General features: G+C 41.9%; 3 protein-coding genes and 1 long non-coding RNA gene across 6 annotated transcripts; 3 read left to right on the forward strand and 1 right to left on the reverse strand.

Moving 5' to 3' along the window:
* The first annotated feature begins 3,303 nt into the window (after positions 1-3,303).
* On the forward strand, positions 3,304-46,957 carry vkorc1l1 (vitamin K epoxide reductase complex, subunit 1-like 1). 2 transcript variants are annotated; one of them, XM_068010304.1, is made up of 4 exons: positions 3,304-3,539; positions 16,499-16,571; positions 34,469-34,578; positions 43,352-46,957. In XM_068010304.1, exons 1-4 carry the CDS (start codon positions 3,349-3,351, stop codon positions 43,518-43,520), a joined length of 543 nt encoding a protein of 180 aa, XP_067866405.1. In that variant the 5' UTR covers positions 3,304-3,348; the 3' UTR covers positions 43,521-46,957. The 2 variants fall into 2 exon arrangements, with proteins under 2 accessions (XP_067866405.1, XP_067866406.1); XM_068010305.1 differs by lacking the exon at positions 16,499-16,571.
* Positions 5,086-16,481, forward strand: LOC137346660 (uncharacterized). The gene is made up of 3 exons (XR_010968745.1): positions 5,086-5,187; positions 6,507-6,560; positions 16,349-16,481. It is a non-coding gene; the product is annotated as an uncharacterized lncRNA (long non-coding RNA).
* Positions 37,315-71,977, reverse strand: gusb (glucuronidase, beta). 2 transcript variants are annotated; one of them, XM_068010301.1, is made up of 14 exons: positions 71,857-71,977; positions 71,537-71,748; positions 70,180-70,368; positions 66,643-66,824; positions 62,885-63,027; positions 62,356-62,549; positions 60,865-61,017; positions 59,985-60,163; positions 58,209-58,355; positions 57,998-58,082; positions 55,893-56,069; positions 54,479-54,614; positions 53,924-54,050; positions 37,315-42,629 (listed from the first exon to the last, which is right to left on the reverse strand). In XM_068010301.1, the coding sequence occupies exons 2-14, from the start codon at positions 71,714-71,716 to the stop codon at positions 42,575-42,577; spliced, it is 1,947 nt and encodes a 648-aa protein (XP_067866402.1). In that variant the 5' UTR covers positions 71,717-71,748; positions 71,857-71,977; the 3' UTR covers positions 37,315-42,574. The 2 variants fall into 2 exon arrangements, with proteins under 2 accessions (XP_067866402.1, XP_067866403.1); XM_068010302.1 differs by lacking the exon at positions 37,315-42,629 and adding an exon at positions 47,073-47,103 and having other exon boundaries at positions 71,537-71,938.
* A 6,542-nt stretch (positions 71,978-78,519) lies between these two features.
* Positions 78,520-108,263, forward strand: LOC137346662 (acrosin-like). Its single transcript, XM_068010306.1, has 5 exons — positions 78,520-78,627; positions 84,627-84,825; positions 87,675-87,937; positions 97,678-97,820; positions 107,841-108,263. Exons 1-5 carry the CDS (start codon positions 78,528-78,530, stop codon positions 108,219-108,221), a joined length of 1,086 nt encoding a protein of 361 aa, XP_067866407.1. The 5' UTR covers positions 78,520-78,527; the 3' UTR covers positions 108,222-108,263.
* Positions 108,264-128,321: the final 20,058 nt, after the last annotated feature.

Raw genomic sequence — 128,321 nt, forward strand, 5'->3', positions numbered from 1 at the left:
AGAGGCATTTCTGCTTAGCTCCTTATTTGTGTCTTTTGTTCTCTCACCCTTTGTCTTAAGATGTAAGTGATTACTTTTGACTTTCTCTACAAAACACAGATTTGATAATCTGTTGCTCTAAGGGTTTTGTTTGAAAATTGAAGTAGCATTAAATGAATATATATGCTCTCTCTTTCTTTCTTTCTCACTCGCTCAACCCTTCTCCAAGACCCCAGTAACTGTAAGTCATGTAAGCAATGTGAAGACCTTTTCTGATGTTTTAATTGCCAATTAGGATGATCAATCAATAATCCAAATAACAAGTGCCCCAGTTTTAAAGGGGCATGCACAATAAGCTCCAGATTACAGATAAAAAAAACAAAACGGAAACTTATCAAATTAAAGCATAATATTTTCTCCATGTCGACTGTGCACTCCAGTACCTCCAGTGCTCACTGTCATGGAAGCCCTCAAGCATACCGATGAACACTGCGTGCTCTGTCTCCAGGGACACCCAGACATGGTTGACTTTTTCTAATTGTGAAGGAAACACAAGTGGATAATTAGTTGGCTTCAAAATTTAATAGGTGCATTTTTTTAAGCTCACTGAATTAAGCTCAATATACATTTATTTTCAAACCTTTTAAAACTTTTCCACTTTTTTGTTGTCCAACATTATTTTAAAATCTGTAATGGTAAGTCCTAGAATCTTTAAAAACAATTCAATCAGTTCCACTGATTGAATGATATTGATGTATCCTAGAAAACTAGACACATGCTCAGACTGCATAATCCAAAATTAGCTTACAGATTTACAGCTGAACTCCTCGTCTAGGATTTTGAGGGATGCTTCAAATAAAAAAAACTTTAATGAAGGCATCAAAAGACAATTCAGTGGATAAATATATTCATGATGTTGTGAAAAAATTGAACTTTTTAATTTGTTTACATTGAACATAGAAATTTCAGTTATGGGTGGTGGAAATGGTGTATGAATTTTTTTTCTGAAACGCGTCTGAATGATTTGTGGGAACCTGGTAAGCATTTGTACAATCTCAGGGTGATATCCTCTCACGATAAAAAAATAGCTATTGTTTGCCAAATGGAATGACACCTTTAGAATTGAAAGTACTTGTTAGAAATCCACCTGTAAGATTCACAAGTACTGTGGATACTTGTGAAATAGTTTTCAATGAAAGACACAGTCCATGACAACATTTAATATATAATTGGTATTTTAGATGGATATTTAAAAAAAATTGAGTATGCACATTTTGCTAAGTTCTAATTCAGTAATTACATAGAATATACGGCACTGCAACAGGCCGTTTGGCCCAACTAGTCTATGCTGGTGTTTATGCTCAATGTGAGACTCAACCCTCCCCTCTAATCCTATCAGCATATCCTTCTATTCCTTTCTCCCTCATGTGTTTATGCAGCTTCTCCTTAAATGCATATGTGCTATTCACTTCAACTATGTCTTGTGGTAGTGAGTTCAACTTTTTCACCACTCTCTGGATAACGCAGTTTCTCCTGAATTCCCTATTGGATTTATTAGTCACTACCTTATAATTAGGGGCCCTAATTTTGCTTTCACTGCAAGTGGAAACATCTTCCCTACATCTACTCGATCAAACCTTTTAATAATTTTAAAGACTTCTATCAGGTCACCTCTCAGCCCTCTCTCTTCGAAACATAAGTGCCCCAGCCTGCTCAATTTTTCCTGAAAGTTATAACCTCTCTGTTCCGGTATCCTTGTAAATCTTCTTTTCTACCTTTGCTAGTGCCTCTATATTCTTTTATATAAGATGGAAATCAGAACCCTGATCTGATGAAGTGCAGAAAAGATGCAACAACAACTCATATTTATATAGCAATTTTTAACATAGTGGTGTTTCATAGAAGCATAATCAGACAAAAAATTGACACCAAGCCAAAGAAGAAGATATTAGCAGGAGTGTCCAAAAGATTGGTTGAAAAGGTAGGTTTTAAGGAGGGAGAGCTTTAAGGAGGATCTAGACCACTGAGGGATAGCCACCGATGAAGGAACAAAAGGAGTTGGGCGTGCACAACAGGTCAGAGACAGAGGAATGCAGAGATCTTATTGGGACATATAGCTGGAGCAGGCTACAAAGGTAGGGATGACACCATGAAAGGATTTGAACCTAAGGATGAGAATTGGGGCATTGGGCGATGGGGAGCCAATGTATAGATTCCACCTGGAAATCGAGGTATCAGGCTAATTTTTCTAATTTACAGCCTATTCTCAAACGTCCCATGACCTAGGCAGTTTTCACACTCTCCTAAATCATTGCCGAAGATCAGAACAAAGGCATAAGCTAGTAAACATCACCCAATGTCCCACAAATGTTTACTGTCCGATCCTTCAAAAGCCTTTAAAGCTGGACTCTTTGAGCTGGATTCTTGATCTCACAGGAACTGCCACTGGCCAGTCTTCCTCTGGATCTCCAGTGAATTTCCCTTCCTTCTGCATTTGTGACTATAATTTTCTAGAGTTGGAGCCATGGGAAAGGTAGGTGCTGCAAAGCACCAGTAATAGCCCCAAACAGTGTTCAGGTTGGCACGTTTGAAACTTAGGATATCCAGCATGAAATTTCAGAGGACGAATGACCATGGTAGATAGTGAATGGTCAGAGATGTATGGTTATGTTTATATTTGAAAATATCAGATTGAGAGATTTTGAACTTAGAGATATTAGACTATATTCCTTTGTTATATTTTTTAGGCAAAGCAGGACTCAGGATTTGCAACATTAATTCCCGCTAAACCCAAGAATAATGTGAGCAGCAGAATACAAAATCAATTATCCTGATTCCTATCTGCCAATATTTACAAATGTTCAATTAATAAACTATGGCTCAAATATTTCATGCTATGCTTTTAAAAAAAGTTGTATGAATATGTACAACTGCAGAAATATATAAAACCACTATGAGATTTGGTAAGCAGCTGATGATTTGACCGACCTGTGAACTAATGTGACAATGCAAATTTTTCATTGAGAAATAAACTACACTTAAATTAGGAATTAACAAAGGAAACAAACTGGGTGAGTGAAAGTTTATTTTTTGCAATAGAAAAACTTATCAGGTGCAGAGCTAGTAATCCCTTTGTGTGCTTTGCTGTACAGAATTGAGTTAACACATTGAACAATGAGGAGGTGGAACCACCTGGTTGACAGTCCATTCTACAGGCCACCTCCCATTGTCCCTCCCACAGTCAGGCGCGGCTTTGATGACGCCACCCCGAGTGGGGCGGGGATGACGCGACATACTGACGTCGACAATGCCCCTCCTAGCCAATCAAAGCGCGCTACGTCTCGGCCTCAGCGGCAGGCAGAGGGGAAGATGTCGGCGCCCATCCTGAAAGTGGCGACCCCGAAATGGGAGAAAGTGGCGAGAGGGAGCGTTTGCCTGCTCGGGGTGCTGTTGTCTGTGTACGCGTACCATGTGGAGAGCGCCCGGGCCAGTGAGCCCGGCTATGTGGCCATGTGCGACGTGAGCGAACAGATGAGCTGCACCAAGGTGTTCGGCTCGAGGTGAGTTGGCACTGACTTTGGAGGGGGCGAGAGGGAAGGGACAGCGGGCAGTGCCTGGCACAGGCCTCCCACTCCTCGTGGAACTGCTCGGCCCTCTGTACCCTGACAACCGGGACTGTACCCAGTGCTGGAGAGTGTGTGTCTCAGTCGCCCAGCGCATTGCCCCAGTCTGCTCCCCATTCATCCACAATGAATTGACACTGTTGCTGCACAGCTGCAGGGAGGGGTTATTGCCAATGCCAAGCCAAGGGGTTTGACAGGTCGGGGAAATGGAATTAGGTAACGCAGTTTTGTCACTGGCCAAAAAGATGATGGCACAGTTGTCACTGAGATTTCAGTAGAATAAGACAGCCATGCGAAATATTTGTACTGCACCTGTTTGATGTATTAAATATACCCAACAGTGAAGGTTTTATCATACCAAACTTGAAATGTGTCTGGAGAGAATATGTTCAGCTTTATCACACCAGAGAGAAATACTGGCGTAGTTAGTGATCTGTTACAAGTGATGGCAGCAGTTTGAGGTTCTGAATGAATTGTGAGTCTCTTGAGATCTATTTTTGCTTGGCATTCAACTTTTATTGGTAGTGTGGTGGTATCCTAAATAAACCCAGTGATAACATTATAGAGGTGACTGCTGAAACACGCCACTGACTGAAATATACTTAAAGGTGTTGCTTTCTGCAGCCTTCCTTTATCTGTGACACAGTTATTTGGCAATGTCCATGGGGAAGCATATCCAGGTTCTCTTTTGATGAGTACTATATTGATGTGGCAGAATATTGTTGTCTCTTATATGATTTGTTGTAGTTTTATGTGGAGTTGTATGTGAGTCGGCAGATCCAACTGCATGTACTTTTTAAAAATCATTTCAATGGGCTTTGGATGTCGCTGGAAGGGCCAACATTTGTCCATCCCTAATTACCCTTGAGGTGGTGGTGATGAGCTGCCTTCTTGAGTGGCTGTAGTCCATCTGGTGTGGGTACACTCATAGCCCTATTAGGGAGGGAGATCCAGGATTTTAATCCAGTAATAGTGAAGGAATGTTGATTATATTTCCAGGTCGGGATGGTGTGTGGCTTGGAAGGAAACTTGCCGATGGTGGTGTACTTTGAATATGTAGGAGATCTGAAGGCATATTTGAAACTTAATTTCACTGCCAGTAATGCATAATCATAAGTTGTGTAACTAAGTCACTGAATAAAGCTGCAGTAATGTATGCTATTGCAATGAACGTGTGCAGCAGCTTGACAACAAAAGTTGGCCTTGTGTTGAACTTGGGCCTTGAAGTAGGGAATTTTTCAAACAACCTGAACTCTGGTTCACTAGGCCTTCGCTGGGAGCCAACTGGTGAAATTCAGGACAACCATAATGTGCTAAACTAGAAATTATTGATACAATTCAAGGATTGGTTGTTGAGGTCCTGTTTGTTCTCAGCTCAGTTGGAACCATTGATATCTGATTGTTTTATACATACATGTGAGTAAGGTTGCATGGAGTTATGGGGTTTATTTAAAAACAATCTATTCTTATAATTTGCAGCTAAGAGGAAGCAAGAAATGAAGCCCTGGTTCAAACATTGGCATTACAAAGGTTTACTTGACTGGAATCATATGGCACACTCTTTCTACATACCAATATGACATGGGTAAGATGGCACGAAGTTGTGGAATTTGAAAAAAAGCAAATGCTGCAATTACAGCAATGAAGAAGTTACTTTAATCAGTAATAACCCCATGTAGTAAAGTAGGCTGCCTTTTGGGGGTAGGGAACAGGGACAGAACCTCAAATCATCTTCCCTATTTTTCTGCCCCTCTCATAATCTTTACAACGTCATTTGTCCAAACTGATTTTTAGGGGAGAACTGCCATAATGAAGAACCCTATTTTGAAAAATATGCTGATATGTGGGATTTCAATCTTATTTTCCACCAGTTATCACTATTGCTTCCCTCTATAAGGATACCTCTTAGAACTCACAGTTACAAAGATTTCAGATTTTAAACTATTTGGCACCATGAGCTCTGATGTTAGAAAATACAATGAGACTGGATGGAGGAGTTGGAGTCCTATGTGTAGAAAAGCTTAAAAAAAAAGAAATTTAATCAGTCCTGGGTAAATAATGTTAATTGGTGACTCTACACTATCATTCAATATATCAACTCCATTTGGCTCCCCAAATGGTAGGCGCTTGATTTTAAAACTGTTTTAAAACAAAAATTGATTGTTCAGTGTACTACTGATTCTATTGTACTCTTAAATAAAACTCAAGATCATTTCTTGCTTCCTCATTGCTAGAATTACACAAAAAAAAATCTCATGACTTTGCCATCTTGTCAGTAACTGTCATGCTGGAACATTTCACAAAACCACACTCCTCCAGTCAGTAAACTGTGGTCATATGATCTCAGTTTTTTTTTGCATGTTAATAGATTGAACCTTGTTACAAAGTGCAAAATTAGTTGCAGCCAATTTATTGAAGACCTGGCCATTAATAGCATGACTCAATCCTGTGTTAATTGTGTACCCTTTCTATACTCAGTGTTACTTTGATATGTTGTATAAATGGGTGTTACCACTATCTAGTTTGTCATCGTTCTGTATAATTATTTGTAGTTGGAGTGAGTAGTGATGCTATTTTAATTTGAGGAGTCCAAATGTGCTTTGATATTTTCACTTAATTCATTCACTGCCTTTTGCCCTGGAAGGGAGTTACTGAGTGGTTTTAATAAAATGATAATGTCATGATTCATGAGAGCAAAGCCCAAGTAAATAATGAACATCAGAACCAGAGCATTTACTTCCTATATAACTCGCTGCACTTAGAAAAATAATTCATAGTGTGAATCGCAGCTGTTTCAATGTAATAAGACTGTATATAAATGCAAGCAGCACAGTAAATTACTGCCTTGTATTTGTACAGTTTCATGTTTTAATGTTGCATTTTTAATTTTCTTCCTTTACATAGTAGAGGCTGGGTGAAGTAGGTGAAAGAGTCAAGATGGTGATGCAGTAGCAGAAGGTATCTCATAACCTCTAATACGTATTGGCTGATATGGTAGCTTGCTCTGTGTGTCATTTATAGCCACTCAAGTTCATGAATGATGGAGTTGATGTTTGTGGAGTCTTACAGAATTGTGTGGCTGGATTAAGTCAGAATTTTTTCTCTGGCAGTATGCAGAAAAATCTACTTAGTTTACTTTAAGCTTCAACATCTCAACCTAATAGCATGCACGTGATGTGGGGAGGTGGCAGTGAACAGACAAGAACTGTGTTGCATACTGCTAAAGTTTTTTGTTGCTGGGATTCTTCACTTATTTTTATTAGTAGAATTTTAGTCGCTCCCAGTCTCGTGAATGTAGTTCTGAAATACTGGTATATTCCACATAATTTGTAATTCAACTGTTGAAATGGAAATTCATTGGGCTGCCTCTTGCTCTAACTCATAATTTTCCACAACTTCCTTCAAAACTCAAGTTTGGCAGCACTTAACCATTTCCTTGTTTTCTAACCAGCTCTTTTATATCTTGGAGTCTCTGCACTATGGCCTTGACCCTCACTTGTATGCTTTTACAGTGTTCTAACAATCATATCTCCAATAAAAGTATTTTTTACCACCTCCACTTTCAAAATCTCATCTTGTGTTTTGAGTCTCTAGTTGTATATTTTGTTGGGATTGCTTCATTTGGTTTTAGTGGAAGCCAACGTTTAATTAATCCAATAAAGAATTCCAGAGCAACTTCTTTATCCAGAGTGTGGTTAGAATGCGAAACCTTTTTACCCTGTGAAATAGTTGAGATGAATAGCATTGGTACTTTTAAGGGGAAGTTGGATAAGTACATAAGGGAGAAAGGAATAGAAGGATATGCAGATAGGGTTAGTTGAAGTACAGTAGGAGGAGGCTAATGTGAAGTATAAACTCCAGTACAGACCAGTTGGGCCAAATGGTGGTAAATTCTGTGCAACACTCTGATCAGCCTGAAGCCAGTCTGGGGATCCAGGCATTGGCTGCATACATCCATTGAAATCAGTAGAGCTGGTCTGGAGTACGTGCACTGCTCCTGTTACTTCATTGAAGTGGAGTGGCTGATGTGATCAGCTTTCACTACATCATATTACCTTCATAGAACAACAGGTGAAAATAATTTCATTTTTTTTCTGAGGGGGGGATAAAGGGATGAGAACAATAAAAAGAACCTGAATGTTCAAAATCTGAAATCAAAATGAAGTATAGAATCTGAAATGATTGTAATCTATCTTCTAAACTTTGGAAGCACTGCCTTCTTCAACATTCCAATGCTGAAAGCATGTAGAAGGCACAGTATACAGAAAACAATATTAAGGCGATGTGCGTTTCCTGTGTGCCTCCTTCCCCAGGAAGTGAAGACTTTAGGCTATTTCCTGTCTCTCAGTCACCCCAGGAATGGAGAGTCAAAACTAAGTAAATTGCTGTTAAATCTCTATTTTGGATGATGAGTTGTACTCACTGTGAAGCACCTAAGTATTCATTCTACTGGAGGGTAACAAATTTGTACTACTGACGTAGACCAAGGGTACATTGCAGTTCCTGTTTGCCTTATTGATCTTTAAAATTAGAGTTGTCACTATCTTATTGAGGGTATGAGTTAGCAATGTATTACAATAATGGAATATTGCTTTTCCATGGTACTTTTATTATTTGATGCATTTTACTTGGTTATTATGTACAATAACAACAATTTGTATTTATATAGCACCTTTAACATAGTAAAACGCCCCAAGGCACTTCACAGGAGTGTTATCACTCCTGCCACGTGAGATATTGGGGCAGATGACTCCAAGCATGGTCAAAAAAGTTAGGTTTCAAGGAGCATCTTCAAGGAGGAAACACAGGAAAGAGTTTGGAAGGTTTAAGGAAGGAATTCCAGAGCATATGGCTTTGGCAGCTGAAGGCATAGCTGCCAATGGTGAAGTATTTCAAAACCAGGGATGCTTAAGAGGCCAGAATTGGAGGAGTGCAGATATTTTGCAGGGTTACAGGGATGGAGAAGAATATAGACAGTATGATTAAGAAGTTTGCAGACGTTGCAAAAATTGGCAGTGTGGTTGATGAAGAAGAAGAAAGCTGTAGACTGCAGGAAGATAGCTTGTCTCCACTGGGGGTGAATTAGGATTGCTGCGGTGGGCCTCAGCACTTTGAGAGGTGAACATCAGACAATTCCATTACAACCAGAGATTTACAACATTGAACTGATGTTTGGCTGGAAATGTGCCCATCAGGTAAGAACACAGTCTGGTTTGGGCCTCCAATGAAATTTGAGGAAGTGGACTAGTCAGGTGGGCGGAACAGCAAAAAAGAGTTCAATGCAGAGAAGTGTGAGGTAATGCACTTGGGCAAGGCTAATAAAGCAAGGGAATACACAATAAGTGGTAGGATACTGAGAACAGAGGGACCTTAGAGTGCGAGTCCACAGATCCTTGATGGTGGCTGGACAAGTAGATAAGGTGGTCGAGAAGGCATAGGGGGACGCTTGCCTTTATTAGCCGCAGCTTAGAATATAAGAGCTGGTAGGTTTTGCTGGAACTGTATAAAACACTAATTAGGTCACAGCTGGAATACTGCGTGCAGTTCTAGTCACCACACTATAGGAAAGATGTGATTGCACTAGAGAGGGTACAGAGGAAATTTATGAGGAAGTTGTCTGGAATGGAGAATTTTAGTTACGAGGAAAGATTGGAGAGGCGAGGGTTGTTGTATTTGGAACACAGGTTTCTCCTCAGCCTCCTAATTCAAGTGTATAAAATTGAGGGGTCTAGATAGATTGGATAGGGAAGGCCTTATTCCCCTAGATTGGGTCATTAAGCAGGTGGCATAGATTTGCGGTAGGAGGTTTAGAGGGGATTTGAGGGGAACTTTATTCAGCCAGAGGATGTTGGGGTTCTGGAACTCTGTCTGAAAGAGTGGTAGAAGCAGAAGTTCTCATAATATTTAAAATGTACTTGGTTGTCCACTTGAAGTGCTGTAGCCTACAAGGCTGCAGACCAAGGGCTGAAAAATGGGATTAGGCTGGAAGGCTACTTGTCAGCTGGCATGGACACAATGGGCCAAATGACCTCCCTCCATGCTGTAAATTTATTTGAACTGCAAGCCAATGTACAGTAGTGAGCGAGGGTGATGTGTGAGAGTTAGGACACGGGCAGCAGTGTTTTGGATAAACCAGTTTACCTGGGATAGAATGTGGGAGACTGGTCGGGTGTGTCTTGGAATAATTAAGTCTAGAAGTAACAGGCATGGCTGAGGTAGGGTGAGTTGAGTGACATTATGGAAGTAGAAATAGGTGATCTTGGTGCAGATATGTGGTCAAAAGCTCATCTTGGGGTCAGTCTCGGGCGGTTGCCAAGGAGAGGGATGGTGTTTGTTGCAGGGATCGAAGACAGTGGCTTCGTTAGTTGGAGGAAATTTCTGCTTGTGGATTACTGGGTGTCGGATAAGCGGTATGACAATTTATTGCCCATCCTTATTGCTCTTGAGAAGGTGATGGTGAGCTGTCCCTTGAACCGCAGAAGTCCTTTGGGTGTAGCTACACCAACAGTGCAGTGAGGAAGGGAGCTCCAGGACTTTGACCCAGCGGCAGTGAAGGAACGGTAATATAGTTCCAAGTGAGGATGGTGTGATATGTGTAAAGACTGGTTAAAATTATAGAATTGTTTCTTGCAACTGTAAGTCCATATCATGGTGTTAAACTAATCTGACCAGTGCAGCTTGGATGCATTTCAAATAATATCCAGTCAATATCACATTGCTTCAGAGATATGCTTTGTCTTATCCTGTGGGCCCCTTTGCCAAGAAGTGAAGACTTTAGGCTATTTCCTATCCCAGGAATGAAGACTACCAGCATTCTCGCAAAAAATGGAAGAATGGTCTCTGCCTTAGTCTGAGGCAAACTTGGCTAGCTGAAAATGTAGATATCAAAGCAATGCAATACCATTCAAATAGTTAGTGCTTAAAATAACAGCAAGGAATGCTAATTAGAAGTTCAGCATGTTGCTGTGGATGAGGTTGTGTGGTTTTATTTGACTACTGTTACTAATATTTTAGGAAGACCAGTCTCAGATTATGTTGAGCAAGTTTTTCTTGTTTGTGTCTGATTTTAAAGATGGAAGACCAACTTCCACCAGTGTCTTGCCTTTGTTTGTTGAAAGTATTTTCTCCCTCGCTAGCTTAGTGTCTTGTTAGTTGAGACAGTGGAAAGGCAGCCAGCTCTTCGGTCTGCTTCAGTATTGTATATGACAGAAGCCTGCAATGCCTCTCCTTGTGATGGAATGCCTCCATTCTCATTAAAAATGTAATGGCAATTTAGCAAACTTCCTGGGAGCTTTATACACTAATTTCAAACTTTGGTAAGTTTACCTTTGTACTGATTGAACAAAATATCTTTGCTAATATGGATGAATTTTTGCAAGCTGTAGAAGCAAGACATCTGTTGAGTTACAATGCAGAATATGGTAAATAATTTAAGCAGGTTTGCTTCCTGTATGTCTTATGCAAGTCCTGTATTAGCAAAACATAGGAACGGGAGGAGACTATTCAGCCCCTTGAACTACTCCATCATTCAATGAGATCATAGCTGATGTGTATCCCAACTCCATTTTATCCACCTTGATTCCATATCACTTGGCTTGCAAATTTCTTTTGATCTTGGATTTAAAATTACATATTGATCTAGCATCTACTGCTTTTTTTGTAGGAGAGTTTCAGACTTCCGCTAGCCTTTGTATGAAGAAGTTTTTCTTAGCTTCTCTTCTGAGTGGCCTGGGTCTGATTTTAAGGTTATGTTCCGTCTGTTCTCGACTCCCCGACCAGCAGAATAAATTTCTCTATCTAGCCTATCAATTCCTTTCAAAATCCTAAGAATCTCAATCAAATCATCCTTTAATCTTCTATATTTCAGGAAATACAAGCTAAATTTATATAAGCTCCCCTCATAATTTAACCCTTGAATCTCTGGTAACATTCTTGTGAATCTGTACTGCTTCCAAGGCCAATATATCCTTTCTAAGGCATGGTGACCTGATTACTTGAGATGTGCTCTAACCAGGGATTTGTATACCTGCAGTAAAATTTTCTCACCCTCTAGATACAAAGGCTAATTTTGCTTGTTTTTTGTGTGCCTGACCACTGCATTTTAGTGATGTGTACCTGAATCCCTAAATCTCTTCAGACCTCCGTTGTCCCTAGCTTCTCACCATTCAAAACAAAACTTGGATCTGTCCTTTTTAGCCAAAATGGATTGACCTTACTCTTGCCTGCATTGAAATCCATCTGCCACAGTTATGCCGACTCACTTAATCCATTAATATCACTTTGTAAAGTTACGCTTCTACCTACACTATTTTACATTGATAGCAGTTTTTGTTTCATTGGCAGACTTTGGTATGTGGCTCTCTGTTATTTAAGTCATTAATGAATATAGTGAATAATTGAGTCCCCAGGACAGATACTTGTGGGACACCACTAGTCACTTCTTTCCAATTCAACAACGTACCCATTATCCCTACTCTGTCTTCTACAGCCTAACTAATCTCCTAACTAGGTCAATAATTTGCCTTCAATTCCTTGAGCTTTAATTTTAGCTAACAGTCTTTTATGTAGAATCTTTCAAATGCTGTCTGGAAGTACTTATAAACTACACCCTTAGACATTCCTCTACTATGTCTACTATTTTAGTTACTTCCTCAAAAAATTCAATTAGGTAGTTGAGACATGACCACACTTTTTATGAATCCATGTTTGCTCCCTCTAATCGGATCAAAATTCTCTTCTGCTCAGTCACTCTGCCCTTAATTATAGTTTCCAAAAACTTCCCCACAGCAGATTTTAGACTAACAGGTCTATAATTTCCTGATTTCTCTCTCACCTTTGTTAAATCAGGACCTTGGGATGTGTCAATCCTTAGTGCCTTTTTTTAAAAAATACTGTTTTCTTGCTTTAGCTTTAATGACTTCGAGCCCTTCTTTAGTGGCGCAGTGGTTAGCACCGCAGCCTCACAGCTCCAGGGACCCGTGTTCGATTCTGGGTACTGCCTGTGCGGAGTTTGCAAGTTCTCCCTGTGTCTGCGTGGGTTTCCTCCGGGTGCTGCGGTTTCCTCCCACATGCCAAAGACTTGCAGGTTGATAGGTTAATTGGCCATTATAAATTGCCCCTAGTATAGGTAGGTGGTAGGGAAATATATAGGGATAGGTGGGGATGTGATAGGAATATGGGATTAGTGTAGGATTAGTATAAATGGGTGGTTGATGGTCGGCACAGACTCGGTGGGCCGAAGGGCCTGTTTCAGTGCTGTATTTCTAAACTTTGAGCTTCCCTGGAATATCAGGTATGTGATCCTCTTCCCCTACTGCAAAGACTGACATAACCCTTACTTTCATTTGCAATATTGCCTGTAAATCCTTTCAAAGGACCCATGTTATGCTTGACTACCCTTTGTCTTATATTATGAAGTTTAGCATAAGTTTTTACAATTATATCATTCGAGTTTCTTTTCATATTCCTTATTACAGCCCTTGCTATCTCTTTTGTCTTTTGTGCTGTGCTTTATATCTCTCCCAGTGCCCTAGATGTACTATTTTATGCTCCTTCCTTTAGTTTTGTTGTATTTCACCTCTTGTTGACTATGGGTGTTTTGTTTGGTAAATGGAGCTCTTGCTTTCATCGTAAACAGTACTTGTATAGGAATGGGTATGGCAGTGTAGTGGTTATGTTAATTATCTAGTAATCCAGAGGTTTAGACTAATAATCGACTTTGGGCATTGCTACTAATTCTGGGACTGTAGGAGCTATTCCATCTGGAAAGAGCTACATCTGAACAGGCAGGGTGCTAATATACCGGCAAAATGATTACAAGGAAGTGACAAGTCATTTAAACTTGCACGGATGGGCTGGAATAATGGGCTAAGATGCATGTACTGCAGTGGAGGAGTGTGGGTAATATACTGGGGGAACTGGAAGCAATTATTTTACAGGAAGATCTGGACTTAGTTTCATTAACAGGAAACTGACTGCAAATGAAACAAGAATGGAAAGTAAACATAATGGATGGAGACTAACAATTGACAAAATAGGAAATACCTGGTGTAGAATAAGTTGATTTGGCCATGGAAGGGCTGCAGGTAGTCAATATGGTTGGAGCTCAAAGATTTAAAAAAAAAGTGTTATATTAGTAAGGGTATTATATTAGTAGGATGTATTACAGACTTCCAAATTGTGGAAAGGAAATAGAAGAGTAAGTATGTAATCAGAGAGATGAGTAGGAATAACAATTGCTCAGATTTTGGTTATCTGTGTATTGATATGAGACAGAGAGGGAATAAACAGAAAAGGAAATGGAATTACTAGAACATGTCCAATACTTCCTCAAGCAGTATGTTAGGCAGCCCACAATGGTGGAGGTGTTGCTAGATCTGGTTATGAGTAATTAAATAGACCAGATGGATGAGCTAAATATGGGTGAGTGCAATTGAAATTTGAGCTCACCCAATACTCAACTGCCGGCATCCTAACTCACGTCAAGTCCTGTTCACCCATCAACCCTGTGCTCACAGACCTACATTGTCTCCCGGTCCAGCATCACTTTAAAAAAAAATGTCATCCTTGTTTTCAAATCCCTGCACGGCTTTGTCCCTCCCTACCTCTGTAGCCTCCTTAAGCCCCACAACTCTTGTTCCCTGTGCCTCTCCAATTCTGGCCTCTTGCATATCCCTAATATTGCTTAATTATTGGAAACATGCATTCAGTGCCTGAGCTTTGGAATTCCCTCCCTAAACCTCTCTGCCACTCTATCTCATCCTTTCCTCCTTTAAGATACTCCTTAAGACCCACCACTTTGACCAAGCTTTTGGTCAATGTCCTAATTTTTTTTGTGTCCAATTTTGTTTGCTAACTCTCTTGTGAAACACCTTAGGGCGGTTTACTAGGTTAAGGCATTATATAAATGGTGGTGGTGATTGTTAGAAGAAATGGTGACCATAATGAGGTTACATGTCCAACTGGAAAGTCAATACAAAAGCTCGAATGCCAGATTGGATCAGGGAAGATTTTAGGAAGGACAAATTGGCATACAGTACTGTCGAGCAGCAGTGAGATTTTTTAAAAAAGAGACTGTAAAGGTACAGAGTAATTATATTCCAATTTAAAAAAAGGAAACTAGTAATTTTATGAATAAATAGAAACAAATTAAAATTATTTATGCACAAACAGTACAGTAACTTCAGGCAAGGGCCAGCTGCATGCATAATTAAACTCAAATGCCCACGGTTGCTGTCTTAAATTGTGCCACTCTCGTTAGCTTTATGAAAGCTGCATCTCGCTGTCTGGCTCACTGTTGAAATCCATTGAATAGTGTGAAGTTGCTGTATTTGCACAGTAGATCTGAACTAAACCTACTGTGGAAAGTTGAGTCTTGTCTATTCCATTATAAGTATCTTTAAATGATGTGATAAATGTCAACCTTTCCTGCAATGACAATTGCCACCGTGAAGACTTATTCGCTCATGTTTTTAATTTTTAGAAATTTTAAAAATGTAAAATTTAAATGTAAAAGTTTTTGTTTGCTACTTATTTCTGTCCTCTTTTAATCTAATATTTCTCATTTCCTCTCTCTCTTTCTGAACCTGATTTGACATTAAATTCACCCACTTTAACTTACATTTACTTATCAGTCTTTATACTGGTAATAGACCTCCAATCTGATTGCTTAGAGATGCACAGTTGCTTGCCTTCTTCACTGAGGTCCCAGATGCTGTTTCTGTTGCTGCACCGTTAATCAGCTCACACTTTCAGCAACTTGCCATGCAAACTAAAAATTAAATATACAAGGGCAAGTCTAAAGGCAGATGTTCTTAGATGACCTGCTATACCAAAATTCAGTCCAATAAGAAACTCAAGGAGAATGAGAAAATAAAGTGCTAAAACTAGGGTAAGGCAAGCTATGTGGCAGTATAAGGAACCAATTCAAAAATATCAATAAACAGTGAAGTATTTTACAGGTATATCATTAAAATTGTCAAATGCGAGATGGGACTCCTGAGAGGATAATCAGTGCTTAAAATTCAGTGATATTTAATAAGTACTTTGCATTGACCTTTACTAAGGGGAAGCCTAACTGGGAGGAGGGGAATCCTGAAGTGACAGAGCAAAATGAATAATATGATATAGATTTAAAAAAAGAGTTTTACAGAAGTTAGTTAAACCCTTAGTGCGCTCTTTTAAAATTTCTTAGACTAGTGGTCTCCTCTTAATTCTTCTATCCCCTGGGCTTCACTGATGCTTTGTGAAGTTCATGGGGATTTGGAAAGTGGAGTGCTTATTGAATAAAATATTGTACCACATTTTTAAGTTCATCACCTTTTTCTGCTAATATTGATAGCCAATTAGTTGAGGAAATTAAAGGAAGAGCGGGCACCAGATCCTCGATGGACTTCATACGAGAGTACTTCAAGCAGTAGCTTACAAAATCTGTCAACCTTGCCATTGAAGGAATCAATAAAAATGGAATCAGTATTCATTGGCTGAAAGTAGTTTACGTTAACATCAATCTAAAAAGAACATTGAGCTGATCCAGTGAGCCTAGTATTTTTTGTGGAAAATGTATCAGAAGGCATCCCTAATGAGGGGTAAATTTAATAAAATAAAAACATGCATTTATGAGATAGAGGTATTGCACAACAATTATTGAAGTAGTTTGAGGATGATGGAAATTCTGTAGATTTAAGATCCTTAAGGGATTACATAAATTGAAACTTGATTTTATATTTGAAATGACAACAAACTAGAACAAAGGACATGAGCTCACATTTACAAGCGGGAAGATACACATATCTGAGAAGGCACCTGTCGGTTAATTGGCACTGACTGGGTTGGACAGATGTGTGCTCACTGAGAGAATATCACTTCGTCTGAACCCATCTCCTTCCAAACCCCAGGTCCCGGCCACCCCTGCAGGATGAGCAGCAGTCTGACGGCAAAGGTTTCAGGATGGAGTGCCTTCTAAGAGAGGTAAGGTGCAAATATATTTGTGCCATGCTACTGTTGTGCAGTGTACATATGTTTTTTTAAAAAAGGAAAGGGAAAAGATAGTCAAGTCCATCAAATTTGTCCCATTCATACATGGTGCAGCAGTGGCTGCATTGATCACTTTTTTTCTTCCAGCCCTCCACCCGCACCCCCCCACCCCAAATCATGTATCTCCTGGGAGAGGTAACAGAAAGCCCTGAGGCCAATATAGAAAGAGCTCTGGGAATTTCCTCTCCAATTTCTTACAGCAGTTGAACCAAGTTCAAGGCGTCTGCAGTAATCCATAAATTGCAGGTAGACCATCACTTTCCCTTTACAACTGGCAATGCCCTCCTCTCTTAGGAACTTGTGCAGCTTTCTTTTGAGCTTAAGCAAATCCATACCAACAGCAGGCTTCAGTATCTGTTCCAGAGTGCAATAACTTTGCGTAGAAGTACATAGAACATACAGCTCAGAAACAGCATGTATTCGCCACTCGAGCCTCCTAGCATCCTTCATCCTCTAACTCTAGCACTATACCCTCTACTCTCTTCTCCCTCATATGCTTATCGAGCTTCCCCTTACATGCATCACTATTCGCCACAAGAACTCCATGTGATGATGAGTTCCACATTCTCACTTTCTGTAAATTACTCTGAGAAGGCATGCTTCGTTTCTCTTGCTGAAGTGTAATGAACAGCAAGCATCGTTCCTTTCCCGCTGACTGCAAAATCTAGGCCATTGGTCATGGATGTTTAAGTTCTCTGGCACCTCAGCCAATTGAACCTTCCAGGTTCATCAGGGGAGGGTATAAACTGCTGAACCCAGTTATCCCCCCCTCGCATGTACATTCTATATTAAAAGTTTTTTTTGATCAGTATGATCTAGTCCTACACTGGGTTGTGCCTTTACCCACAAGGCCATCGGGGAAGCTGTCCTTTGAAGTCTGGCAGTGACAAGTGAGGAAAAGATACAAGAATTTTGCGATGCAAGGGGGGCACAACAGTAACAATTAATGGAGATAATTGCAGTAAAAAGAAAAAGCATCCTGGGAGCATCTAGCTGACAGTGAAGAGATTAAACATTGGGGTTATTGAAGATAGGAGTCTGTAGGAGGAAAAACAAAGCATTTTTTAATTGTATAACATCTGAGATGGGACTGTAAAGTTATTGGGTTGGATTTGATCTGTGGTGAGATGATGATGAAAGAAGGGGCAGATCTGGGACTGAGAGAAGCACTGAGGCCTGAATGAACTGAGTTGCTGGCTAAATGGGGATTCATTTGTAGTAATGAGGTGACCAATAATACAATCATGGCTTCCATCAAATTGCTAGAAGAATTAAAGTTGTGGTCATATTCCCACAGATCAGTCAAATCACTAGAGGAGAAACAAACTGAATGGACCAATCAGATAACCAATCAGAGGATCCAAAAAGGCTCTTTTTATTAGAATAGAGATGAAGTAGAGATGTTTATGGATTGTCTTACTATGCTGTGAAGCGTAATTTGTAGCTGGTTTGTTTGATGCAGTTTTTACTCTGAATACCCCAGGTTGTTTTTTCTGAAGTATTCAAATTGAGCTTATTTGGTTGTAAGTTAAGGAAGAATAGTTAGAAGTATTTCTGCAGCAGCTCAAATACCTTAAGCTGCTAACCATTAGTTACCTCATCTGCCCATCTGGTTATTTTAGTCATCTTGAATGCTGAAAATCCAGTATTACAGTAAGCAATACAAATCTTTTTTTTTTATTATTCATTCATGGGATGTGGGTGTCGCTGACCAGGCCAGCATTTATTGCCCATCCCTAATTGCCCTTGAGAAGGTGGTGGTGAGCTGCCTTCTTGAACCGCTGCAGTCCATGTGGGGTAGGTACACCCACAGTGCTGTTAGGAAGGGAGTTCCAGGATCTTGACCCAGCGACAGTGAAGGAAGGTGATTATAGTTCCAAGTCAGGATGGTGTGTGACTTGGAGGGGGAACCTGCAGGTGGTGGTGGTCCCATGCATTTGCTGCCCTTGTCCATCTAGTTGGTAGAGGTCGTGTGTTTGGAATGTGCTGTCTAAGGAGCCTTGCTGCAGTGCATCTTGTGGATGGTACACTCTGCTGCCACTCTGCAATGGTGGTGGAGGGAGTGAATGTTTGTAGATGGGGTGCCAGTCAAGCGGGTTGCTTTGACCTGGATGGTGTCGAGCTTCTTGAGTGTTGTTGGAGCTGCACCCATCCAGGCAAGTGGAGAGTATTCCATCACACTCCTGACTTGTGCCTTGTAGATGGTGTACAGGCTTTGAGGAGTCAGGAGGTGAGTTACTTGCCGCAGGATTCCTAGCCTCTGACCTGCTCTTGTAGCCATGGTATTTATATGGCTACTCCAGTTCAGTTTCTGGTCAATGGTAGCCCCTAGGATGTTGATAGTGGGGGATTCAGCGATGGTAATGCCATTGAATGTCAAGGGGAGATAGTTAGATTCTCTCTTGTTGGAGATGGTCATTGCCTGGCACTTGTGTGGCACGAATGTTACTTGCCACTTATCAGCCCAAGCCTGGATATTGTCCAAGTCTTGCTGCATTTCTACACAGACTGCTTCAGTATCTGAGGAGTCACGAATGGTGCTGAACATTGTGCAATCATCAGCGAACATCCCCACTTCTGACCTTATGATTGAAGGAAAGTCATTGATGAAGCAGCTGAAGATGGTTGGGCCTAGGACACTACCCTAAGGAACTCCTGCAGTGATGTCCTGGAGCTTAGATGATTGACCTCCAACAACCACAACCATCTTGCTTTGTGTTAGGTATGACTCCAGCCAGCAGAGGGTTTTCCCCCTGATTCCCATTGACCTTAGTTTTGCTAGGGCTCCTTGATGCCATACTCGGTCAAATGCTGCTTTGATGTCAAGGGCCGTCACTCTTGCCTCACCTCTTGAGTTCAGCTCTTTTGTCCATGTTTGAACCAAGGCTGTAATGAGGTCATGAGCTGAGTGGCCCTGGCGGAACCCAAACTGAGCGCCACTGAGCAGGTTATTGCTAAGCAAGTGCAGCTTGATGGCACCTTCCATCATTTTACTGATGATTGAGAGTAGGCTGATGGGGTGGTAATTGGCCAGGTTGGACTTGTCCTACTTTTTGTGTACGAGACATACCTGGGCAATTTTCCATATTGCAGGGTAGATGCCAATGTTGTAGCTGTACAGGAACAGCTTGGCTAGGGGCGCAGCAAGTTCTGGAGCACAGGTCTTCAGTACTATTGCTGGAATGTTGTCAGGGCCCATAGCCTTTGCAGTATCCAGTGCCTTCAGTCGTTTCTTGATATCATGCGGAGTGAATCATTGGCTGAAGTCTGGCAACTGTGATGCTGGGGACTGCAGGAGGAGGCCGAGATGGATCATCAACTCATCACTTCTGGCTGAAGATTGTTGCAAATGCTTCAGCATTATCTTGCTTTTGGATTGTTTTTGTGCAGATAAGGGTTTTGTTGTAGGGGATGGTGGTAAGAGATTGGGATTGGCTGTAGAATTCTGTAATCGTGTAGCCTGCTGACACTGACCTGGGCCTGGATAAATTTCTTAGTAGTCAAACAGACTGGACTTGTGCAGCTTATGGTGTTCATGATCTCTTATGTTGAATGTGTACATGCTGTACCTGTTGGTATAATATTTCAATTGGAGCAAAATGTAAATGGGTCCATTATAGGTGAAATGCCCTGAGAATTGCTTTAAATATGTCCTCAAGATGGAATCAACAGTCAGAATGCTAGAAAAAGGCTTATCCTAATTAAATCACGATGGCTTATACAAATTCAAGCATTCCTTGCCACGATCGAAAGTCAAGACCATAGGCCTACAGACTGTTCATTATGGTGGACATAAAGATGTCCTGTTTTATCTGGACTTTTGTGTGATCTCTTAGTGAAGAAGTGAGAAACCAGAGACCAAATGAGTGACCTGGTGTGTCTAAGTGCTGGAGCTTCATTGAGTTAGAGGTCATCTGGGAACCAACATAGCTGTGTTAGATGATTGACACTAAAAGATCGGAACTCTTCTAATATGTGTAACTGACATTCATCAATAGAATTGAGGAGGCCTCTGGAAATTAAGGATACTTAAGTGGTGTTTTTGATACTAAAGTCTTCAATCATTGGTTCTTGCTCTAGTTGTAATTCTTTTAGCAGTCTTTGTAGTGGATGGTGTAGGAGTCATTGTTTTAGCATATATGCAAGGCTGTTTCTGTAAAATTGGAAGTGTAACTTCAAAGCTTGTATAACAATGCCAGCCAGATACAGGCAGATCTGTGAACCACTTAAATGCACATGTTTTCCTGAGATCAAGGACAGTAAAGTTTAAGACAGCTAGTGCAAATACAAATACCAGTGTAGAAGGTGAATTTACCCATGGGCAGAGGAGGATTCAGGAGGTATAAGCAGTAGCTCCAGAGACTGAAGTTCACGCAGATGTCTTGAGGACTAACATCATCTACCCAGAGGAAGACGAGGCAACAAGTTCATCCGTGTCTGCTGATCAGGATGGGGTTAAAGAGGTTCTGGAAACATTGCTAACTACAAGCTTATTGACTTAATCTATTCAGTGGACTAGCTATCCAATGCTGTTAACTTAGGAACATATGAGCAGGAGTAGGGTACTCAGCCTGTCGAGCCTGCTCCGCTATTCAGTTAGATCATGGCTGATCATCTACCTCACGCCACTTTCCCGCACTCTCTCCACATCCCTTGATGTCATTAGTATCCAAATATCTATTGATTTCTGTCTTGAATGTGCTCCATGATTGAGCTTCTGCAGCCCTCTGGGGTAGAGAATTCCAAAGAATCACTACACTCTGAGTGAAGAAATTCCTCTTCATCTCCGTCTTCAATGGCCTACCCCTTCTCCATGCAGTAAACAGCCATCCTGGCAAGTCCTGAATGGAGGCCAGATGCTATTAATGGGGCAGGTTAAAAGTAAAGTATGAGTCATATTGAAGCACCTTCATGCCACTCAACCTGAAAAGAAGGCATTTGAGAGCTGATCTTCTAAAAGATAGTTAAAGGTTCAAACTACTAAAAGATAATTTGAGGCTGATTTCAGGAAGTACTTTGTCTCCAAATGAGCAATACTTAAAAGGACTTCTGAATACTCCAGTAGAGGTGAAAACCCTGAAATCATTTAAGAAGCAGTTGGATACTGCTGTGGGTGAACAAATTTAGGTGGGCTTTGCTCATTAAATTTGTGGCCAGTCACTCATAGAGCAATATCAGGAAAACCTAGCAGCAGGTTGGCAGCCCACCATCTCTATTGTAGTACAAGGTAGGGAAGAAAGGGTTAGATTGTTTTCTAAACTTAGAACAAAGCTGTCATGTGACCAAAAGGAGATAGAATTACATGAATATTTGGACTTGCAGTAATAAAAATTGAAATTATTAAATTATGCTTTCATTTTAAGGTATATCTATTAGTATCTGTAGGAAAATTAAAAAAGAGGGCAGGAGTCAGATAAAACAAAGATGGTTACATTCTTAAGTCTGTGCATAGTATTGTCGTTTATAACTAAATCTCAGTTGAAGCAGAAATCCAAAGTATTGCAGGAGGAGGGTATGTTTAGATTCTAAAGTGAAAGTCTAAATTTGGAAAAGTCAAAATGCACAATGCCCTGAATACCACTATGCAAGGATTTCTACTTGAAGTAACTTAACCAAAAGCTTAGTCATTACTCTTGTCAGAGATGAGAAAGCCAAACTTCCGACAAATATGGTTTCATTAGACCATTATAAGGTGCCAACAATTATATTCAGCAGCCAAATATAGAAACACTAGAATGAAGGTGATTGACTGTTGGCAAACTGATTTCAAAGTTGTCTGAATTCTTTGAGACTTTTGCTATAATTGTTTGGTGTGCTAGAAAGTGTCTCTGAACTGTTGCCATTGAGAATGGATCAATGTGTTTGGTATATGCTGCTAATAGCACTGGTTACTCATGGAATGTTTGGAAATGTGTTGACATTGCAAAAATTTCATGTTCAGTGTTTCTGATCAATACTTTTTGATGCATTGTCAACATCTGTAAATTATGCTAGTTGCAGCCTGTAAAGTGTGTGGATGGGCAGTGAATATGCCCACATTGTCTTGACGTTGGATGTATTTCAAGCTAATGATCGACCACAATTCTGATTTGTAAAAGCAGGATGTGATTGTTGAATGTTGAACAAATATTAGGAGTGGTACAGTTAATAGAAACACCCATGATTATAACAATGCATGTGGGTGTCGCTGGCAAGGCCGGCATTTGTGCCCATCCCTAACTGCTTTTGAGAAGTTGTTGGTGAGCTGTTTTCTTGAACTACTGCAGTCCTTATGGTGCAGGTACACCCACACTGCTGTCAAGGAGGAAGTTTCAGGATTTTGATCCAGCGACTGTGAAGGAATGGTGATATAGTTCCAAGTCAGGGCAGTGTGTGGCTTGGAGGGGAACTTGCAGATGTGAGGGAACACTACCATCTGCTGCCCTTTTCCTTCTAGGTGGTAGAGGTCATGGATTTGGAAGGTGCTGTCAAAGGAGTCTTGGTGAGTTGCTGCAGTGCATCTTGTGGATGGTACATACTGCTGTCACTGCGCATCTGCGGTCAAGGGAGTGAATGTTTAAGGTGGTGGCTGGGATGCTGATCAAACCGGCTGCTTTGTCCTGGATGCTGTCGAGCTTCCTGTGTGTTACTGGAGCCGCACTCATTCAGACAAGTGGAGAGTATTCCATCACATTCCTGACTTGTCTTGTTAATGGTAGACAGGCTTTGGGGAGTCGGGAGGTGAGCTACTTGCCACCGAATTCTCAGCCTCTGACCTGCTCTTGTAGCCACAGTATTTATGTTTGCTCCAGTTCAGTTTCTGGTCTATGGTAACATTACCTGCTAGGATGTTGATAGTGGGGGATTCAGTGATGGTAATGCTGTTGAATGTCAAGGGGAGATGGTTAGAATCTCTCTTGTTGGATATGGTCATTGCCTGGCACTTGTGTGGGGCGAATATTACTTGCCACTTATCAGCCCAAGCTGCATATGGACATGGACTGCTTCAGTATCTGAGGAGTTGCGCATGGTACTGCACATCGTACAATCAGCAAACATCCCCACTCCTGACCTTATGATTGGAGGGAAGGTCATTGATGAAGCAGCTGAAGATGGTTGGGTCTAGGACACTACCATGATGAATTCCTGCAGCAGTGTCCTGGGACTGAGATGATTGGCCTCAAACAATGACAGCCATCTTCCTTAGTTTTAGGTATGACTCCAACTAATGGAGAGTTTATCCCTGATTCCTATTCGCTTCAATTTGGTGAGGGCTCTTTGATGCCACACCAGTCAAATGCTGCCTTGATATCAAGGGCAATCACTCTGGTCTCGCCTCTGGAGGTCAGCTCTCTTGTCCATTTTTGGACCAAGGCTGTAATGAGGTCCGGAGCCAAGTGTCCCTTGCGGAACCCAAACTGAGCATCAGTGAGCAGGTTGTTGCTGTTTAAGTGGCACTTGATAGCAATGTTGCTGACATCTTCCATCACTTTGCTGATAATCGAGAGTAGACCGATGGGGCAGTAATTGGCTAGTTTGGATTTGTCCTGCTTTTTGTGGACAGGACATACCTGGGCAATTTTCTACATTCAGGTAAATGGCAGTGTCGTAGCTGTATTGGAACAGCTTGGCTAGGGTTGCGGCTAGTTCTGGAGTACAAGTCTTCAGTACTACAGCTGTGATGTTGTTAGGGCACATAGCCTTTGCTGTGTCCAGTACCTTCAACTGTTTCTTGATATCATTTGGAGTGAATCAAATTGTTTGAAGATTGGCATCCATGATCGTGGGGACCTCGGTAGGAGGCTGAGATGGATCATCCACTCAGCACTTTTGGCTGAAGATGGTCACAAATGGTTCAGCCTTTTCTTTTGCACTGATGTGCTAGGCTCCTTCATCATTGAGGATGGGGATATTTGGGGAGCCTCCTTCTCTGTTAGTTGTTTAATTGTCCACCACCATTCACGACTGGATGTGGCCGGACTGCAGAGCTTAGATTTGATCAGTTGATTGTGGGATCGCTTAGCTCTTGTTATTGCATGCTACTTCCACTGTTTTAGAATGCAAGTAGTCCTGTGTTATAGTTTCACCAGATTGACAACATTTTTAGGTATGCCTGGTGCTGCCCCTGGCATGCTGTCCTGTGCTCTTTATTGAATCAGAGTTGATCCCTTGGCTTGATGGTAATCATATAGAGAGGGATATCCCAGCTGATGAGGTTGCAGATTGTGGTTGAATACAGTTCTGCTGCTGTTGATGCTCCACAGCGGCTCAATGATGTCCAGTTTTAAGCTGCCAGATCTATTCTGAATCTGTCCCGTTTAGCACTGTTAGTGTCACACAACACGATGGACAGTATCCTCGATGTAAAGACAGGACTTTGTTTTCACAAGGGTTGTGTGGTGGTCACTCCTGCCAATACTGTCATGGATAGATGCATTTGCGTCAAGTAGATTGGTGAGGACAAGGTCTAGTAGTTTTTTTCCCTCTTGGTTCTCTCACCACCTGGCCATCTCTGTTAGTAGTGGTGCTATTCACTCTTGGTGATGGACATTGAAGTCCCCACTCATAGTACATTCCGTGCCCTTGCCACTCTAAGTGGTGTTCAATATGGAGGAGCACTGATTCATCAGCTGAGGGAGGGCGGTAGGTGACAATCAGAAGGCGGTTTCCTTGCCTATGTTTGACCTGATGCCATGAGACTTCGTGGGGTCCGGAACCAATGTTGAGGACGTCCGGCAACTCCCTCACCTCTGATGAGTCTGTCCTGCTGGTGGGACAGGACATGCCCACGAATGGTAATGGTGGTGTCTGGGGAAATTAGCTGTAAGGTATGTTCTCTTGAGTATGACTATGTCAGGCAGTTGCTTGACAAGTCTGTGGGACAGATCTTCCCAATTTTGGCCCCAACTCCCAGGAGGACTTTGCAGCATGGACAGGGCTGGGGTTATTGTTTCTGGTGCCTCAGTCCATGCTGGGTGTTCTGTCTAGTTTTATTCCTTGTGTAGTGGTTTTGTACAATTGAATGGCTTGCTAGGCCATTTCAGAGGGCAGTTAAGAGTCAACCACATTGTGGGTCTGGAGTCACATGTAGGCCAGACCAGGTAAGGCACAGATCTCCTTCCCTAAAGAACCTTGGTGAAACAGATGAATTTTTACAACAATGGATGGTAGGTTTGTGGTTGCCATTACTGAAACTAGCTTTCAAATCCAGATTTTTATTAATTGAATTAATTAATTGAAGCTCTGGATTACTAGTCCAGTGACATCACTATGCCACCGTCTCCCATTACTGTAAACAGCAAAACCTAATTTAATATTTTGTAGAATTAGATCATATCCCATCCTTTTCTGAATGAACAATGCTACAGTCAACTTGCTCTTCAGTCTATTTTCTGCATTACAGTATCTAACTCCATGTTCAGTGGAAAAGGCTTGAAGATGTAGGAGTTTTCAGAGTTGGAAAATTGACAGCATCCCTCTTCCTGGTCACATGTCAAATATATAATCTCTTTCAGCTGAAGATCATCTTCACGTGGTGCTAGAAACTCTCTGATATTTTGGCCAAATGGTCACCTCTGTGAGCCAAGACAGTGAATGTTGGCAGTCTATTGAACTGTTCTGGGGAGGGGAAGTTGCATCACAGCCAAATTTAATACTGTCCACAGATAGCACTCTCCAGTCATAGTCCTGAGTTTTTCAGGGTAGTGGCCCAACCATCTTCAGCTGCTTCATGAATGACCTTGCCTCCATCATAAGGTCAGAAGTGGGGATATTTGCTGGTGATTGTGCAGTATTCAGTGCCATTTGCAACTCCACCGATACTGAAGCAGCCCGTGTCCTGGACGTCTTTGGCTTGAGCTGATAAGTGGTAAGTAGCATTCGCGCCACACAAGTGCCAGGCAATGACCATCTCCAACAAGAGAGAATCTAAACATTTCCCCTTGACATTCAACAGCATTACCACCTCTGAATTCCTGACCAACAACATTCTGGGGGTTACCATTGACCAGAAACTTAACTGGACCAGCTATGTAAATACGGTGGCTACAAGAGGAAGTCGGCTGGGAATTCTGCGGCGAGCAACGCTCCTCCCGAGTCCCCAAAGCCGTTCCACCACCTACAAGTTACAAGCCAAGAGTATAATGGAATACTGTCTACTTGCCTGGTTGAAAGCAACTCCAACAACACTCGAAGCTCAACATTATCCAGGACAAAGCAAGTCGCTTGACGGCACCCCATCCACCACCTTAAACATTCATTCCCTCCACCACTGACGCACAATGGCAGCAGTGTGTACCATATACAAGGTGCACTGCAGCAGCTCACCAAGGCTCCTTCGACTGCACCTTCCAAACCTGCAGCCTGTACCACCCAGGAGAACAAGGGCTGCAGGCGCATGGGAACAGCACCACCTCCACATTCCTCCTCAAGCCACACACCATCCTGACTTGGAACAAAAAAAAACTATATCGCCATTCCGTCACTGTCACTAGGTCAAAAACCTGGAACTCCTTTCCTAACAGTGCTGTGGGTGTGACTGTGGTTCAAGAGGCTGGCTCACCACCATTTTTCTCCAGGGCAATTGGGGATGGGCAACATATGCTGGCCTTGCCAGCGACGCTCTCATCCCATAAAAGAATTTTTAAAAAGTCAATAGTAGATTTGGAAACAGAAACCCTGACCTTCACCCCAGTCATCTCTTGATCTACCCTAAAGTCCAGGAATGTAAGTCCAATTTCTAGCACTGCAACAGTCATCAATTTAACACATTTAAAAGTAAAATTTTAATGGAATATTAAAATACCCCTCCAAAAATTAAAATGCCTGTTTGAAGGTTTAATATCTAACCAACAACTACAGCCAGCATTTATATACAGCTGCTTGTGGCAAATGGAAAAAGACGTTGAGCAAGTGGGGAGGGAAAATGTAGAATGGAGTGAGTTAATGGTTGAAAAATCTTTATTGGGTATTGCTAAAAGTAAAGGAGGGAAGAAGGTATGGTGCTACTGTTGAAGAGGGAATTTGAGAAGTATGCCGCATGGTGGATGAAAGCACAGTTGGCATTGGCAGAACAGAGACCGCTGACTGACTGATTCAACCAGTTTTTGGAGTGATGGTCCAAGCAGGGCTTAGCATTGGTGTGGCAAGGTGGTGACGGAATTTTCAGATTGGGATGTTAAAATTGTTTTGTGAGCACAGGGGTAATGGAACTTTTGAACAGGCAAGGACTTTGACACTGGCACTCTGAGTTGGTTTTTGTATGATTGACATGGGGAGGCCAACTAGCAAACCATTTAAAGAAGTCGAGTCACGAGATCATCGAGGTATCGATTAGAGTCTTGGTTGCAGTCGGGCAGAATCGAGCAATATTGTGAAGGTGGGTCGTCTTGGATGTAGGGAAGGAAATTCCACTTGAGATTGGCCTGAGGTGGTAGTTTGGGCGGTTAATGGAATTGAGGAGAGATGTACATTGGTTGAGAGCAAAAGGGCGCCTTTAGTTTTGCTTAATTAAGCTGGGAAAAATATTTATTTCTCCAAGACTTAATGCGGTTGACAATTTGAGCACCTGCCGTGGAATTGAGTTGTGTGTCATTGGCACAAGTGTGGAAGCTGATCTCATGTTTTGGGGTAATATCAGTAAGGATAAGCATATGGATAATGGAGAGGACCAAAGATTGAGCATTGGGGTACACCACTGACTGCGCAGGTGTAGGAAACATTGCTGTACATAGAGTTGAGAGCAGTCACAAAGGTGGACTACAGAGGATGTTGGAGAATGATCAGTGGTGTCAAGGACAGCAGAGATCAAGATGGATGAGGAGGGACTGCGAACTGTGGTCAGAATGTTACATTTTGTGGGTCAAGTGCAAGCCTGTAAAGGGAAAGTATGCCCCCTTTGACTCTAGAATCAACAACACAGATTTCTTGGTGTACATTGGGCTTAGTTAACTGGATTTTTGGTTTGTGGAGGAAAATATTTGAAGATGGAGGTAATCTGTCATTTCATTGTTTCCCTTAATATTTCTGGAAATCGTACCTGGATGGTGTCACCTGAGGAGTTCAGTGTACTAGAAGAATGGGATATCCTTCCATGGAATTTAATGTGCTGCAGTGTAGGCTAACATTTGGAACAAAGAATAAATACAGTGCTTTGCAAATATGCATGGATTACTTAGTGTATCTCATGTGTAGGTTATCTAAAGGGAGTACTTCTTAAAGAGGAACTAACCAACCCCTACTAGAAATGGAGTAAATTCAAGTAGCTAGATATTTGTAGAGACCCCACCCCAATACTTAACTGCACAGACCGAACTAACGAAAAGGACTGATAATTAGTTGTATTATGGTATTTGTATTCTGACAAATCTTATAAATTAAAGTTAATTTCCCTGCCCTCCAGAGGACATTACTCTCTCCTACTAAGGTACAGCCTTATATTTTCTCTCTGGTCCTTCATCCCAGGTAGCCAATATTGTATGAGCACCTTGGTGTGTTTGAGCAGATTATTTGACCATGGGGCCATCGTGGACTGAATTTAACTGATCATCATTAAAGTCTACTTATACGTACATGCAGCAGGTATCACTGGTTTATGACTTGGAGTGGAAACTCTAGCTGATTTGAGTTAGAATGTAAAGTCAGCCAATTCAGTTTGGACCAGGATATGAACCTTGCAACTCTTCTAACCTAACCTGTGTGGCTCAGCTACTCCCTAAATAAGCTTGGACGTCGGGAGCTATTGACATAGTGATATCAGTAATGAACCATAAGTGTAAAGTTCTGGTAATTTACTATGCATGGCTGAGATTGGCTAATTCAGCACAGACGAAGAGCAAGAATCAAACCTGTAATTTCTGATCCACTGCACAATTGGCAGAGCAAATAAGTCTTGCTCTCCAGTCGCAAACCCTTCTTTTCTTGCACACTTTGAAGCCAAAGTGCATAGAAACAGGAATTGATCACTGAGCCATTTTTGCTATTTTTGTCACCCTTGGCAGTTACCTTTTTTAATCCCAATTCATACCTGTTTTCCATATTCTTGACTTTCAATTGCATATCTTCTTTCTAAATGTCTCTATTCACTTTTTATATCTTTGACTTTCTGTGGCAGTGACTGAGTCCTTGCGTGAAGGTAGATTGAAATTAAAGATGGTGTCCCTTGTATCCTGGATTCATACTTTAACCCTGTCCATTCCCTTCACTTACAGCATCTCCATCTCTCATCCTTTTAACCTCCTTATTCTCAGGAAATGTAACATAAGTTTTCCCAGACTCTAATCACAACTAAGTCCCATCAACCTGGTGTGACATTGCTGGATTTTTATGTAGAATCTACAGCACGGAAACAGGCCATTCAGCCCAACTGGTCTATGCCGGTGTTTATAGTCCATGTGAGTCTCTTCCCATCTCTCTTCATCTAACCCTGTTAGTATATCCTATTCCTTTCTTTCATTCTTATCTAGCTTCCCCTTAAATCCATCTATGCTATTCACCTCAACTACTCGTTGGAGTATTCCCACTAAGTTGCATGGGTGTGCAGCCATGTTGCAATTGGGAATATGTCGCGCAGGGGACAAACAGGCCTCGTATAAGCAGCGGTCTGTTTGCTCGGCTGTGCAGCAATCTTAAAGGGACCGCGCAGTGCAAGAAACGAATCCTGCACGTGGAGGGAAATTAGACAAAACATTAGTAATGAATTTCACATTCTTGCCACTCTTCTTGTAAACAAGTTTCTCCTGAATTCCCTATTGTATTTATGGCTCCTAGTTTTGTTCTCTCCTTCAAGTAGAAATATCTACTCTGTCTACCCTACCAAAACCTGTTATTTTAAAAACCTCTAATAGGTCAGCCTTTCTTCTACAGAAATTGTCCGCAGCCTGTTCAGTCTTTCCTGATATGTATATCTCTTGGGTCTGGTATCGGAGGAACACGAGTAGACTATTCAGCCCCCTTGAGTCAGTTTCACCATTCAAAGAGATCATAACTGATCTGTGTCCTAATTCCATTTACCTGCCTTGGCTCCATATACCCTGATATCCTTGGTTAGTAAAAGTGTCTTCTAGCACCTATTGATTTTTTTTGTGGGAGAAAGTGCCACACTTATACCACCCTTTGTGTGAAGAAGTATTTCCTAATTTCTCTCCTGAATGGCCTTTTAAAGTTCTTTTCACGGTTACGCTTAATTCCTGTGTCCTGGACTGCCCCACCAGCAGAAAATGTCTGTCTGTCTCTCTACACTCCATCAATTCCTTTCAAAATCCTTAAAAACCTCAATCAAATCATCCCATGATCTTCTAGATTCTAGAGAAAGCAAGCCGAGTTTATGTAATCCCTCCTCATAATTTAATCCTTGGACCATTCTAACCATTTAACTATTCTAGTGAATCTATGCTACATGCTTCCAAGTCCAATATATCCTTTCTAAGATGTATCATCATTGTAAATCTTGTCTCTACCCTCTTCAGTACCTCTATATCCTTTCCTACATAAAAAGAGAGGCCAGTACTGTGCACAGTACCCCAAGTGTGATCTAACCGAGGTTGGATGTAAGTTTAACATGGCTTCCTTGCTGTTCAAATCTATCCCTGTAGAAATGATCCCCAGTGCTTTGTATTTTTTTTAATGGCATTATTAACTTGCACTGTAACTTTGTGATTTGTGTATCTGTATCCCTAGATCTCTTTGCTCTTCTACCCCATTTAGACTCTTATTATTCAAGCAGTATATGGCCTCTTTATTCTTATCAAAATGTAACACCTCAAACTTGGCTAGATTGAAGTTAATTTGCCAATTATGCACCCATTTTGCAAGTTTATTAATGTTGCTGCATTTTGCTGCAGTCTTCAGTATGATCTATACCCTCTGCCCCCATTTGGTGTTGTATGTAAATTTCGATATTGTACTTCCAATGAATCAGTGGTTCAAGCACTGATCCTTGTGGAACACTATTTCCCATCTTTTGCCAGTTCCTTCTGTTTTCTGCTCTGAAGCCAACTTGCTGTCTATTCTGCTACTTTTTCCCTAAGTGCACATAATGGGCTCATGACTAAGGTCATAGTATTTTGTATCTTATCAAAGGCCTTTTGAAAACCCAAATGTATTGTATCTATTGCATTACCCTTGTCTACTTTATTCCTACTTCAAAGAATTGAGTAAGGTCAATCAAGCATTACCTTCATTTTGAAATTTGTGCTATTGGATTCATGGTTTCTAGATGGTTTTTCTCTCGGGCTGTTATATCCTCCCTAAGGTGAGGCACCCAGTTGAGGTGCAGTTGGCAGGAAAAAAGACAAGCGCAAGGGGAGAGCCAACTGTGTAACAGCCCCGACCACCAACTTTATCTGCAGCACCTGTGGAAGAGTCTGTCACTCTAGAATTGGCCTTTATAGCCACTCCAGGCGCTGCTTCACAAACCACTGACCACCTCCAGGTGCTTACCCATTGTCTCTCGAGACAAGGAGGCCAAAGAAAAAAAGAAAGGTGGAGCACCCAAAACTGAATACAAATTAGTTCTGACCATTTCTGATGCATTTCTTGAAGACTTGTCTGACTTGATTTTCTCTTTTTATTTGTTACATTTTTCCTTTTTATTAATGTTTTCTGCACTTCATGAATCTCTGCTTTTTCATATCCCTCTATTGTATAGTCTACAACAATGAAGATGACACTAAAATACTAATTTAGTCCTACCCGCGCCCCCCCCCCCCCCCCAACCAGTATGCTGTATATTGTACTCTTTTTAATAGCCTTACATCATCCTCTTACCAATCTGTGACCTGATATACTTAAAGCTATTACTGTTGCTTTGATACTGTCCAATTTTCTTCACCTTGGTATATTTTTGGCCCAATTTTTTTTTTTTAATAATCCTCCCAATTCTTACTCTTGCAAATAATATTTTTATGCTTCCATAAGGCACCTTCTTTTGTTACTTATTCTAATCACTCGTGTTCCATTTCCCCATTAATATCCCTTTTGTTTTCCTTGTCAGTTACGTTCCTGAATAGAGCGTACTGCCAGCTTGTAGATTTGCTGTCTAATTTCCATCATCCCATTCCAGCCAATTCCTTGATCTCTGCAAAGTTATCCTAGTGTCATGTTTCAGGATTACTGACTGTTGTGTAAGGAGGCTGTTAGTGTAATTTTGTAAAAATAATGCTCTGAATGGGTTATGTTCAGAAAATTGGAAAATGTAGTTTACCATTAAGATGAGTCTGCACCAGGGAAGAAGAATGAAAGTTAGAATCTATGGACATTACACCTATTGATGTGGAGATATTTCCATGAATGAGTCCAGCTTGAGAATATACTCATGAAGGCATATTCAGTTTGCTTGATAACCCAATGAGGAATCACTGAACAAGGAATAAGTTAAAGGGGCAGCGCACTCATTTGTTTGGAACACAAAGTTAAAGGAGAAGGGAGCACAGGTAGCCTGTGTCTGGGGAGGAAGCCTGACCTAGTCAGGGTAAAAGTTAAGTGACCTGACTATGAAAGTGAGGTGTATTTTTGTTTTTCTTGTTGAATTGAGTGAAATTTGATTGCATTTGTTACTCTACCCTCATTTTCTTTCTGTAAAATAAAGCAGCTTAACAATTTGTATCTGACTTTATCCCTCTAAAGTATTTCAGTCTGGAGAAGAATATGAGGGCATGTTTGAAAGGCAGTATATCCAGTTCTGATCTTGGCGCTCTTATTGCACTCCTGGGTTATGTTATTATATAATTGGATATGAACAGTAGCTACACACTTCTGATTGTAAGACACTCAAACCACTAATGCAGATTTGAAGCAGGTAATACCTGGTATAAGTTTTAAGTTAAACCAGAGCAAACCGATTTAAAGTAATTGGCAAAAAAATCAGAGGGGAGAGAAGAATTCTTTCATACACAGCAAATTATCGCAATCTGTAATGCACTGCCTGAATGGATGTTGGAAGCAGGTTCAATTGTAACTTTCAAAGGGGAATTGGATATCTACTTGAAAAGGAAACATTGCCAAGGCTATGGGAAAGTGCAGTGGAGTGGGATTAATTAGATAGCTCTTTCAAAGAGCAGGCATGATGAACCAAATGGCAGCCTTTTGTGCTGTATCATTTGAAGTTGCATGACCTTCCTTTCTCACTCACAATCTGTTTGTGCTGTTTTTTTCCAGGATTTCTACAGCTGTTCTGACAAATTTCATGGATGGTACAGTGGGTTATCCAGTTGGCCACTGTAACTTTGTCACCACCATATGTCTCTTGGATGTGAAAACATTTTTCACAATTTGGTCACCTGGCATCTGCATTAAGCTCTGTCACATTAGGCCTAACACAACTAGAAACTTTTGCTCTGGCCCAGTGTGTCTCACTACACTCTTGCACCAATGTGATTTTTTTTTTCCTTTCTCCCCATCCGAGCCATTCCTGTTGCTGATTTTGAGATACTGATTTGTTTTTATCTTTTACAACTTTTTTTAAAAAACCTTGTTTCACCGGTTCAAGACAAGAACATGTCGTCCTGTGGACAATAATTGTGACATGCATGAATTATATCCTGCACCATTAGGAACAGATGTTAAATGAACTAATGTTTTTAGAGATGGAATTGAACACTTGTCCCTGGGGTAGGGACTACACGATAAGCACTTTTACCAGTTCTATCTGTCTTATAAGCAGCTGAAATTTCACAACTGCCAAAGTGTTTTTGTTCTATCTTGATCTAATGCAGTGTGATTATAAGTTTAATAAGCCTGATCTGAAAAAATAGGTGTTTTTTTTTTCATGTGCAAACAGATGGTGTTTTCTATCTTCAGTTTCTAATTTCATGGCTGGTGCTATCATGTCACTTAACTATAATTATCATTTGCAGATGGGGAAGAGGATTTGGCCTTGTTGGTATCATTTTTGGAATGGAGAGTGCTTTGAATCAGCCAAACAGTATATATGGACTTATTTTCTATCTTCTACAAATGTTGTTGGGTGAGTACTGTGTATGTCTGGGTTAATATGATTCACAGCAGGATTTATTAGGGCATCTGAGCTTCCATTATTCACAACAATTAGGCCAGTGTTAATTCAGAATCATACTATACTTGCAACATAGCAATTTTCATACACAATCAGTTGGTTGACAGCTGCAACATTTTGGAAATGTTAACTCATTCAAACAAAATAAGACATTCCATGTGCAACGTTTCTATTGGTTGCTTAACAATGCAGAAAATTGTTGATTGATATTTTGATTGGAGCTGTGCAGAGTGACTGAGGGATGGTGATGCCTTATCATGCAATCACATTTAAGGAAATAACACATATGGTCAAAAATCCTGCAGCTAAAGAGGAAGGATTTGATTGTTTGAGTGCTGCATTCATTTTTTAAATTTTTAACCTCTACATGAATAAGTGTGTTTTGTCCTGGGTTCCAAGAACTTTTTTAGATCTTAAATAACCAAAAAAAATTACTGGAGCTTTACTTCTACATGCTGACCACCTTAAACTATTTTATTTTGTAATAATGTTATTTTAAACTATATATAGAAATCAATGAAAGCTTAACTTGCTGAATGTTAAATTTGTGTACAGCTGATCTTTTTCAATACTTAATTTCCCTGAGCATGTTGCTATAGCAAATGAGTGTTTATCCACCCCATTTTATTGGCTTAACTTCTATTTTTTTGGGGAGGCTAATGGTTTCTGATTCCAAGAATGGAATGATTCTCTCCAATGTGAGGTTAGCAGTTGACCTCTGTTAGAGTCCTGAGTATTATGTGGTTTTTTGTTACATATCTGACATTAAGTACAACTTCCAATGTGTGGATGAATGGTTTTGCAACACCTATAAATGTGTAGTATAGTTGCCCCACTCTTTCTTGGCTTAATATTAATCAGGTGCATGCAATCAAATATTAATGGGATTTGTCTTTGGGATAATGTGTAAAATACTGGGGAAAAAACTGACTTGACAAAGTGGCTTGGTATTATCTGCTCTATGATGATGGTGATGGGGAGGAAAAACTGGTTGAAATTAGAAGTTCATAACATGGTCCCCACTTACAACAGTGTATTTTTCTGATTTTTCTTTCTACTTGACTGCACTGCTGTGGGGATGGTGATGCCTTGTGCTTAGCATGGTTCTATGGATACCAGCAGCCCCCTCATACCTCAGCTTAAATGATCTAGTTGGTGAATGACAACAGGCTATAACAACATTGGGAACCTAAATCCCATCTTTGCCCATGCTAAGCTTCTAGATAATGGTCTGGAATGGGAATCTTGCCTCTTTGCCCCTTAGCCAGTGGATGCTAAGGTTGATTGTAATATATCTGCTGTCATTAAAAGATTTGTTACATTCTAAAAAGCAGACAAAACAATTACTTACATTTAGATTACACTAGCAAAATATGCCAAAGCAGTTCGCAATAAAGTCGGTCACCCAGCAGCGGAAGGCTGATCATAAAACCATACTATGTAGAAGGAGGCTTTTTGAAAGAGCTATTCAATTAGAGAAAATTGGTCAGCAGTTCTTGGATTCATATAGTCAAAAGCCATCAAGAGGATTGAACCTGAGTCTGCCTTATACTACATTAGCTGCAGCTGAGCTCTTGTCCCTCTTCTATTGCCTCCACAAGACTAGCAGTGCTGCAGGTTGCTGGCATGTATGTCAGGAATCGGAGAGTTGGTACAGTTTTAGCTCCAAATACAAAATATCCACTTGGCCCCAAAGTTCCTAAAATGATGTAACTGGCAAGTTTTACCAAAACTTAGGCTGATCTTCCTGTCAGCAAGTTACAACACACCAACAACTTGCATTTATATATAGAACCTAGGGTGTTTCGTAGGAGCATAATCCGACAAGAATTGACACCAAAGGAGTTGTTGGGACAGGTGACCAAAAGCTTGGTGAAATGTGTAGGTTTTAAGCAGTATCTTAAAGGAGAGAGGTAGAGAGGCAAAGGGGTTTAGGTAGGAAATTCCAGAGTTTGGTCTTGATGGCTGAAGATGTTGCTGCCAATAGTGGGGCAAAGGAATTAGGGGATACACCAGAGGCCATATTTGAAGGAACGGAGTATTCTCAGAGGGTTTTAAGACTGGAGGAGATTACAGAGATGGGGAGCATGGAGGGATTTTAACACAAGGATGAGAATTTTAAAATGGAGCCAGTGTAGGTCAACGAGCACGGGGATTGAGGGGTGAATGGTACTTGGTGCAAGTTAGGATACAGACGGCAGTTTTGGATGGCACATCGTGTTTAAGAAAATTCAATTGTGGATGATTTTGAATGTGTCCTTAAGCAACAAAATAAAATACAGAAACTACAATTTAAGTCTCAAGTGAAATAATTGTCATAAAACACCAAAAACAGTCCTGTTGCACCTAAAATTTCAGGTGTAAATTTTATAGCCTGTTCAGAACTGGTGGAAATTCACATGAACTGCACTTGCATGGGGATGGCAGAGAGCTCCTGTGGAGTTTTTGTGAAATGAGTGTAAAAGAAAGAAAGATTTTGTGTGTAGTATGTTATGAACGACCGTTCCAGTCAAAGCCCCCAATAAAAATATACGATTCTGATTGTGGTGGGAGAAACACATTGTTAATTCAATCCCGTCCCTCCACAGATCGCCTAATATATCATTTTAAACTTTCCAAATTAAAGAAAGATCCAGCCAAATTGTAACATCTATTAATCCCTGAATGAGGCTAACCAAACCAGGTGTCTTTAAATCAACAAATTAACTGTTTAATTAGAAAAACTATATTCTTAAACACTGAGAATAGAAACAACATTTAAAATAGAAAAAAATTAGAGTCCTTGCAAATTTACACTCCTGCCCGAGGTGAAAAAGTCCAAGGTTGCTTGAAGTCCTCACAGCTGTCTGATGGGGAGAAACTGGTTCTTCAACAGTAGAACAGTCCGTAGTTTAATTCCAGTAGTAAGTAATGCTTTCCTTCTCCAGCAATGACCACAATAGATCATCAACTCACAACCACTTTCAATAGAATCAATCTGGCTTTAGAATTTTATGAGGTTTAAAAATATGGTCAGAGTTTAAATTCTTCCTTCAATTCAAATTATTGGAGATCTTTCCTTTCAGGTGCTAACATGCAGCTGTCTGTCTGTCTCTCCTGTTAGAACAGTCTGTTTGCACCATAAGCCAGTTCAAAATTGAATTGTAACAAATGTATCTCTCGATGCTCAGTCCGAGTGGCTGTATCCAAGGTAACGAGAAAGCACCCTCTGAATCGCAGTCTCTGGCTGTGTCCAAGGCAACGAGAATGCACTATTTGACTCAGTTTCTGGAGCCTGCTGTCTTAAAACAGTATGGCTCCTTTTCCCAGCTTTAAAGGCATGCCACATTCTTCTTTTTGGTGGGGGGGGGGGGGAGAGGTGGAAACTACAGGATCATCACACCTCCGCCCCTGGTGGAATGAAATGCCATTCCTGTCATGCGTTTCATTACAATGGGTAAAAAAATCAATGTGAAAAATAAGCTAACTTTTTTTTCGCATTTACAGGTATAAATTTTCTAAAATGTTAACACTACAGCAACAAGTTCCACCAGAACATCTAGGCTTTAAAATTTCAAAAGGTTGTCCTAATTAACCCATCTTAAAATTTCCAAGCATAGTCTTCCAATTGTTTCATGTTTTCCTTCCAAGTATCCCTATTGTCCATCACCTCAGCCAGCTGAACTGCACAGCTAGGAGCACTGACCACTACTGGGTTTACCATTCTGAGAAGTTTCTCGAGTACCCCTTAATCTATGTGGCATCACTTGACACTGGAAAATCCTATCCGGTGTAACAGAAGCTGATTTTTTTCTTACACTGGGGTGGCAAAGGAATTTGACAGTATCCCTTCAACACATCTGTCTCTTTAAGACACACGGTGTTGCCCACTCTGTCCATACGGTCATTTAAATAAGAATTTGGTTAGGCGTCTGCTTTCTTTACCACAGTGTCTTTTCTAGAGTCTATGCAAATTTGAGCTGACCCACCAGGTTTAGTCACCAAGACCATCTGTGAATTCCAGCTGTCCTGACTAGGTTCAACTAAGCTGCCCTTCAGCATGCCTTGTACCTCTGCTTCCACTTGGGCCTGTCTGTCTGGACCTAAGCAGCAGCGATATTGTTTTAAAGGAATGGTTCCCCCTAGACCCACGTGTGGTTAAGGTTGTACATCCTGGCTTATCCCTACAATCTTTTTGAAACGTTGTGAAAACCCTGGTTAGGACTTCACACTGTTTTGCCTCTAAGTGTAAAAGCCTATTGTTTAATTTTCCTAGCCATTCTGTATTCGCTAATTGGATAGTTGGAGGTTCAATCTGAGAACTTTCTAGGCCTACTTCTGCCTCATCCTCACTATCTTTTCCCTTCTCAACAGTCCCAATTACCTGACATACTGCACTGGCTTATCCTACTCCCTGCTAAATATGGTTTGAACATATTAATGTGACACAACCGGTGGTTCTTCTGGCAATCAGGGGTGTCAATCAAGTAATCTACTTTACCTACTCTTTTGATCACTCTCTATATGGGCCGTGCTTTCAGTGGTTCTCCCTGTGACGGTAACAACACTAATACTTCATCCCCTGGTTTTATGGTAGGTTGTGGTTTTCCCACCATTTGACAGGTATGGCATGTTCTACAAAATTGTGTCTCATCCTTTGTAAGACCTGGCTAGTAATGTTTGTTTATGTGTGATTTGGTCTTCCGAGTTCCCCTATATCCTGAAAAAGGAATGTCATGTGCTAACATTAATAATTCTTGTCAATATTTAGGGGGGTACCACTATCTGTTCAACAACTGTCCAGTCTTCGTCGGCAGGTCTATGAGGCGGTCTCCATTTCCTCCTCAAAACCCCATTTGCCGTATAATAGCCTTCCGGAACTCCTTTAGCTTCTGACAGCCGTCTGTGCTATTCGGTATATCTCTGGATCAGCTTGCTGTGATGCAATGATAGACAATCTGTTAAACAACTCATTTGGATTATCTAAAACCCCAAATAAAGTTTCAGATACTTGGCTATCTACTTTAGTGCCCCTTTTACCTCCGACAATGGATCCTATTTAGCCATTGCTCGGGTAACTACACACACAGGAAATATTCCCAGAACTTGTTCCTGTAATTGCTCCATTTCCTTAATTTCACTTGGTTCCTCTGCAACTATAGGAGAAACTGATACTTTTGATCCAGCCAAATCATTTCCTAGGAGTAGATCAATTCCCTTTACTGGTAAACTGTGGACAACACCTACAGTTACTATCCCAGATATTAAGTCACTCTAGGCGAACTTTATACAAAGGTACGGGTATACACACCCCGTCAGTTCCATTAACTAAAACTTTTGCGTTCAAGGCGCTCTCTGGTGGAAACCTCATATTTTTCCCCAGCAAGAGTGTTTGGATCGCTCCCGTTTTCCTGCCTCACTTACAGGATGTGGAGTTACTCTCCCCTTTGACAAAAATTCATTATAAGTCTAGGGTATTTTATTCTTAACTTCTGCATTCCTTTTATTTTAGTATCTGGTTTCACATTCACAGCTGTTGTTAAAGCTATAGCCTGTTCTGCTATACTCTCAGTCGGAGTCTTTTCCTCTGCACTAACTTTGCGTACCCCGGCAAGTCCTATGGGTTTACCACACAATTTCCAGCACTCTGAACGAAGATGACCCGTTTTGTTGCAATGATAACACTTTCGCTTGCGAACCTCACTTCTACCCTCAGCACCTTCCTTTCTGACCTGAGGTGATCCTGTGGCATTCCCAGCTGTTCCTTCGTATCCCCGGCTATTTTCCTTCCTTTCGCTCTACCACTTTCTATCGTTGGGTTTATGGGGGTGACGGACAAAATAGGTTGGCTTAGTCACAAACTCAAAATAGTCAGCAATCTCTGCTGCTTGCCCAGCTTTCAGAACTTTCGGGTTATCTGAGTTCTCACTTTTGAAGGAATGGAGTTTAAAAACTCCATTCCAAGAGAATCAATTCTTGAAGGTTCTCATATGTGGTTTCTATCTTTAATGCCCATATCCAACGGTCAAAATTCAATTGCTTCACTCTTTCATTCCAAATATGTCTGCCCAGCCAGTCTCCATAAGTTCCTAAATGTCTGGACGGGAAGCTTCAGGGACCAACTCCTACGCAGTGAGAATAGCCTTTTTTGCCATCTCCTAATCTGCAGAAGCCTCTTCAGAAAGCATGGCATAAACTTCATGAGCTCTGCCTACCAACCTGCCCTACATGGGCGGCACAGTGGCGCAGTGGTTAGCACCACAGCCGCACAGCTCCAGGGACCCGGGTTCGATTCTGGGTACTGCCTGTGCGGAGTTTGCAAGTTCTCCCTGTGACCGCGTGGGTTTTCGCCGGGTGCTCCGGTTTCCTCCCACAGCCGAAGACTTGCAGGTTGATAGGTAAATTGGCCATTATAAATTGCCCCTAGTGTAGGTAGGTGGTAGGGAATATGGGATTACTGTAGGGTTAGTATAAATGGGTGGTTGTTGGCACAGACTCGGTGGGCCGAAGGGCCTGTTTCAGTGCTGTATCTCTCTGCATGAGCAATAACCAGCTTTCTTTCGGCCATTTCATCTGTTTGGCTATTTTTTCAAAAGATATGAAAAATGCCTTTATGTCCATTTCCTTGAACTTAGGAAGAGCCTGTATAAATTTAAAGAACTTCTCGCTGGGTCCTTATCTAAATTCAGATTCTTCCAGACCCAAATTTTCCCTGGATTTAAGACTACCCCTTTGTCTTAGTTCCATTTCTTTTAATTTAAATTCCCTCTCTACTCTTAAACTGTCTCTCTGAAGTTCAAGTTTTCTTAATTCATTTTCTGCCTCAAGTTCTTTTCATTTCTAACTGAATCCTAGACAATACCACTGCATCACACTCTGACCTACTACCTTCATGTCTCTCATATTCTCTTTCTTGTTCCTCATATTCCCCTTCAGCTTCTTCATCATCTACTAATTCCAGATGTTCGGCTGTTATGTCAATTATCTCTGCTTTTTTGGCACCTGATTTCAATTCTAACCCCAATTTCGCTGCCAATTCTTTTAATTTGTTCTTAATTAAAGTTATCAAGTCACTCAGGGAAACATTCTGCTTTCCCCAAAACTCTGCTACAACCACTAATGCCATAACAATAGTATAGACTGTACCTTGTACAAGAGGCCTTGTTCTTTTAATTTCTTTGTAATTGGTGTTGGATTCAGATCCCAACAATAGAGTTTCCAATTGCTATGATCCCAGGCGCGAGTGCAATTAATTATGATTCCAAACACAAGACCCCAATTTAAATGTTATCCCAGAGAGGAGTAATTAATTTGATTCCAAATGCGAGCCCTCCAAATTGGGCTGATTCTGATCCCAGACGCGAGCCACCAAATTTAAATAGGATTCAACTGCGAGTGAGCCTCCATTTAAGATATGATTCAAATCCCAGACACGCCCCCAATCAAAATATACGATTCTGATTGATCGTGGTGGGAGAAACGCACTGTTAATTCAATCCCGTCCCTCTGCAGATTGCCTAACATATCATTTTAAACTTTTCAAATTAAAGAGAGACCCAGCCAAATTGTACCATCTATTAACACCTGAATGAGGCTAACCAAACCAGATCTTTAAATCAACAAATTAGCTGTTTAATTAAAGAAACTAAATTCTTAAACACTATGAAGATATAAACAACATTTTAAAATAGAAAAAATTAAGGTTTTTGCAAATTTATGCTCCTGCCAGAGGTGAAAAAGTCCAAGGTTGCTTGAAGTCCTCACAGCTGTCCGATGGGGGAGGAAAAGGTTCTTCAACAGTAGAACAGTCCGTAGTCTAATTCCAGCTGTAAGTGATGCTTTCCTTCTCCAGCGATGACCACAGTAGATCAACAATTCACAACCACTTTCAATAGAATCAATCTAGCTTTAGAATTTTTGAGGTTTAAAAATATAGTCACTGTTTAAATTCTTCTTTCAGTTTAAATTATCAGAGTTCTCTCCTTATAGGTGCTAAGTTGCGGCTGTCTGTTGGTCTGTCTCTCCTGTTAGAACAGAATGTTTGCACTATAAGCCAGTTCAAAATTGAATTGTAACAAATATATCTCGATGCTCAGTCCGAATGGCTGTATCCAAGGTAATGAGAAAGCACCCTTTGAATCGCAGTCTCCGAATGGCTGTGTCCAAGGCAATGAGAACACACTCTTTGACTCAGCTTCTGGACTCAGCTCCTTTTCCCAGCCTTAAAGGCAAAAGGCACGCTGCATTCTTCCCAAAAAAAAACTACCGGATCATCACAAGTATAAAATGCATGCGTCATTTATACCTACACTTGCTCCATTGTGATGGCTGCACTATTGTATGTACATCACACTGGCAGGAAAACCTGATTGTAGGGATGGGGTTATACTGTGATATCTATATGTACATATCTGCCTAAATCATCCTCCAGTGATATTCCAAAGGACTAAATGGCTTTCTTGGTATAAGCATCACCCTTTAATGGCAATGGAGTAATCTTAACCACTTTTACTATCAGTTTCTTGTTACCTATCATAATCTGTGACAAATATTTAGCTTCTTGAGCATTGATACAATGGTGTTGTTCAGCAGAACCTACTTGTCGACTGTGGCCGTTATCATTTCATAATTTATTACTGTGCAATTTTGCTTTTCACGTGGTGACATTTACTTATGCAAATGTTGAGGCCTCGTGTAGAGAGAGAATATTTCTGTTCATGAAATAACATGCCTCCCTTTCTTGCAGGTATGACAGTGAGTGCAATGGCTGCTTTAATACTAATGACGACGTCCATAGTGTCTGTGGTGGGTGCACTGTATCTAAGTTACATCCTGTACTTTGTGCTGAAGGACTTTTGCATAATCTGCATCACCACATATGTCCTGAACTTCATTCTCTTTATCATCAACTATAAACGACTGGTTTACTTGAACGAGGCCTGGAAACAGCAACTCCAATCCAAACAGGAATAATCTATATGATCTGCAAACCCAACACCTGGAGACCCTGCTTCCATTATGTCTATTCGGCAGTAATTTGTTTTTGAGAGAGATGTATAAGATATAAAGGAAATCAAAATCATTGAGAACCAATTTTTTTTTTTAATTAAATACTTGTGTGGGACCCTGGACTTACTTTGGTTTATCCTCCCTCACATGAAGATTAACAGACAAGCCAACTGAAAGCAAGCTTTAACTGTATTACACATTCCTTAGGTCTGAATTTTGAGAAACTTACACTAAGTGGCATTTTTTTTAAGCATTCACCCACCCGATAAAGTAAATTGTGTGTTAAATTGTGAATGAAAGTGCCTTCTGTCAGGATTTTAAAAAAAATCATATACAATTGTTTTATATTGCACAGGAATTGGCTCTTGGGTGTCCTGGGTCTTGGTGCTCTCATAACTGGGTCTGGAAATTGTCCATCTTGGTTGAATGACCTGATGTGGATGTTGCAAGTCCAATTTCTTCCAGTACAATAGTAATTTGTCACGTGTCGGATGGTATCTTTACACTTAAAAACGCTCAGGTCCTCTAGATCTAAACTTTGTCCTGAGTGCACGCATGATTTTAAAAGGCCAGCAACTATGCAGTCACCAACATATTTAAACCAGTGCAGTTTGCAGTGTGAGGTAGCTCTCATCGCAGCTCGCTAGAATTTTAAAAATATGCTTCAGAGAATCTAGTAGTTAAATACCAAAAGTTTTAATCTTTACAGATTTACTAATATCGGGGCCAAGATTTCATGTATAAAGCATATCTGTTTAAAATTTAACACGTTCTAACAAAAGTGCAGTATAATAGTTTAAAGCTTCTCGTGTTGCACTTTAAGAAGTTTTCATTTTGAAGCTATTTTACTGTTCAGTATTAAAATACTAAAATAAATGGAGCAGCATCATGACCAGGACAATATAAATATGTGGTCAACCAGGCCTATAATGTTTGAAAAGTGACTATGTTTAAGGGGCCCCTATTCAATCTGTGCTGCATACAACTTTTTTTAAAAATTCAAGTTGTATTTTGTTAGTATTGAGATTTTCATTAGGTTGAGGCCCTTTTTTCTCTAATGTAACACTATTTTTGCCATGTATAGAAATATAAGGAATAGTTGACTATTTCAAAGGATTTCTATATTAAAATATAGCTTACAAATTAATTGGCTAGGTGGAGCTGAGGCTTTATTATATAACAAATGTGCTGATTACAGACAAAAGTATTTGAATTCAATTTGATCTACTTAAGCTATATTTAGATATACGTGACCACTGCTTGAACAAAAATCCTTTGTTCTATATAAATGCCTGCTGTTCACTGAAAAATGTGATTTCACTGAACATTGTTTTCAGAGCTGTTTTTTGGGAGGGCTTGTTTAATTCACCCCCACCTTGTTTTATTTACATAGACACTTGGGGACACTTTGAAACTTCCTTGCTAATGTAGTTCAGTGCTTCTTCAAGCATTGCTGGAAGGAGTTGTAGTTGTGAGTATTCAGTGTGTGATGGCAGGCTGGCCATCTTGTGCTTTTAATTGAGACTTTTTGTATTTATTGCAGCAATGGATAGATACCAAAGGTCTCAATTGAATGTGTTAAAGTCTCCAAAACTACACGCATTGAGTAGAGATGGTACCAAATTTAATAGCTTTTTCAAATCTGACGTCATTTTTTTTTTTACATCAGCTGATACCCGAAAAGCCTTTTGAATTTCCCAAGTAGCTTATGATTTCATTAGAAGGAGGTTACTTTAATTTTGTGGAACCAGCCTGTTGAATTGTATTACAAAAATGATTAATGGAATAGTGTAATGTCAACTTAGAACTGGTAACTATTGGTTCATAGTAGCAGTGTTTGAAATAACATTTTTCTCCTGATTGTGACTCTTTTATTAAAAAAAAACCTATGAACCTACCTACAATAAAATGTATCAATGTTAGGATACTTCAGAGATTGTGTTCATATACACTATTCTGTGATTCTGTAAAGTTGTGTTTAATGGATGGGGCAGTGCATTTGATCAGTGGGTCCGGTATCTACTGGTAGAAAAAAGTCCAGTTCTATCAGACGGCTTTATCGTGCAAATAGGCATTTGTATGAGTCTAATGCAGTTTTTTTTTAACCTAAAGCTTGTTAATGTGCAGGATGCTGCACATGTAAACTGAGTAACTTATGTAGTCAGTATTTTCTCAACACTAAATTTGCTGTATGTGCTTTTTTGTGTTTGCTAAATTGGGTCTTTTTTAAAAATTCCTTGCACTGTAAATGTTTAATTGGTAAATTTTAAAGCCATTGCTATGTCCATAGAGAACACACAATCCAGAGGATGTTGGGTACAGTTAAAGCTTGTTTCAAAGGATTGAATTCTGAATATGGGGGAAATTGCCTTTATCTCATCTGTGCTCATTGAAGCTGCTGGTACAGTAAGCTACCTGAAGTCTATCTCTTTGAGCTCCAGAAGACCACTGAATGCTATTGTATTATTATTGTGACATTCCTGTGACTCAATAAGCTGTAAAAATTCCAAAGGAGTTTATTGATACTGTAATACTGATACTTTATATCTTGGCTATGGACGACACTTTTGCTCATCCTTAATATTTTTTGAAGTAAAACTATACTAGGTAACTGCAGTTCTACATATGTTTGGTGCAAAACAAATTTAATATTGATTTTTAGCCAATGCTTTGGGCTTGGTTCAAATACTTTACTTTGCATCTTTTGGTGCTAAGCCTTTACAAGCAGCAGAGAGATGGACAAATTTAAGATCTCAGAAGTCCAGTTGTATTTACCCTTTTTTTTCCCCTCCCCCGTCCCCCCCCCACCCCTTAATGTTTATATTGGACTGTCTAGCATGAAGCCCATGTTTACTGCTCATGATGTACTGTAATTGAATGTAACTACAGATTCATTCCTGTTGGGTACTGGCCTATCACTACTTAACACTGGTATCAGCATCAATACAGGCATGAGCAGACCCCCTAATTTAGAAGTGGCAAACTAAAATGGTTTTCGTTACAGTAAATCATTGTTTATTCAATATGAAAGTGACAGGGTGACAGATGCTCTTTATTTTTGTAAACTGTATGTAGCATGGCAGAAGTACTATGTTCTTGATCTGTATAATATGTTCCATCAGAGTTATTTATTAATGCTGCTTCAAGCTCATGAGCACATGTGTTAAAACTTTTAAGGTGGACTCTCTGGGCACTGATCCCCTTCACAGCCACAGATGAGAACTGTTTTATATATAGGTTCAGGAATATGATTTTGCTAAATAGCAAAAATTGTAAATATGTATGAATGTGTATTCATTGCACAGAATTTTTTGGTATGAAATAAATGTAGAATCTACATGAAGTAGCCTTCTGCAATTTTGAATGCTAATTTTGATTATAATAGACTACTCCTGCCAATCATAATTACCTGCAAGCTAACTTGTAAGTGAAGTTCAAATAGGACCATGAACTGAGGAAGCCCACCACAGCCATCAATACTTGACAGATCTAAATGTAGATTTCTGTTAGTTTCCTTGACCTTTTGATACAATATGCCAGTTTACCGCAAACCTTAGTGATTTAAAATGTGAACAGTATAATCAGCTATAAATTAGTTTTGCTTGTGTTAAGCTGTCAGATGTGGATGAAATACACAAAGTATGCTATACAAGGTCATCACATTGCTGCCTACAAACTGCAAACTTGGATTGATTTAGTCCAGTGTTAATTTTTGTAGTTCAGCTTTTACATACTTGGTCATAGCTAACAGTAATGCAATGCTCCTGTCTGATGTATGCAAAAATGAACTTTAATAATTTCAATACTACATTTACACTTTTTAGAAAAATTATCTAGACAAAGAAATGAAATTTTTAGGATGAACTACACCTATTCTGGCTGTATATTTAAAGTCATATTTCATGCGCCTCCTATCAACCAATGTTACTTCCTATGGCACTTTTTTAATCCATGTTCTAATGAAAACTAAATTTATAATGGGGAAATCTGTATCTAAAGATGTCAACATTTTTATCACATACCTTATTCAGATCACTGCTTTTTTTCTGGAAAAACATTGAAATTTCTAATGTCCAAAAATGGTTCTAAATATTTAAACATTATGAAATGCAATGCTATGACAATACTTAATCGCTGAATTGTATTTTAAAGCTTTTATTTTAAGGCTTTAAGCTTAATCAAAAACCTGGACTGGGCATTCTTAGAGCTACAGAATGTATGTATGCTCAGTTTCCCAGTACCATTTACTCAATATTTTATTCCAGCTTATAGCAGTTTCTAAGTTTTACAAATTTATTTGGATCAAAACGTTTAAAAAAAAAACCAAACTATATCAAAGCATATGAGTATGGCTAAAAAAAAGAGGCATGCTGTCGAAGCTTTTCGTCTTGCACTCAACAGGACAGATGCAAGAATGCCAAATTTCAAAGGGAGCAGCAATTTACAGTGCATGAAAAGTGTGTGCTAATTGGCAAGTCGGCTCTGGTCGAGGCGTTGCCATGGACAATGCACCAGGAAACTACTGTCCCCCATGCTTTTGTTTAGTTCAAAAAAGGGCGCAACACCTGGCATGTTGTTTTGCCTGCAGAGGACAGGTCCCTGCATATGAATAGATGTAGCTTCTAGCAAGCATAAGTGCATGCCTGACTGACCATCTTAAATTGGTTGTTAGTGTAATTCTTAAGCACATTCGGGATTGTTCAGTAAGTGCTGTCCAATTGCGGAATCACATCTAAAGTTAGACATTGTACTCAGCCAACTGAGAACAGTCAGTACTCTGCCTATTGCAAGAGTTAGCAAGGATAGCAAGAGTTTCTATAGGTATTTAAAAAGGAAAAGAGTAAGTAAAGTGAGTGTTGGTACTCTAGATAATAAGGAAATGGTGGATGAAATGAACAAATATTTTGCTTCTGTCTTCACTATAGAGGATGCAAAAAATTCCAGTAATCGCTGTAAATCAGGAGGTGGAAGGAAGAGAGGAACTTGGGGAAATTAATCACCAGGGAAGCAGTACTGAGCAAACTGACGGAGCTGCGGCCTGACAAGTCCACGGGTCCTGATGGATTTCATCCTAGGGTCTTAAAAGAGGTGTCTAATGAGGTAGATGTATTGCTGTTAATTTTTCAAAATTCGTTAGATTCTGGAAAGTAGCAAATTTAATCCTTCTATTCAAGAAGGGCAGGAGTAGGCAGAAAACAAGTAACTATAGGCCAGTTATCTTGACTTCTATTGTGGAGAAGGTGTTAGCATCAATCATTGAGGTTATAGCTGGGCACTTAGACAAACTCAAGGTAATTGGGAATGGTCAGCATGGTTTTGTGAAAGGGAAATCAAATTTAACCACTTTATTGGAGTTATTTGAAGGAATAGCATGCGCAGAAGGCATCTGACAAGGTGGCACATAAGGTTATTGTGCAAAGTAGGAGCTCATGGTGTAGGGGTAACATATATCAGCACAAATAGAAGATTAGCTGGCTGGTAGAAAACTGAGTATGCACAAATGGGTCCTTATTCCAATTGGCAGGATGTGGTAAGTGGCGTGCTGCAGGGGTCTGTGCTGGAGCCTCCACTTTTTACAATTTATATCAATGACTTGGATGAGGGGAGCGATGGTATGGCAGCTAAATTTGCCGATGACACAAAGATAGGTAGGAAAATATATTGTGAAGAGGACATGAAGTTGCACACTGATTATAGGTAGGTTGAGTGAGTGGGCAAAAATTTGGCAGATGAAGTATAATGTGGGAAAATGTGAAGGTGTTCACTTTGGCAGGAAGAATAAAAAAGCAGAGTATTACTTGAACGGAGAATTCTGAGACGCAGAGGGATCTAGGTGTTCTAGTGCATGAGTCACAAAGTTACTATGCAAGTACAGCAAGGAATAAAGGCTAATGGAATGCTATCCTTACGAGAGGAATTGAAAATAAAAGCATGGATGTGGTATTTCAATTATACAGGGCATTGGTGAGACTACCTCTCGAATACTGTGCAGTTTTGGTCTCCTTATTTAAGGAAGGATGTAAATGCATTGGAGGTGGTTCAGAGGATGTTTATTGGATTAACCTGAAATGAGTGGGTTGTCTTCTGAGGAAAGGTTGGACAGACTGGGCTTGTTTTTGTTGGAGTTTAGAAGAGTGAGGGGAGACTTGATACGGTGGATGTGGAAAGGATGTTTCCTCTTGTGGGTGAGTCCAGAACTAGGGGACACTGTTTTAAAACAAAGGGTCACCCTTTTAGGACACAGATGAGAAATTTTGAGGGTTGTGCGACTTTGGAACTCTCTGCCTTAGAAGGTGGTGGAGGTAGGGTCATTGAAATGTTAAGGCAGAGGTAGATGGATTCTTGTTAGGCAAGGGAATCAAAAGTTATCGTGTGTAGATGGGAGTGTGGAATTTGAGACGCAAACAGATCTTACTGAATGGCCTACTTCTGCCCCTAATTTGTATGTTCATATTGCAAACAGCGGAAGTGACATGCTACTTGCTATGATCTTCCAGTCATTAGGATGTACAGCCTACAAGCCTGGCATCGCACTGGAATTCATATCACTCATTTATGTGCTAGGTAGAATGTCTTTTTTTGACTGGACAGCAGTATCCTGTTAGTGGAAAATACCAAACATGACTGTACAGTCTTGCTTGAAAGCAAGTTACAAAAATGTTTTAGACTTATGTAAGAAGAACAAGGTGCTTATTACATAGGATTCGTCCTCATGGTTTACTGCGTCCACCTAAGTACAAACTGCCCAAGATGCACAAGTGTTGACCCATTGCACCCTATCTTATCTATGATTAGTTTTCCACAACATGAATTGACCAAATGGTTATGTGAGTGAGTTTTCCGTATATAAAGTTAGATTCTTTCAAAATGGTTGTGAGTGAGTTTTCCATATATAAAATGAAAGATTCTTTCAACTTTGCAAAGACTATATATGACCTACCAATCAATGGCAATACCATCTTTGTGCTTGTTTGGCAATGTGAGCCTGTTCAGTAATGTACAGCTCAAGGAAGCCACAGACATCTGTGTCACATCACTATATCATGGCAATCTATATATGCTGCCATTTTCTAAATCTCTATCCATTGAATTTATGAATCTAGCAACTTGCAGTTGAGTTCAGTTTTAATGACACCATGTATGTCAAACTCGGTGTTGCCATGGAATCCCCTCTAGGCCCAGCTCTCACTAACATTTTCATTTGTTTCCACAAGCAATTAGTTTTCTAAAGAATGACCCCCAACTCCTATCCCCTGCATATTTTTGATACGTAAATGATACATGCAGATTCAAATATAGCAAACTTAAAAGTTTCCTTACAGACCTTTCCTGCTCCTTTGTAATAGAGCAGTCTAATGAGCTCGCTTTTCTCAACATGCTAGTTGAGAAATCGGAGTTCCTGACTCTCTACCGCTTCACATGCTTTAAGGTTGGCCTTATTGCCAATCTTGTAAACAGGGACCAAACAATTTGCTCACTGTATAAGCTTGATGCTGAAATCATGACCACCCCAATCAGATCATTGTTGTATATTGCACACACTGATGCATGGGCTTAAGGCCACTGCTTTTAGCCCTGAACAGTGACCAGTTTACTTCAAATTAGCTTGGAAGGGTAAGGTATCAAAAGTTCAAGCAATAGGTTAAACCAGCCATTTCACACTGCTATGCAGTAGAGTCATACAGCACTGAAACAGGCCCTTCAGCCCACCGAGTCTGTGTCGACCATCAACCACCTATTTCTACTAATCCTACGTTAATCCCATATTCCCTACCTTCCCTCAATTCTCCTAACACCTACCTACACTAGGGGCAATTTATAATGGCCAATTTACCTATCAACCTGCAAGTCTTTGGCTGAGAGAGGAAACCGGAGCACCTGGCAGAAACTCACGCACTCGCAGGGAGAACTTGCAAACAGGAGCTGTGAGGCTGCACCAAAATTCCACCAGCAGTTGTGGGGAGATTTGAACTCATGCCCCCAGAATTATTGGCTGGAGCTGCTGGATTGCAAGCCCAGTGACATGACCACTATGCCACCATCTTCCCTAAAGTAGCAACACAAAATAGTATTTTCCACTAACAGGATGGTGCCGTCAAGCCAAAGAGACTTTCTACCAAGCACACAAATGAGTAACATGAATTCCACTGCAGGGGGGATGCCAGTTATGTCGGCCATCCATCCCAACGACTGGCGGATTGTGTCAAACAGCACGTCCCTTTGGCTGTTTGCAATAGGCACTGACTGTACTCAAGTGGGCTGTGCTTACAAAACTCAGAACACAATGTCTAATTGTAGATATGATTCCGCGATTGAACAGCACTTACTGAACAAGCCAGAGTGTGCTTAAGAATTACATTAACAACCAATTTATGATCACTTATGCTTACTGGAAGCTACATAAATTCAGAACAGACTTGTCCTGTACAGGCAAAAGGAACATGTCCAGGCATTGCACCTTATTTGAATTAAACCAAAGAATAGGGACAATGCCTCTACCAAGCAGCAGCCAGTTTCTCATACAGTATAAATTGTTGCTTCCTTTGAAATTTGGCATTCTTGAGACTGTCCTGATGAGTACAAAATGAAAAGCTTCAACAGCACGTCTTTTTCAATAATACTCAAATTTAATACCAGTGAATATCTTATTCGAATTTGAATTCATTTTTCAAAATTAAATTTAAGCAAACAGCCTCATTATCCACCTGTTTTGTTGACAAATGTAAACATACTTATTACTGACACCAGTGAGCGAGAGAGGGGCAGACTATCAATCGTAATTTGAGTTTTTAAAAAATAAACTTCAACTGGTACATCTTGCTGTGGATTCTTGGCTTCAAAACTGGTAAGATAAAATGTTATATAAGTAAGGCACTCATTTATATTTTTCACAGGACAATGGAATTCAATCCCCAAAACACCAGTTTAAAAAAATCCCGCATACCATTTAATAAACCATGATTAAATGTGACTGATTATCCTCTAACTCACCAGGAGCAATGCCATTCGTTACTCTTAAGAATACAAAAAGTCAAAGTGGTGAAAAATCTGTGTCTGCAATTTCATTTTTTTTGCTGTTTCCTTACTTTAGAGGGGAAAATATGGTTGCAGCTTAAAATTTCTGAAATTGTGTCAAAGAAAAAAACCGTACATTTATATAGTGCTTTTTATGTCTGTCTCAATGTGGGAAATGCAGCAGCCGACTTGCACACAGCAGCCTCCCACAAACAGCGATGTGATAACGACCATATCATCTGTTTTATGTGACTGTGATTGAGGGATAAATATTGGTCCGGACACTGGGGATAACTCTCCTGATCATCTTTGAAATAGTGCCACAGGATCTTTTACATTCACCTGAGCAGGCAGCTGGGGCCTCAGTTTAACATCTCATCTGAAAGATAGCTCCTCCGACCATTCAGTACTGCACTGGAGTATCAGCCTTTATTTTTGTGCTCAAGTCCTACAGAGGCTCTTAAACCCACAACCTTCTGACTCAGAGGTGAGAATACTGCCAACTGAGCCACAGCTCACAGTCAGGCTGTACAAGGAGATAAACATCAGCCTTTCGACAGCTGTCATATTTCTCCTTTTGAGACTGGTGCCGGAACCTTTAAACTGGGTTGTTCAGACAGCATTAGATTAGATGCTTGCTAAGTAAGGAATTACTTTTATGCATTTTTGCACTTACTCTGCTAAGTATTGAACATGGCCTGGATTGATGAGCAAAGATCAGATGCCCCTGCTATGCTGTCACCAATATGACTCAGTTTGCATAGCCATTGTAATAGCTTTTCTAACATGAGAGGAGACCATTTATCACTATACGTTAGATATGAGAGAGAGATGAAGAAATTATATAATAATGAAACATTCATTGAAGCTTCTGATAGTGATACTAGATATGTACAGGATTGAGTTTTCAATTTATTAGCATACTTCATATTCTGATATTGTATTATGTTGGCCTTAAAAAGACATTGGACCAGTACTTAATAAAATAGCACTAATGTTGTGCTATAAAATATCTCTTTAGTTGTGGAAACGGCAGTTCTGATACATATTTCATAGTCAAGTGTTTCAATAGTGTAATTGGGAATGCACATTTCATATCTAAACTTGGATAAATAAGCGCAACTAAGGTGAAAGTACTAGTCTTCAAAACAAGTTGAAATAAATGTATCACTTAGGAAATATACTGACTATTCAATTTCCCCATAGCACAGTAGTACCAATATTTTGGAGTCAATGACACTGATATTTTCAATCCATTTTCTCTATGCAGCTTCTTCTGTATTCTCAGTGATACCTTAAAGGAATGTATCTGGTTTCATTTGCCAGTTTCCAGTAGCGATCCCGAAGAATGAAGGCTGACGACTTAGGCTGTCTCTGGCGAGTGAAGATCCCTTTTCTGTTCCCGTCTACACGTGTTATGCCTGCAAGCAAATGAAGGTCTTAATGTAAGAATTCCTGAACAGAAACCTTCCGAAGAAAAGATTTGTGTTTGCATTACTTGCTGCCTTTTTTCCTCCCACCAGCTTGTATATTTAAACAATATGAAATATTTAACTTTGCAAGAAGACCATTGCCCTTGAATTAGTTACAAGTGGACTTGACAAGTTCTTAAGGGATAAAGACACAGGTGTATGGTTTAAGCTTCTCTAGTGCTGTATCATAGATAAACGTTTTCTTGGTGACTGCTTTAGAGAAGCAGAGGAATTTACTGAGGGAGTGGGAAAAGAGAATCTTTCAGATGAAAGGGCATGGACCTGAAACGTTAACTTTCTCTCTCCAGAGATGCTATGCCTGACCTGCTGAATATTTCCAGTATTTTCTGTTTTTTTATATTAAATGCATTACTTACTTTGGGCAGTCATGAAGTCTGCAAAATTCCAGATTAGTTCTCCAATCAAGTAGTCTTTTCTTTTTTTGTCAAATATCATAAAATATCTCTGCATTACAGCTCTCTGATATTCTTCTGTAAACATTTTTGGGGGATCCTAAAGAGACACATGTACATAATACACTGAAAATCAGTCAACATTAAATCTTATGCATAGCATGCACTTCCTGTGACAGTTATTTCCAACACACCTACATGCCTGTCAAACTTAAATTTATCTCTAGTCATTTCAGTTCTATCTCCAAGGCAAATGCTGTTTTTTTTTTTTTTTTAAACAGCTTCACCCATCTCAAACCCATGTTAAAAAAAAAATCAAAAAGGCTCCTAAGCTGCCCATCCACGTTGTCCTTTCTCATCTCTCTTCTCAGAGGTGGCCTTCCCTCATCCTGTGTTAGTACTCCTTAGTGGCTCTGTAAAATCTGCCTTCCTAGTCTCGACTAGATTTGAAGCTGTTTAAGCACTTCTACAATCGTTATATCCACTGCACTATTTTTAATGGGAATATTTCTATAAAACAGGGATTGAACTAAAGCTACTGCTGTACCACTAAAAGTTCTTCAAACTGTCATGAAATTGTATATTAGTCCCATCACATATTCAAATATATAAGCACACCTTGCAATCTATTCAGCATGCAACTTGTTGTAGACCTACTAGCCAATGTCCTCAATTCATTTCCAGGCCACCTTTTACTGTTAAGTGAGCAAAACAACTGGTGACACTCGTACAATTCAGTCTACTGAATTATCAACCAATACAAACAACTTGACAAAAGCACCATTCCCCCCCCCCCCCACCCCATCCATTTCATCTTTACAAATTATTTAAATTTTTTGTTAAAACATTCATTTATAACACCTCAAAACTCTGCTGCCCTTATCCTATCCCACTCACCTCACCCTGTCCTTGCTGATTTGCATTGGCTCCCAGTCCCTCAACACTCAAAATTCTCATCCTGGTACTTAAATCCCTTCATGGCCTTACCCCTCCCTGTTTCTCACTTACTCCTACCTCACCGTTGGCAACTGTGCCTTCAGTTGCCTAGGAGCTTTGCTCTGGAATTTCCCCACCTTTAAGGCCCTCCTTTAAAACTGACCTCTGACCAAGCTTTTGGTCACACTAAATATCTCTCTCCATATCCATTATTGCCAGATATATTCCTCTGAAGCACAGAGATCTCTTCTATATTAAATGGACAATGCAACTCTGTTGGTATTGTATCAAAAATACAAATCACAATATAACTACACCAAGATGCACAAACATTACAGGAAATTCTTGACTGTTCATAACTAATTGCACAAAAAGAAATTAGGGAAGTATAAACTAGTACTGGGTTAGGTACAACCATGCAATTATTGATTCCTGTACTTACACTGTGCAGTCCTGGAAAACTATCTGCTCCATATTCACTCTGAATAATTGGTTTTTGGTATTTATTATACCAATTCTCAAACTGATTGGTAAGTTGTAATTGAATGACCTCCAAATGGCCTGGGTCATGGTACCAGGAAAAATAGCTGTTCACACAAATAACATCTGTGTACTGCATCTGTAAAAACATGGCCAAACTTTCACTTTGCTAGAAATGTCTTTTTCCAATAAACAGCTGGTAATCTGATACATTTTATTGTATGTTTCAAAAATCAAATCCTTGACAATATACTTTCAACAATACTTCCTTGGGGATTTTCAGAAGGAAAAAGAGTTGCAATACAATCAACAGATAGGATATAACTGCCTAGCAGTGTGACCAGCAACAAGGCAAATTATTAAAGTCTAAACAGCATGAAACATGGATAATATTCAACCTGCAGTCAAACACAAAAGGAGAAAAGAGGTGAAGATCCTCATTTGCCCATGTAATAAATGTTTCTCTTCTATACCGTAAATAACTATTACTCTTTCCCTCCCCCCCCCCCCAAAGTTGTTGTTAACAGAACCCACGTAAAAGAAAAAGTAACCTGTCTTGGGCATTTTGCACACATTGTGCTGAATTTTGTTGAGCTCCTGCCATCAGGCTCCGGGGGGGGGGGGGGGAGCCAGAAGATGGTAGCAGTCGCAGCCTGCCACTGAGCTCGTGCCGGGATTACCGGGCGTGATCATCCTGGCGGCGGCGAGGCTTGATGGTGGTGGCCTGCCACCTCTTGACAATGGGACTCAATTTTAAATATTGAAATAAGAGGACAAAAATACATTAACATACCACTCCTGTGATATTACTGGCTATCCGTGATCTTCTGTGCAACAGCTGGCACTCGCGTGCCTTTACTTTCCCGTCAAGGGAAAGCTGGTGCCAAGGTGGGGAAGGGGGGGAATGAAAACGGGGTCAGCTCTGCATTTCGAGTGTGTGGGGGATGGGGGGTGGGGAAGGGGTGACCTCTGCGTTCAGCTTTCCATTTAAGTGTTTTGCGGGGGAGAAGGGTGTTGCCATTTATTTTCTGTGTACTGGGTTTGGGGAACAGGTCACACATTTATGTAAAGTGTCTCTGGAGGGGGGGGGGGGTGTGGTTCGAGGATTGAACTTTTTCCTCTCTGCAAGTCTGGCAGCCCTTTAAAAATGACACCAGCGCCTACGCAGAAGCAGCTGACACCGTTGCCACTTGATTTGGGGGGGGGGGGGGGGGGTGTGGTCGGAGCACCCTGCGTATGGAAATGGGTCACCGCGTGCTAGATCACAGCAATACAGCAGTGTGTGGGCCGCCATTTATTTCACCCACTGTCACTCCCGGTGGCAGGAGAATCAAATTCAGTCTATATATAATCTCACTGGACTATGTCACTTCACAGATGGACCTCAAAAAAAGGAACCTCTTACTAGCATGACTGAAATGCAGCAATAAATACTCTACCCACCTCAAGCAATCAATTTACATTCAAAATTAGCCACAGCAATTTAGTAACTTTAAAATATTTTATTTCAGCAAAAATAGTTTCCATTTTGGGCATCCTGTATCAGCATTATGCATTCCTTAGTCAATTACATACAGCAATCAAATGAGCAGAAAGTTGCCTTTCCTTCTAGCCCAACACTATACAGTACACATTATAAAAACATGGGGGGGGGGGGGGGAAACCTGATGCAGAACTCCCAGGGTTCTAACTATGGGATAAAATAAATAAATTTTACTGTTGCGCTTTATGTCTTCCGAAATCCAGTGCATTATGCATATGTTGAACAGGTTCAACATTCGTTGCTATTACAAAAACAAATACTGCAGATGCTGGAAAACTGAAATTAAAACACAAAATGCTGGAAATGCTCAGCAGGTCAAGCAGCATCCATGGAGAGAGAAGCAGAGTTAACGTTTCAGGTCGATGACCTTTCATCAGAACAGTTCTGGTGAAAGGTATTGACCTGAAACGTTAACTCTATTTCTCTCTCCATGGATGGTACCTGACCTGTGTATTTATTGTTCATATTCAACATTTGTTGAACAGACCTCTTTTTGTACTGTCAGTCATTTTTTAGTTACTCACAGCTTTGTCATCCTCATAGTTGGTGTCTGTTACAAAGGTTACAGGCCTGGTTGAATCCATTGCTTTAGTATATGATATTAAAGTCCTGTTTAAAAAAAACATACTAAACGTTTAAAGAATAAACAGATTTCACAAAGTTTAAAATTTACTCCAGAAATATTCATGATTTTAAAGCTTAAAGCATGAAATCATTGCAATGCATAGTTCTTACTTGAAGTACTCATTTGCTTGTGGTAGTCCAGATGCTGGTTCATTAGCTACAGACCACATCACTACTGATGGCCTATTTTTATCTCTGTGCACCAGCTCCTTCATTACAGTCAAATGATGAGCGAGGGACTTATTTCCAAAGCTCAGACTTAACAAAAAAAAGAAATGTAAAAGGTTAGCGTTAAAGTTTGTATATACTAATGGACACCTGTGGAAAAGGATATGGTTCATGCTATGTAACAGTTATTAGCTGGGTCACTGATTAATGGCAATTAAGTAAGTTGAATAATGTTTTTACTATGGAGCACTTTAGGAGTGTTCATGATATTGTCAGGCACAAAGTCTATGATTATGTGTATATTTGTATGGAAAGTAGATCTGGGACCTTGATAACTATCTCAGGATACAGAAGATAGGTGAAAGGCCACACCAGGCTACTGCCTGAGTTTTTAAGCCCCCTCCAGAATACTAGCAGCATGCCCAACTATATTATAATTAGCGGATTCTGAGAACTGGGCTAGATGGAGCTTAGTCTTCTGGTGTCTAGCAATTCCTATCTACCTATGTGCACAATGGGTGGGGAAAACTCCCACCCTCCCAGTTCTGTCATAGGAAAATCCAGACTGAAACATTTGCTTAACAGCAATTAGGCTGCAGTGTTCAAGGGACACTTATTAAATGGTATCACGATTTTATACACAGCACATCCCGGGATTTACTGCAAACGGCACTAGAGGAAATTCATTATCTTGCATGCAGTTCTTGTCTGTCTCATTTAAATTTCTGTGCTACGCTTAGAAATAAGGCAGCAAGTTGGATTTCTGTAACCTTTAACTTTGCCTATCAAATTTAAAGGAGAAAGACAGAATTGGGCCTTTCAGCCTGAAGAACAATTAGATTCTAATGTCATCCAGTGTTTGCTTAACAGCACAGAAGCAAAATACTGTAGCTGCTGGAATCTGAAATAAAATCAAAATTCTGAGTATTTCCAGCATTTTCTGTTTTTATTAACAGCAATTAGACTTTGTGTCCTTAAATGGACAGATCAGCAGCAGAATGCTACATTCTGCAATAACATGGTCAAACATGAAACAGCATGTGACTTGCAATAACCAGTGCCACAGGAGACCCATTAGTTCCCTTTTAAATAGTCATCTTTATTGTACAAGAGCTGGCAAAATAAACCATATTTTCTGTAAATGGGAATGTATATCTTTTCCACAATTCCCTCAGTTTTCCCAGTGGAGGCGGGTTAAGGGAGTGGAGAATGAATCAAATTTCGATCTGAACTTGAAATGCTGCTCAATATCAAATATACTCTAACTATATTAATCTAAAATACTTTGAATTAAGTTTAAAACGTTATTTTTCAAAAGAAGCCATTTTTGACTTTGGAAAACAATGGTCTTGTTTCCTTGGTGGGAAAAACAAAATAGTCAATTTTTGCCCTTCGAGGGAATATTGGCTGTAACTACAGTGAGCAATGTGGCAAACCAGTTAAGCAAATATGGATTCTACCAATTTACATATATTTGAGTCATAATCAAACAGCCCGTTTTTGGTCCAGATTTGAAAGAAATGACAATTGCTCACCAACAAGGAAAGCAAGAACCTCCTAAGATTCAAAAAGTATGATTTTGCACAACACAACTGTATTATTTATATCAATTGTAAAAATCCCTTTTCACATGAAATAAAATTAACAGTGAACCAGTGAGCAGCTCATGAGAATTATACCAGCCTTTTTTTTTTTGGAAACTCAGTAAGTATTTCTTACGGATCTTTGATGCCCACGCCTGGGCACTCATCAATGACCACAATCCCATATTTGTCACACAAATCCATTATTTCTTCTGCATATGGATAATGGCTTGTACGAAATGAATTTGCTCCCAGCCATCGAAGAAGGTTAAAGTCCTTGATAATCACTGACCAGTCAAGGCCTTTCCCTCGCATCTGGTGGGTTGGGGTGGGTGAGAATTAATGAACATTTCATATTTAGGCACATTTGCAAAACAATTATTTTTACTCTCCAGCTTTGACGGATGCACGCAATTACAGAAACTGAGACGTTCTCCATTTAAACGGACAATACTACTATTCTCGGCACCTGGCAATTTCTCCATTTTTAGGATTTGTATATCCTACCTAAAATCAGTCATTAGCAACTAATAGATGTAGAGATGATTTAGGGGAATCACAATGCCTGAGGAAGCAGATGGTCACTTTATCAAAGATATAGAAACAGAGCTGAAAGTAGAAATATGGGGAGGAAAAGTTAGCTACCAGTAAGCAGTGCCCACTTCCAACGACATAGAATGCACAGCAAAGAAACAGGTTATTCAGTCCAACTGGTGTTAATTTTCCAGATGAGTCTACTTATGAGCATCCTTTTGATGATGAACTTACTGTTACTTGTAGGAGTAAATTCAGCCCACTTCAAAATCGATGAAATTTATGGTAATAATACTCATATTACCCAATTTATTAGTGTTTGAATGTTTGCTGCCAACAGTGCCACCTTGTTCAAATGGAGATAAAATTGTGAACTAACAAAACTATTTATACTACTTAGTGATCAAAGAAATGGTGCTATAGACAAGGCATAACACACGCAAACAGGGAAAATAGGCAGAGTACAGAAACTATATACTCACATCTGAATCTTCGTGTTTATTTACTCCCTGGAAATAGAATGGCTTTCCATTGATAAGGAATTGAGTCTTGGTAACTTGGACCTTGCGAATTCCTACTGGTAATGTGTAAAAATCTTCATACCAAGTGCTACCAATTTTGCTCTTCATGTAAACCTGGGTAGAAATGGTTTTGGAAAATATATTAAACTAGCAATAGCATCACAGAATTGTTACAGCACAGTCATGTCTGTGCTGGCTCTCCAAAAGATTAATTTACCTAGTGCCACTCCCCTGCCTTTTCCCCATAGCCCTGCACATTCTTCCTTTTCAGATAACAATCCAATTCCCTCTTGAATGCCTCAATTGAACCTGCCTCCATCACACTCTCAGTCAGTGCATTCCAGATCCTAACCACTCACTGTGTGACAAAGTTTTTCCTCATGTCGTTATTGCTTCTTTTGCCAATTACAAATCTGAATTTAGAGATTCTCATGTAATCCCCATGTTCTGAGGAGAGAATAATAGTCAAATTTGTTTTCAAATTTTAATTGGTTGACAGGATTTAGACCGACATTAGTGAAAATTGTGCAGAACACTCCCTTGCCCATTAATTTTCACATTCATTGTCATGTTGACAAGAAATCAGGTTAAACAACTTCAGTGATCATATAAATGTTGAGCAATCTGCTCCATGTTTATTTTGCAACATTTTACAAGTAAAAGGAAAGAATCAACTTTGCTTTGCTTCCCTAGAACATTTGAGGTGGAATGCAAATAATTTCATTAAAAATTGCTACATAAATTTTGAAAATGTATTAACAGCTTTTCAGATTCATACAACACTAGAGACCCAGAGAAGCTGGTATTATTGCATGTCCAATTGTTTTGCTACAGCTACCTAAAGTTACACTACTCTACTAAGTGTTTTTGTGTGTTACAGAGCCTCTAGATTATTTCAATTCCTGGCAAAGTACTATTCTCTTATTGGACGAAGTAGACTTGCATTTATATCGTACCTTTCATGACCACAGGACATTCCAAAGCACTTAACGGCAAATTAAATACTTTTTGAAGTGTAGTCACTGTTGCAATGTAGGAAACAGCAGCCAAATTTGTGCAGAGCAAGCTGCCACAAACAGCAATGTGATAAAGGCTAGATAAACTGTTTTTGTGATGTTGATTGAAGGATAAATATTGGTTAGGACACCAGAGAATACCCTTGCTCTTCTTCAAAATAGTGCCATGGGATCTTTTATGCCCACCTCAGGGAGCAGATGGGGCCTCGGTTTAACATTTAATCCGAAAGACAGCACCTCCGACATTGCAGCACTCCCTCAATGCTGCGCTGAAGTGAAGTGATTTTTGTGCTCAAGTTCTGGAGTGGGCCTTGAACCCACAACCATCTAACTCAGAAGCAAGTGCTACCAATTGAACCATGGCTGACACACTTATTTCTAGGCTCCTGTCTGTTATTTTAACATGATGACTTATGGAAAATTTTGGGAATCTTACCTCAAGGCTATAAAGGTACGCAGGGTTCTCATGCATAAGGTATGGCCACCAGAGAGTCGGTCTATATAATCTCAGCTGTCCAATTGGAGGTCCATCTATGGTTGAAGCAACAACCTGTCCTCTTTGATCATACAACTTCAGTGACAAGGAAAAGTCTGTACTGCCCTGTATGGATACTTTATAATTTACAATCCCTAGAGGAAAGCAGAATCAGTTACTTGAGATTAGAAAGTCTGAAAGCTGCTTGGTTTCTGTGTTCTCCATTTATGCAGACCAAAAGTAGGATAAATTTCAAGCAAAAGTCACACCTCAGCATCCTATTACCAAAACTGGTACTATTCATTAGAGTGATGATACCACTATATGAAATTTTAATGAATCCTGGTATGAATACCATGAAGTTTCATTGCATGATGTTTCTGGTATAGAAAGCAGTGAAGGATCCTTTCTATATCAAGCATTTGTAAGGATTGCACATGCTGTTTTTTCACTGGGTGAAATCAAATCATTCACTGTCGAAATGTCCTACCTGTATCATCTTGAAAGTCTATTGTAATGGTTAGGTCATCTATGTAGACATTGGGCGTGGTATATAGTCGAACTGGTCGATGAATTCCAGCATAGTTGAAGAAATCAAATTGCGTAATTTGCATAAAATAACCTGGAGGATATCTGAAGAATTCCAAAAAGGTGAATTTAACTGGCATGCTAAATGCTCAATACTGTGTTTTGTAACTCTATACATCAAGATACCTTAACATAGACATTACAGCATCACCAGTAACCAAAGTGTCTTAATTTATTATGCAACATGGCGATGCCATGTCAGTTAGAATTCAAATATCTCCTACAAATTAGTGCAGCTTTGTAGTTCTACAACACAATGAGTAAAAAAAATTGCAATGTACAGTATATTTCATCAATGCAACATTTTTAAATATTGTTACAATGAATAAATTAGATCCAAAATAATTAATGCAAGTGATTGGGAACTGTCTCTCTGGAGTGTTTACATTCGAAGCATCTTTGCCCAGTGAGTGTACGAACTCAGAAAATGGTGCTGCTGGTTAGTTTTGCACATCTTCCAATTTTTGTTTTTATATCTTTATATTTATTACTCACCATAAAAGTAACAACAGTGAAGTCATATTTTTAATCATAAAACTGTTGTATTTCATAGCACCATAGAATGATACAACACAGAAAGTGACCATTCAACCCATTGTGCCTGTAGAGCTATCCAATTACATCAGGTACTATTTACTGGACAAGAACAAGCCATTCGGTCCAACAGGTCTACACCAGGGTGTTTATGCTTCAAATCAGTCCCATTCCACTTTACTTCATCTCACCCTATCAACTTATCTTTATATTCCTTTCTCCCTCCCCACTTATCCAGCTTCCCCTTAAATACATCTACTGCTATTTGGCTCAACTACTCCACGCGGTAGCATTCTCAGAGTAAAGAAGTTTCTTTTGAATTTCCTATTGGATTTATTTGTCACTATCTTATACTTATGTCAAGCTAGTATTGAAATCACATTCTAGTTTCCACTTGTTGGGGATTATCTGGAGTAGGGTCCAAACCCTTCGTCTTCTGATTCAAAGGCAGGAATGCAACCGCTGAGTCAAAGGCTCACTCCTTTGGGCTTTTCCTCAATGGCAGGGACCAATAACATCTTGTATTTATATAGTGCCTTTAACGTAGTAAAATGTCACAAGACTGTTGTCAAACAAAATTTGACACTAAGTCACTTAAGGAGATATCGGGGTAGATGATCAAAAGCTTGGTCAGAGGTTTTAAGCAGCTTCTTTAAGGATAAAAGAGAGGCTTAGAGAGGAAATTCCAGAGCTGTAAACCTGGCAGCTGAAAGCATAACCGCAACGATGAAGTGATTAAAAATCTGGGATCCTCAAGAGGCCAGAATTGGAGGAGCGCAGTTATCTCTGAGTTGTAGGGCTGGAGGAGATTACAGAGATGAGGAGGGGTGAGGCCACAGAGGGATTTGAAAACAGGGATAAGAATTTTAAAATCGAGGCCGTGCTTAACCGGGAGCTGAAGTAGGTCAGCGAGCACAGGAATGATGGGTAAACAGATCTTAGTGCAAGTTAGGATACAGCCAGCAGAGTTGGATGACCTCAAGTTTACAGAGGGTAGGGTGAGGGAGGCTGGCCAGGGGTATGTTGGAATATAGTCAAGTCTAGAGGTAACAAAGGCATGAATAAAGGTTTCACCAACAATAAGCTGAAGTAGGGCGAAGTTGGGCGATGTCATGGAGGTGCAAACAGGTGGTCATGGTGCTGGTGTGAATGTGTTCAGAAACTCATCGTGGGGTCAAATATGACACCAAGGTTGTCTGAAGTCTGGTTCAGCCTTAGGCAGATGCCAAGGAGAGGTATAGAGCTGATGGCTAGGGAACAGAGTTTGTGGGGGACCAAAGACAATGGCTTTGGTTTTCCCAATACTTTGTTGGAAGAAATTTCTGCTCACCCAGTACTGGATGTCAGACAAGCAGTCTTGACAATTTAGAAATACTGGAGGGGTTGAGAGAGGTGGTGGTGAGGTAGAGCTGGGTGTCATCAGCGTACACGTAGAAACTGATGTTATGTTCCTGGATGGTGCCACCAAGCGACAGCATGTAAATGAGAAATAGGATGGGACCAAGGATAGATCCTTGGGGAATCCCAGAGGCAACAGTGCAGGAGTGGAAAGAGAAGCTGTTGCAGGTGATTCCTTGGCTATGACTGGACAGATAAAAAATGAAACGTTGGGCAGGCCACATCATTTGCATGCCTGACACAAAACTCCCAAAACCAGCTTTCTACTCTGAGCTCCGTCACGGCAAGAGGCTAGCAGGAGGGCAGAGGAAACGGTACAAGAATGTCCTTAAAGCCTCCCTGAAAAAATGTGACATCTCCACTGATTCGTAGGAATCTCTTGCCTGAGACCGCCCAAAATGGAGAAGCAGCATCTGCGACGGTGCCGGCCAGTTCGAACAACGTCGACGTGCACAGGCAGCGACCAAGTGCAAACACTGGAAGGAGCATTCGGAAACTAGAGCATCCCATCCACTCGCCTCACCAAACACCACCTGCACTATCTGTGGCAGAGTGTGCAGATCCAGAATTGGACTATTCAGTCACCTAAGGACCCACAACCCTGGAGTGGAAGAAAGTCATCCTCGTTTCTGAGGGACTGCCAAAGAAGAAGAGTGACTGGATGGATAAAAATGGAACCAAGTGAGTGTAGTCCCACCTAGCTGGCCAAGGGTGTTGAGGCATTGAGAGTAAGACGTTTTGGTCAACCACATCAAAGGCCGCAGGCAGGTTGAGAAGGACGAGGAGGGATACTTTATCTTTGTCTCAGTCATATGGGCCGTCATTTTGACACTTGGCAGAGGGGAAAACCTGATTGAAGGAATTCAAGCATAGAGTTCTGGGAAAGATGGACGGAATTGGGAGATGACCACAGTTTCAAGGACTTTGAGAGGAAAGGGAGTTGGACATTGCGTGGTAATTTGTAAGGTTGGAGGGATTATGTATTGTTTTTTTCATGAGAGGGGTAACAACTAGAGGCCTGCTCAGGTCAGGAAAAAAGAACCTGACCCGAACCACCGCGGACCCAAGCCCGACCCGACCGAGTCCCTCCAATTTTGCCCTGAACCCACCCTGACCTGACCATCCCTTTACTTACCTTTGGACTCGGAATCTCCACAAGGCTGCAGCACATGCACAATGACGTCATAGTGACGTCACTCGCGCACTGAGCAGACTCAGTTTCATCCCGGACTCCCAGCTCAGTTAAGTTTTTTTTTAAAATTTCAATACTTACTAGCAGAGCACTTACCTTGTGTGTCCGGCCCGACCTGACCCAACCCAACCACCATACCCTGAAGATGGGCCCGACCCGAATCTGACACGTTGTCGGAACCATATCAAATATTAATCAGCACCGTCAGAAGAAAAAGTTCCCTGCTCCCCACCCCTTACACCAAATTCAGCAGAGAGAATATTTCTGGTGACAAAGCATTTCAGTAAAATTCAAGAGTTAAAGATAGAGTTGTAGCTGAATGTTTCAGTATCCTACTAAAGGTTTTATGTTCTCCCAAAGCCTTTTAGCTTAATTAGATAAACATTAAAAATATTGAGATGTAGTTCACTAGCAACCTAAAGATAAATTAATCCCAGTATGACCAACAATACAAAAATCATACTCTAGAATACGACAGAAAACAAATAATGTTTATACTGTCAATTACTGACACTGTCTATTTTATTCGATCTCACCTTTTTGTATTATTCATATATTGAATCCTTCCTGGAGGTAAAGTATATGGGGTAAGTGTGTTGTTTATTGCAATGGTGATTCTGCACTGAAGAGTTGAACTACTTTGAATAACTTTAGTGATGTCAGCTTCAAAAGGAAGGTGGCCACCTTCGTGAGAGGCAACCTCAAAACCGTTTACCCACTGCAAAAAGACCAAACAGTCACATCAATTATGACACTAAAAGTTTCCGCTTTGAAAAACACTAAAGTTAATGGCATTTTTCGTTGATCAAAATCTGCACACAGGATTATATAAATCCTTACCCATTTGTTGCTGTTGTTCTATCCGTAGTCCCAAAGAACCATAGGCATCTCTCCATTAGAGAGAGACAGTTGTTAATGTATACCTTGCGGTTCACCACTCCACAAGCATGGGGCAAGGTGAGGAGGTAGGCCACCATGAACTACCACGGTCGATACAGGGATCGAACCTGCACTGTTGGCATCTTTCTGCATAACACTCTAGCCAACTGAGCTAACTGACTGATACCCACCCTAACCCATTTAAGTTGATATTACTAAAAGCAAAACGAAGGCTCAGTATTTCCTGGAGTTTTTAGCCTAATTATGGCGTAAGAGTAGCATAGTGGCAGCTTTATACTAAAACATTGGTCCATGGGAAATTCCTCAATTGTTGCCCCAATCTAAGACACATCTGCTGAAACTCATTTACATAGTCCCGCTGCTATGAAAAAGTAGAGTTATGCCCAATAATTTTGTTGCAGCACAGCCCAAAGCCATCTGATAAATCAGTGCAACTGAGATTTCTGGAGTTTGATAGTGATTTTCGTTGGATTTTGTTTTGAATTTTTCATACTGATACCTGCACTACACTTAACAATGATGCTGTCAGTCATAGTGCACCTACAATTGTTGGGACTTCTGCCCCTTCTCCCATCCATTCAGAAAGACTAAACAGCTGGAAAGGCTTTCCTAATACTGGAAGAGGAAGAGCAGCATCAAAGCCAAGAGGCTCCGAGAATGAAGCACCATGTCAGAAGACAGCAGCCCACTCTCTAATACCATTTCAGTGTCAGTGCAGTAGTGTTTGTTTTACACCAGCTTTTACAATCCAGTGTAAACAAATAAGCTCTGTAGGGAATTTGGGCGTAAGCTCCTATTGGCAAGATCAGCATAGGCCACTAATTGGGCATTGCTACAGTATGCTAGAGAGAAGACAGACATTTTGCTATTAAAAAAAATTAAACAAATAAAGGAAGTTGCACCATTTCACATACAGCAAAATGACATCCTAGGTGAGGAATTTCAATTAAACAAAGGCCCATGTTATTCATTATGAGTCCCCGCATTGTCCTCTTAAGAAAATCTGTCCAGTGAGGTTTCCTGTAAAAAACCAAGCATTGTGGAGTGGACTGAATGCATTGAAATGTGTTTCACTGAAGAGTTCAGTACAGAAATTTCCTAATGTGGTCCTTATTGCTGAACCTCACTGTACAAATGCACACAAGTTCAATTACCCTAATTTAACGTAGTTTCTGAAAGTACCACAAAAAGCGTGCGTTTTAAAACAAGGTATGCACTTCCGAAAAGCCCCTCTCCATTTAATAGGTAATTCATTTGTGTTATTTTTGACATTAGATATTTGCCACAATGACTGATTTATCAGCCACCAGTATGATTTTACAGTAGGTGGAGTTATCATCTTTAACTCCACAGCCACAAGCAAATCGCAAAACCAGGCTCTTAAAAAGTTAGTAAAACAATAAATAATTGCAGAAAATATTAAAATACCCATCCTAACCAGTGGGTTTGAATGAGTCACTGAGCCATGTAGAACTGGAAGGTTTCATGCACTGTCTGTGCTCAGCCATGTTATCCGTGCTACCATTGGCCTTATCACGTCAACAAGCATTCCCATTGTAGATCACTATGTAGGAACTCCTATTGGAATTACATGTGAACATCAGAATAAGACAGGATTGGACTCAATGTAAAAGGCCGATCTGAACAATGGTCACTTGAATGAAATGCTGGAGTGTCGTGTACCCATAAAAGTGAATACATTAAGGAGTCAATGCCTTCAGAGAAAAGATGGGGACAAAAACTTTCAGGTGGAAAATAAATAGAACATTCATCCTAGACAGACCTACGATTGGAACAAAACACTATTTTAATGTAGCATGCAACCCAATTGTTAAGATTGATCCTTCTAGAGCAGTGCTCAGGAGGAATACGTAAAAAAAAGGTTTTTTTAACAAAACAATTGTTCATTCTGTTTTTCCTCTCTCATATAACGCTTTCTTTTTTCTGCTGTTGCAATAATATGTCAGAAAGGGGCAGAAGAATTTTCAAAACTTCCTGTTTTGTCATCTTTAATGATCAGCAGTGTACTTGCGACAAATTCAGAAACCACCCTAAAAAAAAAATTAGATGTAGGGTCTTTTTAAGATTATTCCAGGGTTTTCACCTCCACTACTGGGGTTCTACATTGACCTTTGACTTGTTTGAATTTGTATATCCTTTTGTGCTATGCTCACAGTTTAATATTAGTATTCCAGATGTATCTTTTCCACCCCTTTATTATTTTATTTTATATCTCTCTCCAAGCTGAAAGCCTGAAGAAACTTGAGCCTTTCTTCATTGCGCAAACATTCAACATTAGGGATTAGCCTCATGGCTCTGCACTGCCGCCTTGTCGGTTACCCGTACTGTAACATTACTCGAGGCGAGGTCGGACCAGAGCACAATGTAGTTTGATCAAAGCACTATGCGGTTTGATCATGACTTCCTTTGACTTTGATCATCTTTATAGATTGCAGCTTTGTACTGAGCAAACATGCTGAGTGTCAAGTCTACTAAGACTGCCAAGTCTCTTTCATCTTTATCCTTAGCTATTTCAGCAGCTTTCATGGAGTACATGTGCCAACTATTTTCCTTCCTATGTTATCGTACTTTACACTTATCTGCATTAAACTTCACTTGCGATTGCTCTGTCCACTTACACACTTTGTCTGGCTCATTCTGTAATTTCTGAGCTGTCATCTTCGATTCCACTACAGTCCCATGCCCAACAACACCCCACTGCCTGGTATAATCTGCATGTCTGGTCAATTTGCATTGTGTCTCCAAATCCTAGTCACTGAATTAGAAGCTACAAAACTAATTTTTCAATAAAAATTTAGACTGCAAAGTTTTAAAACAAAAGGTAGAACTGCATTAATGCCCTGAGCAAAATGCTTAATCAGTTACTTCTAATAGACCCAGAGACTAAATAATGCATGTATACTTCAATTTTGAGAGTTGCAGTTACAGTTCTAAGCACCTGTAATTACATGATTAGTTCACTAGCACATTATAAGCTATAGCTTTATCGCATCAGTCACCTTGCTGATCAAATCACAATTCTAACTGTTACCTGCTGTCTCCGTTCCAAAGAACTTGATATATTCAAATATTTTGCACAAAAATACAATTGCTAGTGAAGATTTTTTCTAAATGTTAGCATAATACAACTTAAGAGGATTAAGAACACTTACAACAATAGAGAAGTAATTGGCACTACCAACACTGAGCACAACTCTCAGTCCAGAGTCAGGTGAAATCCAATGCCTGGGCACCCAAACCTCCTTTTCATACCACACCCAGCCAATGAAATCTCTCAGCTTATGGTCCTGTGTGATGTCGTTGTAACTTGCTGGAACAGGCATATCAATCACTGGTCCAGTCTAACAACAAAGAAAATACCTTGTGATATGGTATAATGCAAACACACAGTTAAGATGCAAATACCTGGTACAGTTCAAAAGGTTCTTCTGATGAGACATAGGGCCCAATTTTAACTCACTCAAAACCCATTTACATAGTGTTAATATTAGGCCCTCTGTTTTTGATGACACTCCAATACATATTGATTGGATACCATAAACAAGAAGTCTTTCAGGGGTGAAGGGCAGTATTTTTTGATCTGATAACGTACATGTTACCTCAAAGGGGAAGGGGGAAAGCTGCTATGTTTTGCATTGATGGAGGGGGGTGGGAGATAAGTTTTGCATCAAGTCTGTAAACATTAAAGGGAAGTCAATAATGTGCAATGAAGCCATCTGTTTTATTTCTCCCATTTATGGGCTGCTGAGAACATCAGTCAGGCCTCACTGGTGCTTCAACTTACTAGGACATTAGCCATCTTGAGGGCTGCCAGGATCTTGCCTTACTTGAGCACTGGCTCCTTTGGAAGCCATTTGAAAGGTATACACGCCTGAGTCAGAAGGTGTGGCTTCAAGTTCCACACCAGAGACTTGAGCACAAAATCTAGGGTGGCACTCCAGTGCAGTACTGAGGGAGTGAAGCACTCCAGTGCAGTCTTTCTGATGGGAAGTTAAACTGAGGCTTTGCTCTCTCAGGTGGATGCAACAGATCCAATAGATTAGACTGAAGCACAGCTGGGGAGTTCTCCAAGGTGCTAGCCAATAATCATCCCTCAAACATCACTAAACACATTATCATTTATCTCATTGCCATTTGTAAGACCTTGGCTGCAAATTGGCTGCTATGTTTCCTACATTACAACAGTGACTACACTTCTAAAGTACTTCATTGGTTGTAAAGCACTTTGGGGCATCCCAAGATCATGCAAGGTGCTACATAAATGCAAGTTGTTCTTTTATTCTCTTTAGAGGTTGCTGGGAATTACCACCATCATATACTGGGATATATGTCACTGATACTTTGCCCTTTTATGTGACAACTAGGATATTATCCTTGTCAGGAGATATAACTTCCCTCAGGGGGATGATGGGGCAGTACCCCTCTCAGCGGGGCTTGGTGTCTGTCCAAGAGAGGCAGCAGATCATTAACCCTATGACTGGGATGTTGCCCTGTTCACTGGGACGTTACCTTTCTCAGGGGTTGCTGGTACCATTTCTCCTCGAATCCCCGGTTCCTGTTCGCGGACTGATCCGCCCGGAAGCTCCACAATCCGCCCAATTCTTTCAGCTCCCGGGAAGGGGTCTCCCGAGGACTCAGAGCGAAGGTAACGCCGAGCAGCAGGACATAAAAAAACCAAACCCCCACCATGCTGCGAGCTGCTGTCACCTGACTTCCGGGAACTGCATCACATGATCAGAAAAGTAACAGTTGAAGTTTCGCTGCGTTCCATGTCAATATCCGAGGGCAACTCCAAGTTCAAGGAGTAATTATGGCAATCCCCTATTTACCTGCAATATCTGTTTCGTCTCTAGTTTGCGTTGTGACAAGAGGTGTAAAAGTTGACCCGTCACATAATGTTAGTGGAAAGAAACAAATCTGCAGAATTTTGAATATGTCAGAATTGTAACAGGAAGGATATTGCACATTGACATGAACGTAACAAAAATTTCGAAATAACTGCCTTTGTATGGTATCCGAATATCTGGAGCTGTTATAAATCTATCTCAGCTCCACCACTGTTGCTAAATTATCAGGCTGTTTGTCCGACATCCGGCACTGAATAAGCAGAAATTTCTTCCTGTTAAATATTGGGAGGACGGAAGCCATTTTCATCTTCACTGCTACAAACTCCAATCTATTACTATCTACTCCATCGCTCTCCCTGGCAACAGTCTGAGACTGAATCAGACTGTTCACAGCCTTGGTGTTATATTTGAACCCAAGATGAGCTTCCAATCACTTATCTGTGCCATAACTAAGACCACCTATTTCCATCTCTGTGACATGGCCCGACTTCACCCCCTACCTCAGCTCATCTACTGCTGAAACTCTCATCAATGCCTTTGTTACCTCTAGGCTTGACTATTCTAATGCATTCCTGGCTGACCTCCCACATTCTACCCTCTACAAACTTGAGATCATCCAAAGCTCTGCTGCCCATGCCCATACTCGCACCAAGTCCCATTCACACATCACCTCTCTACTCTCTGACCTACATTGGCTTTGGTCAAGCATCATGTTGATTTTAAAATTCTCATAATTGTTTTAAACTCCCTCCATGGCCTCGCCCCTCCCTATCTCTGTAATCTCCTCCAGCCCCTCAACCGTCCAATGTACCTGTGCTAATCTAATTCTGGCATCTTGAGCATCCCTGATTTTAATTACTCCACCAGTGATAACTGTGACTTCAGTTGCCTAAACTCTGGAATTCCCTCCCTGAACCTCTCTAGCTCTCTTTCCTCCTTCGAGACACTCCTTAACACCTACCTCATTGTCCAAGAATTTCACCATCTGCCCTTATGTCAAATTATGCAGCTTGGCATCAAATGTTGCTTTATAACACTCTTGTGAAGAGCCTTGGACATTTTATGACCATAAAGGCACTATATAAATATATGTTGTTATTGGAGGCCATATTAGTTCACAAGCCCTTAACATGTTCATATAGCTTTTTAAAGCTGTTTTTAAGGTGAAAGAATTGAAAACATTCAGTGGCCCACTATAGAAAAGATTAAGCACCTGGTCAAATGGGATGCCTCTGTTTTCTGCCATCAAACTGAAACCATCCTGCTGCATTTGCCCTTATTTTTCGACAGGGACATTAGATCTTTCAAAATGAATTGAGTTACACCTTCATTAATATAACTGAAAGCTTAATGTCAAAGGAATGTGTTAAGCTATCGTTTACTAACATCACTAACAGCAAATATCTCAACAGCTGTTCTGGTGGATGAAGGCTGCAGCAGAATGAAATTCCCCCAATCGTCTTGGTTTCTTTGCCATTGGATCAAGCTGTTGTTCTGTCAAGGTACGTATGGAAGCTGGTGTGCAATGGTTTATCCACGTTAAAAGATGTCACACACAGGCATCTTCCTTTCTGAGCACATCCTTCAAGTCCTTCAGCGACCAATCAGCCTTCTTCAGCCTCATGGAAGACAATCATCCCTGCCTGCGAGGGATAGCCAATAATAATACTAATATCACCAACAATAATGTGTAGGCTATCAAGAACTGTTTGCATCATGCTCTGAAAGGCAATTGATGGGTTCATCCATTCATGCTGTTAAAGCATCCTCTTGTTTTCAGAGCTGGCTTCAGGAGATTGGTATCACAAAGCAACTCAGCAGATGCGTAGATGATACTTTGCAGCAGCCAGCTTCTTCCTTAGCCACCACTTCTCTCTCACATGTGTAGGTAGTAATTGACCCCCTGGTTCCTTTTCTAAACCCTTTCAGAATTTGTGACTGGGCTAATATAGAAACCATAGAACCATAGAAAAATTATGGCACAGAAAGAGGCCATTCAGCCTATCGTGTCTGTACCGGATGAAAAAAAAACTAGCCGCCCAATCTAATCCCACCTTTAGTACCTGGTCCATAGCCTTGCCGGTTTCAGCACTTCAGGTGCATGTCCGGGTACCTTTTAAAAGAATTGAGGGTTTCTGCCTCCACCACCATTCCTGGCAGCGAATTCCAGACACCCACCACTCTCTGGGTGTAAAAGGTTTTCATGTCCCCTCTAATCCTTCTACCCATCACCTTAAATCCGTGCCCCCGGTAATTGGCCTCTCCGCTAGGGGAAACAAGTCCTTCTTGTTTACTCTATCTAGGCCCCTCATAATTTTGTACACCTCAATTAAGTCACCCCTCAGCCTCCTCTGTTCTAAGGAAAACAACCCTAGCCGATCCAATCTTTTCTCATAGCTGCAACTTTCAAGCCCTGGCAACATTCTTGTAAATCTCCTTTGTACTCTCTCCACAGCAATTATGGCCTTCCTGTAATGTGGTGACCAGAACTGTACGCAATACTCCAGCTGTGGCCCCCGCAGCCTCACAGCTCCAGCGACCCGGGTTCAATTCTGGGTACTGCCTGTGTGGAGTTTGCAAGTTCTCCCTGTGTCTGCGTGGGTTTCCTCCGGGTGCTCCGGTTTCCTCCCACATGCCAAAGACTTGCAGGTTGATAGGTAAATTGGCCATTATAAAAAATTGCCCCTAGTATAGGTAGGTGGTAGGAGAATAGAGGGACAGGTGGGGATGTGGTAGGAATATGGGGTTAGTGTAGGATTAGTATAAATGGGTGGTTGATGGTCGGCACAGACTCGGTGGGCCGGAGGGCCTGTTTCAGTGCTGTATCACTAAACTAAACTAAACTAACCAGCATTTTGTACAGTTCCAGCATTACATCCCTGCTTTTGAATTCTATACCTCGGCCAATAAAGGAAAGCATTCCATATGCCTTCTTCACCACTCTATCTATCTGTCCTGCCACCTTCAGGGACCTGCAGACATACAATCCAAGGTCTCTCACTTCTTCCACCCCTCCCAATATCTTCCCATTTATTGTGTATTGCCTCGCTTTATTTTCCCTCCCCAAATGCATTACCTCACACTTCTCCTGATTAAATTCCATTTGCCACTTTTCCAACCACTGAACCAAACCATTGATATCATTCTGGAGTCGACAGCTATCCTCTTCACTATCAACTACACGACCAATTTTTGTGTCAGCAAATTTCCCAATCATGCCCCCCACATTTAAGTCCAAATCATTAATATATACCACAAACAGCAAGGGACCCAACACTGAGCCCTGTGGTGCTTCACAGGATCACAGAATAATACAGTGCGGAAGAGGGCCTTCGGACCATCGAATCTGTACCTATGCATTAAAGACACAATAGCCGATGGTGCTAAGCAGCACATCTGGATTCACTGGAGACTTTCACAAGGGACCTGGATGAGTTCCTGCCATCACCGCATTTGCCACCCTGTAGAAATGGATCAGCAGTAATATCGAAATCACGAAAGAATTGTCACCTTGCCGATGGCTGTCATATCTGAGTCGCAATTAGGCGGGAGCCTAATTATTTTTTGACAAATCAGAGTCCTATGCGGTCGATAGCATCCCATTGAAATTTCAAAGAACAAAGAACAGTACAGCACAGGAACAGGCCATTCGCCCCTCCTAGCCTGCACCAATCTTGATGCCTGCCTAAACTAAAACCTTCTGCACTTCCGGGGACCGTATCCCTCTATTCCCATCCTATTCATGTATTTGTCAAGATGCCTCTTAAACGTCACTATTGTACCTGCTTCCACCACCTCCCCTGGCAGCAAGTTCCAGGCACTCACCACCCTCTGTGTAAAGAACTTGCCTCGAACATCCCCTCTAAACTTTGCCCCTCTCACCTTAAACCTATGTACCCTAGTAACTGACTGTTCCACCCTGGGAAAAAGCTTCTGACTATCCACTCTGTCCATGCCGCTCATAACTTTGTAAACCTCTATCATGTCGTCCCTCCACCTCCGTCGTTCCAGTGAAAACAATCCGAGTTTATCCAACCTCTCCTCATAGCTAATGCCCTCCAGACCAGGCAACATCCTGGTAAACCTCTTCTGTACCCTCTCCAAAGCCTCCACATCCTTCTGGTAGTGTGGTGACCAGAATTGCATGCAATATTCTAAGTGTGGCCTAACTAAAGTTCTGTACAGTTGCAGCATGACTTGCCAATTTTTGTACTCTATGCCCCGACCAATGAAGGCAAGCATGCCGTCTGCCTTCTTGACTACCTTATCCACCTGCGTTGCCACTTTCAGTGACCTGTGGACCTGTACGCCCAGATCTCTCTGCCTGTCAATACTCCTAAGGGTTCTGCCATTTACTGTATAATCCCACCTGCATTAGACCTTTCAAAATGCATTACCTCACATTTGTCCGGATTAAACTCCATCTGCCATTTCTCCGCCCAAGTCTCCAACCAGTCTATATCCTGCTGTATCCTCTGACAATCCTCATCATTATCCGCAACTCCACCAACCTTTGTGTCGTCCGCAAACTTACTAATCAGACCAGCTACATTTTCCTCCAAATCATTTATATATACTACAAACAGCAAAGGTCCCAGCACTGATCCCTGCAGAACACCACTAGTCACAGCCCTCCATTCAGAAAAACACCCTTCCACTGATACCCTCTGTCTTCTATGACTGAGCCAGTTCTGTATCCATCTTGCCAGCTCACCTCTGATCCCGTGTGACTTCACCTTTTGTACCAGTCTGCCATGAGGGACCTTGTCAAAGGCTTTACTGAAGTCCATATAGATAACATCCACTGCCCTTCCTTCATCAATCATCTTTGTCACTTCCTCAAAAAACTCAATCAAATTAGTGAGACACGACCTCCCCTTCACAAAACCATGCTGCCTCTCGCTAATAAGTTCGTTTGTTTCCAAATGGGAGTAAATCCTGTCCCGAAGAATCCTCTCTAATAATTTCCCTACCACTGACGTAAGGCTCACCGGCCTATAATTTCCTGGATTATCCTTGCTACCCTTCTTAAACAAAGGAACAACATTGGCTATTCTCCAGTCCTCTGGGACCTCACCTGTAGCCAATGAGGATGCAAAGATTTCTGTCAAGGCCCCAGCAATTTCTTCCCTTGCCTCCCTTAGTATTCTGGGGTAGATCCCATCAGGCCCTGGGGACTTATCTACCTTAATGCTTTGCAAGACACCCAACACCTCGTTTTTGATAATGAGATGACTGAGACTATCTACACTCCCTTTCCTAGGCTCATCATCCACCAAGTCCTTCTCTTTGGTGAATACTGATGCAAAGTACTCATTTAGTACCTCGCCCATTTCCTCTGGCTCCACACATAGATTCCCTTCTCTGTCCTTGAGTGGGCCAACCCTTTCCCTAGTTACCCTCTTGCTCTTTATATACGGATAAAAAGCCTTGGGATTATCCTTAATCCTGTTTGCCAATGACTTTTCATGACCCCTTTTAGCCCTCCTGACTCCTTGCTTAAGTTCCTTCCTGCTGTCTTTATATTCCTCAAGTGCTTCATCTGTTCCTAGCCTTACAGCCCTTACGAATGCTTCCTTTTTCTTTTTGACTGGGCTCACAATATCCCGCGTTATCCAAGGTTCCCGAAACTTGCCAAACTTGTCTTTCTTCCTCGCAGCAACATGCTGGTCCTGGATTCTAATCAGCTGACGTTTGAAAGACTCCCACATGTCAGATGTTGATTTACCCTCAAACAGCCGCCCCCAATCTAAATTCTTCAGTTCCTGCCTAATATTGTTATAATTAGCCTTCCCCCAATTTAGCACCTTCACCTGAGGACTACTCTTCTCCTTATCCACAAGTACCTTAAAACTTATGGAATTATGGTCACTTTCCGCTAACGCCACCTACTGACCCGCAGTAACAAGGGGGCAGACCAACAAACCTTAAAGGGTGTGTTCGAAAAAAAGGCACAGAATTGTTTTGTGGTGGACTTTTTGGGGAGTAGGAGGAGTATGATTACTTTTTCTGTCGCTTCACAAAAATCGTCCAGACTGTTGCCGTGCGTTCTAGCTATAGATTTATCATGCATTGTTCTCTTTGGAAGAATATATTGAAGGCAAATTGAATGACCACTAGAAAGTCTTACACTGTCATTAAATTACATGGGGGGGGAGGGGAACCTCTTTCAAATACTGGCCCATTCTGTGACCTTAGAAAATATTGACAAATTCCTGAGGAGCCCAGCGCAATTTTGGGAAGAAAAATTGTGCCATCATTGGTATAAACAACAGAAACAACCTGGCGGTAGATTTTTTCAAAACTCATAACAGAGAAGCAGAGATCTGATGACAGAATACACCCTAACAGTCGGTTAGGAAGCTCCAGCTTGGAAACTTTCGATGCAAAATGACCATTGACATGGTAACTGGCGATGTAATCCAGACATAAACTATATGAAGTGTCAAGTCATGTTCTGGTGGAATTGAACAGTTTCGGGTTATGTCTAACAGGTATCTAATTTCAATTAAGCACCCATTCATTCATTGCATTGATTTCTGATGAAAGACATTGTGAAGTGAACAGTCATTGTGGTACTTTCGTCATAATGTGGCTAAATGACGTTTCCTGCAGTCTTGTTGAAGTGAATTACAGTCAAACAAATCTGGATAATGAGCACGGATTTCCGTCCGGGTTTCAGCGGTGGATTCTTGGTCTGTGCAGTCTTTGTATCGGGTTTCATTATTTTAGCAAATGGGGAAGCACTAATACGTAAGTTTGCTGCTTCTGTATTGTTTTCATAATGACTGAAATTCGTTTCTTGTGGTGAAAATTGCCTTCAGAAAAATCATACAAAATGAGGAATTGCTGACTTTTGTGCACATTAATGTATAGTCCAAGAATATTAGCGCCAGGTTTGAAATTTAGTCATTTAAACTGTCAAACATAAGCTTGGAAATGTGAATCTTTATGGTTAAAGGACAGGTATGAAATAACATTTTACAAACAATTATTTCCTTATATCTCCCAGTATTGCAAATGCCAATGCAATATAATGGGCCTGCTGAGTTGTCAAAGCGTATGATGACAGTAGAATTCTCCCCCTGCTGCATAATCAGCAAAAATTACAACATTCTCAAATTTGAGACATAGAACAATGGGACCGTGTAGTGGTTAGACAATTATCCGATGGAGGAATTTAGCACCTGAACCTTAAGGATATATGATAGCATTGAGGATCTCCCTGGCTTTAATTTTACATCATTCTATATAACTCATTGATGGGGCTGTTTGTGTGCCGGAAGTGGCTGTCGGGATTCGCACGGAAATGTCCGAGTGGAAATGACCCACTCTGAAGAATTAAGATTATGATGTAATCTCCGCAAGATTATTAGTTTATCTGAATTTCCCCAAAACACTGCTGGCCCAGAGGATTTCAGTGTGAAAAACTAGTAAAGTGCTACTCTAGGCCATTCATTTCAGCTGCTTCTTGTTTTACAAAGTTGTACCATCTGTGCAGAAATCATCAACATTGTGTTTAGTCAGAAAAAGACCCTCCTAATTAAAAGCAGGTACCTCTAATCCTGACTGTTTCAAACTCTTGGAAATGAGGTAAACTTATTTGTACTTAGTAGGGGCAAAATAAATTGTTATGACCAGGTGAGAGGGGTCTAGGGGTTCCCTCTCAGCCTTTGCCTGGTTTAACTGTAACAGGGTTTAATTTTTAAAAACACAGTGTTTTAGCTCCCCCTTAGTGAATCCTTGTTCACTGCTTTGCAATGGTAAGGCACAGAAATCAATTCAGACAGGTTTTGTTAGATTTTAAACAAGAAAGGTGGAAGTTTATTAATCTTAAACTCTAATCCAGTTAACGACTAGGAATATGCGACACAGCCATGCTAATATGCATACGTGATAAACACACACAGAAACAGAAAAGTAGAAAAGAATAAAGGCGAAAAGTTTGAGGCAACAGATGGGTTTCTATTTTACTGTCCTTTGAGTTTGGTGTGAAGTCTTTGGTGGCCGGTCAGATTTGCAATTCATTGGGGCCCAGTGCACGCTTCAACTTGTTTCGAGGTCAGAGTCTTTTCTGTCCTGAGGTTTACGTGTCTTCCGTGGGCTTGGGAGAAAGTGAAAGAGAGAGAGAGAGAGAGGCTTCCTTGCTCCAGCTTCACTTTCAACCTGCCTTCTGCCTTTCTCTGACACAATTCAAAAAACCCCAGGTTACCCAGTAGGTTAGTCATGTGACTAGCTGGTTTGACCACTTCTGTTTGTGGATTCTGCCATCTTAGTTGTCATCCTGGAATGTGAGCATCCTCACCTTCAATGTCTGGTGATCAATGTCCATTTTGGGTTAAGTGGACCAGGGAATATTCCTTAGTCTCTCCAAGTACTGTCTGTTAGTATGCAAATGTCCTTCCAGCTAAGTATCTGGTGATATTTTTAACAAGCCATTTCTTCACTCCAGCAACAGTTTAAAATCAATGTCCTTATGACAAAAGCAATATGCCTCATTCTTGTCAGGTGGGGGTCTGCATGACAATATTTGGGTCCTATGTCTCGATTTCTGTCATTACTCTTCCACCATCAGTTTAATACTCAGAATTTTGCAAACTATTTGGAAAATTTGGTTTTACACAAATATTTGAAGTCCGCATATTAATTACAGCAAGTTGACATCTCTGCAATACCTTACTTTAAATTAAAAAGGGTCAGCAAGAGTATTGCTCTGAAATACAGTCCCTATCTATTATGAGGAGATTCTATACAAAGTAGCAATAGAAAACAGGAAATAGGAGTGCACAGGACTGGAAGAGACCATTGCTATCTGACTAAATCCTAAATTCAAAAAATACCATAGACTCCTCTGTCTCCCATATCTCTCAATCACTTTCTCAGGCAAACATCTATCATCTTCTCTCTTGAATTGAGTGACACTATCAGCTGTAAAGAATGTGCTGACAGATGTCTGCCAAAACATTCATTCATTCATGCCAAGTGTTGGTATTCCAGCATTTCTTGAGTTGTGTCCACCTGTCAGTGTTTGGTGACAAGCATGATTGTGGAATTTAAAACATTCCCATGCTGGCTCATTACTGCTGCCAAGTTGTCTGGAATGTTCCACAAATCTCTTCTGTGTATGCACTTACTTGTGCCAAAGGCACCTGGCAGCAGGTTAAGTTAATTAATACTTCACACTTAAAAACACACAATTGCCACATTTTTGCTCCAATGTTTCCTGATTAACTTTTCTTTCAACACTGGTTAAGCCATTAGAAAGTTTTTATAATGATTTGATTGAAATGGCGTAGACCATTTGTTTTCAGATACAAGTGACAATTGAAAAGAAATTCTTCCTAGCATATGGATGATGCTGGCAAGTGTGCATTTATTACCCTTCCCTAGTTTTAAGTGATTGTTGGTACAACTGAATAGCTTGCTTGGCTACTTCTGAGGGCATTAACAGGTAATGCCACAATTTAACTGGCAGGTATACTGTGGCAAAGATTGCAGAGGCTTTCCCTCAATCCTTGAGGAATTAGGGCTAATGTGGATATGCACCAGCATCTTTTGTTGCTAAGTGTAATTTTAATAGTGTCATGGAGACACGTATCTTCACTTGGTCTTGTAATGTGGACTGGAATCACGTGTAGGCCAGACCGAATAGATGTGGCAGCTTCTCTTCCCTGAAGGACATTAATGAATTGGTTGGGTTTTTATGACAATCCAGCAGTTATCATGATCTTTTTTCTGCTCACAAATTACCAGATTTATTGAATTCATTTTCACAGCTTGAACTTATGATCTCTGAGTTACTAATCCAGTACCATAAGCACTAGGCTACATAACATGGATCAATCTAACACATCGATCAACTATATTTTACATGGACAGTTAGCAGTTAAGATCCAATATCCTTCTTCTTTGGCCTCCTTGTCTTGAGAGACAATGGGTAAGCGCCTGGAGGTCGTCAGTGGTTTGTGGAGCAGCGCCTGGAGTGGCTATAAAGACAAATTCTAGAGCGACAGACTCTTCCACAGGTGCTGCAGATAAAATTGGTTGTCGGGGCTGTTACACAGTTGGCTCTCCCCTTGCGCTTCTTTCTTTTTTCCTGCCAACTGCTAAGTCTCTTCGACTCGCCATGCTTCAGCCCCGCCTTAATGGTTGCCCGCCAGCTCTGGCGATCGCTGGCAACTGACTCCCATGACTTGTGATCAATGTCACAGGACTTCATGTCGCGTTTGCAGACATCTTTAAAGCGGAGCCATGGACGGCCGGTGGGTCTGATACCAGTGACGAGCTCGCTGTACAATGTGTCCTTCGGGATCCTGCCATCTTCCATGCGGCTCACATGGCCAAACTATCTCAGGCGCCGCTGGCTTAGTAGGGTGTATATGCTGGGGATGTTGGCTGCCTCGAGGACTTCTGTGTTGGAGATACGGTCCTGCCACCAGATGCCAAGGATTTTCCGGAGGCAGCGATGATGGAATGAAATGAGACGTCGGTCTTGGCTGACGTACGTTGTCCAGGCTTCGCTGCTGTAGAGCAAGGTACTGAGGACACAGTCTTGATACACTCGGACTTTTGTGTTCTGTGTCAGTGCGCCATTTTCCCACACTCTCTTGGCCAGTCTGGACATAGCAGAGGAAGCCTTTCCCGTGCGCTTGTTTAATTCTGCATCGAGAGACAGGTTACTGGTGATAGTTGAGCCTAGGTAGGTGAACTCTTGAACCACTTCCAGAGTGTGGTCGCCGATATTGATAGATGGGGCATTTCTGACGTCCTGTCCCATGATGTTCGTTTTCTTGAGGTTGATGTTTAGGCCAAATACATTGCAGGCAGCCGCAAACCTGTCGTTGAGTCTCTGCAGACACTCTTCAGTGTGAGATGTTAATGCAGCATCATCAGCAAAGAGGAGTTCCCTGATCAGGACTTTTCGTACTTTGGTCTTCGCTTTTAGACGGGCAAGGTTGAACAACCTGCCACCTGATCTTGTGTGGAGGAAAATTCCTTCTTCTGAGGACTTGAATGCATGTGAGAGCAGCAGGGAGAAGAAGATCCCAAACAGTGTAGGTGCGAGAGCACAGCCCTGTTTCACGCCACTCAGGATTGGAAAGGGCTCTGATGAGGCGCCGCTATGCTGAATTGTGCCTTTCATATTGTCATGGAATGAGGTGATGATACTTAGTAGCTTTGATGGACATCCGATCTTTGCTAGTAGTCTGAAGAGACCATGTCTGCTGACGAGGTCAAAGGCTTTGGTGAGATCAATGAAAGCAACGTAGAGGGGCATCTGTTGTTCACGGCATTTCTCCTGTATCTGGCGAAGGGAGAACAGCATGTCAATGGTGGATCTCTCTGCTCGAAAGCCACACTGTGCCTCAGGATAGGCACGCTCAGCCAGCTTCTGGAGCCTGTTTAAAGCAACACGAGCGAAGAGCTTCCCCACTATTCTGAGCAGGGAGATTCCACGGTAGTTGTTGCAGTCACCGCGGTCACCCTTGTTCTTATAGAGGGTGATGATATTGGCATCGCACATGTCCTGTGGTACTGCTCCCTCATCCCAGCACAGGCAAAGCAGTTCGTGCAGAGCTGAAAGTATAGCAGGCTTGGCACTCTTGATGATTTCAGGGGTAATGCCGTCCTTCCCAGGGGCTTTTCCGCTGGCTAGAGAATCAATGGCATCACTGAGTTCCGATTTTGTTGGCTGTACGTCCAGCTCATCCATGACTGGCAGAGACAGGGTTGCATTGAGGGCGGTGTCAGTGACAACATTTTCCCTGGAGTACAGTTAGCAGTTAAGATCCAATATCCACTTACCTGTATTTATGGATAATACTCAACAATGATTAAAACTTCTCATAGTAATATCAAATGAAAAAGACTTATTAAATTATAAAATAATTTTGTCAATACTTTGAGGCTGGGATGGGGAGAAGAGGCAGGAATTCCTGCTTTTACCATAGTTTTGTGGGATTAGAATTTCCACCTGCAGCCTGCAGCAGAGTTGGATTCTATTGCACAGCAGCAGAATGGGGTATAAGCTGAGAACAATAGCAATGGGTAAGTCAGTGCCAGTGTCAATGGGGGGAGTATTGGGAAACTAGTGCCAGCATGCCTGGAGTAGAACTCAGAAGAAGAGTACTGCTATGGTCTGGGGGTCGGGTGGGAGAAATGCAGACCCACACTGTGACAGCTATTAAAAGTGGACTTAGCAATGGAGGATACCAATACGTCCCCACAATAACCCAACAACTCTTTGAGAAACAAGGAAAAATCCCTGCAATTTTTGCCACAGTCCTCTGTGATACAAGTGATGGACTGTTAGGTATATCTGTGGCTTAAATTATGATAAGTGAATGACATTTTCAGTGTAACTACACATGGTAGGCTGAAATCCAGAGCTGTTTTTGAGTTATTACATTTTGGGGTCAGTTTTTGCTAGTTTCCCAGCAAACAGCAGATAAAAGGTTCCCACCAACTGCACAATATATTTTACAAAAGAAGGAAGATGTAGCAGATTGATTTATATAGCTGATTTTTAGCTATCATCACTGTGCCAAAAATCTTAACACAGCAAACAGCTTGTGCTGATCTTGTCAGTGTGAAATTGGCTATAGCAAGCGCAGAAATCTTCTTCAATGGTTTGAGCTTCTGGGAGATGCACTGGCTCCAGACACCAAGGGTGCCTGTGTGAAGGAATCTTCTGAGTTCTGTTGGTACAAGGGAGAGATATTAAACTTTGTCAATTTAAACTTTCTTTTCAGAATGTGGGACAAGGTCTGTTACAGTAAGAACAAGTCAATCCCGAATAGTAGGAGGTCGGGATGCAGTGGAAGGCGCATGGCCTTGGCAAGTTAGTCTACAAGTAACAAGTAGACATGCGCACATGTGTGGAGCAACAGTTATCAGTCACTGGTGGCTCTTATCAGCAGCACACTGCTTTCCTGCTACCAATGGATGGAAGTATGTTTCCAACATAAGATTATTTTTTAAATATTCTGTAGAAGACTGTTGTGCAGATTTGGTTTGTTTCTTTCTTCCTGATTCAAAGTTACTATTACACCACATAACAAGCTATTGTAAATAATTAGTAATGCAGTTCAGTTCACAATATCAAATTAGATTTCTGGATGCAAGTACATGATTTTCTTGCACTTGATGTTGGAGATGAGGGTGGACTGGGTGGGGGAGGGTAAGACAATTTCTGAGGTTGTCAACTGCAGATTGGAGGAGTCATGGTTTATCCTTAACCTCCAGAATGATCCTGGTGTAGTATCAGAAAGAATCAGGAAGACACAGAAACAAGACTAGTTATTCACTAAAGTCTGTGACTTTCACACTTTCGGGAGTGAAGGTAGGTCAACATCTTGTTCCTGTCTGAGATCCTTGAATATATTGGCCGGAACTTGATGGCCCCAACAGGAGCAGGCTGGGGGTGGCGGGGGATAGGGGGGTCCTAATATTGAGTGGGAGGTGGAGGGTACTGTTCCCAATGCCTTCCATCCTCTGCTGCAATTTTACCAGGGGCAGCAGTGGGGAGAAACGTCCCGCCCACCCCATGCCAATCAAGGCCCTTAAGTGGCCAATTAACTGCCATTAAAGGCCTCATCTAGCCACCACCACTGGTATTTTACCAGCGGAGGGCGGGCACCTTAGGTCGCCAGAAGGCCACCAGGTAAAACCTGGTGACCTCCTTGCAGGCAGGGGGTGGGGGGGGGCCCTCCTGATTGGGCATCCTGTGCCCCATGGAGGGCCTTCCTCGAAGCCCCAACCACTCCCATTGAAATAAAGTCGCCCCCCCCCCCCACCAGCCCAAACCGATCCCCCCCCCCCCACTTGCCCCGACGGGGCCCAGTCGATTGTTCCTGGCAAGGCCTCACAAAATTTACCTTTCTGCCAGGGCCGGCATCCCTTGCTGCTGAAGCTGGGTGCAGTCCCAGCAGTGGTCACCACTCCTGGTGGCACTGCCGAGACTGAGAACTGCCGGCTCGCTGATTGGCCGGCAGCTCTTGGAGACGAGACATTCCGCCTCAGAGGGGTCGAAGACCAATTAAGGGCCTGGGGAGCGTAAAATCCTGGCGTGGCTCTCCAAGCCCAGCGGAGGCAGGCTCACCCCCAAAATTTTGGCCGGTGGGCAGAGCCTTCCGCCCAAAGTAAAATTCCAGCCATTGTCACTTCCCAGTTCTCCCACAGCTCCCTTTTTGAATTCCTTGAGTTTACTTTCTGCCCTGCTCAAGACACCTAGGCAACCCTAGTCTAAGTGACCAATAGTATCCTCTGTGATGTCAACCATAGCATATTGTCCATCTTTACCTCTCTGTTGCATCCAACATGACCTTCCTCCTCTACTACTTCTCCTTCATGGTCCAGCTCCATGGGACTGCCCTTGGGTGGCCGGCCATTGAAATTCCACCACTGTGCTGCACCAGCCAAGACGTCCACCATCAAAGTTCACATTGGCCAAAATGAAAATCACACCCACAAGCTGCAGAACATATGATTGATTGAAAAATAAAACTACACCGACAAGTGATAAATATTTAAGATTTAATTTTACCTTCTGTACTTCCAACCTAAAACCTTCCTGTCAGATCTGGCTATAAACAATTTTGAAGTATATTCCCTGAACCATTCAACCTTTTTATTCTGAAAAACATAAATCTACAGTGTCGCTTCTAAGAACACAGTGTCACTTCCTGCTTGTTGTCTTTACTATTTCCTGTTTGTTGCTATATAGTGTAAAGTTGCAATTCTTGTCAATGGAGCTCATTGTCATCTTATGAATAGGCATTATTTGCTACTCATACGATAAAAATTTTTTATTAGCATTCTGGCTAGGGGCGCTAACCCTGGTTGGACATATTCCTAAAAGTGTCATCACATGACCTTCTGCCTCCAACCACCCTGCCCCCACACACTCCCCATTGATGGCCCCCTGCACCCATCCTCAGGATGCATGACCTACCCATGGGAAGTGGAGAGATTCTTCATTTGATTCATTCAATTGACTGATTCTTAACTCATGCAGCCTTTTTGTCCCCCCATCCTAAATATTTATAGCCCGTAAACAAAAGCGCTAAAAAAAACACTTTTTATTGCCCCTATGAGTTTTCTCCTATGTTGCTCACAGCAGTGTCCTGGAGCTTAGCCTTTAATTTTTGGAGATTCCATGACCATCCTGAAGGCTTAGAAACTAATTCTGGCCCTTGGCTTGGTATGACTGAACAAGCAATTTTGTGTTGGTTTTCTTGTAAATTTACTAACAGTATGGGTAAATCATTTTTGTGATCTAGTACTGCTCAGAACTTGAGGAGTTTTATTAATGTTTTTTGTACGCACTGTCACCATGAAGTTCTCCGAGGCCACAAAGGGTGGGTGTAGGGCAAAGTAACATCACTTCTAAAGAGAACCCTGCCACTGCACCAGTTTAACATTTCTGGCTTCAGTCTGAGATCTTTTTTCACTAAAACCGGCTGGTTGAGTGTCAATTAGTTTAACTGCATTGTCATTTTCTAATTACTCCTTTCAACTACGATTTATTACATCTCCTACTAGATGGAGTAATATCTAATATCGAATACCAACAGAGTTGCAGCGATAGTTAATGAATATCATGAAATTTTATATAGATTTTATGACAAAAACATTGATCATGAATGTTTCTCTAATAGTAATTACGGACACTGTGAAGCCTTGTTATTGTTCCTTTGGCTTTACTGCCACTTTGTATAGTCAAATAGGAATCCACTCAATCATGTAAGTGATTTTGGCTTCATCGTTAATGTTGTCTGCTTTCTTTTGTATTATGCTAGTAATAAAAATCAGTGGAGAGCTGTGATGGGACTGAGAGAACTTGGAAACTCCGATAAATGGACAATTTCTCGGAAAATAGATACCTTAATATTACACGAGGGCTACAACAGCGTCCACAATGATGTGGCAGTGCTTAAAGTGGACAAAGCAATCAGGTTTGGGGACTACATCAGAGCGGCATGTTTACCAAAACCAGGCAAATTTCATATTGAGAAGTGGAACCATTGTCATGTTACAGGATGGGGACTTATGGAAGAAAATGGTAGTATCCTTACCAGCAATATTTATATAGAGAGCTCATAAAGTCATTTCTTTTACGGCGCAGTATTGCCAGATTAAACAGTTTTTGAGACAGGCTTGACTCTCAGGTTAGCTTGCTTTGAAAAGGCCACTGCAAAGCAGCCATGCTGGGCAATGGGAAGCTGAAACTCCAGCAGAGACTGTGCCTTCTGCAGAGCAACTTTTTACTACTCTTTTTATATTTTTATCTCATTATTTACTGAAACCAACAAAGGAATAATTTTTGTAGCTCCAGATGTGATCAGTAACACTTTAACTGTGTTATTCTATCTGTATAGATGTTGCAGTTAGCAACATGACAAATATGATATTGCATCCTCCTGTTTAAATATTCACAGGGTTTCTGTGTGTAGTATTGATGTAAAAGAGAAGGAAATATATTTGTATTGTTTCATTATAAACATGTTATTGACACTCAGATTAACTTGCATTTCTAGTAACAAAAACAATGAGGAAATATATTTTTGGAGTACCTTACAATATAATGCAGGTAATCTGAAGTAAAATTCATTTTTAAAAAAATCACTGTGTGCTGAAAGGAGTCTGATGAAGTCCAAAGAAAATGTCTCAGAACAGTATTCAAGTCAATTATTAAGAGCTATAAACAAAAGGGTACACTGTGATAGCAAAATCTAAGGCATTATTGAGTCCTGGCTTGATTAGGAATATTTATTTTATGTTGGCTTTTATTTTTGCATTGCGGGCAAGCAAACACTGCGATGGTCAGTGACAGAGGGAAAGTAAGGGGTGAGACTACTAGTGAATGGGAATTGGGGTTCCATACACTGCCATCACAGTCAGATGAGTCATCCATGGACAGCGCGGCCATCCAGTTTACCTCCTCCCTTCCTTTTCCTCCACCTCCTCCTCCTACTCCTCAGCTGCTCACTGTATAGCTGGTGGCAAGGGCTGTGTCTCATGATGCACTCTGCAACATACTACCACGGATCATGCCATGTGCTCTGTTGGGTACTGCAGGGCTCCTCCAGGTGGTGGAAATATTGTTTTAGCATGCTGGCGTGCTCTGACATTTGGTGTGGCTGCAGGGTTTTTGTTTAATACATGCTGCCCACATGTGCATGGATTGTACACCAGAGTCATGTGCCATGTCATCAGTGAATAGCCTTTGTTGTCCAATAACCCCCCTCTGGTTTGTTGTGGAGGCTCAAACCAGATGGCAGAGTTGACTGCTGCAGAATGAAGGCATCATGACTGCTGCCAAGATACCAGACATTGACCTGCTGTGTATGATCACACTCCAACTGGACGTTGAGAGAGTGGAATCCCTTTCAGATGCAACACATCTCAGTGTTGATATGCGGTGCCCGCAAAGCGACGAGTGTGCAGTCAATGACACCCTCCACCATCCGGAAGCTTGCAGTCCGAGTAAAGCTATGTTCTCGCCCCACCTGCTTCTCTCTGGCAAGAGGGAATGAAATGTAATCTCTTGCAATTCAGAGCCTCGGTGATCTCACATATACAACAGTGGGTGGCAAACTGGAAGATGTTGCAAATATCGCCTGCTACAGCCTGGAAGGAGCCAGATACATAAAAATTCATTGCCTCAGTCACCTTCACAGCTACTGGCCTTGCCCACCTTGCAGCTGTGGCTGCAGCAGATGCCAAATTTCTGTGAGGACGCCCTTACTGAAGCACAGATGTCTCATACACTGTTTCTCGCTGAGGTTCAAGTCAGTGAATTGCTCTATGCACAACCTGGGCGGATATGGCCTACTCTGCATACTTCCAGCAGATGCACCAGTGCAGCTTGCACCAGATGTGTGCACACATACCACAAACTCCATTTTTGAGCCAAAATGGCACTCGCAGCACTGAAAAAACTGGCGCAACAGAGCTGAATTTCATGGCCACTGTCTTTATGAGAGGTGGAGGGGAAATGGCTAGCAACATTTTATTCATATGGCTTTAATCATTTGTTAATGTTGCCAACTTGACAGCTCTGAGACCAAGATATTGATGAAGGATCATTCATCTCCTATGTAAGACCTTAGAACTAACATTTTCGATGAAAAAAGGCCTGCATTTTTTGTCGCATCACATCTTTTAGAAACAACTTATATTTTTATAATATCTTTGTTACTGTGATTTATGGATTACTGGTTATGTCATATACTTCCCCGTAATCTTCCTAGACTTTGGAAAGAGGTGGGATAAACACTTCACTAGACCATGGATTAGTCTATGAACTTCCAAAAGAAGATTTATTAAATGGATAAGTGAGCAATAAAAAAGATTTTTTAGTAATTGCAGGCTTAACTATGCTGCCTTCAAAGCCGGAAAAAAACAAACAATCCTGGCCACTACATTCAACTAAAATATGAACTAGATATGACATTAGGCCTATGAATATTAAGCCTTTACATGGCAGGCTGCCGTTGATATCTGTAGTCTTTCATATCTCTCACACTGTCTCCCTTTCACTCTCTCAGATGGTTTTAGATGGACTGTTTAATTGGAACAAGACAGTCTGTGAAATACTTTTCCAAATTTGGCTGGGATTAAAGAATTTAAACTCTCTTTTTGAGTTTAATGTCCCAAACTCAAAAAGAGCTGCCAATCAAGCATATTTACAAACAGAATCACTAAGTCATGTATTTTGAATTGTATCACTTGCCCTCTCCCCTTGTTCGGTTACTTGACCAGAGATAAAAGGCAGATCTTCTGGATGCATGCTTCCAGTTCCCAAGAAAATCAGATGCCTGTTTCTCACAATGTTTCATGCATCTAAATTTCAATGATGGAAAGTTCTGGCCAGTGCCTTCAATTTTCGATTATGCTCTATTGGAGGGTGAAGCTCCATTGCAAACTGGAGTGCATTGAGAAAATTGGCCTTTACATCTACATTCAGGGGCTATCAGAACAAGATTGGTAATTTTCTGAGAATGAACCTAGTTTTTAATCAGAAAGAAAGAAGGTAAGTAGAACATAAACAAAAAAAAACAGTCACTGCAAGAGTCATCGGGGGATCATTTTTAACTTTGCTGCCTGGGCGGTAACATGGTGGAGGGGATTACCCAGAACCCACCATTCCACCCCTCCCCCACCACCGATTGTCATCAAATTGGTTTAACCCAGGCGGCAGATGAGAGAAATGACAGTCGACTGATTAAATGTTTGCAAATTGTCAGGACTATTTTAAATTATACATCCCTACAATTGAAGTTCTGAAGTTTAAAAACTAAAGATGAAGCAAGCACTAATTATAGACACTTCACTGCATTCCAATCAATGTCCTCAAACAAATATGATATTGGGGTGAACACATTATGAAAATTGCAAGCTGTGAGCAAAATCTGACTTCAAGGAACTGCTCAGGATTATTCACATTGATGAAGGTGTTTTTATGGACTGAACTTCAAGCTATTTTTGTTACTTTCTTTCGGCAAAGAAAAATCATTAAAGGAATTCAATGTCGACTGTCAATTCCATTTGATATCTTTCTTGAATTACTAAAATCTGTGGGGTTTGATGATAACAATCATAGACGTATTCAACCTCTGAATAATGTAAACCTGTTTGATTCTGGGGAAAGCCTATTAGAAGAGAAGGAAGTTCTTCTTGCAAGTAGTTTTTGAGACAAAAGAAAGCCCATTATGGCGATGAAATGCCACAACGAAGGAATAGGTAGATTTAGACCGTGAGGCATTTACAAGGGTATTCCGTGAAGATTCTATGCCCCAGTAGAGTTGGCCTGTGAAGCACTGACTGAAATTTGATGGCATGCATCCAAATAATTGGAGCTGGTTGAATCAGTTGACTTTTGTATTAAGGTTGGCATGCATAGAAAAAAACACTCCACTGCTGTAGACACTGCTGCCAAAAAGTTTGGTCAAGGCACATCAGTGGTCAAGCCAAGAATCCATATCCTCTATGCAAGTGGCACTGCAGGTAGTTGATTTCATACATCAAGAGTAGCAAAATGGATGAAGATAGCGACTGATTGTTTAGATCTGTTGAAAATGTGTCTAACAACTCCACTATGCAACCAAAGCTTGTATAGCTTGCATCACTTTTGTATGGTAGAGGAGTCATGTTATCTTTGAATGACCTTTGATATGAATTATTACTTTAAAAGTCTCTCAAATGTCTTTGAGAGACATTTTTCTCACAACATCTGAAGCAATTTAACAGCTGTTCAACTGGCTTCATGCCACTCAAAGTATTTGGACCTACTTTTTACCTGAGGATAATGGACACAGCCTGTCAATGCTTAATGGGTTTCAAATGCCATGACAAAACTCTTAACTTTATGCAGTGTCAGTACAAGGCCAACTATGCCACTAGATGGAGCAACTGCTGTAGAAAAAGAAGACTGCATAGCTATTTTTGCTTGTGAAATTAAACTCCCTAAACAGATAGCAAACATTTCCTGAATTATTGGAGTTATGGCACCATGGACAGTTACGTGGTGGAAAGTGCTTTTATTACTGTCCAAGTGGAAATTCTGCAAAATCCAACAAACAGCATCTTTACTTACTGTGGCGGCAAGTTGACACAAATCAGAAACCAGTTGGAATTATCCAAATCTGTTGTTTCAGTGAGCAAGAACTTACATATTTTAACTAATGCTGATGAATATTCTAGTAGTGGTAAATCGGCAAAATGGAGATTTAGGTTCAATGAAACGTTGGCCATTATTTACTGAGACAGAATTGCTCAATGCAGTGAAATGATTCATGGAATGTAAGAATGCATTGTTTGGCCTGAAGTTAATATTTAAAAATAAAGAACGGCAAACACATAAACTGACTTTTACATCACAGAAGTTGAAAAAAGATTTCAAATGTCACAAAAATTGCATACCATGGGAAAGGGGCAAAAGAGCTCGAATAAGTAGCGAAGAAAAAAAGTGAAATACAATAAGCAAAGAGCAACGGCAGATCTACTTATATAATATAAAATAAAAACAAAAAGTGCTGGAAATACTCAGCAGGTCCGGCAGCATCTGTGGAGAGAGAAGCAGAGTTAACATTTCAGGTCAGTGACCTTTCATCAGAACTGGCAAAGGTTAAAAATGTAATAGGTTTGAAGCAAATAAAGCAGGGGTCGGGGAAAAAAGAGAACAAAAGGGGAGGTGTTGATAGGACAGAGGGCCGGAGAGATTACCTGACAAGGAGGTCATGGGGCAAAGGCAAAGAGTATGCTAATGGTATGGTGAAAGAATTGGTAGATTGGCAGATCTACTTAGTTGGCATTGGCATTAACGAATTCCAGTAGTTCCCCAATGTTTCAACAGTCTGGTAAGGCTGGAGTACATTTTTTTTTCTTTTGTAATAATCATCTTGTATTTTGAATAATTTGAATGGACTGTACCAGTATTGAACTTTGTAAAAACATTAGTTCACATGAATAGAACCCTTATCAAAATTGGTCTGGAAATTGTATTGCTCTGGAAACCCTTCCAGTAGTTTTGTGTTTCGAGTCAGAAAATGCTGGAAATACTCGGCAGGTCAGGTCAGATAACCTCTCATCAGAACTGGGAAAAGTTAGAAATGTAATTGGTGAAAGAGGGGTGGGTGGGGTAAAGAACACAAGGGAAGGTCTGTGATAGGGTGGAAGACAGGAGAGATTAAATGGCAAAAGGGTTGGTGGTGCAGGCCAAAGGGAATGATAAATAAGGCCACTTATATAATGTTCATCCAGATGTGCACTAACATGCATAATACGGTGCCATTAGATTAAGTGCAGTAAATGGGGTAGATGGACTTTCCAGACAACTACTCACCAATCATAGCCCTGCTCTGGGTTTCTGCAGGATGTTGCTAATCAGAGCTCTTTCTCAAGTTAGCTGAAGGTCTTTCTATGTGCATCCAAGGGTCAGGATCCAGTGCTCTAATGGCTGACGTAGTCACAACCCAGAGCATCACCCAGAGAAGAATCCTTCCAGTATCCAGATCATCCACAATTCTTCATTCAGCAGTTTGTACATCTGTGAATAAAACAAACTGAAGTAACTTTGGTTCACAAAAATGTCACACACATTACTCCAACAATAATGGGATAAATACAGGAATCCCACTGTTCCAGTGGGCAGCCACATTTGAAGACAGCATGGTCGGAGAATGGGGGATGCAATGCTGTATCCCTGTTTGAGACCTGTGCTTCCTTTTGAGAGCAACCTCCACTCCAGGGAACTTACCAGTTGTTTCTTCAATATAGCACGGGTTGTTCCAGCAGTGGACAAGATTAGTGATATTGTGGATATTGCTCAAAGATAGCAGATCTCCCAAAGCATTGCTTATGGTGAGAGCTGTTTTATCTCATGCAAAATGCAATATACCAAAAGGATCACTGATTTACAATGATTAACTAAATCAAATTCCATTTTTATTAGAGTATTGTAGAAATGTTAGAAATCTGTGGCTTTACTTTTTATTTAGTATCCTTTTAACAATGTAATTAATACTATCTTTTACCTTTTTATGAAGTCCAGGATACAAAGAAAGGTGGTAGGGAAAATGTTACTGGTAGGTAGGAGCTAAGCTGTACAAATAACCTGCAGCAGGACTGGGCTGGTGGGGAGGGCATGTGTACTTTGGCAGTGTTAGGAAGGTGGTCCAGGGATCTGGGGCATTATGAGCAGGGGTCCTGGGGAATGCAGAACTGCTGGGGTGGTGGGGGGGCGGGGGGGTGGGGGGGTCAAGAGTCTGGAAGATGTGGAAGGAGAGTTGAGGTATGTGAGATTGCTGGATGGAGTGATTGTGATGTTTAGGAGTGGGAAAGGGATAACAATGTGGAAATTCCCAGAGTGGGGAAGGGATCCTGGAGTGTGGGAGCACTATGAGGGGAGTGCTGGGCACAGCGTTTCTGAGAAGGTGAACTTGTATTGTGTCAACACTAGGATGGTGATGGTAAGGTATGAGAGCATGTGATGTGGGGGACATCTCGGCTGGCAGCAGTGGTAAAGGGGGGTTTGAAGGGTGATACTGACAAACGTATGGCAATTGGATATTCCTGGGTCAACCTGACAATGGGAACTGAGAGAAATGGTATAGGTTGCAAGAGGAACTATGAGTGGGAAGGGGATAGGTACAGGCACTGGGAGCTGGGAGAGGGGCATTAATTTTCTTAGGTACAAAGAAGTATAGAAAAAGGATTCTTTAACAGTAACCGGGGGAAACCGGGAAACAGTCACTACCGAGGATAAATTTTTAATATAATTTGGAGATATAGCCAACAGATCGCAGAGATAAGTTAGCACCATCTACCTTGGACCTCAAGATTTGAAGACTCTATCAGAGCTAATTAAGATGAGAGAAAAGTATCACAATCAGGCCAGGAAAAGCATTATGAAGATTGGCACAACAGGAAAGTTTTATAGGATTTACAGGCGACGTTTAAAGGAAGTATGTACATACCCAAGACTCAGTATATTACTGGCAAATTTCCAATTTTATTTAAAAAAGGAGCATTTTAACAAAATGTGATAAGCAACGTGTTGCAGGAAGTGCGCACTATACACAAGACTTTTAATATATTACTAGCAGATCTCGATGGCAGAAGCTGGAGGATAAATGATTGCTTACATTAAGGGCATTTGTCCATGTGCTTCAATCCTCGACCATAATTGAGGCTGCAATGTTTTCAAGTGTCTTTAGCCAATGGTGGGAAATGAATAATCCTACTCAACTTTCTCGCACCATTATAGGTGTTAGGGTCCAGCCTATTTGTTCACTTCAGATGACATTAAGAAACAGATGAGTCCACTGGACATAGCAAAGGCTATGGACCCTGACAACATCCTGGAAAAAAGTGCTGATTACCGCTGCACCAGAGATAGCCACTCCTTTAGCCAAGCTGTTCCAGTACAGTTATGACACTGGCATCTGCTCAACATTATGGAAGATTACCCGTGTATGTCTCTTTCACAAAAAAAACAAGTTAGAGCATTAATTGTCCAGATTAGATCTATCAGCCTTTTTCCAATCATCATTAAAACGATGGAAAAAGTGGTCAGTAATGCCATCAAGTGGCACCTGTACACCAAATACCTGCTCACTGAGGCTCAGTTTGCATTCTGCCAGAAACACACAGATCTCATTACTTCCCTGATCTAGACATGGATGCAAGAGCTGAATGTTAGAGAGATGTGAGATTAGCTGCCCTTGACATCAAGGCAGCACTTGACCAAATATGGGACCACGGAGCCCTAGCAAAACAGTGCGGGGGAACATTTTCCAGTGCCTGATGTCAGAGGTAACACCAAGGAATATGTTGTAGTTTTTGGAGGCCAGTCCCAGGGCATAATAATAATAATAGATTTGCATTTCTATAGTGCTTTGCACTGGATGTCTCAAAGCACTTTACAACTAATGAAGTACTTTTGAAGTATAGTCACTATTGTACTGAAGATACCACTGCAGAAGATACTCAGAGAAGCATCCTTGGCCCAACCATCTTCAGTTGCTTCATCAATGATCTGCCCTTCATCATAAAGCCAGGAGTGGGGATGCCTACAGAAGGTTCTGCAATGTTCAGCTCCATTTACAACTCAGAATGAAGCAGCCCATACTAGCCTATAACAAGACCTGGATAATGTTCAGGCTTGACTGACAAGTGGCAGTTAAAATAAATTCCAGGGAATGACCAATGTTAACAGAGAGAATATGGCTATTTCCCCTGATCTTTAATAGCATCACCATCACTGAGGCACCCACTAGTAATATCTTGGGTAAATCATTGACCAGAAGCTGAACTGGAATAGTCATAAAAACACCCACGCAGGGGAGAGGTTGAGTGCACTGTAATTTGTAGCTCACCTCCTGACTCCTCAAACATTTCCCCCATCTATATGGCTCAAGGTGGGAATGTGATGGAATGCTCACTGCTTGCTTGTATGGGTGCAGCCGCAACAACATTCAGGAAACGCAATACCATTCAGGACAGAGCAGTTCATTTGTTCAGTGCCCCTCCCATGGACTCAGTATCCACCCCTTTGCCACCAGCATACTATAACTGCAGTATGTACAATCTATCGGATGAGCAGCCGCAACTTACCAAGATCACCTGTGACCTCCACCATGTAAAGCACAATAGCAGCAATATCATGAGAACACTACTGCCACAAGGGCTTAAGTGGTTCTAACAGAAAAGCAACCATCGCTTTTCAGGGCAATTTATGATGGGATAAATATCATCAAAATTTAGGTGAAGATGAGTAGTATCTTTCTGTTTGCCTGGGTTTTTCATAATTTAATTCATTGCTTTTTTTCCCTATTTTCAAAGAAAATAAACTCAAATTAGGATGAGAAAACACACTCTTCTGCTTCTATCTTTCTAGGGAAATTATCCACATTGCAAATACTCAGATCTCAAGATCTGCCTTCAATTGCCAGAATCACAGCTCTGGATAAAAATATCAAGGCAAAAAAGCAGGCTTTTGGGCAAATGTGAGGCATAGATGTAAGAAGTTCATTAAAGTTAATAGAGAACCACAAAAAACTCAGTGGCTAAATATAATTCATGTTATTGTGAAATATAGAATATTTGATGTTTTTATTTTGTTTGAAATCTTATTTTGGATATTAAAAAATTCAGTTATAGGGAAAATATTGTGGACTTTTAATCTATTATAGATAGGTAGATTATTCATTTAGACTTCATATTGTACTGATGCTAATTATGTTGACATGTATGTTAGTTTTGCAATACTAAGTGAATTTCTTCTTGTGTTTTTATTAGGTGTACCAGCACGTATACTTCAGGAGGCTGGAGTTAAACTGATTCCTTTAGAAACATGTCAACAGAGCAACTGGTACGGCCACTATGTATCTGATAAAATGATCTGTGCAGGTTTTGCAGGCGGAGGCATTGATGCCTGTCAGGTAAAACACAATTTCCTTTTTGATAAGTACAGAGTACGTCTTTATCATATGCCCAGAGCTAAATTCACAAACATATAAGTTGCAAAATTCACAATGTGTCATTAACTCGTGCCCGTTGTATCCGATGCAGGCAGCACGCAAACTTTGTGCTGCCTCCTCATTTATGTGATTGCAGTGTGCAGCAAGCACTAACTGCACTTTTGAGTAGCTTCATGCCTTTACAGGGAGAGTGAAACTGTGGGAGGCTCGCACGAGTTCAAACTAGCCTGTACTACTTAAAGCCAACCTGGAGTTCTTAAAGGGGAGGTGCATTTTAACTGGAGCAGGTGCTGGAAGTCATTTACCTGGAAAATACTCGAGTGGTACTGGATGGCAGAGATTGGTGTTATGAATACTAAACTTTGTAACATGATTATGTTTTAAAAATTGTGATTTTTAAAAGTTTAAGATAGAGTCCAGAAGGTCAGGTGACCTCGCATCCACTTTGCTAAAGACCAAGACAGATCAAAAACTTCTTTCTTTGAAAAAGAGACGGCAGGGGTAAAACTTGAAGAACAATGGGTTTCACCCTCCCAGACTTTCAGGTTGTAAAACAAGGAGTCAGTGATTCTGAAGATGGAAATGTACCAAGCAGCTGTTAACACCTGGGAACAATGGAAGGCCCAGGTGGCTCTGTGAAAGCAGACATCTGGACTTTGCATATTGGAACAGGACACTAAGCTATTGACTTTTGGGTCCAAATACATTTAACAGATTTTCTGAAGGCAGACAGGCTGTAAGAGACTAAACCAGCGGCTGAGACCTCCAGGCAGGCTGCAAGAAAGGAACCTAGTGGTTGCAGCCTGAGAACAGGCTGTGAAGACGACAACCAGCAGTTGCAGCCTTGAGAGAGAGAGAGAGGAGACATCTGCTGTCAGAAGTCTGATACACCAAAAGGCTGTGAAGACTTACATAGAAACATAGGAACATAGAAAATAGGAGCAGGAGTAGGCCATTCGGCCCTTCGAGCCTGCTCTGCCATTCATTATGATCATGGCTGTTCATCCAACTCAGTAACCTGTCCCCGCTTCCCCCCCCACCCCCCATATCCTTTCATCCTTTTCGCCCCAAGAGCTATAGCTAACTCCTTCTTGAAAACATACAATGTTTTGGCCTCAACTGCATTCTGTGGTAGCAAGTTCCACAGGCTCATCACTCTCTGGGTGAATAAATTTCTCCTCATCTCAGTCCTGAAAGATTTACCCCATATTCTTAGACTATGACCCTTGGTTCTGGACTTCCCCACCCTCGGGAACATCCTTCCTGCATCTACCCTGTCAAGTCCTGTTAGAATTTTATAGGTTTCTATGAGGTCCCCCCTCACTCTACTGAACTCCAGCGAAAGAAATCCTAACCGACTCAATCTCTCCTCATATGTCAGTCCCGCCATCCCAGGAATCAGTCTGGTAAACTTTCACTGCACTCCCTTTATGGCAAGAACATCCTTCCTCAGATAAGGAGACCAAAACTGAACACAATATTCCAGGTGTGGCCTCACCAAGGCCCTGTATAATTGCAGCAAGACATCCCTGCTCCTGTACTCGAATCCTCTCACTACGAAGACCAACATACCATTTGCCTTTACCGCCTGTTGCACCTGTATGCTTACCTTCAGCAACTGGTATACGAGAACAACTAGGTCTCGCTGCATATTCCCCTCTCTCAGTTTATAATAATAATAATCTGCCTTCCTTTTTTTGCTACCAAAGTGGATAACCTCACATTTATCTACATTATACTGCATCTGCCATGCATTTGCCCACTCACTCAACTTGTCCAAATCACCCTGAATTCTCTCTGCATCCTCCTCACAACTCACCCTCCCACCCAGTTTTGTGTCACCTGCAAATTTGGAGATATTACATTTAGTTCCCTCATCTAAATCATTAATATATATTGTGAATAGCTGGGGTCCTACCACCGATCCCTGCGGTACCCCACTGGTCACTGCCTGCCATTCAACAAAAGACCCATTTATTCCTACTCTTTGTTTCCTGTCTGCCAACCAATTTTCTATCCCTCACAATACACTACCCCCAATCCCATGTGTTTTAATTTTACACACTAATCTCTTACGTGGGCCTTTGTCGAAAGCCTTATGAAAGTCCAAACAAACCACATCCACTGGCTGTCCCTCATCAACTCTACTAGTTACATCCTCAAAGAATTCTAGTAGAATTGTCAAGCATGATTTCCCTTTCGTAAAACCATGCTGACTCTGTCCATTGTTCTCCAAGTGCTCTGCTATAAAATCTTTGATAATGGACTCTAGAATTTTCCCCACTACCGACGTCAGGCTGACTGGTCTATAATTCCCTGTTTTCTCTCTACCTCCCTTTTTAAATAGTGGGGTTACATTAGCTGCCCTCCAATCTGTAGAAACTGTTCCAGCGTCTATAGAATCTTAGAAAATGACCACCAATGCATCCACTATTTCTAGGGCCACTTCCTTAAGTACTCTGGGATGTAGATTATCAGGCCCTGGGGATTTATTGGCCTTCAATCCCATCGATTTCCCCAACACTATTTCTCTACAAATATTGATTTCCTTCAGTCCCTCTCACTAAACCCTGTGTTCCCCAACATTTCTGGTATGATATTTATGTCCTCTTTTGTGAAGACAGAACCAAAGTATGCATTTAGTTGGTCAGCCATTTCTTTATTCCCCATAATAAATTCCCCTGTTTCTGACTGTAAGGGACCTACATTTGTCTTCACCAATCTTTTTCTCTTCACATACCTATAGAAACTTTTACAGTCAGTTTTTATTTTCCCCGCAAGCTTGCTCTCATACTCTATTTTTCCCTTCTTAATCAATCCCTTGGTCCTCCTTTGCTGAATTCTAAACTGCTCCCAATCCTCAGGTCTGTTGTTTTTTCTGGTGAATTTGTATGCCTCTTCCTTGGATCTAATGCTATCTCTAATTTCCCTTGTAAGCCATGGTTTGGCTACCTTTCCTGTTTTACTTTTACGCCAGACAGGAATAAACAACTGTTGCAATTCATCCATGCGCTCTTTGAACATTTGCCATTGCCTATCCACCATCATCCCTTTAAGTAACGTTTCCCAATCCATCATAGCCAACCTGCGCCTCATACCTTCATAGTTTCCTTTATTAAGATTCAGGACCCTAGTCTCAGAATCAATTACGTCACTCTACATCTTGATGAAGAATTCTATCATATTATGGTCACTCATCCCCAAGGAGTCTCGCATAACTAGATTGTCAATTATTCCTCTCTCATTACACAATACCCAGTCTAGGATGGCCTATTCTCTAGTTGATTCCTCAACGTATTGGTCCAGAAAATCATCCTGAATACACACCATGAATTCCTCCTCTACGGTATTGTGACGAATTTGATTTGCCCAATCTATATGCAGATTAAGGTCACCCATAATTACAGATGTTCCTTTATCGCATGCGTCTCTAATTTCCTGTTTAATGCCATTCCCAACATCACCACTACAGTTTGGGGGTCTATATACAACCCCCACTAATGTTTTTTGCCCCTTAGTGTTTCTCAGCTCGACTTGAACCTGTTTTGAAGGTTGAATCTTGCGAAGAAGTAGAAGACCAGCAGGATCACTAGGAACCGCCATATTCACAGATGTCCAGGTTGAAAGTGCTTGGAGAAGTGAACAAAGGGGATATTGATTGTTGAAAAGCTCTGGGGAGATCCAACCCATTGCAACTGGGAGGAGTTTGGGACTTTTAACTGCAAAGACTTTTGTCATCAGAGAGGATTGTGTAACATATAAGTGTGGTGTGACGTTTTTAAGTATTTTAATAAGTAAACACCTTTCTTTGTAATTTGGGGTATCAGCTACTTACAAAGTACTGTTTAGTTAATGGGGACGTGAAATCCTGTCATGTAATTCTTTAACTTGTTCTGGGGGTTCATATCTCGTATTTTTCACATTAGCGATCTCACTGAGGTCGTAACAGTGGGCTCCAAGGTTCTCTGAAGTAGCACTGGAGGCCTTGGTGCAGAAGGCAGACAGGAGGAAAGAGGAGCTCTATCCAGAGGGATGGGGAGTCCATTTAGATAGACACAGTGAAGGTAGTGGGAGCAGATAGCTGTTGCAGTCAATGCCGGCAGTTAACCCCAAGGACCTGGATGCAGTGCTGCAACATGTTGAATGACCTCACGTGAGTGATCAAGATCAGCGAATGCAGCTTCAAATATCATATCCGATCAACTGCACCAGTAGCCTCACACTCTGCTCGATGCACCACACCCCATCACTCACCTACCAACAATCTCTACCAGTCAGGACTTACACCTAACATTCATAGATGTAAAGGGTAAGGTGCGGGACTGTTGTTGAATGGGGAATTGGTGTTGTGTTCACTGGTACCACAGTCCAATGAGCAGACCATGGACAGCCTGGCCAGAAAGGGGCGATGTTGGTTCTCTCCTCCCTTCCTCCTGTTCTTCCTCTTCCTTCTCCTCCTCTTCCTCAGCTGCTCCGGAATACCTGGTGCAAGGGCTGTGCTCTCATGATAGCGAGGTTGTATAAGATACAGAAGACCTTGCAAATCGTGACACATGCTCTGGAGGGTACTGCAGGGCTCCTCCCAAACAGTCCAAGCAGTGGAAGTGTTGCTTAAATGGACTGCTCGATGACATTTCATGTAGCAACATGTCCCTTGTTATACGCAGGCTGTCCACATGGCACCAGAGTCATGAGCCAGGTGATCAGTGGATAGCCCTTGTTGCCCAATAGCCACCCTCTTGTTTCTTGTGCTGGTTCAAATGCTGATAGTACAGTGGACTGGTGCAGAATAAAGTCATCATGACTGCTGCCAGGATAGCAGGCATGGACCTGCAATATGTGCTGAGTATGGCCACACACCAACTGGACATTGAGGGAGTGGAACCCTTTGCGGTTATGGTACATCTCAGAATTTATATGTGGCGCCTGCAAAGTGACGAGTGTACAGTCAATAGCACCCTGCACCATGGGGAAGCCTGAGCTCTGCCTGCTTCTCTCTGGAAAGAGCAACTGCAATGTATTTGCCTGTCTTTGCATTCAGAGTGACAATGACCTCTCTTAATGGATGAGAAATGGAGATGTCGCCTGCTCCAGCCTGGAAGGAGCCCAATGCAAAGAAGTTCATGGCGATGATTACCTTTACAGCCACTGGCAGTACTGTCCCCACCTTGCTCTGAGGCTGCCGGTTTGCCTAAAACAGGTAGCAGATTTCTGTCAGCACCTCCTTAGTGAAATGGAGACATCCCACACACTGTTCTTTGCTGAGGTCGAGATTTGCGTCCTGAAGACCCTCCTGCTGAGCGTCCCTCTCCCCCTCCTCTGTGCCGCCTCTGCTCAATCTCCCTATTATGCTGTGGACAAGGGGGATGACTGGGAGCAAGTGGTCTGAGCAGAACCCTTTAAGTCAGAACCAAGGCCTTCACTACATGCCACACCACTTCCTGTAGACTTCACCAACTTTAAGTAGCAGATCAAAGTTCCAACTAACTCAGCAACAGCCAGTAACTAACCAGAAAGTGGTTGATGATCCCTTTAAATAGCTTTTTAAAAATTCTTTCATGGGATGTGGGCATTGTTGGCAAGCCCAACGTTGATTTCCCCTTGAACTGAGTGGCTTGCTAGACCATTTCTCTAAGGGGCATTAGTGAACCAGATGGGGTTTTATAACAATCAACAATGGTTTAATGGTTACCATTAGACTAGCTTTTAATTCTAGATTTATTAATTGAATTCAAATTTCACCATCTGCTGTGGTGGGATTCAAACCCGTGTCTCCAGAGCATTAGCCTGGGCTCTGGATTACTAGTCTGTCAGCACCTCCCATAAATTGGTAAGGGTGAGCCCTTCCTGCTGCTGAACGCATGTTCAGCTGTGTGAGATTAAGAGAGGGCGTTGCTGTAGCATTCAGGTCAAAAATGGCGTCAAATCAGCATTGCTCGCTGACTGACGTTACGATCTGCCTACTCTGCAAAATTGTGGCGCCTGCTCCCAGTGCTGCCACCAACAAGCTGCCCAAACTACATACAGCCCGCACCAGAAATGTGCACGTTTTGAATCCGGAACAGCATCTGTAGCACTGAAAATATGGGCACTATACAACCTTGTGGCCATATGCTTTTAATTAGCTCCCCCTGCTGGCAATTTAAGAGAATGAAAAAGTCAGTAGAAACAGCCAAGATGTCAGGTTCCTTTATCTTTACAATCTGAAAAACTGCTTGCATCCCACATTCTGCAGCATTGCTAAAACAGTGTGCACAAGAGGCCCATGTCGTTTCTCTCACACTGACATTGGGGCATTATGTGTATAGCACATTACTAATAAAGCAGTAATATTGGATAATCTTTCTGCTTCTGCACTCTATGAACAGAGCAGCATGTATCAGGAAGGCCGATTGGAACACTGGGTGTGGAGGATTGTGTGCACATTATCCAGCCTGCCCAGCAACTATGGGACCATCATCAAAATGTTTACACATTTTAGGAGACATGCTGGGCAGAATTTTAACCTTTTTGCCCACTTGCAGTGGAGGAGGCTAACAGTGAGTCAGGAACCCAACAGATGGTGGAATGGGCTTTGGCACGGCTTTTTGGCGCAGTTACAGTATTAGTATCCCGCTTCTCGATTTCCTGACAAATTGGATTGGCTGGGTGTGATCATGACCTGTACAGAATCACAATTGTTACAGTGCATATGACAGTTAAAGCTGCAATATTTAAAGGGACTCCTGTAGAGGACAGAATGGATCCATTCTACAATTGTCAGGGCAGAGACAGCAACTCTACTGAGAGTCTCAATGTAAGAAGGCTGTCCCTTCTGGTTCTCTGAGGCATCCCTGTAGGTAAAGCTGCGGGCTGTAAGGGCCTGCAGAGAAATATTCTTTCTGGCAGACAGGAGGAAGAGGCCAGACTTTGAAACAAAGCATACATGATAGGAAGTTGCTGAGGAGGTGAGCAGCAGAGGCGTGGGCCCTTGCTGATGGGTAGGGTGCTGCAAGGGGTTCAATAACCTCATCAGGGCAGGAAAGGTGAGTGGCATGGACATTCACGTGCCAACCCCCTCAGTCTAACTTCCTTAGCCATCTCCTGCACAGCACTCCCCAGGCACTTCTTGCACCTGTAGCTCCACCCATTACTCTGTCTCAAGGCACCTCCTCACATCCCCATCTGAACAACCACTGACACTCACCTCATCTTATTGCCATGTCACACACATTCCTCATAGTCACCCTCCAGAAATTTTGTAATTTCATCCTCTCAAAACATTCCATTTCTCACACTCAAAGGTCTCAGCTTTTTCTCCTTGCAGGAGAAAAGAGCAAAGAACCTCACGGAGAGGCAGAGAACCAGGGATGGCCCTCCCATCATCACCACCTTGACTACTGCGGAGAAGGAGGCAAGGGAGATCAGAAGAGTTAGATTGCCTGGTCATTGGAGATGGAGAGATAGAGGTCGCTCCAATACCTGGTGGCAGAATTAGATATCACCCTGCCATGTGGCACTCGACACTCACTCGTGTTGACTTGATGTTACCAGTGACTGAAATATGATGATCTGCACAATGATGACTTTGAATACTTTGCCCTTGTCAGTTCTAATTCATATCTTTCCTCTTCCGATAGAACCATCAAGTGCCACGCAGGAGCTGTTGTAGCAGGAGGCTGAGGAGTCCTCAGAGGAGGTCGTGCATTCTGAGGAAGCACCGTCACACAACTCATGCATAACCTCCACCAGCTCAGTTGTACACACCGCAGTGGGGCCTCCAAGGCAGGTGGCTATGTGGCCATATGCTGAGCCACACATCACAATAGAGCAGGAACAGGTATTGGAGACAGGTACAGTAGTGGAGAGTGCCCATTGGAGGGTGCAGGACACTCCAAGCTCTGCTCAGCTGGATGCAGATGCTGAGCATTGGGGGTAATCAACAAAGAGGACTATTCTGGAGCAGCAACAGAACATGTCTGACATTCTGTTAGCATTTCCAGAGACACTGTGTACCACTGGAGAGAGATTGGAGGAGCCCGTCTCTAATATAAATGCCATGATGTCTCAGATCTTTGCGCTGATGTCCACCTCCATGGAAAGAGTGGTCACTGGCCTGAAGCATCAGATGTGGCTGGCAATCAAGTGCATGCTGGACCTCACTGCTGACCTGCACACTCAGTTGCCACTTAAAAAAGCGCAGAGAAGAGCCTCATTGTGCCCATTCAGTGCCTCACTAAAGTGCAGCAAATTGCTCTCCAGCTCTTGGCTAGCAGGGAAGTGCAGGTGGACCATGAGCAGGAAGATGGAGAAAGGGTACATGGAAGTGGGAGCTCTGCTCAAGATGCTCCCACTCCACCCACTTTGGCCCCTTCAGTCAGAGTCACACATGTTGATTCCTGACCCGATGACTGAGTCTGTCCCTGCAAAGATTCAGGTTGGGGCAGTCTTTGGCAGGGCCCGCACGGTACCTTGTGCTGTCTCTGAAATAGCTTCACTGCATAAAATTGGATTTGTCAGTGCGAACTAGACAAAGATGACTGTGCCCAACCAGGTGATAGGGATCATTGTCAGTGTTTTATAGTCAAACATGAGTCAATGAGTGTGATTGCAGCTATCTTGAAAATGTCTAGGAGGCTGCCTATCTCCTCAGGTAAGGTGGAAGAGTTGTCACTTCAAGGAGCTGGGCCTTATAGATCTTAGTTGGGTGGCCATTGGTTCAAAGAGTTTCACACATAGATGTTGTATTACTGCACGGATCTTCCTATTTCCTAACTGAGTTGTGGTGTAACTGACTAAGCTCACTCCCAGAAAAGCTGGAAGCAGGGGAGGATGGCAAGGTGGTAGATTGTTGCCTGGGAGGTAGCCTGGTATTCTGAGACATAGAGATCAGCAGACCCTTTACTGATCTTACTGCTATTCTTAATTTGTCACTGTTCTGTCTGCCCTTATTATTATAGTGTGTGTGTTAATAACTTTACCAACTTTTCTCCTATACATAACATTTTGATCTGGAGGAGCTTTGCAGTTCCCACTGACAGCAGATTCCTTAGTTCACTTCTGGCCTGTATCACACTCTGCTCATTGCTCCCTTCTGTTTTTCATGTTGGTTTCTAACTCTTTTCTCCAGCGCTCTTAATTTTGAGTCACTCTACACCTATAGGCAGGAAAAGAGCCATGCAAATTGCTTTTCTTGTTTCTTCGAATAGCATTGATGAGGTATCAGGTCCTCTTTAAGCTGAAGCTACAGGGAGAATGTGAATTCTGAATTAGCACGGAGCACAGGGTTTTTGGATCCAGGGCTGGGCCTGTCGCAGTAAGGGAAGGTAAGCTGGAAGGCAATTAATGCATTGGATCGGAGATGAATATAGGGCCAAAGGAATAGTGCTTGACAGGTGCAATTACTTCATGAAGAAATCATTTTTTCTGTAATATATTTTCTGTGAGATTGTGTGGAATATCTATTCCTTGGTTGTAGTTTGCTTGGTTCATTGACCCATGCCCAGGTCATTACAATGAATGCATGTCAAAAGCCCTAGGGTGGCATGAATCTGCATCAGAGCTAATGTTCTGTAGATTCAGGTGTCAGGTTTAAGGAAGTGTTACATGTCTAAATATATTTGTCACTAGTAGAGCTGTGAGGAGAAGCTATTTAACTCAGCAACAATATGTAGGCTGAATGACAAAAGTACAAGTTTTTTTAATGCAGCAATATGTTATGTAAACCCAATGACTGACAGACCCAGTTATTAATTCAACTGGAGTTGGTTGATAGACAGTTTTTATTATCTAAAGATTACTTTTGGATTTTTTTGACTAATTATTAATTTTGTCTACATATTTTAAATAAAGACTAAATCAAGATATATAAAATAAACGGTTGTTGAAATACTTGAATTTCTACTCCATTGATCCTTATTCAACAGTATGCAAAACATGTCCTGTTTGTGTTTGCAAACAGGCTATGCTTACTGATACTGGTCTGACTTTATTTTTCCTCAGGGTGATAGTGGTGGACCCCTGTCCTGTCAGCTTAAAGGTTCAGATCGGTTTTACGTGGTTGGAATAGTTAACTGGGGACAAGGCTGTGCACAGCGTTTTAAGCCTGGTGTTTATGCAGCCACAAGCATGTATGGTGAATGGATTGAACAGAAAACTGGAATATCGATTTCCCAAAGTGAAGATGCTAGTGCGCAATACATGGATGAAAACAGCAGTGCAGAAGCAGAAAGTTCAACAGAAAAAGAGCCATTGTCCTCCAACACAAATAATGGTGTAGGGTCGCCTACCTCATTGGTGCACAGAAACTCACCTGGACAAACAATTTCCCTTTTAAATCTGCTTATTGTTTTGTATCACTTTTGTATTAGTTGTTGTTTCTGAATTAAAATCTTTTTTATAATTAAAATACTTTTCAGAAAGAGACACATAGCCCTTAGTAAAATTGCTGTTGCATCCAATGTGCCTTAAGGTACTTCATATCTCTGCTCTCAATCTCCATTTCAATCTATTATTTGAACTTCAATTGAGGAAAATTTCACTCCCTAAGTGTAAAAAGCAACAGAAAAAACACTAAGAATGAAAGTAAAGTTTATCTAAAACAAATTTTAATTGCCTTTTTATTCGTTCATGGGATGTGGGTATTGCTGGTAAGGCCAACATTTTTGCCCATCCCTAATTGTCCTTATGGTGCTGAGCCGCCTTCTTGAACCGCTGCAGTCCATCTGGTGTAGATACACCCACTGTGCTGTTAGGAAGCGAGTTCCAGAATTTTGACCTGGCAACAGTGAAGGAATGGCGATACAGTTCCAAGTCAGGATAATGTGCGACTCGGAGGGAAACTTGCAGGTGGTGGTGTTCCCATACGCCTGCATCCCTTGTTCATCTAGGTGATAGAGGATGCGGGTTTGCAAGGTGCTGCCGAAGGAGCCTTGGCGAGTTGCTGCAGTGCAACTTGTAGATGGTACACACTGCTGTCACTGTGCATTGGTGGTGGAGGGAGTGAATGTTGAAGGTGGTGAATGGGGGTGCCAATCAAGTGGGCTGCTTTGTCTGGGATATTAGGGGATTCAGCGATGGCAATGCCGTTGAATGTCAAGGGGAGAAGGTTAGATTCTCGCTTGCTGGAGATAGTCACTGTCTGGTACTTGTGTGGTGCAATTGCTACTTGCCATTTATCAGCCCAAGCCTGAAATTTGTCCAGGTCTTGCTGCATGCGGGCATGGGCTGCTTCAGTATCTGAGGAGTTATGTATGGGACTGAACATTGTGCAATTACCACAAACATCCCTGCTTCTGACTTTATGATGGAGGGAAGCATTGATGAAGAAGCAAGAGAGAATCTACCCACCTCCCCTTGACATTCAACAGCATTACCATCAAGCATTACCAGGCCATCCCTGGTTCAATGAAGATTGCAGGACGACATGCCAGGAGAAGCACCAGGATACCTAAAAATGAGCTGTCAGCCTGGTGAAGCTACAGCACAGGACTACTTGCATTGTAAATAGGGGAAGCAGCATACGATAGACAGGGCTAGGTGATCCCATAACCAACGGATCAGATCTAAGCTCTGCAGTCCTGCCACGTCCAGTCGTGAATAGTGGTGGACAATTAAACAACTAACTGGAGGAGCAGGCTCCACAAATATGCCCATCCTCAATGATGAGGGAGCCCAACACATCAGTGCAACAATCTTCAGCCAAAAGTGCCGAGTGGATGATCCATCTTGGCCTCCTCCTGAGGTCCCCAGCATTACAGATGCCAGTCTTCAGCCAATCCAATTCACTCCAGGTGATATCAAGAAAAGGCTGAAGGCACTGGATACTGCAAAGGCTATGGACCCCGACAACATTCCGGCAATAGTACTGAAGACCTGTGCTCCAGAACTAGCTGCGCCCCTAGCTAAGCAGTTCCAGTACAGCTACAACACTGGCATCTACCCAGCAATGTGAAAAAATTGCCCAAGTATGTCCTGTACAGAAAAAGCAGGACAAATCCAACCTGGCCAATTACTGCCCTATCAGTCTAGTTTTGATCATCAGCAAAGTGATGGAAGGGATCGTCGACAGTGCTATCAAGTGGCACTTGCTCAGCAATAACCTGCTCACTGATGCTGAGTTTGGGTTCTGCTGGGGGCCACTCAGCGCCTAACCTCATTACAGCCTTGGTTCAAACATGAACAAAAGGGCTGAACTCCAGAGGTGAGGTGAGAGTTACTGCCCTTGACATCAAGGCAGCATTTGACCGAGTGTAGTAAAACTGGAGACAATGGGAATCGGGGGAAAACTCTCCACTGGTTGGAATAATACCTATCACAAAGGAAGATGAAATAAAAACAGAAAGTGCTGGAAAAACTCAGCAGGTCTGACAGCATCTGTGGAGAGAGAAGCAGAGTTAATGTTTCAGGTCAGTGAGCTTTCATCAGAATTGACCTGAAACATTAACTCTGCTTCTCTCTCCACAGATGCTGCCAGACCTGCTGGGTTTTTCCAGCATTTTCTGTTTTTATTTCAGATTTCCAGCATCTGCAGTATTTTGCTTCTACTACTAAGGAAGATGGTTCTAGTTGTTGGAGGTCAATCATCTCAGCCACAGGATATCACTGCAGGAGTTCCTCAGGGTAGTGTCCTAGGCCCAACCATCTTTAGCTGCTTCATCAATGACCTTCCCTCCATCATAAGGTCAGATGTCAGGATGTTCGCTGATGATTGCACAATGTTCAGCACTATTTACGATATTGAAGCAGTCCATGTCCAGATGCAGCAAGACCTGGACAACATCCAAGCTTTGGCTGATAAGTGGCAAGTAACATTCGCACCACACAAGTGACAGGCAATGACCATCTCAAACTAGAGAGAATCTAACCATCTTCCCTTGACATTCAATGGCATTACCTTCGCTGAATCCCCCACAATCAACATCCTGGGGGTTACCATTGATCAGAAACTGAACTGGATCAGCCACATAAATACTGTGACTACAAGAGCAGGTCAGAGGCTAGGAATTCTGCAGTGAGTAACTCCTGACTCCCAAAAACCTGTCCACCATCTACAAGGCACAGGTCAGGAGTGTGATGGAATACTCTTCACTTGCCTGAATGGGTGCAGCTCCAAGAACACTCAAGAAGCTCGACACCATCCAGTACAAAGCAGCCCCCATGATTAGCACCCCATCCACCACCTTCAACATTCACTCCCTCCACCACCGGTGCACAGTGGCTCTCCAATACACAGAAGGCATGGTCAGACCAGTTTAGTCACGAGTGTTTGAATTTGCACTTGCCACAGAATGTCTGAAACTCAGAAAAGCTCTTTGCTCCTGGACTGAGAACATCTCTCTCCTGTCTGCTCTCATCTCTTTCTCACAGAACTGAAGACCAACTGAAGACACATGAACCCCAAGAGAGAAAAGTCTCCGATAGTGAACAAGGTTTAAGAATAATAATTTGGGTTGGCGCAGTGGCGCAGTGGTTAGCACTGTAATTTTTTTCTCTTCAGGTGCTTATCCAATTGCCTTTGAAATGAACCTTAGTTATGAGATAAATTTCAATAGCAGTATTTTATTTGTACTAAGAAATATCACATTTGGGGTGGCGCAGTGGTTAGCACTGCAGCCTCACAGCTCCAGGGACCCGGGTTCGATTCTGGGTACTGCCTGTGCGGAGTTTACAAGTTCTCCCTGTGACTGCGTGGGTTTTCGCCGGGTGCTCCGGTTTCTTTCCACAGCCAAAGACTTGCAGGCGATAGGTAAATTGGCCATTGTAAATTGCACCTAGTGTAGGTAGGGAATATGGGATTACTGTAGGGTTAGTATAAATGGGTGGTTGTTGGTCGGCACAGACTCGGTGGGCCGAAGGGCCTGTTTCAGTGCTGTATCTCTAAATAAATAAAAAATAAACCCAATGAAAAGCAAGACTACCTACAAAAGGACTACAGTGAGCTCGAAGCACAGTAACAAGAAACTCTTCTGATATTGCCTCAGACCTCTCTAGTTTATTTTTTCTTCTCTTTTTTTTCTCTATTTGCATGTGCGTATCGCGTATGCATGCTAGCGTGGGGTGCAGCATGTATCCGTAGGCATTAACCAAATTAGAGTTTTAAGTGTAAGTTTCAATAAATTTCACTTTTTTCTTTAAACCTAAGAAGGCCTGTTTGTGCTCATTTCTTTGCCTTATAATTAGAAAGCGGTGAACAAGGATTCACCAAGGGGGAGCTCAAAACACAGTGTGTTCAAAAATTAATCCCTGTTACAATAAGACCAGGAGAAGGCCAAAAACTCCCCCTAGACACCTTTCTCACCTGATCGTAACAAAACCCTCCGAATCACATATCCAGAAAGTGCCATACAGAAACCAGCACGATATGAGAAGGACGCACTATTTGTGTTTGCTGGATCCAAACCTCAAGATTTCAAGTGGTTGAAATACATTGGTTGCAAAGAAGAAGTGGTAAAAATTCTCTTTCCTGGATGGTAGTGGCACATTGTCTGGAACAATAAAGACACAGCAGATTAGATCTATGTGTTTAGTGATACTGGCCTATTAAATGTCCAGTGTATTAAATCTTCAAGTTCAATTCTTCCTTTGGGGTGAAATGTTAAATAAGGTTGATTGAATAACATGTATATTAGGAAATATTTTATTATTCCCTGTTGACTTAATGTGAATAAGCTGCATTCACTTGGACTGCAGCAGTTCAAGAAGGCAGCTCACCACCACCTTCTCAAGGGCAATTAGGGATGGGCAAGAAATGCTGGCCTAGCCAGCGACGCCCACATCCCTTGAATGAATAAAAAAAATTCTTGAATGACCACAGTAGGGAAATAGACTTCAGTGAGTGTCTTCATTGGGTGTGACAACAGAGGCCAATGCTCATCCATAGTGGCATTAACAAATAATCTTCAGTCAGAAAATATAGCAGACAATAATAACGTGAGAGTGAGGACGGTGTTCAGCAGTTTTCAGGAAGTTGGTCTGAATAGCCCAGTACTAACTGTCCCATTATAATGACTATGCATTTGCTTTACGGTAGCATTAGGAGAATTTTGAAATTGCTTCAGATCGCATGCCAATCCTGAGTATGTTGGCAATGAATTGGGACGTAGTAAATCTTTGCTTCTCTACAATGGGCTTGAAGTTTAGTTCATAGATCAACATATGCTGCCACTCTTGAGTTATCTAATGTTTTATGGGATATCAGATAGGAGGAGAACAGAACAGATCTAATGATTTCACTTCATTCAGTGAGAAGTATCAGTACAACAGTATAATTAGGGAGAGTCAGCACATCGTGCTCGACTAATCTAATAGCTTTTTTGGTAAAGTAACAGAGAAGATTGAGGAAGGGAAAGCAATAGATGTTGTCCATATGGATTTTAAGAAAGCCTTTGACAAAGTATCACATAAAAGGCTGATTACCAAAATTGAGGCTTATGGAATAGGAGGGTCAGTGTCAGCTTAGATAAAAAATTGGCTTAAGGACAGAAAACAGCGTGTTGTGGTAAATGGTTGTTTTCAGACTGGAGGATGGTAGACAGCAGTGTTTCCCAAGGTACAGTACTAGGACTGCTGCTTTTTGATATACATAAGTGACTTGGATATATTGAAATATAGAGTAAAATTTCAAAATTTGCTGATGATACCAAACTTGGAAGTGTGGCAGACAGTGAGGATTACACCAATCGACTGCAACAGGACATAGATAGGCTAGCAGGATGGGCAGACAAGTGCAGAAGGAATTTAACACAGAGAAATGTGAGGTGCTGCATTTTGGCAGAAGGGTTAAGGAGAGGCAATTTAGACTAAATGGTGCAGTTCTAAAGAGTGTACAAAGACAGAGGGACCTGAAGGTTCAGGTGCACATCTGGAGTATTGTGCGCAGTTTTGGTCTCCTTATCTGAGGAAGGATGTTCTTTCCATGGAAGAAGTGCAAAGAAGATTTACTAGGCTAATTCCTGGAATGGCAGGATTGACGTATGAGGAGAGATTGGGTTGACTAGGCCTATATTCACCAGAGTTTAGAAGAATGAGAGGGGATCTCATAGAAACCTATAAAATTCTAACAGAACTAGACAGGCTAGATGCAGGGAGAATGTTCCTGATGGAAGTCCAGAACCAGGCATCACAGTCTCAGGATACGGGATATGCCATTTAGAACAAAGATGAGGAGAAATTTCTCTACTCAGAAGGTGGTGAAACTGTGGAATTCTCTACCGCAGAAGGCAGCGGAGTCCAAGTCATTAAATATATTCAAGAAGGAGATAGATATATTTCTAAAATGCCAAAGGGATCAAAGGATATGGGGAGAAAGTGGGAACAGAGTACTGAATTAGACAATCAACCATGATTTTTTATGAATGGCGGAGCAGGCCTGAAGGGCCAAATGGCCTACTCCTGCTCCTATTTTCTATGTTTCTATGTGCGTGGATCTTGAAAGGTGGCAGGATATATCAAGAGAGTGGTTAGCAAAGCATATGGGATCTTGGGCTTTATAAATAGAGGTACTGAGTACAAAAGCAGGGAAGCTATGCTGAACCTTTATAAAGCTCTGGTTAGGCCACAAATAGAGTATTGCATCCAATTCTGGTCACCACACTTTAGAAAGAATGTGAGTGTCCTGGAGAGGGTGCGGAGGAGATTTACCAGAACGGTTCCAGGGATGAGGGATTTTAGCCACAAGGTTAGGTTGGAAAAGCTGGAGTTGTTCTTCTTGGAGCAAAGAAGATTGAGGGGAGATTTAATAGAGATGTACAAGATTCTGATAGGTTTGGATAGGGTAGACAAAGAAAAGCTGTTCCCATTAACCGATGGTACAAGGACTAGAGGACATAGATTTAAGGCTATGGGCAAAAGATACAGGGGAGATATGAGGAAGATCATTTTTATGCAGCAAGCGGTAATGACCTGGAGCTTGCTGCATAGAGGGTGGTGGAAGTGGAGACGATGAATGATTTCCAAAGGAAATTGGATGGGCATGAGAGAAATAAACTTAGAAGGCTACAGGGATAGAGCCCGGGAATGGGACTGAAACTGATTGGATTGCTCTACAGAGAGCTGGCATGGACTAGATGGGCTGAATGGCCTCCTTCTGTGATATTATGACTAACATACTAATATACCAGTAAAGGGCTTGATAGACTTAATCTTATGTCCTATCGTGACTTGTTAATCAATTTGCTAATAACTGATTATCTGTATTATGTTGGGCTTTTGTTTAAAAGATAAGTCATCTGTTTATGTTCGGATTATATGTGCCTTCATTTATTTGTATATTGTTAACTCAAAGATTTTAAAAGTAAGCACAAGTTATAAAGCCAATTGAATATTTTGAACCCTAACAGCTTAAAATGACAACAGCCCATAGAATATTTTTATGTTCAAACATAGGCCAGATTTTAATGTTCAGCAGGAGGCCCCGCCCACTGGCCGCAAAGCTGGGAAGCCAGGCAGGGATTTTTCGCTCCCCAGGCCCTTAATTGGCCTTGGGTGGGACATCCACGTCCTTGAGGCAGGAAGTCCTGCCTAATGGAGCTGCCGACCAATCAGCGTGCCGGCAGTTCTTAGTCGCAGCAGCTCCACCAGGAGCGGGGGCCACTGCTGGGACTACACCCAGCCAATGGCAGGAAGAGGAAGGACAACCCCAGAAAGCAGGTAAGTTTTTGGGGCCTCGCCAGGGATAATCGGCCAGGCCCCGGCGAGGCAAGGGGGATTAGTTGGTGGGGGGCATTGGGGGGAGTGTTATGCGGTGGGGGCAATTGGGGCTTCGGGGGCCAGCCCTCCGTGGGGCACAAGGTGCCCAATGATGATGGCCCCCCTCCAACCCGCAAGAAACCTGGCGGCATTCTTGGTGTCTTTGCCATCCGGCTGCCAATGGTAAAATACCCCACGATGGTGGGAGATGGCTCTTAAGTGCCAGTTAATTGGGGGCTGTTTCTCGTCGCCACCACCCTGTGTAAAATTGCAGGGAACAGCCCCCTCTGCCGCCTGTTCAATTTTATGGCCCCCTGTGACCAACTCGCTCATTGTGGGTGGGGGGGGGGGCGTAAAATTCCAGCCATACAGTTTCCAATGGTTTGCACCAGTAATATCAGCACAATCTGAATGGAATTGACCATATCAGTGCAAAAGATCAGAGAGTTTTAAAGGTGAGTTACACCCAATACCACTTACATTGAGTTTTCTGCAATCTTTTACACTGGTTGAAGATTCAATTTGCTGGATCAGTCCATGCCCACAAAACTGGCCATTTCCTCCAGGGTGAAAGCATGATAGTCTGATGATTGCATGGATTTGGGAAGTTCTTCATGCGCTCATTTTCTCAGGCACACAGACAGTAGTCGGCACGTTTTAAAAGATTTTTCATATGAAAAAATATTTTATTTACTAAGAAACTGTCGAGTGTATTCCAATGAAACTAGTATATAATTCAGTATAATTTTTTAAGCTATTTTCAGTCATTTCAAATCAAGTGAGGGCTGGATACTTATTAAAAATGTTTTTTTGTGATAAAGCCATTATCAGCTGTATTAACAAAAGTGGACCAGATTACTGCTCTTAAATCCATCAATGAATACTTTTTAATGGAAAGAGAAAAAATAAACAATTGCATTCTATTACGCTGCCCAATTGTGTTGATTCATTGAAGATTTTACGTTTGTGATTAGGCAAATAATACTTATCGGAAAAGTGAACTGTAATCTATTAAGCGCGATGTTGGGCATAATTTCAAAGCAGGAACTCTACCCCACAAAGTTGAAGTGCAAGATCTACAGCTCATAACTCTTACGGTAGATAGACACAAATTATTTCCACTGGTTAGGGAGTCTAGGTCTTGGGGGCATAGTTTAAAAACTAGAGCCAGACCTTTCAGGAATTAGGTTAGGAACTACTTCTGCACAAAAAGGGTAGTAGAAGTTTGGAACTCTCTTCCACAAACAACACTTGATGGGACATCATTTGTTAATTTTAAATACGATATTGATAGATTTTGTTAACCAAAGCTATTATAGGATATGGGGTAAAAGTGGGTATGTGCAGTCAGGCCACAGATTAGCCATGCTCTTACTGAATGGCGGGAATCAAGGGGCTAAATGGTTTACTCCTCTTATGAGTTCTTACAATCTTCATTTTTCTATTGCTATAAAAATATATCCGAAAACATTTGATCTACCAAGAAATTTTCCTTTTATACGTTGGTTTCTTTTGTAATATTAGGTGCGTATTTGCAATGTGCAGCTCAACACTGATAAGATAGCAACAGTCCTTGTGATTTGTAACTTGACAAACATTGAGCAGACAGTGTGAGCTGACCCAAATTGTTTACCACAGAGAGGCTACCAAAAGCCTCACACTACTTTATATTACACAGCAGCTTTCTATAGAGTTAAATAAGTATTTGCATTTTAATTTGATAGTATAGTACTTAAATATTACCAAATACTATCAAGATTAGAATTGAAAGAATAAACAGACAGACCTTGACATGATTACTCTTAATGCCCAACCTTTGTTACTCAATATGTTGGCTGTGTAGTTGACAAACATGTTCCACTATGCCATTAGCGTTCACCAAACATGGTCAACAGGACCTATTTTCAACTGTTAAACATATCCATCTTGGATAGTCTAATTTACTGTGAACCTAATATCTAACTTGTATGTAGGTTGCCAACATGTACGAAGTTATTTTTCAGTCTGTGTATTTGAATGTTAATTTAAATTCAAGCAAGCAGTTACACTGTGCAATACCTTAACAATGTGACAAACACTATGCTTATCAGCACGGAATCTCATTGAAACATACCAAACTATTGACACATACCAAACCCATGTAGGTCCAAGTAAACATTTCCAAATTCAAGTGCTCATGTTCCATGCTGACGTTCTGAAATAATTAGATTTTGCAGCATTAAATATAAGTTCTTATTTTTAACTTCATCAGAAATAAATAGCTATTCCTGTCTCCATGCACTCATGTAATGCTCAGTCCTTTGAAAGCCAGGCAAAAAGTTTATACTTTGCACCAGAGAAGGTGACGATCCTTGAATCTTCTTCTTCTTTGGCCTCCTTATCTCAAGAGACAATGGGTAAGCGCCTGGAGGTGGTCAGTGGTATGTGGAGCAGCGCCTGGAGTGGCTATAAAGGTCAATTCTAGAGTGACAGGCTCTTCCACAGGTGCTGCAGAAAAATTTGTTTGTTGGGGCTGTTACACAGTTGGCTCTCCCCTTGCGCTTCAGTCTTTTTTCCTGCCAACTGCTAAGTCTCTTCGACTCGCCACACTTTAGCCCCGCCTTTATGGCTGCCCGCCAGCTCTGGCAAACGCTGGCAACTGACTCCCACGACTTGTGATCAATGTCACAGGACTTCATGTCGCGTTTGCAGACGTCTTTAAAGTGGAGCCATGGACGGCCAGTGGGTCTGATACCAGTGGTGAGCTCGCTGTACAATGTGTCTTTGGGGATACTGCCATCTTCCATGTGGCTCACATGGCCAAGCCATCTCAAGCGCCGCTGACTCAGTAGTGTGTATAAGTTGGGGACGTTGGCCGCCTCGAGGACTTCTGTGTTGGAGATACGGTCCTGCCACCTGATGCCAAGTATTCTCCGGAGGCAGCGAAGATGGAATGAATTGAGACGTCGCTCTTGGCTGACATACGTTGTCCAGGCCTCGCTGCCATAGAGCAAGGTACTGAGGACACAGGCTTGATACACTCGGACTTTTGTGTTCCGTGTCAGTGCGCCATTTTCCCACACTCTCTTGGCCAGTCTGGACATAGCAGTGGAAGCCTTTCCCATGCGCTTGTTGATTTCTGCATCTAGAGACAGGTTCTGCTGATAGTTGAGCATAGGTAGATGAACTCTTGGACCACTTCTAGAGCGTGGTCGCCAATATTGATGGATGGAGCATTTCTGACGTCTTGTCCCATGATGTTCGTTTTCTTGAGGCTGATGGTTAAGCCAAATTCGTTGCAGGCAGCCGCAAACCTGTCGATGAGACTCTGCAGACACTCTTCAGTGTGAGATGTTAAAGCAGCATCGTCAGCAAAGAGGAGTTCCCTGATGAGGACTTTCTGTACTTTGGACTTTGCTCTTTGACGGGCAAGGTTGAACAACCTGCCACCTGATCTTGTGTGGAGGAAAATTCCTTCTTCTGAAGACTTGAACGCATGTGAGAGCAGCAGGGAGAAAAAAATCCCAAAAAGTGTGGGTGCGAGAACACAGCCCTGTTTCACGCCACTCAGGATAGGAAAGTGGTCTGATGAGGCGCCGCTATGTTGAATTGTGCCTTTCATATTGTCATGGAATGAGGTGATGATACTTAGTAGCTTTGGTGGACATCCAATCTTTTCTAGTAGTCTGAAGAGATCACATCTGCTGACGAGGTCAAAGGCTTTGGTGAGATCAATGAAAGCAATGTAGAGGGGCATCTCTTGTTCGCGGCATTTCTCCTGTATCTGACGAAGGGAGAACAGCATGTTAATGGTCGATCTCTCTGCTCGAAAGCCACACTGTGCTCGGCCAGATGCGCTCAGCCAGCCTCTGGAGCCTGTTTAAAGCGACTCGAGCAAAGACTTTCCCCACTATGCTGAGCAGGGAGATTCCACGGTAGTTGTTGCAGTCACCGCGGTCACCTTTGTTTTTATAGAGGGTGATGATATTGGCATCGCGCATGTCCTGAGGTACTGCTCCCTCGTCCCAGCACAGGCAAAGCAGTTCATGTAGTGCTGAGAGTATAGCAGGCTTGGCACTCTTGATTATTTCAGGGGTAATGCTGTCCTTCCCAGGGGCTTTTCCGCTGGCTAGAGAATCAATGACATCACTGAGTTCCGATTTTATTGGCTGTACGTCCAGCTCATCCATGACTGGTAGAGGCTGGGCTGCATTGAGGGCAGTCTCAGTGACAACATTCTCCCTGGAGTACAGTTCTAGGTAGTGCTCAACCCAGCAGTCGGTTTGCTTGTGTTGGTCAGTGATTATGTCCCCTGATTTAGATTTGAGGGGGGCGATCTTCTTGATGGTTGGCCCAAAAGCTCTCTTAATGCCATCATACATTCCTCTGATGTTTATGGTGTCTGAGGCCTGCTGAATATGACTGCATAGGTGTTGCCAGTAGTCATTTACGCAGCGCCTGGCTGTTCTTTGTGCAGTGCTTCTGGCTGCTTTAAGTGCTACGGATGTTAACTCGCTGGGGGTTTTCTTGTAGTTCAACAGTGCAATGCGCTTAGCGGCTATGACAGGTTCCAGCTCTTCAGTATGAGATTGAAACCAGTCTGCATTCCTCTTCGCACGTTTGCCGTAGGTGGTCAAAGCTGACTCATAGATGGCATCTCTGATGTGGGCCAACTTGGTCTCAGCATCCCCTGTGGGAGTGTTTTGAAGGACTGTTACAAATTTAGAAATTTTTGTAACAGCTGTGGATGAGAAATTCTGCTCGTGTTGATGTGCGGGTGGTCCTTCTGCTTGGAATGATGCAACTTCTTTGGTCTGAGTCTAAACTTGCTACGCACCAGGGAGTGGTTGGTGTCGCAGTCCGCACTGTGGAAGCTGCGTGTGATTTTAACACTGTTTAAGGAGGCTCGCCTTGTGACGATGAGGTCTAGCTGGTGCCAACGACGCGATCTTGGGTATCTCCATGAATCCTGGTGACAGGGTTTAGTGTGAAAGAACGAGTTGGTGATGCAGAGGTTATAATAGGTACACAACTCAAGCAGTCTCTGCCCATTCTCATTCATCCTTCCAACACCATAGCGCCCAAGGCAGGAGAGCCATGAGTCATGGTCGGCCCCAACCCTGGCATTAAAGTCTCCCAGCAGGAACAGGTGTTGGGTGTTGGGGATGCTACTAATGATATTATGGAGTTCCTCGTAGAACTGGTCTTTAGCTTCAGGTGGGGAGCAGAGTGTTGGAGCATTGATGCTGAGTAGGTGTACTGGACCAGAGGTGGTGAGCAGTCAGATGGACAGTATGCGTTCCGAGCCATTTGAGGGAGACTCTATCATGCTGAGCAAAGAGTTTCTGATGACTCCATGCTGTCTTGGTTCTTCAGGATCTCTGCTCTGCTAGAGATCCACTCGCGAGGTGGTGTGTCTCCTGGAGTGCTGCAATGTCTACATTGAGTCTGCTGAGCCCGTTGTTAATGATGGCGGTCTTCCGAGAATCGTTGATTTGTGTAAGGTCTTCCGACAGGTCAGGACACATAGTTCTGACGTTCCAGCTTGCAAAGCGAAGGGCTGGTACCTTCTTTCCTTTTTTCATGTTGTTTGGTGCGGTGTTGCAGTCCACTTTTCGGGCAATGACCCTGAGCTCCAAGCACCCATTGAAGCAGGTGGACTGTGGCAGGACAGAACCTTATTGACTGGGGGCTTCCCAGTTTGAGGCGGGCGGTAGCTGTCCAGTGAGGTGCGATGACCTCTCCCACCGACAAAGGCAACCCATGGCGCCCAATCTCTAAACCAATTTAGCTGGACTTATAACCCGTAACTGCTGCCTTCCGTGTTGTTTCAGTCGCTGTGAGGCAACTAAGGTGACGATCCTTGAATGGACTCAATTAAACCACACTGCAGATTAATGACATGGTTTATGAAGCTGGAAGGAAAAGGCTGAACTAACATCAACCCTGGCTCATTAACCTCAGTGACTGCAATCAGTTTACACAAATAGTCGTTGTGTTCATTAATGGAATCACACAGCAAAGTATGTTTATCTGTAATAGATTAATTAACTCATAGCAATTCCTTGGGACAAAAATTATTTGAAATTCTATTAATTAAACTGAGCAACCAAACAAGATTAGATTTATTAAAAAGAATTCAGAAAATAATACATACAATTGTACAATTGTTACAAAATGCTTGCAGGAAAATACATTAACACTGTGAACAGCATGTTATTTGGGAGTCAGGATAAAATAGTAACAGTCCCGAAGATTTGTCACAACCACAGAAATGTTGAGCTTAACTTGTCGGCCACAAGTTCATGCATTTCACCATGAGTATTTGCTTCATTCATAACTTTTAAAACTAACATAACTTAATTTTCCATAAGTGTCTATTTTTCCTAAACTGAGTGACTTGGTTGACAGCTATAAGCTCATTCATTTGAGAGTGTGACCTGTCAGTGGGAGATGGGTCAGGTTCAGTTTTCCAGCAGAATTTGGATTGGGTTGGACAGGCAACCAGATTAAACATGTTTGGAGCTACCAACAGGAGTTGGATTAGATTCAGATATAGGCACCAACATGTTGCACCACGGACATTCGACAAAATTATTGATTCAGCCATGGACATGGCAGCGATTAATCTGTATATGAAGTACAGGCTGGATTTTACAGCCCTCCCCACCCCCCTGCAACGTCGGGGGTCATGGCGGGGGGAGGGGGGCCAGAAATTGCCTCCGGAAGAGGCCCACCATGAGCCTCGATGCCAGGAAGGGCCAGTCTGATATTGCTGGTGACGGTGAGGCCTTGTGGCAGACCCCCACCACTCGGCGACTTGACCAAAATTTAAATACGTTAATTAATTAAAATTAATTACTTACCCGCTCCTGCTATCCGTTCCGGGGTGATATTGGTGCTGATGGCCGGCACTCATCTATCCGGGTATCTGAGGCGGAACACTGGTGGGGAGGGGGGAGCTTGTATGTTTTTCAGTGTGGGGGGGGGGGGGCAGGCTCAAACTAATTTCATTCATCTAGGACATGGTGGGAAGGGGTAAAGTTTAAAAATGATGAAATTGGTGGTGGGGAAGGTCAGGAGCCCAGGGTAAGTGTTTTGGTGGGGGGAGAGGGCAGATAATTACTTCTATGTTTGGGGAGTTGGGAGAGGGTCAGGATCACTTTATTTCATTTTTCAGAATAATTACTTCTTTAAAAATTTAAATGGCAATGTAGGGCTTAAAGCCCTTTAAAAATGGCGTCAGCGCCTGCGCTCTCTCTCTCTTTCCTTTCTCTCTCTCTCCCTCCCCTTCCCTTTCTCCCCTCACCTCCCTCGCTCTGTGATAGTTGCACGAGAGAGAATTCTCAGACTGTGGTGGGTCAGTTTTTTTTAAAATCGCAGCTGTCAGTTTCAGGCAGGCTTTTTAAAAAAAATCGGAAAACCCCAAACTTGTCAGAAATGGAAGTGCTGGTCCTGCTCTAAACACGTCAGCTGTGAAACTGACAGCTGTGATTTTTTTTTAAAACTGACTGGTTGAAAGAAGAAGCCAATGGAAAATTTCACGTCCCTGAAATGACCAGTTACGGACCCCAAAGGTTTTACAACAGACATGTTGCCAATCCCCGATTAGATCAAGCCAGTCAACGTGGCGGTGTTTGGGGGGCGGTGGGCAGGAAACGCACATGAAGGCCATTTTTTATGGGCCCCCCTGAGGCGGGGAAGGAGGTGCCGCGGGGGGGGGGGGGGAGGGGAGGGGGAAGCACAGAGTATTGCAACAGGTGGCAGGGTTGGGGGTGAGGGGCCTGTGGGGTGGGGGTGGGGTGGTGTGTCTTTCGCCAAGCGATCTTCCCAGGGGTGGGATAGACCAACGACAGCCTTCCTGCCCAGAGGCCAATTGAGTGGCCTATTAATGGCCAATTAAGGGCCTGGTCCCGCCACTGCTGGGATCCTACCAGTGGCGTGGGGGCAGTGGGTGGAGGGGGTTGCCTCCACCATGTGAGGAGGACACCTTGCAACATGAGGTGCCCTCCCTGCAGACTTGGAGTGGTGGGGGTGGGTGGCCTTCCTCCCTGGGCAATTTTTAACAACTTTACCTCCCCCTCCCTCTGGACCTCATGACCAAATCCCCCCACCTCCCCTCGGCGGGGCCTTCCAGACTGGCCCCGGCAACCCTGCCTCACCTACCTCTTGTCCGGGCATTGCAGTCCTCAGCCTGGACCTGAGGCCTCTGCAGTACCGGCAGTGGCCACCATTCCTGGTGGTGCTGCTGATACCGCTGAGCTGCCGGCTCTCTGATTGGCTGGCAGCTCATGGAGGTGGGATCCCTGTCTTTAAAGGGACGGGAATCATGGATCATGAATCTTTGATTGAAAAATACAGGAGCATAGCTCTGGGCGGGGAGGACGCACGAAAATGCAGAGGCGGGGCATCCCCCACCTTTTTGGCCTGGCGCCGGAATCATCGCCTCCTACACAAAATCCAGCCCACGAGGTGCAGAAATGTCAAAAGGCACCAATTTCATGATGCTATTACCAGTACCCTAAATGGGTTTGGTGATCCTTCAGGCGTTCTAGGTGGCCATCTAAAACAGGCATTAGAACCTTTACTTGCATAAATTGGACAGTGTTGAGTGGATCTGTAATTTGGGCTTTAGGATTCTTCAGTATTCATTGTATTAAGCACCTTTGCAGACATGAAAAGATATATTCCAGGCTTTCAGTGACAAGACCGTGGCAGAATGAAAGATTTTTGTCTAATAATGTGAATATTGATATTGTTATGTTTGTCCTTAGACAAAGGAACATCTCAGTTGTAATGATGTGTTAAAAATGTCTTAATCTGTTACCAGGAGGAGAATCTTTTGGAGACTGGATCTGTAAGATTCCTAAAAAGGGGGTCTCACTTCCCTTTAAGGTTCTGACCCCATACTGAGTGTCAATCGCACAAAACAGACTTTGAGTACAATTTCCATTTCCTGTGGAACATCTTTATTAACTAACCAAGCAGTAGTATATACTTACAACACCAGTTACTTAATAGACCCGCGTACAGAAGCTCGGTCCTGGGTGGTCAGGTCCGCTGAACAACTTCTCCCGCACGAGCCAAGTCACACTTCCCGGCTGTAGCAACAATGTCCTTGTGTGCTGTGACTTTATACCTCTTTCTGACCCTACCCCTTGACAGATAAGGTAACGTTTTGAATTGGGTCATGCGATAAGGTTTCAGTGCCTTACCAAGACCACCTGCATGTGGTCATATTAGCAAATGCCTCACAGCATAACAAAAATACAAGAGATATCCAATTGCCTTACAGACCTCAAGGCTTCCAATAGCAGCAGAGTGAGTTATTAGAAGAGGTGCATGTACTATGGAAAGGACCTCTTGAGACTGTGGCTCCACCACAAGTTCCCTGTTGGACTGCAGTCCCAATGAAGGTCAGCATTACTGTGTAGTTAAAGATAGTGAACTCCCCTCCACTCATCACCAAAACTTGCAAGGTGTTTTTCAAGCTCTTAAATGACCATGTAAAAATATTGTGGCATCTTTTTTTTAATGCAGGCACCCTGTGGTCCAAAGCTGTGGGCTATCCACCTGAGGAATGACATGAACCAACCTTCCAACTAGCAACTTGCTGTTCCTCCATTGCCAAACACCATATTCTCCAGCTTGCTTATGCTCAGTGATTCAACTAGTGATTTCTACTCAAAATTATTTAAATCCCCTGATGTGAATGCATCTGTGAATAGTAGAGTCAGCAATGTATGATACTGCTAAACTCACAATCCTCCTATCTTCTTTGACCATTTGATTTGGCGAGTGACTTCTTCAAAGACACTCAAGAGGTTGAATTTTCTCCCGCATTCTGTGCTGCTTCCATGTGCAAGCACAGAAGCTGTTTTGAGAAGTTTGAGGAATACATACAGAAATAACCAAATGCCCATTCTACACCATTTCATGTGTGTAAACGAACGTGCATCATGTATCTAGGCATTCTTGAAAGATTCCTTTCTGGGAAATCTTCATGAATACAATTGCAACCAGAATTCCTGTTTAAAGCTGCAAGTAGAGGGTGTACCCAGCTGCAGTTGTAGTATGCATTAATGTCTATGAGAGGGATTTAAAGTGGTTTGCTTTGTCTGCATCTACAGTTAAATTACAATAGGTGGAGAGCAAACATGTTGTGCCCTTCTGCTTGGCATAGGGGAATGCTGAACAGTTCCACAGCTGCATCGGTGAAACTTGGGGTTCTTGCCCATTTCTGCTTCATTGACACATCTAAGCTCTGGACAATTTGTAGACACCAAAAGTAAACCTCCTTTTCAAATGACTGCTGCAAGGCATTTTAAAAATGACACAGATAATTTCACCCTCCACTGAGTGAACTTCCATTTGGAAGATCAATCCAGACCACTTGCTTTATATTTCACATCAGGATCAACTCCAAGCGGTCCAACAGGGTCATGGTGAATGGCAGGTGTGGACACAAAGCCCACTGCTCAAATTTCCATCTTTAAGAAAGGCTGAAATCAGAAAATCTGCCCTCATGTCACAAAATACATTTCGACTGAGAGATGCATATTTTGTTGTCTTAACAATGGCTTTCAACGACAAACTAGATGGTGTGCAGAAAATATGTTGTACATCAGTGTAGGAGCTGATAGACACAAACAAAAAGCAGATTCAGACAACTATTGATAATTTGAACATAAAACAGTGAAAGCTGATCCTGAAGCACAAGAGGTGCATAACATCTAACATATATCAAAATTTAAACTCATTTTTCAATGTTCCACCATAGTGTTTTATTCTAAATTATTTTCAAAACACTGAAAAAATTATACATGGGAAACATCACTGTAAGGGGAATTTATCTGTAGCTTTGCACAGCTTCAGCCAAGGCTCCATCTGCCTGTTCAGGTGGATGGAGAATCCCAAAGCACGATTCAAAGAAGTGCAGGAATTTCTTGGCATCTTGGTCAAATCTCATCCCTGGATGGATACTACCAAAGTATTAATCTCATTCATTGTTTGCAGGATCTTGCTGTGTGCAAATTTGTCTCCAATATTAACTACATTTAGAAAGTAATTCATACGTTGGGAGGTCCTGAGGATGTGAAAGGCACCATGTGAATGCAAGATACTGTTTTAAAGAGATTGTTCAAGAGGTTGTTTTGTATTTTGAGCCTTTGTTCAACTGGACAATCTGCTGTGTAATTGTTTCTGGCCCTTTTCTTGCACCACAAACATTTTTTGGGTCAACATGTCAACCTGCTTTCAGGCCAAGTAAGTGACCTTTAACTGTGCCGTAAACTGTACAATTCTTTCTATTCTATTCTAGGATTCTATCAATGCTGCTCTGAAATTGGCTACAAGGAGGTTTGTGAGAAACAGCAGCTGAGTAAATAGACTTTGCATTCAAATAGACTGCCATAAGACCCAGCCCTGCCTCCAACTCATTAGCTGACACAGTGCTGTCAACGGAATCCAGCTGGAGATCAGACATCAGGCTGTGGGTACTGATTATCATACCACCATGTGGGGTCTATATTGTTGACCTTTATAAAAGATCAAATGGACCTACCTTTGTCTTTTAAATGTGTTCACTGCAGAACTCAACTATGTTAAAAACACAAAAGCTTTTTTTTGTTGGTTGCTGCAGGCATTTTCCACTGCTTTGTGCTATGCATTTAAACACCCCTGTCACTGTATTCTAGCATTTTAACCATACAGAAAAGGTTATGGCTTCAGCACTTGTGGCGAAAGGATGTTCAGTGCAGCAGTGATATGTCGAGGTGGATGGGAGCAGAAAGTAAACACAGGTGGATCCCTGGAAGAGAAATCTTCAGTTGTATAGAACAATAGAGCCTGTGTGGAGGTGCTTTGGAATGCTTCAGCTTGCAGTAGAATTATGGGCAGAATTTTATAATCGTTCCAGCTTCTGGCGATTTTGCTCAGGAAAGGGGGGGGAAGGCAGGCCCCAGAAACCCACTCGATTTGGAAATGAGGCCTTGTTCATGATCTCATTATCAGCTCATCGGCCAGTCTGAAATTTTGGTGGGGGCACTTGGGTTGCGTGCTGTATCAGGGACAGTACAGAAGCATGGAGGTGGCAACACAGCAGGGAGCCAGTCATGCACCATCAACTTAGATGGGCCCATAAGAGGGAATGTGACGGAGACGGACACTCGGCCATTGGCACACAGATGCCATCGGATGTGCAGAGGTTACAGACAGAGTGACCTATATGTGCTTGGGTCTTGAACCTTTTGGCATCACAGGGCCATAAAGAGGAATGGGTTAGGATTCCAGAAATTATTGAGAGTGCAGCTGAACACAAGTAAGGCAACAACTAGTGATAGGATTACAGTTCTCAGACGCTGGGTCTAGTGGTGATGAGAATCAATATCAGCAGCAGAGGCAGAGCCCTGGGCATGAGGAGGATAGAGGAGAGGAATGAGGGGCAGGAAGGCAGCGGAGGGCACACCCTCAGCATAGGGTGTACCCTGGGAGACAAAGCTACCTGGACATATCAGAGAATCAGTGTCACAGGAGACTGCAACTGTCCAGGCAGATGGATCACTCAGATTTGTGCTGGTGTAGTCGAAGGCCTCACACCTTGCAGCACTGCTCGTCATGCCCTGCCAGTAGACATCAAAGTCACTGTGGTCTGGAACCTCTTTGCCTCTGGCTCATTCCAAGGATCAGCTGTGGATCATGGTGCCATCTCACAAGTAGCTGCACACTATTGCATCTCGCAGGTCACTCATGCCCTATTTGCAAAAGCTGGGCAGCACATATAATTTCAAACAGATGGGGCCTGGCAGACACAAAGCA

The sequence above is a fragment of the Heterodontus francisci genome, chromosome 30, assembly GCF_036365525.1.
Source record: "Heterodontus francisci isolate sHetFra1 chromosome 30, sHetFra1.hap1, whole genome shotgun sequence".
NCBI classification, from domain to species: Eukaryota; Metazoa; Chordata; class Chondrichthyes; order Heterodontiformes; family Heterodontidae; genus Heterodontus; species Heterodontus francisci.

Bases quoted from the DNA above. Each gene is read 5' to 3' on its own strand.
- vkorc1l1 (XM_068010304.1), top strand. From the start codon at position 3,349: ATGTCGGCGCCCATCCTGAAAGTGGCGACCCCGAAATGGGAGAAAGTG. The intron at 3,540-16,498 runs GTGAGTTGGCAC...TCCAAACCCCAG, and splicing joins ACCAAGGTGTTCGGCTCGAG to GTCCCGGCCACCCCTGCAGG. The intron at 34,579-43,351 runs GTGAGTACTGTG...CCTTTCTTGCAG, and splicing joins TCTTCTACAAATGTTGTTGG to GTATGACAGTGAGTGCAATG.
- gusb (XM_068010301.1), bottom strand. From the start codon at position 71,716: ATGGTGGGGGTTTGGTTTTTTTATGTCCTGCTGCTCGGCGTTACCTTC. The intron at 66,825-70,179 runs GTAAGTGTTCTT...GTCTTTTTGCAG, and splicing joins CCAATTACTTCTCTATTGTT to TGGGTAAACGGTTTTGAGGT. The intron at 56,070-57,997 runs GTGAGTAACTAA...ATGTTTTTACAG, and splicing joins ACTATGAGGATGACAAAGCT to ATGCAGTACACAGATGTTAT.
- LOC137346662 (XM_068010306.1), top strand. From the start codon at position 78,528: ATGAGCACGGATTTCCGTCCGGGTTTCAGCGGTGGATTCTTGGTCTGT. The intron at 78,628-84,626 runs GTAAGTTTGCTG...CTTTCTTTTCAG, and splicing joins AAATGGGGAAGCACTAATAC to AATGTGGGACAAGGTCTGTT. The intron at 97,821-107,840 runs GTAAAACACAAT...ATTTTTCCTCAG, and splicing joins GAGGCATTGATGCCTGTCAG to GGTGATAGTGGTGGACCCCT.